Genomic DNA, 144179 nt, shown 5'->3' on the forward strand with positions numbered 1-144179 from the left:
GACAGTCCACCGGACCTGCGGCTGCAGCTGGAGCCTCCGAGCTACGTGGTCGGGCCGCAGCAGTGAGTCACCACAGCTCCCCATGCTCCGATGCCGGCCAGCCCCACGATGGTAAGTCCGCAGCTCTGCAGGCTCCGTGAGTGGAGCCTCCAGGTCGTTCAGGTCTCACATACAGGGAAGAGATTTTAAAAAGTTTCCCCCGCCCCCCACATATACACAGTTAAAAACACTTAAAAAACCCAAAAACAACTACATTTAACTAGACAAAAAATAAAAAAAGACGGGCTGTAGGGGCCGCAGCAACAGTGAGTCACGCCGCCACCAACTCCAGTGAACTTAAAGCCTGGATCAGTATTTGGGACTATGATGGTGTGGCAAGGTCTTCGTTGTGAGAGGGACATGACTTCAACTCAATGTTCCAGGGTATTGATGCTTTAGATGTGAAGGGGAGGTAAATGAGATGGAGGAGTTGCTCTTCTAATCGGGAAGAATGTCATGGAGCCACTCAGGACAAGGGTCGAGCTCCAAAATAAGAAAAGTGCAGTCATTCCAATTAATTTCACCTTGCCATCTTTCATTCCAAATGAATTGTCCTAGAGGCCCCCAACAATAGACAATAGGTGCAGGAGTAGGCCATTCGGCCCTTTGACCCAGCACCGCCATTCAATGTGATCATGGATGATCATCCACAATCAGTACCCTGTTCCTGCCTTCTCCCCTTAATCCTCTGACTCCACTATCTTTAAGAACCCTATCTAGCGCTCTCTTGAAAGTACCAGAGAACTGGTCTCCACCGCCCTCTGAGGCAGAATTCCCCAGACTCACAACTCTGTGAGATAAAGTGTTTCCTCATGCATCTCTGTTCTAAATGGTTTACCCCTTATTCTTAAACTGACTCCCCCAACGTCGAGAACATGTTTCCTGCCTCTAGCGTGTCCTAACCCTTAATAATCTTGTGTTTCAATAAGACACCCTCTCATCCTTCTACGTTCCAGAGTATACAAGCCCAGCCGCTCCATTTTCTCAGCATGAGTCCCGCCATCCCAGGAATTAACCTTGCGAACTTACGCTGCACTCCCTCAATAGCAAGAATGTGCTTCCTCAAATTAGGAGACCAAAACTGCACACGATACTCCAGGTGTGGTCTCACTAGGGCACTGTACAACTGCAGGTCCTCTGTGCTTCTATACTCAACTCCTCTTGCCAACATGCTTTTTGCTTTGTTCACTGCCTGTTTTACCTGCATGCTTACTATAATTGACTGACCCCCAGATCCCGTTGTACTTACCCTTTTCCACCATAGTCATCCAGTGAGAAATAGAGGAACAGGTATATATACAGATGACTGAAAATTTGTCTGCTTTCCCCACAATATTCCTTGCATTGTAAACCAACAAGGTTGTTATGGCGGGTGACTAATGTCCCTGATACCGATTGGGACCTGCTTAGTGCTAAATCCTCAGCAGAATTTGTTGGGTATATCCAAGAGGGTTACCTAAAATAAGGTGTGGAACATCCAAATGAAGAAGAGAACGTACTGGACCTTGTGTTTGGAAACTAGTCTGGCCAGGTGAGTGGTACTCTTTAGTGGAAGAGCATTTTGGGGATGGTGTTCACGATGACGCAAGTTTTAAGATTGATTTTGATAATGCTAAATCTGGGCGTGAGGGGAAGGTACTAAATAGGAATAAGGCAGAAGCTAGGGAGAGTAAATTGAGAGATGTTATTGAGTAAGTTGGCACCTAAGACGTGGAAGACATTTAAAGGCCAGTTGATAATGTTCAGTTCCGGCTTCCGGTTTGGACATGGAGTGAACAGATGTGTGTGTGTTTGTGAGCGTGGCTCCTGATTTCTGCTTAAAGTCTACCTGTTCATCTTTGTCATATGCTTGAGGTAACCCGCTATTGAACATTGTGTACGACTCGAGGCATTGTTAGGCACCGAAACGGCAAATAAAATGCGCCGCCAAGCTAAAACTGGGGGAAAAGACGGCAAAGTCTCAAACAAGAATGCTGCAGCCATGGAGCCGCTGCCTGGTGCTGGACCTGAGCAACCAGAGGATCTCGAGAGGCTTCGTTCAGTACTCCTTGCCGATATGACACAAGCCATTAACTTTGCCCTAAAAAGGGAACTTGAAGATGTTTTGTCGCCGGTGAACACCACTTTGGAGCAAGTTAAATCCTATTACGAAACACATGATGAACGCATTTGCGAGATTGAAGACGGCTTGAATGACCACAGTGACAAACTGGTGAGCGCCAAAGCCTCCATAGCTACATTACAGAGTGAAAACACACTTCTGAAAGTGAAACATAGAAAATAGGTGCAGGAGTAGGCCATTCGGCCCTTTGAGACTGCACCGCCATTCAATATGATCATGGCTGATCATCCAACTCAGTATCCTGTACCTGCCTTCTCCTCATACCCCCTTATCCCTTTAGCCACAAGGGCCACATCTAACTCCCTCTTAAATATAGCCAATGAACTGGCCTCAACTACCTTCTGTGGCAGAGAATTCCAGAGATTTACCACTCTGTGTGAAAAATGTTTTCCTCATCTCGGTCCTAAAAGATTTCCCCCTTATCCTTAAACTGTGACCCCTTGTCCTGGACTTCCCCAACATCGGGAACAATCTTCCTGCATCTAGCCTGTCCAACCCCTTAAGAATGTTGTAAGTTTCTGTAAGATCCCCCCTCAATCTTCTAAATTCTAGCGAGTACAAGCCGAGTCTATCCAGTCTTTCTTCAATGAAAGTCCTGACATCCCAGGAATCAGTCTGGTGAACCTTCTCTGTACTCCCTCTATGGCAAGAATGTCTTTCCTCAGATTAGGAGACCGAAACTGTACACAATACTCCAGGTGTGGTCTCACCAATACCCTGTACAACCGCAGTAGAACCTCCCTGCTCCTATACTCAAATCCTTTTGCTATGAATGCTAACATACCATTCGCTTTCTTCACTGCCTGCTGCACCAGCATGCCTACTTTCAATGACTGGTGTACCATGACACCCAGGTCTCGTTGCATCTCCCCCTTTCCTAACCGGCCACCATTCAGATAATAGTCTACTTTCCTGTTTTTGCCACCAAAGTGGATAACCTCACATTTATCCACATTATACTGCATCTGCCATGCATTTGCCCACTCACCCAGCCTATCCAAGTCACCTTGCAGCCTCCTAGCATCCCCCTCACAGCTAACACTGCCCCCCAGCTTCGTGTCATCCGCAAACTTGGAGATGTTGCATTCAATTCCCTCGTCCAAATCATTAATATATATTGTAAATAGCTGGGGTCCCAGCACTGAGCCTTGCGGTACCCCACTAGTCACTGCCTGCCATTGTGAAAAGGACCCGTTTACTCCTACTCTTTGCTTCCTGTCTGCCAGCCAGTTCTCTATCCACTTCAATACTGAACCCCCAATACCGTGTGCTTTAAGTTTGTATACTAATCTCTTATGTGGGACCTTGTCGAAAGCCTTCTGAAAGTCCAGATATAACACATCCACTGGTTCTCCCTTATCCACTCTACTAGTTACATCCTCAATAAATTCTATAGGATTCGTCAGACATGATTTACCTTTCATAAATCCATGCTGACTTTGTCCAATGATTTCACCACTTTCCAAATGTGCTGCTATTCCATCTTTAATAACTGATTCTAGCAGTTTCCCCACTACCGATGTTAGACTAACTGGTCTGTAATTCCCCGTTTTCTCTCTACCTCCCTTTTTAAAAAGTGGGGTTACATTAGCTACCCTCCAATCCTCAGGAACTACTCCAGAATCTAAAGAGTTTTGAAAAATTATCACTAATGCATCCACTATTTCTGGGGCTACTTCCTTAAGTACTCTGGGATGCAGCCTATCTGGCCCTGGGGATTTATCGGCCTTTAATCCATTCAACTTACCTAACACCACTTCCCGGCTAACCTGGATTTCACTCAGTTCCTCCATCTTATTTGACCCCTGCTATTTCCGGCAGATTATTTATGTATTTCTTAGTGGACAGAACCAAAGTAATTATTCAATTGGTCTGCCATGTCCTTGTTCCCCATGATCAATTAACCTGTTTCTGACTGCAAGGGACCTACATTTGTTTTAACTAATCTTTTTCTCTTCACATATCTATAAAAACTTTTGCCGTCAGTTTTTATGTTCCCTGACAGTTTTCTTTCATAATCTATTTTCCCTTTCCTAATTAAGCCCTTTGTCCTCCTCTGCTGGACTCTGAATTTCTCCCAGTCCTCTGGTAAGCAGCTTTTTCTGGCTAATTTGTATGCTTCATCTTTTGTTTTGATACTATCCCTGATTTCCCTTGTTATCCACGGGTGCACTACCTTCCCTGATTTATTCTTTTGCCAAACTGGGATGAACAATTGTTGTAGTTCATCCATGCAGTCTTTAAATGCCTTGCATTGCATATCCAGCGTCAACCCTTTAAGAATCAATTGCCAGTCTATCTTGGCCAATTCACGTCTCATACCATCAAAGTTACCTTTCTTTAAGTTCAGGACCCTTGTTTCTGAATTAACAATGTCACTCTCCATCCTAATGAAGAACTCAACCATATTATGGTCACTCTTGCCCAAGGGGCCACGCACAACAAGACTGCTAACTAACCCTTCCTCATTACTCAATATCCAGTCTAGAATAGCCTGCTCTCTCGTTGGTTCCTCTACATGTTGGTTTAGTAAACTGTCCCGCATACATTCCAAGAAATCCTCTTCCTCAGCACCCTTGCCAATTTGATTCACCCAATCTATGAAGCTAGATGACCTCGAGAATCGGTCGTGGAGATTCCCGAAAATTTGGAAGGTTTGGACCCTGTCAAATTTATGACCAAGTTTTTTGAAGAAGTGCTGGAGGTTGATTTCCTCCCAAGATCTCTCATGCTTTCGCGTGCCCACCGAGTTGGACCCATACCAACGAATGTCTCGAATACCAAGCCATCTAGACCAAGAGTGTTCCTGGTTCTCTTTCACTGCTTTCAGGACAAACATCGCATCATCACCAGACGGAGGCAGGAACTGTCCTTCCGTGGGCACCAGGTGTTTTTTCATGAGGATTTCAGCGCGGAGCTGGGGAGAAATCGTGCAGCGTTTAGGGAAATAAAATCCCTGCTCTACGAGAAAGGGGTTTGGTTCGGCCTCCTGTATCCTGCCCGGCTCCAGGTCACTCGTGAAGGTAAAAAACATTACATAAATACATCAGAGGCTGCCAAAGAGTTTTACCACTTGTGCTGGGGAGGTGACGGCTGTGAAGAGCAATTACTTTTTAGGATATTTATGCGGCATTGGCACGGCCTCGTGCGGCGGCAAACTTAATCTTTGTAATTGTGGAACTGCCATGCTGCTGAATCTGATTCATGAGTCGAGGACTTTCAACCAGCGGAAAGGTAAATGTCTAGAATTGCTCTGTGGGATATAATTTTTATTTATTTATTTCTCGTAATGCTTTGCTTGACCTGTGTTATCTTTAGCCCAGATACCTTAACGGTAGAACAAACGACCGTACAATTTTCGAAGAAGGGAGCCACCCTCAATTGGATTTAAAATTTTAGTTAGGGAACGCTTTGAAAGTTTTCTGTTTTGTAATGCCTGCGATCATCCTCAGTTGGGGAAGATGATCTAGGTTTTGGGGGTTAAATGTTCTTTCTTGTTATTGTAAGGGGACAAGGGAAATGCTTTGGGTAATGGCAGCTTATTCGTTGAATGTCACGAATGCACTAGACTTTTTTTTTCCATTGTTTATTTATTAACCTTTATTTAACCAGGATAAGTCTCATTGAGATTAAAAATCTCTTTTACAAGAGAGTCCTGGCCAAGACAGGCAGCAGCACAGTTCCACAGTTCCAGACAATAATTTAAAAAAAAACAACAGAGAACATATAAATAGAGTCACAGTCAGATTCAAATTCAGCAGGGGTGTTAAAATTAACAGCAGACTCAGCAGAGCCTGGGCCTGGGTTAGGCCGAACATTCCCTGAAATCATATTTGTAAAACAAACAGACACAGTTAGAGACAGGAGGAGACGTGTGCTGCCATCTTGGATTTTTGCCACAGAAGATGTCGAGACGGTGCAGGTTTGGAATTCCTCCCACACCACACGAAAGCCAGACCGGTCACCACCGGCGAGGCAGTAAGGGGGGGGGGGGCTGTTCTGGATGCAGGTGTCAAAGTCCAGAAATATTTTCTCCCCTCTTTTGGTGCGCTAGTTTCATGGCAGGTTGCCAGCCACAGTTGTGGGAGCTCGGCAGTTAGTTGATAAGACTGCTCGCAGTCCCTAAACAAGCAGAAACTTTTAAAATAAATCTCTGCAGCGTCGCAGCGATACTCCAAGATGTTAAAGGTTCCGCTGTGCCTCCTCCGAAGTCCAAAAAGATGTTTAAATTCACTCACTTTTGTGTCTGGACGGGAGCTCCGCAACACCACACCTCTCTGCTGCCACACCTTCTGTTGCCAGAAGGTGTGTGTATTCTCACATGCAGCCTTCGCATTGTTTTGGATGGCAGGCCCTGTATATTTTTGAAATATGTATTTTGAAATATGGCTAATGGTGACATTGATGGAGGCCATTCTGTGAGGTTTATATCTTGGAACGTAAAGGGGCTTAATGGTCCTGTTAAAAGAGCTAAAGTTTTTTTCTCACTGGACCTAAGTTTTCCTTTAAACATTAGAGAACGACATCTTTGGAAACTCAATCCCCTTTTGCTTTCCAATGAGAAACTCTGCAGTTTTGTATCGGCTAACATCGACACATTCCTCGAGACTAATTAAACCCAGTTGGTATCATGCTCTTTACTTTGGGAAACTTTAAAAGCTTACTTTAGAGGTCAAATCATATCTTATACCTCATACGCCAATAAAGAACGTAAGAAGGAAATGCAAACGCTGTCACAATCCATCTTGGTTCTGGACAGGCAATATTCTGAGGCACCCACCGCTCAATTATGTAAAAGCCGTGCTGATTTACAAGCAAAATTCAATCTTCTATCTACTAACCAAACAGAACAACTAATTCTCAGGACTTGTGGTCTCTATTATGAATACGGTGATAAGGCGAGCCGGCTTGTGGCTCACCAGCTGAAGCGTCAATCCGCGTCACGACTTATTCCTCAGATAAGAGACACACACCAAGACATAACAAGCAATCCAAAAGAAATCAACAATTCCCCTTAGATACAACAAATATGGAATGTTTTTTAGATGATTTGGAAATACCCAATTTGGAACTTAAGAGGCAGAAGATCTAGGTCAGGCTCTTGGGCAGGAAGAGATTAATAATGCCGTTATGGCGATGCAGAGTGGTAAGACCCCGGGCCCTGACGGCTACCCATCAGAATTTTATTATTATTATTATTGCTTTATTTATATAGCACATTTTAAGTCAACTTGCATTGACACCAAAGTGCTTTACATAAATTAAATAATGAATTTACATACAAACCATAGAAAAAGGTTAAAAATAAAGAAAGAAAATGGACACAACACATTATAGAGTTCAACACAAACATCCCCCCACAACAGAATCAAAAATGTCCACTGTGGGGAAAGGCAACAGAAAGTTAAGTCCTCTTCCTCTGAAACACCCGAGGTCGGGGCCCATTTGTGGCCTTGCAGCCAGTCCAATGATTTTCAGGGCCCTCTTGCCGTGAAGATGGAACACTGGCGTCGGGTGAAACAATTCCTCAAGCGGCTTAGAAAGTATGGAGCGGCTGCCTCCTCCCCGGAGACCGGAGACCGGGGCACTCGTAGACTTCAGGCCGCGCCGACCCCGGCGAACTCGATCCCTGGCTCCGCGGCGCTCCAAATCCAGCGCCGCCCGCAGCCGGACGCCCGCAGCCCCAGCTCCGCGATGTTTGGATCGACGGCCACAACGCTCCGGAGCTTACCGCACGGCGACCCGGCAAGGCATCGCCCGCTCCGTGGCTCCGCTCCGTGATGGTGTCCTTGCGCTGTGCCGCCGCCGAAGCTGTAGTCCCGGCCGGTCCCGACAGGAAACGCCGCTCCATTCTCGATGGTAGGCCGCGAGGACGGGGCGAAGAAGCAGCTCGGAGGGACCAGGTAGGGGACTAAGAATTAAAGTTTCCCCCTTCCCCACCCCCACCGACCACATAAAAGACCTCCACTAACATTTTGGACAGGACTTAAAATTAAAAAAAGGTGAAGAGATGGACAGCGGGCAGGCTGCCATACACAGACGGCGCCTACTCCCGCACATCCGCCATCTTGATGTTTAGGTGGAGGTCAGAATTTTATAAAAAGTTTAAGGATAAGCTCACACCAGCTCTTAGAGAAATGTTTCAAGAATCTTTGGGAAATGGTTCCTTACCCCCCCCCCCTTTCACAGGCATCTATTTCACTTCTTCTTAAAAAAGACAAGGATCCTCCGGCTCAATGTGGATCATACCGCCCCATCTCACTTTTGAATGTAGATGTAAACATTTTGGCTAAGGCGCTGGCTTGCCGTTTAGAATGCCCACTTCCCCAAATAATATCAGAAGATCAAGCAGGTTTCATAAAAAATCGTCATTCCTTTTCTAATATCCGTCGACTGGCCAGTGTGGTCTATTCGCCACGGTGCTTCTCCGTGCCCAGAGGTTGTATCTCTTTGGACGCGGAGAGGCGTTCGATCAAGTGGAGTGGCCATACTTGTCTTGGAGAGATTTGGATTTGGCAAAAAATTTGTAGCCTGGGTTAAGCTATTGTATCATTCACCTTTAGCATGTATACAGACAAATTATTTGCGATCTGATTATTTTCCATGAACACGTGGCACTCGCCAAGGCTGCCCATTGTCACCGCTTCTTTTTGCAATTGCAATTGAGCCTCTCTCTATTGCACTTAGATCAACCACATTATTCCAGGGCATTAGGAGAGGAAACAGGGAACATCGTGTGTCTCTATTTGCCGACGACCTCCTTCTTTATGTGAGCGACCCTATAGCCAGTGGCCCTGCAATTGTGGCCTTGTTAGATCAGTTTGGAACTTTCTCTGGCTATAAACTAAACATCCAAAAAAGCGAATGCTTTCCCATCAACCTAGGCCTACAGATCCGACAGGAATCCTTGCCTTTTCCCTTATATCAAGGTGGTTTTGTTTATCTAGGAATACGCATTACCTGCTCTTTCACATCTCTGTTTGAAGCTAATTATACGCCTCAAGTTAGCCAAATGAAGGCTAATGTTGAGAGATGGCGTAGTCTACCTTACTATGGCTGGGAGAGTGCAGTCAGTGAAGATTACTGTACTTCCCAGATTTCTTTACTTGTTCCAGTGCTTGCCGGTCTTCCTATCCAAGTCATTTTTTAACTCAGTTACCCAATCTATAACCTCCTTTATATGGGGTAACAAGGTTCCAAGGGTTAATAAGTGCACTCTCCAAAGAGGTCGTGAAGTAGGTGGACTGGGCCTTCCTAGCTTTATTCATTATTACTGGGCATCCAATATCCAAAAGATATTATTCTGGCTCCACCGACCAGATACAGACTGGTGTCTGCTTGAGTCACAGTCTTGTTATTCATCGTCTCTCCCAGCTTTAGTATATTCCTCCCTGCCATTGAAACCCTCTCAATTTACATCCAATCCTGTCGTACTATCCACCCTCAAATTTTAATCAATTTTGCTGCCACTATAAGTTCACATCAGCTTCAGTTCTGGGTCCCATTCACAGTAACCATTTACTCCCCCCCACCTCCACACTTGACTCAATCTTTAGACAGTGGGGTTTGAATGGTCTTATGTGCATTTCGGATTTATACACTAACAACATATTTGATAGTTTTGATAACCTGTACAGAAAACATGGCCTCCCACATAATCATTTCTTTAAATATCTTCAAATCTGCCACTTTGTCATGAAAACATTTCCCTCTTTTCCTGATCTCCAGCCTGTCACTGTGTTGGATAAACTCACTCTTACCTTTGCAAATAAAGGACTGATCTCTGTAGTATATTCTCAACTGATGTCTTTAGGAGATCAACACTTGAACAAAGTTAAAACTAGGTGGGAGGATGATCTTGGTATCGATCTGTCTGAGGAATGCTGGACAGAAGCATTGAAAAGAGTCCATTCCTCGTCATCATGTGCTAGATTGGGGCTCATGCAATTCAAAGTTTTACACAGTGTTCATCTAAGCAAAACCAGACTTGCTGACATATATCCGGGGACAGATGCTGGCTGTGACAGGTGCTCCTTCTCTCCAGCCAATCTAGCTCATGCATTCTGGTCCTGCCCCAAACTTGGTAATTACTGGGCAGTGGTTTTTAAAACCATCAGTGAAGTCCTTGGGGTGACAGTGAGGCTTTGCCCGCTTGTAGATGTATTCGGTGTAGCAGATTAAACTTTGGGTTTAAATGCAAACCAGTCTGACATCATTGCATTCACATCGCTTTTGGCCCTTAGGAGAATTTTGCTGGTCTGGAAATCTACCACTCCTCCCTGGCTGGAGGATGTAATGTTTTTTTCTAAAACTAGATATGATTAAATTTACACTTTGTGAAAAAGTTTTATTCGAAATGGGAACCTTTTTTGTCATACTTTGAGAGTCTAAAAGAACTACCCACTGACTGAGGGCACTTGATTGTAGTTGGGGATCTGCTTTTATTTATGTTTTACTTTTATTTATTTACTTATTTTTGTTTACACAAATGTTGATGACCTCACAGGACAGTTGATGCATAATGAATGAGTGTATTCTGAACCATCTGACATGTTGTCGGTATGTATGGGCCTTGGAAGAATGTAGAGGTATTGCTGTCAAAATGTGCATATTTGTGATATGTTGTATTGCGAACACATCAGCTGCCAAGGGGTGTTCAGGGAGGGTGGGTGAGGGTAACTTTGTTGTTATATATAAAAAACAAAATGGAGGGAAATGTAATGCATTACGTCAGCTGTATTGTATCTTTCCTTCAATAAAATAAACAGAAAAAAGAAAAAAAAGTTCCGTTCCAAAGACATAGGGGCAAGGATATCATGGTGCGGAAACCTTGGATGACCAAAGAGGTACATTTGGTCAAAAAGAAAATGGTGTGTGTAAGATTTAATAACATTAAATCATTCAGGCTGAATATCTGACCACTGGAGTTTTGCAGTGATCTGTGATGAACATTAATGTAGACACAAGGAATAGCAGATGCTGGAACTTAGAGTAAAACACAAAGTACTGGAGTTATTCAACAGGTCAGGCAGCATCTCTGGAGGACATTAATAGATGACATTTCGGGTCGGGATACTTCTAGCTGACCAGAAATGTCCATGTCCTCGAGATGCTACTTTGCCCACTGAGATACTCCAGCACTCATGACATAAATGTAGATGGGTTGGTTAGTAAGTTTGTGGACAATTCCAAGATTGCTGGAGTTGTGGATAGTGAGGCTGCAGGATATAGATCAGTTAATGAAATGGGGAGAGAAATGGCAGATGGAGTTTAATTTGACCACGTGTCAGGAGCTGTACTTTGGGAGGTCGAATGCAAGAGGAAAGTGCACAGTTAATGGCATGACCCTTAACAACCATGTTGTACAGAGTGATCTTGGGGTTTGTGGGATATCAACACAGATTACAGAAGAAGTCAATGTCCTATCTACATTATTCAACATTCTTGATATCCTTTCATTGTCCTATCCATCTCTCCCCCACCCTTTAGACTTCAGAATGTAGAGGCGTAGTGCAGAAACAGGCTCTTTAGCCCAGCAGCAATGATCCCGTACATCAGTATGAATAAGGGTCTCCACCCAAAATGTCACCTATTCCTTTTCTCCAGAGATGCTGTCTGACCCACTGAGTTACTCCAGCTTTTTGTGTCTACCCTGTACACTAGCACTATCCTACACACACACACACAAAAGGGACAATTTACAATTTTATCGTAGCCAATTAACCTACAAACCTGCACGTCTTTGGAGTGTGGGTGGAAACCGGAGCACCCCAAGAAAACCCATGCGGTCACAGGGAGAACGTACAAACTCCATACAGACAGAACCCGTAGTCAGGATTTGAACCTGTCCCATGAGCGGTCGCATGCGGCGAGCGCGACCTAACGTGGTCACTGGAGCCGTACGGCCTTGCGGGGCCGGTCCCATTTCGATCGCCGGAGCCATATGGAGTTGTGCGAACATCACATCACGTGGGGCTCCGAAAAACTGACAGTGTTCAAAATTTCCGCGCGACAACGGCCTGCCGGCCCGCAGCTGCCTCGACGGCGTACGCACTGCCTCGACGGGCATATGCAGAGTCTCGACGCCGCACGCAGCGTCTTGACGCCGAACGTCATGCGCGTACTTCCCGCGGACTTGGCTCGAACTTCACGTCACTCACTCGGCTTCCGGTTTGGTCGTGCTTGCCGCATACTGTCGCATGCTTGTGTGACAGGCTCTTAAGGCAGCAACTCTACTGCTGTGCCAAGTTGATTAAACTGCAATTTAAAACTAATTTGTTTTCTCTTTTCCAGTTCTGAGTCTTTAACCAAAAACATGAACAAATATAGATGCTGCCTGACTGCTCAATGCATCCAACATTTTCTATTTTTATTTCAGATTTTCAACGTGTGCGACTTTTTTTTTCACACAACCAACATGAACACTGCATTTCCCCCTGCATAATAAAAAAAAGTCTCATACCCAAGCAAATAACTTTATTATATTCAAGATCTAAACACACAACTGTTTAATCACTTTTCGATAATTGTACATTTCATTAAAATAGACCTTCGAAATGGATAAAAGATTCAACATTAAATAATGACAAATATTAGAGAATTTGATAGCATTTAAATACAAGGACGACAATTAGTTGGGAGAGAGACAAAAGTTTATTTTCCTCTAAGTTCAGATGAGTGCACATATGCTTTAAACTTAGTTTTAGCATTGCCTGGTTCTGTCACATTTCATTAGCCCACCATCCTCTTTCTTGCCTTCTACAGCGAGTGCCTGACAGTAACCAGTTGCTTTTGTGCTGAGCATAGAAAGTGGTGCACAAAGGAAGGAAACAAACTTTTATTCAAACATAGCCAACAAGAATATAAATAAGAAATATAAATATTATTTGATCTAATTACGTACTTCAAAGAACGTGGGGAAGAAATTCAACTTTAACAGTGATCAACCTCCACCCAACTTTTGTCCCACCCAAAGATGAATATCTTTTCCGCAAACCCCAACTCTTGAATTCTTAGATCTTTTTATTTCAGAACTAACTTGCAAAGTTCTATCAATGCTGCTGCTCTATGACAGACACATCTCCATTTACCTTTATAGTACATTAACAATCCCCTAGTTATCAATAAGGAAACACTTGATTGTAACACAATAAGAACACATTTTAAAATATGATACGTCACAATCTCTACTTGGTCTCTACAGAAGAGAATTTGTCTCCAAGCATGTAAAGTCACTGAGTTTAAATTTGGTTACCTGACTTTCAGTAGTTGAATGTGCTCTTTCACGGCAAGTGTTGTAATTGTTTGGTGTCCCAAGCTGAAATGCCTGGCAGAATCTAGAGAATCGTATGAAATAAGCCTCGAAGATTTGTTCCATGAAAGCCCTGTAACATCCTATCAGTGTAGGTAGGAGGTTTTAGAAGTGGTGTGTGCATTGTGTCGTGTTTTTACCTCTGGAACAATTTCATAAACTACTTTGTTATCACACATGCCAGGTATAAAAAAAGTTCTTATTCTACCACTGGAAACAAGATGCGTTTTCCTTTTCAGCATGCAGAGTTTGTGATCCATGCATGAAGGGCAGACTCACTTCAATGCAGTGTTGTACCTCAGTATGGTATGGTCAGCTGTTCATCCAGCTTGGGTGCCAATCTCTTTCACAAACACTGAGAGACGAGATGCAAACATAATTAGCGGGAACTACATAATATTGCATTGCGTAGTTCCACAGCAATCTTTGATTAAGGCCATTCCAGCTTTGGCGACTGATGGTTTGTTTGGAGGAGGTTCATTAACAGCCGATATCTCTTTTGGTGTGTCTGCAATATTAAAATAATGAAAATAGTGGCATTTTATTTCAAGTACATAATCGGTTCCCATGTTTAAAAATAAAGCGAGCAACCTATGTTCACTAATGCCTCTGTCCCACTTAGGAAACCTGAATGGAAACCTCTGGAGAATTTGCGCCCCACCCAAGGTTTCCGTGCGGTTCCCGGAGGTTGCAGGTGGTGGAAGCAGGTAGGGAGACTGGCAAAAACCTCCGGGAACTGCACGGAAACCTTGAGTGGGGCACAAAGTCTCCGTAGGTTTCCGTTCAGGTTTCCTAAGTGGGACAGGGGCATTAGATTAGTAAAGTTAATAACTTTGTAGATGGCATAAAAATTGACAGAGCTCTTGGTAGTGAGAAAGGTAATCAAAGAATACAGCTGGATATTGATCACTTCTGCCAGCACACTCACCTGCTTGAAAGTACATTCTCATGTTGAACAATTCTTCCTTCACTCACTTTCTCCAAATTAAAGGTCCATTTAAATTGCATGGGCTTGAGCTCTGTCTGTCTCTTTCTGGAACCCATGGAACGGTTTTCGTTTCACTCCTACTCAGGCCAGTCAACTCTCTTTCCCACATATTGACAGCTTCCTCCACTCATATAGAACTCAAATGTCATTCTTTTTTATGCCAATTACCACCCTGCTTTCACTTTCACATTGTGCTATCTGACACTTCCTTGAGCAAAATTCAAAATGCTAGAGTAAGTTAGTGGGTCGGGTAGGATTAAGGAGGACATGGGCACATGGCGTTTCGGATCTCGACCTTCTGACCCAAAATGGCACCTAACCATATCCTCCATACATGCTGCCTGACCCACTGAGTTACTCCAGTACTTGTGCTTTGCACAAGATTCCAGCATCTGCAGTTCCATTTTTTCCCTAGATTTCTCTGACCATCTCAGGGGATAGACTTGCAGCCAATTGCAAGCCGACAGACTCCTCCAAGCTATCGCAGCTATATTTCCCCCGACCCTGCTCCCTGCAAGGACTCTGTTCCATTCTCCCAGGTCTTCTATCTCCATTTCATCTGTTTTGATGACGAGACTTTCCACACTCGTTCCTCTGAGACTTCTTCCATTTCCCATATCCTCCACCATAATTAACACGATCCCTTGACAGTATTTCTTATATTTCTTGCACCTTTGTTCTCACCGCTCTTCTGGCAAAGCAAGAATAATGTTCCTCTTGACCTCGCCATCCAGCCCACGGGTCAATTTCCTGTCTTATTCTCCCAGTCACTATATGTCCATGGTCTTCTGTGGTACTACAATGAAGTTCATTGTAAATTTGATATTGACTTTTGGCGGTGGCAAATTGACAGTTGCAGCCTTCAGAAATCAATATTTCCTCTCAGTCTTTATACTAGAACTGTCCAGTTCAGTGATAAAGTTACCCATCTGTGATGTTAACTCAGCATTTCTCTCTCCACAGACACTGCCCCACCTGTTGGCCACTTCCCGCATTCTCCTTCTGGTTTCAGGTTCAGCAACAGCTCTGACCAGCATTCCACATTGTTATCATATCCCTCTGCTTGTTATCATTCTCTGCAGTTCTTCTCATTAATCTATTAAGCAGCCAGCTCCATAAATATTGGAATCCCCTGAGCAATCCTGGCCTGACACTATCAGAGATATTCCCTTTGCCCTGGCTTTCCTCCCAGAATTGCAGCTGCCAGGTAATATATTTACATTAAAATATAGGCCAGCCCAGGACAATGTGCAGTTGAACCAGAGTATTTAACTCAACCATCCAGAAGTTGCTGCAAACAGAGTACCAACCCGGCAGAAGCTGCCTGCATCCCCGCAACATTGGCAAATCAATGCCACGGTCTCCTAAGAACCCAAGAGTAAATGACCTCTGCAACATAACACAATGACAAACTGACTTTGCCCTATCCTTTGTTTTAATGAACCCTTCCCCACTTTCTCTACCACATAAAACTCTCTTTCCCAGTTGTGAAGCAGGGTCTTCAGCCAACTCTGTCCCTCGCACCATAGATGCTGCCTGACCTGTTGCGTGTTTCCAACATATAGCAAGCAACATGGTTCAGGCAGTTTGGGCAACGCAAAGATTGCCAAGACCAGCTGATGATGCCAAGATCCCTTTGTCATACGATGAAATGAGGAGGAGCGAGGAAGGGGGCTTGGATGTCAGAAGAGTCTGGAATGAAAATCAATCAGTGACAATCAAAGGGTTAAAGCTGTTTTCAAAGTTGACTTGTTTTAATCTTGACTTACCCAGAGGTGCTTTAGTTACATGTTTTAGTGGTCTTAACTTTGACTGGAGGAATTCTTCCATTTCCTTGTCTTCTTCTCTTTCTCTGTGAGAATAAATTCCCACAAAATAGAATTAGAATAATTTTCTAGTCTAAAATATCAGACATGGGTCGTCCTTGATTTATGAATGTTTAATTTATTAAATGTTGTCATATTGCCATTGCATCTTTAGGATACACATCTTTTGATTTGCATCTAAGATGGTCATGCAAGAAAAGGAACTGAGGGAAATGAGTAACAATGCATTGAACCATAGCTGAATTACAAAAGAGGAGATGCTAGCAGTCTTAAACAATAATAATAAGAAGAATAAATTTATTTTTTATAGCACGTTTAAAAACAACTCACGTTGGCCAAAGTGCTTTGCATCAGTGCAGGTACTAATTTGATATATACAACGGTACACAGACCTAACAATTACAGCGCCCCCTCAGAGGGGCTCAAAAACGCTAGGGAGTAGAAATGGGTTTTGAGTTGTGACCTAAAGGAGTCGATGGTGGAGGCAGTTCTGATGAGGAGCAGGATGCTATTCCACAGTTTAGGTGCTGCAACTGGAATAGCGCGGTCACCCCTGAGCTTAAACCTAGACCCTGGGATAGTCAGTACCCCCAAGTCGGCTGACCTGAGGGACCTGCAGGTAGAATGGTGGGTTAGAAATGTTTTTATATGGGGGGAGGGCAAGCCCGTTAAGGGCTTTTTATATGAATAAGAGGAGCTTGAAGTTGATTCTATACCGTACTGGGAGCCAGTGGAGAGAGGCCAGAATCGGGGTGATGTGGTCCCTTTTACGGGTACCCGTCAGAAGTCTTGCTGCGACGTTTTGGACCAATTGCAGGTGGGACAGGGATGATTGGCTGATGCCAGTGTATAGGGAGTTGCAATAGTCAAGGCGGGAGAAGATGAATGCGTGGATGATTATTTCAAGGTCGTCGAATTTGAGGAATGATTTGATTTTAGCTATTGTACGAAGCTGGAAGAAACCAGGTTTTACCAGAGTTGACTTGCTTATCAAACTTTAATGCAGAGTCAAATATCACGCCAAGGTTTTTGACATGCGATTTGACTAAGGAGGTTAGGCTTCCAAGGCTGCCTGTTATTGTTTTGATGGGGTCGGAGGGGCTGAGTAGGATGACCTCAGACTTGCTCTCGTTAAGTTGGAGGAAGTTCTGAGCCATCCAACATTTTAAATCATCGAGGCAGTGCATGAGGCTGTTTAAATTAGACCGGTTGTTGGGTTTCATGGGGAGATAGAGCTGAGTATCATCTGCATAGAAGTGGAAAGAAATGCCGTGCCTTTGAAAGACTTGGCCGAGGTGGAGCATGTAGAGAGAGAAGAGAATGGGGCCTAGGATGGAGCCTTGTGGAACCCCGCAGAAAAGGCTAGCTGGGGAAGAGAAAGAATTGCCTATGTTGGTAGAGAAACTCCAGTTTTTTTAGGTAGGAAACAAACCAGCTCAGGGTAATACCATCAACACCAACCCCGTACCGGAGACGGTCAATTAGGATGGTATGGTCCACTGTATCAAATGCTGCGCTGAGGTCGAGAAGGAGCAGGATTGCACAGTCGCCGGAATCCATGGCGAGAACGAGGTTAAGGTGAATCTCCTCAGGTTCCGACCCAGCGTGTCCTTAGACTTTGTGGGGAAACTAGGGTCAGGTACAAGAACAAGCCAGGGATCACAGGTTGGTGAGCCTGACATATGTGTTGGGTAACATTGGAGAGGAATTTTAGGGACAGGATCTACCAACATTAGGACAGGCAAGGACTGATAATGGATAGTCAGCACAGCTTTGTGAAAGAGAAATTGTGTCTCTCAAATTTCCAAAAGGACCAAATGGCATGTTGTTTATATGGAGTTTAGCAAAAAAAGCCTAGGCCTTGGCCCCATGATAGACTAATCTGGAAGGTTATGTATTGATTTAATTCACCCATTAACATAAACAAGCCAGCATCAAATGTCATGAATGTTTTAATATTCGAGAAAAAGGTGCACACACTGTTTGTGCTGCATCCACCACCCGAAACCCATTTAGAAGATTGAGGGGGGATCTTATAGAAACTTACAACATTCTTAAGAGGTTGGACAGGCTAGATGCAGGAAGATTGTTCCCGATGTTGGGGAAGTCCAGAACAAGTTTAAGGATAAAGGGGAAATCTTTTAGGACTGAGATGAGAAAACAAAAATTTACACAGTGAGTGGTGAATCCCTGGAATTCTCTGCCACAGAATGTAGTTGAGGCCAGTTAATTGGCTATATTTAAGAGGGAGTTAGATGTGGCCCTTGTGGCTAAAGGGATCAGGGGGTATGGAGAGAAAGCAGGTACAGGATACTGAGTTGGATGATCAGCCATGATCATATTGAATGGCGGTGCAGGCTCGAAGGGCCGAATGGCCTACTCCTGCACCTATTTTCTATGTTTCTATGTTTTTATGTAACCTTCATTTCCTTCACCACGAGCACTGCTGGCTACTCCAGCGGTATTTCCCCAGTCTCCATCAGCAAGATGAACAAAGGTCCCTGTCACAACCGCCATATGTTCACAATCCTTCGTTGTCTCTGCATCCAAATCCTGGATCTCCCTATCCACTGAGGTTAGGGAGGGGAAGTATCTTCACCAAACCAACTGCAGTGGTTCACAAAGTTGCCACCACAAGGTTAATTAGGCATTGATAATAGACTCTGGCATTGTTCAGATCACATTTATTTTAATTTACTACTGCTAGTACTATAAATAAATTGAGCAATAATGAATTAATAATAATTAAAGGAGAAGAGTCTCAACCTGAAACATCACCTATTCATTTTCTCCAGTGATGCTGTCTGACCCACTGAGTTACTCCAGCTTTTTGTGTCTATCTTTAGAATTAAAGGAGAGTCATTACCAGCAGTGTTGTCAAGGAGACCAGTTCCATGCTCCTTTTATTCTACAAGTGGAGATTGAAATAGGTACGAAAAAAAGTCAATAAAATGAGTGACCATCAAATTACCTTAATCTCTCCACTTCTGCATCTTCAACCAGGAAGTCCCTTTTCTCCACCAATTTCTGGATTTTCTGGATCAGTATATCCTCCCTCTGTTTGTCCTCTTTGCCTTTATCCTTTTCTGAAAATAACATCGAAAGCAAGGTAATGTTAAGTAAAGACCAATCGATTTCACTCCGATTACACTCCCTCACCCTCAACAACTCCTTTGACTTCTCTCCAAGTTAAGGGTGTAGCCGTGGACACTGGCATGGGCCCCAGTTGTGCCTGTCTTTTACCGGTTACGTGGAACGTTCCTTCTTTCAGGCGGACACCGGCCCTCTCCCCGAACCCTTTCTCCACTACATTGACAACTGCATCTGGGGCTGCCTCCTACACCCATGCAGAACTCGTAGATTTCATTAACTTCATCACTAACGCCCACCCTGTTCTCAAATTCACCTGGTCTATCTCCGACACCACTCTCCCCATTCTTAATCTCTATGTCTCCACCACAGGGGACAGACTATCGACTAATCTTCTATCTATACATAACTCAAACTCTGACCTTCTGGTTTTGCGTTTATTTCTATTTGCGCAAAAACGGTACACTAGAGTGCTTCGATATTTCGCCACCACCATACTCACCATTCTCCTGTGCTACAAGGGCAACACGATTTGTTCCGATCGATGGTATATATTTAAAGTTATTAAGGTTTAAAAAAAATTTAAACCGCGCATGCGCAGATTGGTCTCCTCTCCTGTCAGTCGCCGGGACGGTGACGCCCCATCCCGCACCATCGCCGCACTGAATGGCCGGGTCCGCTGTCAGTCACGGGTGGCGCTCAGCGAGGAGAATATAAAGCTCCGCTGGCTAGAGCTGCATCTGGTGGTGAGCGGCCAAGCGGGCGAGCGGCCAAGCCCATTTTGCGCCCTCCGTCGGCCGCTTCGTCTGACCTGGGCTTCTACCCGCGAGGCCCCGGCCGGGCTTCTACGTGGCGCTTCAGGAGGCATCGAGACCGCGGCGGTGAGGCCTCGCCACGATGGGGCCGTGGTGGCAGTGGAACCTCATGGCAGCGGTGGGACCTCATTGCCGAATTTCAATATCCGTGGGGAAATCTATCTCTTCCTCTTTTTTCAGTTTTTTCCTGTCATGGCCGGTGGAGGAGGAGGGGGAATAGAGGGGGAGGAGGGGGAATAGAGGAAGAGGAGGGGGTGTGGGGGCAGTAGAGAGTGCGGAATAGAGGGAGATGAGGACTGGGAGAGGTGAGGAGGGATAGTGGGGGGATAAGGGGAGGTGAGGATTGGGGGAGAGGTGGGATAGAGGGATAGGAGGGGGGTAGAGAGGGGAGAGGAGTTATGGAGGGAGGGAGGAAGTGACTGAGGGTAGGGGAAAGGAGAGGGAGGGAGAGGTGAGGGAGTGATTGGGGGAGGGGAGGAGGAGAGGGGAAAGAAGCGGGAGGGTGAAGAGGAGGGGAAGGGAGTGCTGGAGAATGAGGGGAAATGAGCCGTGCCTGCGCTATGCATGCTGGTGGAATATTGCGCTGGGGGAACGGGTTACGTTGGGGGAACAAGTGAGTGGTGGAATATTGCGTTGGGGGGGGCAGATCCAATGGGTCTGCACTTAGTCTAGCATGTACTATAAAGCTACCACCTCCCACAGTTTTCTGGACTACACTCCCTCCCACCCTGCCTCTTGCAAAGATGCAATTTCGTACTCACTATTCCTCCATCTTCACCACATCTGCTTCCAGGCTGAGACGTTCTATTCTAGGAGATGTCCTCTTTAGTAAATGTGGGTTTTCCCCTTCTGTCATAGATGGATCCCTCACCTGTGTCTCCTCTTCAACTCTTAGTCCTGCCCTCGCTCCCCCTACCCGTGGACGGAACAGGGATAGAGTTCCCCTGGCCCTCACCTTTCACCCCACCGGCCTCCGCATCCAACACATAATTCTCCAACATTTCCATCAGCTCCAACATAATTTCACCTCCAGTCCCATCCCCACCTCTTTCTGCCTTCCACGAAGACTGCTCCCTTGGTTCACTCGTCCCTTCCCACCCAAACCATCCACATCCCAGGGACTTTCCCCTGCAACTGCAGGAGATGTAACACTTGTCCCTATACTTCCCCCTACATCACCTCCATCCAGGAACCCCAGCAGCCCTTCCAGATGAGACAGAGGTTCAGGTGCGCCTCCTCTAACCTCATCTACTGCATCAGGTGTTCAATATGCGGGCTCCAGTACATCGGCGAGACCAAGCGTAGAATCAATGACTATTTTGCTGGAGCCTTATACTTGGTCCTTCAAGGCCTACTGGGTCTCCCATCTTCTAACTATTTGAACTCCCCTACCCATTACCATACTGACCTTTCTGTCCTGGGCCTCCTCCATTGCCAGAGTGAAGCCACACGTGTACCAGTGGAACAGCACCTCATATTCTGCTAGGGTAGCTTACAACTCAATGATAGAAACAATGAATTCTCCAATTTTAGGTTAGTACCATCACCCCCCCCCCCCCCCATCCCCCCCCCCTTGTCTTTTAACCCCTTCCCTGCACTCCACCTGGACCCGCACCTATTTTTCCTCTCCCCCTCCCGTACATTCCTTCCTCCAGCTTCACAATTCACAATTCAATTGTTTTGTCTTTTCATCTTTGGCCTTTGTCCAACCACCTGTTGAAATCCCCCTTCACTTGTATCTACCTATTATTTGCCAGGCTTTGTCCTGCCCCTCCTCTCTTCCAGCTTTCTCTCACCCCCCCCCCAGCACAATCAGTCTGAAGATAGATCCTGACCCAAAACGTCACCTATCCACGTTCTGCACAGATGCTGTCTGACAAGCTGAGTTACTCCAGCACTTTGTGCCTTTTTTTGTAAAGCTGCATCTGCAGTTCCTTGTGCCTATTCCTGTGCTGTACTGTTCTATATTCTAACTAATTAATACAAGCTTTTACTGAATCAGCAGGAAGCTGAAATCCAGGGCACGATTTACATGCATGGCAGAAGTTGATTATCATGCCTGGAGCTGAATGAAACCTATTACCAACCAATTTATTAAAGTCAATGCCTGCATATTTCATATACTGCAATATGCATTACCATTCATCTACAATTCCTGCTTTGTTTTTATTTATATTTTGGATTTAAAACTGTATCTTCTAACAATCCTTTCAGGTCTTTGTAAGTATGGACGTGTTTTGAAATTTAAAAAGCTGGTACACGGTCTGCTTCTATTATTTTATTATTATTCCTCTATTGGCTACATTATATTGCCTTTGGCACTTCTGGTTTTAAAATCTGAGCCTTTGAGAACCGCTTAGTTTACTGAAATTGTCTGTTTTTTGCTAGATTTCTAGGATGTGTCTAATGCTCATAAGCATTGAAATGAAGTGAAAAGAACAAGGAACAGCCCAGCTATTAAAAACTGGACTTGAAACATATCCCTGTTTTAAACACCCATCCGAAAAGAAAGGGAAAATATAATCACATTTGACATAATACAAAATGAAAAAATTAAACAAAACATTTGAGGCTTTTATTTAGACTCTTTGAAAGAAGGGTCTGAAGAAGGGTCTCGACCCGAAACATCACCTATTCTTTTTCTCCAGAGATGCTGCCTGTCCTGCTGAGTTAATCCAGCATTGGCCCCATAGCAGAAGCGTCCACGTCGCGGGGCTGGAAACTGGAAATATCCCAAGCTAATTCTGCTACCACCATCATCTATTGCAACAAATGATGGCTCCCACTGATTGTCGCCGGAAGTTTGCGTCCTTTTCAGGGCGGGCGATGACAGCGATGTCATTATTTGAAACATGAAAGATGGACACGAAAGAAGAAGAAGACTCCAGCATTTTGTGTCTGTCTTCGGTTCAAACCAGCATCTGCAGTTCCTTCCTATACTTTGAAAGCTCTGGTGCTTAGACTGTGATATCACTGCATAAGTATTGTTTTGCTTCCAAGTTAATTTAATGCATTTTACAGATGATAATTTATCCTTTACATAAACATGGCAACAATATCTACTTCTGCTTATTAGTTAAAATATTTGAGTTCCTGAAGTGGAAAGTTTTACTAGACTGCTGGAAACCTGCAGATCCATTTTGTTATATTTAGATTTCCTGCGTAATCTTCTCTGGAGCATTAACTTTAGTTTCCAGGAATTGTTGCAGTCCCAGAAGTACAAAATGAGCCATGTACACTATAATCCCTTTTAAGTGCAAACATTATATTTGAAGATTCCAGGATCCTGTAATAGAAACCATCATGTAATAGGTAAATAATGTGGCTCCATTTATACCAGACCCTACAATGATTGCAGTACTTTTATGTTTCTCTCTCCATGGATGCTGCCTGACCTGGTAAATATTGGCAGCATTTTTACTTATGTTTTGCCATTAATTATTCTATGATCACAAATTATTCTATGATCACAAGTGTCTGAAGAAAGGTCTTGACCCGAAACATCACCCATTCCTTCTCTCCAGAGATGCTGCCTATAACCGCTGTGTTACCCCAGCATCTTCAGTTTAAACAAGCATCTGCAGTTCCTTCCTACTCATTCCTCCCAAGTGATGGGCATGTTTCACTTTTTCAAGGAGGTTTTAAGAACATCCTTGAATTGGTGCCTCCTTGCTCCTGGTATTCACTAACTGAGACTGACCTCAGAATGCAACGCCTGTATCAGTATGGTGAACAATTAGCCTGGTTATTCGAGATGGCTCTGAGCGGTTAGAGTCCCCATGCTGGGAAAGCTGGTTGGAGAGAGGCCACCCTCACTGAAATGGGCAGTGAAGTTGGAGGAGTTTGCATAAACACTGTTGGTGATAATACTCCAGTGTATTAAAGTATCCATTCCAGGTAATCCTTGTTTCAGAAGGAAACAGGGAGATAGGGATCAATTGCGGCCCTATAAACCAGAGGTTTTACACCAGCTTTGAGTTTGTGATCTTCAAATACTTAGGTTCTGACAGCCAAATATTATGCTGCAATATTGAAGGTGATGGTGAATTTCAATATCACTAACCAAGAACTACCTGGTAAGATTTTTTTTCGATCTCATCAGAGTCATTTAGAGTTGGGGTTTAAGTGAGTTTTGCAGATGTTTAGTGTAGAACTTCAGTATGCTTGAGTTAACACACCGACAATAACCTCAAATATATATCTGCACAAGCATTGTCTGTGTACCACAGGTTAATGTGAGGTTGGAGTGGCCAAGCTGATTCCAGTGTAACTTCTCTATCATGTGCTCAATATGTTGAGCAGCTTTTCTTATTTGTGTGTTACTTATTACAGCAAATCCAACTCCTTTGAATTTAATGAGTAGAATGGGTCAAAAGACTTTTGGTAATCAAGGTGATCAAGAGGATTGGAGTTATTGCAATCGATCTTACTCTGTCCTGGAAACTGGACAGACAGTGACATCCCCGTCAGTGTCCATAGACCGCTGATAACAAGGCCTTGGCTTCTTGCACACAGGTTCACTCTCAGATTCCATTACCTTCGATGGAATGAAACCAAAACAAATTAGAACATTTTGGCCTGTAACTGCTGTATGCAGGCATTGCATTGGCCTTTTGCCAATCTTCCAGTAACTCAATGGTGATTCCGGACTGCCTCTTAATGCTAGTGTTTTACTAATCTTTTCCTCGGTCCCCATCAATTATAAATAACAAAAAATAACTCTCAGGACCATGTTGAGTCCTGTCAGAGATGCTGCCTGTCCCGCTGAGTTACTCCAGCTTTTTGTGTCTGTCTTCGATTTAAATCAGAATCTGCAGATCCTTCCTGCACATAACTCCAGGGACACCCTGTGACAATTCTCCCACTCCCTGGGCTAATTTCACCTCTCTAATAAAGTGTTTCCACATTTCATTCCAATAAACAGGAAGTGGACAAAAATGCTGAAGAAACTCAGTGGGTGCGGCAGCATCTATGGAGCGAAGGAAATAGGCAACGTTTTGGGTCAAGACCCTTCTTCAGAAACGTTGCCTATTTCCTTTGCTCCATAGATGCTGCCGCACCTGCTGAGTTTCTCCAGCATTTTTGTCTACCTTCGATTTTCCAGGATCTGCAGTTCCTTCTTGGAGGATCAATAGAGGATTAATATAGGATTAGTGTAAACTAGTGTAAAATACAGCATGGAAACAGACACTTCAGCCCACCGACTCCCCTGTTCACACAAGTGCTATGTCATTCCACTTTCTCATCCACTCCCTACAAACAGAGTGAAAGAAGGGTCTCGACCCCGAACGTCACCCAAACGTTAACCAGTCCCTTTAGACCACAATACTCGTACTAGCCCTCCAGAAAGCCCCCCCACCACCCCCACCACCATCCACCGCCTGAAGCCCTCCCCCTCTCCCGGCTGCAGGACACTTTACCCTGGGGGGAGGGGGGAAAGGGGAAGAGGAGGGGGGGAGAGGAGGGGGGGGGAGAGGAGGGGGGGAGAGGAGGGGGGGAGAGGAGGGGGAGAGAGGAGGGGGTGAAGAGGAGGGGGGGGGGGAGAGGAGGGGGGAGAAGAGGGGGAAGAGAGGAGAGGGGAGAGGAAGGGCTTGGGAGAGGAGGGGGAGAGGGGGATGGGTGGAGAGGAGGGGGGGAGAAGGGGGGAAGAGGAGGAGGGGGAGAGGAGGAGGGAGGGGGGAGAGGAGAAGGGAAGGCAAGAGGAGGAGGGGGAGAGAAGGGGGGAGAGGAGGAGGTGAGTGGTGTGGGCGGATGGGGAGCGGGGTGTGGCCAGAGGGGAGTGGCCAGCGGGGAGCGGGCATCAACCAAAGGAGGGAGGGGTGGGCGGGGGGGGTGACGTCACTCTCAGCGCGAGCAAGACGGCGCAGACCCATTGTGACGTCATCAGCGAAAGACAGCTGACAGTTTCTATTTCAAAGTTTTGCCAGATTATTGAACATTTTCATTAATAACTCGAGAAATAAAGCATGACATTTTCAGATAAGGCGATTTTGATTCCATTTAAGCTTTAATAAATCCCTTTTCCACTTGCCGTGCCCATCAGCTGCGTCTGCGCAGTAATACCTGCGTGTTCTACGTCACAATGGGAGCCCAATGGGCGGGAATGGCTGCGCCACCGGAGAGCCGCTAAGAGTGGATGGGAGGGGTTGAGGGGGGATGGAGTGAGTGCGTGGGGGGGAGGGGGGAACGGCAAGGGGGGGAATGGGGGGGGGGGACAAGGGGAGGAGGGGGGATCAGGGGCGTCACAACAGGAACACATCAGCTGCGCCTGCGTAGTTGGAGGCTATGCGTGTGTGGTGGAATATTGCGTTGGTGGACCCAATGGGTCCCACTTAGTCTAGTATTAGAAATATGAGCCTAGATTTAACCATCCTGATCTGATAATGACAAGAAAGAGATATGAATGAGGAGTGGGATTGGGTACGGGATGAGAGAATTTGAACATTTCCTTATCCTCTGACATAAGTCGTTTGAATTCAGTGAAGAGAAGACTGTCTACCAGGAAGATTCTGGGACCTAAGTAAAATAGCAGAGTTGCATGGCAGGAACCTAATAGTAATGGTACGATATAGGATATAGGAATGCATTAAACTCTGTTTCTGAAAGTTGGCTGCATTGAAAACAATGGAATTAAATTTGAGAACTGTGGTCCAGGCGCACTGCCACATTGCAACGTTAGTGCATAGAAAGGATTCCTGCCATCTCCACGTTCTGCATGCTGGCCACAGGTGGATTACATAGGAAACCGTGTTTTAATTTCCACTGATTTATCTTGGGCTTTTACTAACTCATTCTATCCAATCCTCACAATGATCTCATGTTTGTGAATCTTGTTGGGTTGAATATAAAACCCTCCTGCACATTCATTCCTGAAAGAGCGTAAAGGGCCTGTCCCACTTGGGCGTCATTTGCGCGTCACGCAGGTGGCGCACGAAGATTTTGTGAATCCCAGAACCCTGGGGCACCGTGTGCTACCGCGCGTCACTGCCTACGTCACCATGTACCATGCGCGTGTAATGCACGCCATGCACGCATCGTGCGTCGTGACGAGTAAATGTCGCGTAAATGACGCGCAAATGACGCCCAAGTGGGACAGGCCCTTAACTGAGATTGTGTAAATGATTATAGACACTAAATGCTGGAGTAACATCAGTGGGACAGGCAGCATCGCTGGAGAGAAGGAATGGGTGACATTTCATGTTGAAACCCTTCTTTAGACTGAGACATTAAATGATTGTTGCAGCTTCATAATATTTTCCAATGACAATGGATTGTGTTCCATCACTGAGAGCCATGGGCTGCTGACAAATGAAAGTAGAACTTCAGTTAACAAGTAAATACTACCATCTCTAGGTTGTTATTTTTTTTGAAGCAAACACAATTAAATCTTTTCCAGTTTCTGCAAAGCTTTAGGACTCATTTCCCCCGAGTGCGTGCGGCTACAATGATGCTGTCACTTCACAAGTAGCAATGTTATCACATCATTTGATGCCTCATCCTATTACTTACCAGGCACTGATTTTGTTTTCCCGAGCGATAGAAAATGCTTTCTACAAATGTCATCAGCTGGATTTTCCTCCTTTTGTATTGATATTATCAAATACTACTGCCATTCGATCAGAGAACACGACAGCATTGTCTAATAGCGTAGTGCAGCCTAATACAAGTGACCAGCCCTAATACATCTCGTTGTCAACAGCTCCAAAAGCACATGAGAATCCAAAAGCCCAAGGGATATTTATTAGAGCAGAAACGACTCACTATCCCCAAGCTTTCAGTTCTTTATAATTATACTGTGGTTGAATGGAAAATTAAACCAGCCAAATAATTCTAAAGGAGCATTGGAGGTTAAAACATCAATTACCTGGAATGGAGACGAATTTCTGGAGCTCCTGCTTTAGATTCGTTATTTCTTTGCACAGCTGAATGTCATCTATCCTGCAAATCGACATAAGTGTTATTAATTATTTAAGGTTGACAAAAGAAAATTATCCCTAAGAGAAGTATTCACCAGTTTTTGTAATTTGTGGCTACTTATCCTCATCCTGCAATCAATTGGAAAATGAATAGTTTAATACAGCACATATAAACTATTCATTATTAAATCTGATGAAGGTCTCGACCTGAAACACAGACTCACAACTTTCACACAGAGACAAGACAAGACAAGAGACAAGAGACATTTATTGTAGGCGGCGCGACTCTCGTCAGCTGCGGCCTCTGCAGTCCGTCTGCGTTTTTATTATTTTATGTCTATGTTTTTATGTAGTTTTTGTTATTTTTGTTGGGGTATGTGTGTGGGGGGGTGGGGGTGGTGTGGGGGGGGGGTTGGGGGTAACTTTTAAATCTCTCCCTGCACGGGAGACCCGACCTTTTCTTTGTCGGGTCTCCGTTGTCGTTGGGGCTGCAACGAGGAGCGGCCTCCAACAGGAAGACCGGGGGCTCTGGTGGCGACTAATCACCTCACCGTCGCGGAGCTGGCCGAGTCCAGAGCGGGTGGAGCTGTGGTGGACGCTGCTGCGACCCGACCCCCGGAGATCCGGTGGCTGCAACTGCGGGTTTGGCGGACGGTAACACCGGGAGCCCGCGGGTCCCTGGAGGGAGACCGCTTTTCGGGGCTTCCGCAGCGGCGACTTCTCCCGCCCGAGTTGCGGGGTTGAAGAGCACCTGGAGCGGGGCCTTACAGCACCGCCCCGCGCGGCTTGGAATGGCGGCGGGCTGCGAGCGCGCGCCGGGGGCTCTAACACCAAGACCTGGTGTGCGACCTTGCATCACCCGGCGTGGCGTTAATGGCCACGGGACAATCTCCATCGCCCGCCGGGGGCTTTGACTTTGACTCTGACATCGGGGGGGAGAGTGCAGTGGAGAGAGAAGTTTTTTTGGCCTTCCATCACAGCAATGTGATGGATGTTTATGTAAATTATGTTGTGTCTTGGGTCTATTTGTTTGTAATGTATGGCTGCAGAAACGGCATTTCGTTTGGACCTCAAGGGGTCCAAATGACAATAAATTGAATTGTATTGTATTGTATTATTGTCACGTGCACCAATTGGTACAGTGATATTTGTGGTCACCATACAGCCAATAAAAAAGATCACAGAACACGATAGTCTTTAGCATAGACATCCCCACACAGGGGAGTCAAAGTTTCCCACTGTGAGGGAAGGCACCAAAGTTCAGTCATCCTCCTCTGTTGTTCACTCGTGGTCGGGGGGCTCCCGAACCCCTCACTGTCGCCGCTACGGGCGGCCCGATGTTCAGGCCCGCTCGCCGGATGATGGAACTCCGACGTCGGAACGGGAGAACATTCTCAGCGGCTTGGACTTCCAAATCGGCCACTCCCTACCGGAAACCGCGTGGCTCCCGAAGTCCACAGGCTGAGCTGGGCGGAGATTCACGCTGGCGGCCCTCGGCAAAGGGATCCCAGGACTCCGCAATGTTGAAGTCAATGCCGCCCACGCTGGAAGCTCTGCAAACCACAGCTCCGCGATGTTGAAGTCAGTGCCGCCCGCGCTGGAAGCTCTGCAAACCACAGCTCCGCGATGTTGAAGCAGCAGGCCCAACACTCCGGAGCTTCAAACGGCGATCCAGGTAAAGCATCGCCTGCTCTGCGATGAATCCAGTGCTGCACCGCTGCTGAAGCTCTGGTCCGGTCCCTGGCAGGAAAGGCCGCGCCAATCCAGGTGTGGGGCGAAGACGCGACTCGGAGAATAGTCACATCCTCGCCAGGAAGTGACTGAGAAAATGCTTCCCCATTACCCTACCCCCTCCCCCACATAGAAATACTTTAAAAAACCCTCCAAAACGTACTTTTAAACAAACTAAAAATAAAAAAAGGATAGAAAACCAGACTGTAGGCAGAGGCTGCCATCATGTGGCGCCCCTAGAGTTGGGAGTCTGTGGAATTCTCTGCCTCAGAGGGCGGTGGGGGCCGGTTCTCTGGATACTTTCAAGAGAGAGCTTGATAGGGCTCTTAAAGATAGCGGAGTCAGGGGATATGAGGAGAAGGCAGGAACGGGGTACTAATTGTGGATGGTCAGCCATGATCACATTGAATGGCGGTGCTGGCTTGAAGGGCCGAATGGCCTACTCCTGCACCTATTGTCTATTGTCTACTGAAATGTCAATTTTCTCCAGAGATTCTGCCTGACCTGCTGAGTTACCTGCTGCCTGACCACCTCCAGTTTAAATTCCAGTTGGAATATTTTGGAGGACCCAAGAACCAAGAACAAGAACAAGAAGAGTTACTCCAGCACTTTGTGTCTTTTTTTTGGTAAACCACCATCTGCAGTTCCTTGTGTCCACAGCCTGTTATATCACTTATAGTTTGGAATCCAAGAACCATAAAAGAGAAAAAATAGTATCCCTTCAGCCAGAAAAATACAGGTTCAGACCTTGTTCCAAACACACAATTTCAAAATAAGACCAGGGAATGCTGAAAATGTTCATTACTCAGTCGATGTCTCTGGAGAGAGAAACAGTTCCATCTCAATGATCTTTCATCAGAGCAGGAAACGTGAGGAAAGAAACATATTTTAAGTAGTGGAGAGATGAGGGTGGAGGGGGCGAGGGGTGGAGAGTGCAAAGGCAATGGTTTGTGATAGATTGGAGACCAAGGTAAAATGAATGGTGCAAGTGGTGGTCCTGACAAGAAGGGAGAGGATGCTGAATACCTGCCAATGCCAGCTACTTTGTCAGAAGGACGGGCAACTTGACAGAGATGAATAAAAGGCGAGCACCAGGAGCGACACGGTGGCATCGTGGTACAGCTACTGTCTTACAGCGCCAGAGAACCAGGTTCGATCCTGACTTCAGGTACTGTCTGTATGGAATTTGTACCTTCTCCACGCGACCAGCATGGGTTTTCTCTGAGATCTTCGGTTTCCTCCCACACTCCAAAGACATTCAGGTTTGGCTTGGCTTGGCTTGGCTTGGTATAAATGTTGCTATAATTGGCTTGGTATGAATGTAAAGTTGTCCCTAGTGGGTGCAAGGCAGTGTTAATGTGTGGGGATCGCTGGTCGGCGTGGACTCGGTGGGCCGAAGGGCCTGTTTCTGTGCTGTATCTCTAAACTAAACTAAACTAAAGCACCAGCCCTTACTTTAAAAGATGCAGGCCAGTTTTAAACTGTGTAAGCCATTCAAAGCATTTGCCCTGTGGTGATGAGTACATGCTATGAACAGTAACTTCTTGCTGGTGAGATGCAACAATCATTCCCAAAACAGGAAATGCTGGAAACACTCAGCAGATCAGTCAGCCTCTGTGGAACGAGAAATAGTTTACATGTTCAGGTCCAGGATCCCTTTGACAGAGCATATCCAACATGTTAGGTTTTATAGACACAAAATGCAGGACACTGAGTCACTCCAGCATTTTGTGTCTATCTTCAATTTAAACCAGCATCTGCAGTTGTTTCCTACACATGTTATTTCAGATTTCCAGCATCTGCAGCTTTTTGGATTTTTCATAACGATCATTCTAATGAGCATGTTTAAGAAAGAACTGCAGATGCTGGAAAAATCGAAGGTAGACAAAAATGCTGGATAAACTCAGCGGGTGAGGCAGCATCTATGAAGTGAAGGAATAGGCGACGTTTCGGGTCGAGACCCTTCTTCAGACTGATGTGTATCTAATGAGCATCATAAATTACAGCATGAACAACACACATCACTCAAAAACAATGACGTTGTATTGTGTGTGGCGACTCCCAGCTCATGGGCTATTGTGATCAGCCCCACAATCCACATGAAATATCAGCAGATATTAGTAATTTTCAGCCAAATTTATATTAATGAGCATGCTTGTCTTTAAATACCAAATTAAGTCCATAACTTTGTATTGTCTTGGCAGTGTTTAATCCTCCAGTACTCAGTTGTCACAGCTTTATTAGCTTCACATATCACCACTCGAGTAATGAAAATGTTCAAGCATTTTAATGGAGTCACTGTGGTTTCATGAGAAATGAAGCTGCCTCAAGAGTTTATACTCAGTTGAAGTGATTAACTCGGTTGAAATCTAATTTAATGATCAATGTGAAGCACACATCTCTTCAGTACAGTGCTTAGTTTGAGAGCGATGTCCCAACTATGCCTGGCGTGTCCTTGGATCTGCTCCCACACTCCATCATCAAGAGCATGGCGCCAGCCTAACTAGTTATTTACTCATCCATGTCAGGCGTCACTATCATTAGTTGAGCAGCTGCGTCTCGAACATGTCTCACGGCACTTTGCTCAGGAGATGATATCCTTGCTCACTGGATCCACTTTATTAGCTACGATGATGTCATCGTCTTGTTTTGCAATCTGCAATTCATGTGACATTTCCATTTAAAAATATTAAGCATTTTATTAGGGTGGCACGGTGGCGCAGCGTTAGAGTTGCTGCCCGGGTTCGATCCAGACTACGGGTGCTGTGTGCATGGAATTTGTACGTTCTCCCCGTGACTGCGTGGGTTTTCAACAAGTCCTCCTTAAATACAGGAGAGGTGCCGGAAGACTGGAGGGTGGCAAATGTTGCACCTCTTTTCAAGAAGGGCTGCAGGGAAAATGCTGGGAACTATAGTCCAGTGAGCTTAGCATCTGTAGTTGGTAAGTTACTGGAGAGTATTCTGAGGGAAAGGATATACAGGCATTTGGATGGGCAAGGGCTGATTAGGGATAGTCAGCATGGTTTTGTACGTGGGAGGTCATGCCTCACAAATCTGATTGATATTTTTGGAAGACGTGACATAAAAGGTTGATGAGGGCAGAGCTGTAGATGTTGTGTACATGGACTTCAGTAAAACGTTCAACAAGGTTCTGCATGGTCGGCTGCTCTGGAAGGTTAGATTGCATGGGATCCAAGGAGAGATAGATGAATGGATTGCAAATTGGCTCCATGGAAGGAAGCAAAGGGTAATGATGAAAGGTTGCTTCTCAGAGGGGATGCCTGTGACTAGTGGTGTGCCACAGGGTTCGATGCTGGGCCCATTACTGTTTGTCATCCACATCAATGATATGGATGAGAACATATAGGGCAAGATTAGCAAGTTTGCTGATGATAGAAAAGTTAGTGGTTTTGCAGATAGTGAAGATGGTTGTGAATGATCGCAGCAGAATCTGGATCGACTAGCCAGTTGGGTGGTGGAATGGTTGATGGAATTTAATACAGAGAAGCGTGAGGTCTTGCATTTTGGGACGTCTACAAGGGCAGGACCTGCACAGTAAATGGCAGGCCTCTGGGTAGTGTTGCAGAGCAGAGGGATCTAGGAGTACAGGTGCATGGTTCCTTGAATGTCGAGTCACAGGTGAATAAGGTGGTCAAAAAGGCTTTTGACACATTGGCTTTCATCACTCACAGTATAGAGTATAGAAGTTGGGAGGTCATGTTGCAGTTGTATAAGACGTTGGTGAGACTGCATTTAGAATATTGTGTTCAGTTCTGGCCACCATGTTATAGGAAAGATATTGTCAAGCTTGAAAGGATTCAGAAAAGATTTACAAGGATGTTGCCAGGACTAGAGGATCTGAGCTATAGGGAGAGGTCTCTATTCCATGGAGCACAGGAGGATGAGGGGGATCTTATAGAGGTGTACAAAATCATGAGAGGAATAGATCGGGTAGATGCACAGAGTCTTTTGCCCAGAGTAGAGGAATCGAGGACCAGAGGACATAGGTTCAAGGTGAAGGGGAATAGATTTAATAGGAATCCTATTAACTTTTTCACACAAAGGGTCATGGGTGTATGGAACAAGCTGCCAGAGGAGGTAGTTGAGGCTAGGACAATCCCATTGTTTAAGAAACAGTTAGACAGGTACATGGATAGGACACGTTTGGAGGGATATGGACCAAGCGCAGGCAGGTGGGACTAGTTTAACAGGGACATTGTTGGCCGGTGTGGACAAGTTGTGCCGACGGGCCTGTTTCCACACTGTATCACTCTATGATCTTCAGTTTCCTCCCACACTACAAAGACGTACAGGTTTGTAGGTTAATTGGCTTGGTATAAATGTAAAATTGTCCCTAGTGTGTGTAGGATAGTCCAGGATAGTGTTAACGTGTGGCGGGGATCCCTGGTCAGTGCGGACTCGGTGGGATGAAGGGCCTGTTTCCACGTTGTATCTCTAAACTAAACTAAATAAACTAAATCCAATTTTATTTCATGCATAAAAAGAATTAAATAAGTATATCAATAAGTAACCTGGTAATTTAGGTTAATAAGACACTGCACAATACCGTACTGAGTCATATAATCCACAAGATCTCAGTCTCAATGAAGCATTGGTTGATCTAGTTCCTTGAGGTGCTAAAATTGACTTCCTTGGAGGGAGGATATAAACCACATAGCTATGGGCAAAACTCTTGCAAGAGAATAAACCGCTTGTCCCTTGAGTAGGATCTGAACTTCCAGTGAGAATATTTACTTGACATCGATGCTTTATTTCAGGTGCATGAGTTCATTAAGAATCATGTATTCATCCCTATTACTCATGGCCATTAGTGACGGTTGTGTGGACCTTTTCCCAGAATGGAAATATCAAATACCAGAGGGCAAAGCTTTGTTGAAAGCGGCAAGGATTACAGGAGTTGTGTGGGGCAAGTATTATTTTTACACTGAGTGTGGTGAGTGGCTGGAACTCACCACTGGGGGTGGTGGAGGCAGATACGATGGTGGCATTTAAGAGATGTTTGGATAGGTTCACCTTAAGGAAATATCTGCTTCCTAATAAAAGCTCACCAAGGCCCACCAAAAGAGGGTGAGCCAATGATTCATTGCTAATGATCTTTGGGCCTTGTAATTATATTTAGTATTGGGGTATATCACAGCTCTGAAGGCAGCTTGCCTGACTGAAGACGCAGATATCTCCTTCACTGGAAAGTGCCCTAGCGAAGTGCCAGAATAATTTTATTTTAGCCGCCCATGCAGTCAGAGAAACAATATAACGTAGAACAGTACAGCCCAGTAACAGGCTCTTCGGCCCACATTGTCAGTGCCAATCATGATGCCAAGGCTGACCCTTTGCATAGAATCCATATCCCTCCATTTCCTGCCTGTCCATATGCCCATGCAAAAGTCTCTTCAATGTCACTATCATATCTACCTCCACCACCACAGTCCAACACACCAGCAATACGTCCATGTCATTTATAAGTATCACAAACAGCAGAAGTCCCAGCAGAGATACCAGTGGAATTCCACTAGTCACGGACATCCAGCCTGAATATTGTCCTGTCACTACTACCATCTATCTTCTATCAATAAACCAGTTCTGAATCTATATGACAGCATCACTGTTAATCCACTGCATTGTATTCCTCTACATTGGTCACAGGGGGACTTACTAAAATCCTTGCAGACACCATCCACTGCCCTACCTTCATCAATCACCTTCGTCTCCTCCTCAAAAAGCTTGAACAAGTTAGTAAGACATGACCTGCCGTGTGCAAACCCATGCTGACTAATTAACACATTCTCTTCCAAATGGGAGTAAATCCTATGCCAAAGAATCATCTCTGAACTGGTCCAAGACGGCGTCCAAGCCAGGCAACTCTTTGTGCCCTGGTCACAGAAGTGCATCTGTAATCACACATTCAAAACTCTTTTAAACCACGACACCAACTGCAGACTAAACGATATTCCCTTTATCATGTACCTGTATCTGAATGGCTTGACTGTAATCATGCATTATATTTCCGCTGACTGGATAGCACACAATACTTTTCACTGTACCTCGGTACAAATGACAATAAATTAAACTAAGCTAAATCCAGTAGCTTCCCTACCACTGATGTGAGGCTCATTGGCCTATAATTACCTGGATTCTCTCTACTTCCCTTCATAAACAAAGAAACAACATTAGTTTTAGGTTGAGGTTTATAAATGTCATTTGTACCAAGATATGGTGAAAAATGTTGTTTTGCTTGGAAACAAATCAGATATCATCATCATCGGCGGTCACTTGAAACGAGTATGAACGTCCTCTCATGGAGGACACCTGTGAGTGACTTTGTTTAACGTGGGGAGACTGGTGCACAGACAGCCACCCCATGGTCCTTGACAGATCTGGGTCAGAATCCAGTGGCATGGAGTCCAAGACGACCGGCGACCCTTTTCTGCTGCAGCCTTCATCCGCCTTCCCAGCCGTTGTGACGCTCCACTGAAGTCAGCCGTCCTCCTCCGCCTGTTCCACCATTGAGGTCTTAGTAGGATTGGCTCTTTGTCAGAGACCTCCCCCTCGACATTACCGCCATGGGTAGGCCTACCAGGAGCATAGCTCCAAACGGCACCGCTCTCAGGATCTCAGGACCACACAAGCTTCTCCATCACGACAAGGTGACAATCCACAGAGAAGAAATGTACCATGCACAAATACAATCAAACAAACTCTAGTACCATATATAGAGCAAAGGGAAAGCCATCAAGTGCAGAATATACTGGAGTTCTCAGCTCTACAGCGCATCATATGGGGGTAGGCGGCGCGACTCTCGTCAGCAGCGGCCTCTGCAGTCCGTCTGCGTTTTTATTATTTTATGTCTAAGTTTTTATGTAGTTTTTGTTATTTTTTGTTGGGGTATGTGTGTGGGGGGGAGGGGGTAACTTTTAAATCTCTCCCTGCACGGGAGACCCGACCTTTTCTTTGTCGGGTCTCCGTTGTCGTTGGGGCTGCAACGAGGAGCGGCCTCCAACAGGAAGACCGGGGGCTCTGGTGCCGACTAATCACCTCACCGTCGCGGAGCTGGCCGAGTCCAGAGTGGGTGGAGCTGTGGTGGACGCTGCTGCGACCCGACCCCCGGAGATCCGGTGGCTGCAACTGCGGGTTTGGCGGACGGTAACACCGGGAGCCCGCGGGTCCCTGGAGGGAGACCGCTTTTCGGGGCTTCCGCAGCGGCGACTTCTCCCGCCCGAGTTGCGGGGTTGAAGAGCTCCTGGAGCGGGGCCTTACAGCACCGCCCCGCGCGGCTTGGAATGGCGGCGGGTCTCTGCGAGCGCGCGCCGGGGGCTCTAACATCAAGAACCCGGTGTGCGACCTTGCATCACCCGGCGTGGCGTTAATGGCTGCGGGACAATTCGCCATCGCCCGCCGGGGGCTTTGACTTTGACTCTGACATCGGGGGGGAAAGTGCAGTGGAGAGAGAAGTTTTTTTGGCCTTCCATCACAGCAATGTGATGGATGTTTATGTAAATTATGTTGTGTCTTGGGTCTATTTGTTTGTAATGTATGGCTGCAGAAACGGCATTTCGTTTGGACCTCAAGGGGTCCAAATGACAATAAATTGAATTGTATTGTATTGTATGTATTGTATCAGGTCCTTAGTCTTGGAACACGCCCGTAGTGGGAGCTGCCTCTGAACCCGGCCCCGAGCCACCGGCGTGATCGTGCAGGAAACCCACTGGAGTGGGTCAGAGACTCCTCTCCCACTCGCCCCCGACCACTGGGAGCCGAGAGGCATCGGTGAACGCTGGTCAAAGGGCCAGTGGGAGGTGGACCAGGAAGGTCTAATCTCCCGCACCTTGATGGGCGGCTGCAGGAGGTGCCCCCCTAGAAGGCAGAAGGACGGGCAAGGAGAGGAACGAGAGGTGCACTGCATGAGGGGGAAATGTGATCGAGCCCAGGACAAGCCGAGGAGAGATGGTCATGTGGCGAGAACAAGGTTCCCGGTGGTGGTGGGGGGGGTGGGGGGGGTGGGGGAGAGGCGGGGGTTGGGTTGGGAACAATTAAGACCCTGGTGTGGAGTGGGGGACGGGACGAGTAGATGGTTATCCACCGATCGATCGTCACGTATCAAATGCAGCAAACTCTTAACAGCTATGTCTGGTACAACAAATATGTGATACACAGAATTCTTCCTTGCTGTAGGTCAACTTCCTTCCCCCCCCCCCCCCCCCCCCCCCCTCCCGCCCAATGGAGATGGAAATTTAAGATAAGCCCTTTAAGCACTTTATTTACATATTAATAAAGTCTAAAACAGTGCTTTTACACATTCATCCAGAATGGCCAAAAATAACCCAGCTGCATGAATTTTTCAGTGGGGTCAATGCCTCTTGCACAAGCCTTTCCACCACAAAATTGTTATGAGTTCATAATCTTTTCTTCCAGAAGAGACATTTTCTTGCAGAAAGAACAAAGAAAGCAATCTAGAAGGTATCATTTTAAAGGCGGTGCCACAAGGACTCCCTCAATAATACGATTTATAGCCATAGCCATTTGACTGCATTGTTTCGAAAAAATCAATGATGGAAATTATAAGGTCATAATGTCATATGGGATAGGAGTAGAATTAGGCCATTCGGCCCATCAAGTCTACGCCATTCAATCATGGCTGATTTATCTCTCCTAACCCCATTCTCCTTCTCCCCATTACCTCTGACACCAGTACTAATCAAGAATCTATCTATCTCTGCATTTAAAATATCCACTGACTGCCTCCACAGCCTTCTATGGCAAAGAATTCCACAGATTCACCACCCTCTGACTCAATAAATTTCTCATCTCCTTCCTTAAAGAACATCCTTTAATTCTGAGGCGATGACCTCTAGTCCTAGATTCTCCCACTAATGGAAACGTCCTCTCCACATCCACTCTATCCAAGCCTTTCACTATTCTGTATGTTTCAATGAGGTCCCCCTCATTCTTCTAAACTCCAGAGAGTACAGGCCCAGTGCCGTCAAACGCTCATCATAGGTAAACCAATTCATTCCTGGGATCATTCCTGGAAACCTCCCCTGGACCCTCTCCAGAGCCAGCACATCCTTCTTCAGATATGGTGCCCAAAATTGCTCACAATATTCCAAATGTGGCCTTACCAGCACCATATAGAGCCTCAACATTACATCCCTGTTTTTGTATACAAGCTCTCTTGAAATAAATGCTAGCATTGCGTTTGCTTTCTTTACTACTGATTTGACTTGCAGATTAACATTTTGGGAATCCTGCACCAGCACTCCCAAGTCCCTTTGCACCTCCAATTTCTGGATTTTCTCCCCATTAGAAAATAGTCTACGTCTTTATTCCTACTGCCAAAATTCATGCCTCCACACTTTGCTACATTATATTCTATCTCCCACTTCTCTGCCCACTATCCCAACCTGTCGAAGTCCTTCTGCAGAGTCCCTGCATTATCTACACTACCTGCCCCTCAACCTATTTTGAAAGATTCTAGCAAAAGATCTCTGAGGATTATTACCTTGTTACATTCCATTTACTTTTTTGCTTTCTGCCTCTTTTTGTTCACTTAATCTGATTTTTGTTTTGCCCCTCACCTTTCTGATCTGATTTAGCTTTAATTCAACCGAATCCCTTTTCCTTTGGCCCACCGAGTCCACGCCGACCATCAAACACCGTACACTAGCACTATCCTACACACTAGGGACAATTTTTTACCTAAGCCAATTAACCTACAAACCGGTACGTCTTTGGAGTGTGGGAGGAAACCGGAGCACCCGGACAAAACCCACACAGTCATAGGGAGAATATACAAACTCTTTAGTGATCAGCAATTGACCACTCTTCTGAAACTGCACAACAAATAAAGGTTTAAACTGAAGAATGAGGGAAATGGTGTAACGATTGGGGCCATCTCTGAGCCAATGTTCTTTGAGACAAAGCAGATCTGGCACACTGCCACCCTGCAAATGAAGTGTGATAATATCACACCATTAATAGTAAGATTAAACGAGAACTTACCAGTTTGAAGTTTGATCGTTATTTTATGAGGAGTAACGTTGAGGGAATACGTGAAGAACCCCGCTAGGACGCATGCGTGTCATTCTTCAAAGCAGCGGTGTGAAATCACAGATAACTGTAATGACTAAACATAGTAAGATTAGAGAAGAGATACCAGTTAAGTATATGATCAAGGGTGGGAGCGGAGGGCACATATTCCCTCAACGTTACTCCTCATAAAATAACGATCAAACTTCAAACTGGAAGGTTCTCGTTTAATCTTACTATTTTACTTCGGAGTCACGTGAGTGACTACGTGAAGATTTTAAAGCTCTGTGATTTCATCCCGTGGAAACGAGTCCATGCATCACATCTACCTTGATTATGGGGAGAATAGTGTTAACATCATTAGACATCAATACGATATTGAAAAACAACTATAAATTTATTAACACCAAATTATAGCCCCTATTTATGGGGTAAAATTATATTACAGAACTTAAAATTGTTTCTGCAAATGTTCCAGGTTCAATTACTGGTTTGTTATAAAATCGTTGGAAAGTTTTCTCCGTTGACCATCCTGCTGTCTTGAGGATTTGGTCCATAGGAACATCCAACTTCATAGCTGCCGATGTAGCTGCAGCCCTGGTGGAGTGAGATTTAAAAATGTTAGTGTCTACTCCAGCCTTTATTAGGACCTGTTTTAGCCATCTCGAGATGGTCTGGACTGTCACTTTTTGTGTGGCTGTTTGTAGCTGATTAAAAGTGCCATTTCTTTGCCTCTGATGATCTTAGTATACTCCATATATAATAGTAAGTGTGTTACAATACAGAGACGATCATCTGTCGGGTAGGCCCTGAATTCTATTTTTATGTCTGCTGACCCCTGTCTGTTCTGTTTGACTAATTCATTGATGAGAAAAGTTAAATTTCCAGATGAAATAGTCATGTTGTCCAACCTTAGTGTCTGTAGAGACTGGACCCTTTGTGCCGTGACCAAGGCCATCAGCATGACTGTTTTCATAGTCAGTTTCTGTAGGGACAGAGCTGTAGTTGGAGACCAGTTTCTTAACATGGTCAGTACAATGCTCACATCCCATATTTGGGAGTACCTGGTTCTTGGGGGATTAACATTAAAAATGCCCCTCATGAGTTTGGTTACCAGGGGATGTGTCCCAACAGAATGCCGCTCTGTTCCTTGCCACAGGTATGTTGACAGAGCACTTCTGGCGCAGTTGATGGCACTATAACTGAGCCCCTCATCGTAATGGAGGCTTGCCAGGAATTCCAGAACAGACGGGATGTTCATAGATCTGTGGGTGATGTTATTGTTGTGACAGTACATTTCCCATTTCTTGATGTACACCAAGTACTGTTTTTTGGTGGACTGTCTGTGGGCCACTGAAATAATATCCACTGTTCGGTCCGTCAGTCCCAGGTGTAGTAGAGGTGCTTTCAAACTCTACAAATTAATAGGTTTGTATAATTATGACATGGGTAACTTTCCCTTGTTACGGGATGAACCAGTAAATTAGGTCTATGATGGATGGTGATGCATGGCTCTAATACCATGTCGAGTATCACCGGGAACCATGGTTGAGTAGGCCAATCGGGTACTATCAAAATACCAGACGCAGAGTCTTGCTGTATTTTCCTTAATACCCGACTGATGAGGCAGAAAGGAGGGAATGCATAAATAAACAATTTCCCCCAATGCAGCGAAAATGCATCTGTTGCCGCTGACCCAGGGTCTGGTTCCCATGAAACATAATTCGATAACTGGTGATTGAGCCTGGATGCGAATAGGTCGATATCTGGTGTTCCATACCGTGCTGTAATTTCAGCAAATACATTTTTATCCAACATCCATTCAATGTTTTCATTGAATTTGCGTGACCTGGTGTCTGCCACTAAATTTAGTTTACCTGGTAAGTAGGTAGCTGATATCCAAATATCTCTTTGGATACACCATTGCCAAATTGTGTTGGCCAGATTGTCACATGATGTCGATTTGTTTCCACCCATTTGGTTGATATATGCTACCACGGTGGTGTTGTCAATTTGTAGTCTAACATGCTGGTGATATAACCCAGAACAATATGACTTAAGGCCATGGAATGCACTTAACATCTCCAGGTAGTTTATGCCCAGTGTTTGTAATAATGATGCCTCCTGTGCATTCCATCTCCCTCCACAGCTGGAGATGGAATTGGTAGCACCCCAACCAAGTGCACTGGCATCAGTTTGTAGTATCATAGACGGGTTGCTGATAATGATTGGATTGGAACAATGCCTAATGTTATCTTTCCACCATTTTAGTTCTATTATGGCTTCTGTTGGTAGCTTCATTGGTCTGTCAAAATGACCACCATTAATTTTGAGTGCTCGTATTTTAGCCCTCTGTAAATTTCAATAATGTAAAGGTCCGAATTGTGTGGCTGGAAACGCAGCCACTATTTTGCCAATTATTCTTGCTACCAGTCTGATGGATGGTTTAGTGATGTCAATGATTTTGCTGCAAGCCTCTATTAAGGCTGTAACCTTTTCTTTCGGCAAAGTCACTGACATGTGAACTGAGTTAATGGTGAACCCCAGATAATCCATTGTGGTTGAAGGCGTTAATTTAGATTTAACTGGATGGATGATAAACCCCAGTTTTTCAAATAATTGTTTTGTGGCTGTTACCGCTTGTTTAGCCAATTCCAAAGTTTTGCCCACAATAAGTATGTCATCTAGATATGCCATTACCATGTGTTTTCGTTTCCGCAGAAACGCTAGGGCTGGTTTCAAAATTTTAGTGAACAGCGTGGGGGCTGATGTTAGACCATTAGGTAGTGCCCTGTACTGCCAGTGCTGACCCATCCAGTTCAATTTTAAATAACATCTGTGGTCACCTCTTATGGGTACTGTATAGTAAGCATCTTTTAAATCGATGCTTACCATGTAGTAACCTTTGGAAATCAATTGCTTAGCAGTAACAAAGGTTTCCATCTTGAAATGAATATATTGTACGAAAGTATTCAAATTAGTCAAATCTATGATGATGCGGCAACCACCATCTTTCTTGTTTTAGATTAAGATATTGGACACGAATTCCTGTGATTCGTGTTGGGTTTTCTCAATTACTCCTTTTTTATAAAGCCGCTGTAGTTCAGCATGTGCTTTTGATTTTTCTTTGCCTGTAAGCACGAACATTCGGTTCGGTACATGCTGAACTGGAGGGTTATGTTTTTGTATAAATTCTATGGTATAACCCTGGATACTGCTTAAAATATAAGTGTCGGTAGTTAACTTATTCCATGCATCCAGATAGAAGTGTAATCTCCCACCAACCTCCATGCTCCCTTCAATTTGTAAGGAACCAGACCCACCTACCTCCATGGTTACCACTGGTAGGTTTGTTACTTTTTCGGCATCCTCCGTGGACGTTGAGGCGCCGGTGTCTGGGTCTGTAGTTGGGTCGGTGTTGAGGGTTTGCACATTTTCCAGGAAGGCCGGTCTGGGCCATGGCCTAAAAAAGACCGATGTTGAGTGTTCCTGGCCTTCGAGCTTTCACCAGTTTGTCTTGGCCGACTGGTGGGTGCGTAGGGGTGCTGTTTCTGGCCAAAGTAGTTTTTGGACGTTGCTTTAATGAGCCCCAGGGTTTTAGCCTCTTCGTCAAGTTCTTTTACCTGTTTAGATAAGTCACCTCCAAATAGTAATATTGGTGGTTTGGAGGTTCCAGGTTTGCAGAGGCCTGCAAATTTGGGGTCTAAAGCTGGTTGGATGGCACTCTTCCTAATACTATTTAACTCGTATTGGAAGTTGCAAAATAAAGCCAGTGCATCTTGGTGATCTTGTGTCATGTCTTGTTCGTTTAATGTGCGGGCGAAAGCCGTAATTCCCGCTGTTAGGACTTTCAGAACTTTTTGTATTTTCAAGTCCCTGGCTCTGATTGATGCTCCGACATGTTTCCAAATACACTGGTTGACACTGGGAACATTTAGTGATTTGCAGTTCCCTGGTGGTAAGTGTCTTGCTGTGGTGTCCAATAATGCCTGTCCTTGTAGCTGGTTGAATGACATGTAGTCGATACTTGCAGCTATTTTGGGCTCCAGGTTTTGGCCAGTTTGGTCGGGTTGAATAAACTGGGACACCATATCCAATAGGTTTTCTTGCACCCCATGCACACTAGGGGTATGTTCTGCACACCCCTCTTCAGGGTCAGCCCAGAATTGACCCCCCGTACTCCCCTCTGATGAGGGAGAAACACTGTGCAGCCCTACAAGAGGTACTGCTGTAGGACTTACTAGCTGCCCACTGTGACTAGGCTCCCTCTCCCGGTGCCTGCCACTTTGGAGTATTTGCTCCAACAGCCGCTCCAACTGGCTCCTATGCTCTCGGGCACAGGCCACTCGTGGCTGCTCCTGTTCCTCCAGCCGCTCCAACTGGCTCCAATGCTCTCGGGCACTGGCTGCTCGCGGCTGTTCAAAGTCGGACTCATCGGAGTCAACGACTCTGTCTGTTTTTTGCTTCGCTCTACCGCCCGGCCGTGGTGTTGATTTGGCCGGTGCGGGAGCGAAGTCGGGCACAGCTGTTCCCATTACGGGAGATTGGTGTGCCGTTGGCTGCTGCTGGCTGCCCGCAACTACGCGGTTCTCCCCCGCCAGCTTTTTCGCAGCCTTCTTGTTTCTCGTGGATCTGTCCATGCCTCCACCTGTAAAGTAAGTGGAAAGAACGCAAAGTCTCCTTACCTGCTGTTCCCGGCTTTTAAATTCTGCCGCTAAGGGGAACGTCGTTCCCCCTGCTGTGACTCGTTGCAATGCGTGTAGCGATATGACATGCATACGTGACTCCGAAGTAAAATAGCTAGTTTGTTCTCATCCATGTGCCTATTAAACTTTTTGTTTAGTTTATTTTAGAGATACAGCATGGAAACAGGCCCCTTGGGGCAATGACCAGCGAACCCTGCACACTAACGCTATCCTACACACACTGGGGACAATTTACATCAATACCGAGCCAATTAACCTACAAACCTGTACATCTTTGGAATAGTCAGAGGAAACCAAAGATCTCGGAAAAAACCCTTGCAGTCACGGGGAGAACATAGAAACAGCTCCCGTAGTCGGGATCGAACCCGCGTCTCTGGCGCTGAAAGCGCTGTAAGGCAGCGAGCATCCCGCTGCGCCACCACGCCGCCCTTTTAAATGAGCAAAACGTTTTATTATCACTAAATGTGGTGATAGGTGGGAACAACATTAGTGTTGACCCTTGCAGACTCATTACACACATGCATGGTACCCCCATGTAGTGGGGTCAAACAATGAATGGGGTGGGAAGAGCTAGAATCTACAATGGTTCACCATCAACCTGCAGGCTGCTCCCATTATTTTAGCACTTTCCGTAATGTTCTGCTGAGGGCTGCAGGAATTGATTGTGCTGCAGGAATTTGTCACCAATTGTGAATAGTTGAAGAAATTCTGCATTTCTAAAAATCTGCTTTCCAAACTAATATTCAGATGTCAAGGTAAAAATGAGAAGCTCGCAGTATAGATTAGTTATAGATTCATCACTTATGGCAGCATATGCCTAAGTAATCTTCCAGACCAAGACTGTTTCACTGACCGGCATGTAATTATCAAACCAAAGCAGTTGGGTGTAATGGGATATAGTGGGATATAGTGGGATATAGTGAGCAAGCCAAACTTTAAAACATTTGAAATACCCAAAGACTAATTGAAATTGTGTTAGCACAGAATGAAGTTATATACAATTGTAATATTTTCTCAGCAAATCAACGGCTTTATAAATCCTTCGTGGTGCCTGAAGTTGGCATAGGGATGAGCTTGATTCAAATGTCTGGCAGTGACTGTTGACAGCTTTTTTCCACCTGCTATGAGAACACTGCCAATTACAAAATGAATCCCCTGGCAAGCAGGTTTGATGATTATCAGTTGGGAAGGAACTGGCAGGAACGTCACTCTGGGAAAGGTTCCGATGCTGCTGGGGGGTTTGGTCATGCCAGCTGACAAGCTGGAGAAAGTTCTGACCACCGAGTCAGCAAGCAGGAAGCATCCCAAACCATGTTACAATGGGAATTACTGGTAACTGTCTTTAAAATTCTCATCCCACGCAGCTGGTGAACTTCCAGGATGATTTGCATGTGGGAGCAGAGAGGATTGAATTTTCTCTGATAGAATTTCATTTAGTTACGTTTAGAGATACAGCGCAGAAACAGCCCTTCGGCCCACCGAGTCCGTACCGACCAGCGATCCCTGCACATTAATGTTATCCTACACACACTAGGGACAATTTACAATTATACCAAGCCAATTAACCTACAAACCTATACGTCTTTGAGGTGTGGGAGGAAACCGAAGATCTCGGAGAAAACCCACGCAGGTCATGGGGAGAACGTACAAACTCCGTACAGACAGCTCCCGTAGTCGGGATCGAACCCGGGTCTCCGGTGCTGTAGGGCAGCAACTCTACCGCTGCACCACCGTGACACCCATATTGCAGGACGAGTAGAATCAGCAGAAGCTGTTTCTTTTCTTTTGTTCTATCTGCGACATAGGACAATAAAACACTCTTAACTCTCTTGACTCTGATCATTACGGCTGCATTTGATACATGATATCTGAGAACAATGTTAAGCAATGTTCACAACTTCAAATGTGTTTTAAATGGAATCTGTTTTTTGTTTGTGTGCTGTCATGCGTTATAATGAGCTTTGGCAATACCTTAAAATGGTTGATAGGAAATTTACTTCTCACTTCACAGCCTTTGCCGTTTCCTTTCTCAATGAGGTTGCATCCTGCTGTACACCTTTACAGCTGGTGATATTTGGCAAAATATGTCATTTACAATCTAGACAATTGTTCAGCATTTTGATCTGTCCGGGGTTTCGTATTTCTAAGGCTTTGCTTCTGTGCAAACCAGAGGGGTTCCAATGATGATCAGACTTGAAACTGCTCATGTTTCCTGCCCTTCTCCATGGCAACAGGCTCCCATTGGGGCAGGTCTACACAGGGATTGTAACCGGATAGGGATTTTAAAGCACTCAAGGAAATCTATCCACTTTTATATGGAGATCATCTCCTATGTACTGGCCCTATCAATGCACAGAGGCAATTTGACATTCAAACTCTTAGACTGGTGTAAATTTCACACATAACTACTTGTGAAACCTCTTATTTCAAAATATATTAAAGCTCAAAGCCCACGTTGCTTATATCTAATGAGGCTGCGTTCAGTAAAATGATGAAGTGCAGTGAGCCATTGACTCCCAGAAGCAGTGTGTCACAACAGTGACTATTAAACAAATTATTTCTAGATGAGTTTTTGGAATGTAATACACATCAGTGGACATTTTAATTGACGTTAAGATGAAAATTAAGTGGGAAGGCAGTGAGCATTCGAGATTCATGAGGAAGACGTATCTTCTCTGTTCTCTCCAACCCTGATAATATTTGTCTCTAATAGTTTTCATAGGACTAGGATGAGAGGAGAAAGATCTAATAGGAACCTGAGGGACAAACCTTTCACACAAAGAGTGGTGGGTATATGGAATGAGCGGCCAGAGGAAGTACTTGAGGCACGTACTATCACACACTTAGCAGACATTTAGACAGGTACATGGACAGGAAAGGTTTGTATGGGCCAAGTGCAGGCAGACGGGACTAGTGTAGATGGTACATCGTGATTGGCGTGGGCAAGTTAGGCAGAAGGGCCAGTATGACTTAATGACTCTAATAACATGAGTGAGCAACATAACTATTCTGCAGTAAAAACATAGAAACATAGAAAAATGGGCCAGTTCAAGGATTTAATCTGAAACTTCCGGTACCTTTCACCAGCAGTAAAATTGCCTTCATTGTGTTTAGGATTCAAGCTTTAAGGATTAACGAAAGGAACAAATTACATTAGAAGCTTTACATTTTCATTGTTCAGTTCTGAAGCCAAGGCTATTAAGGAAAATGTGAATCATTCTGTATAAAATATATACATTTCCAGAATCAATTTGTTTAATCGAGATAGGGGCGGCACGGTGGCAAAGCAGTAGAGCTACTGCCTTACAGCGCCAGAGACGCAGGTCCCATCCTGACTACGGGTGCCTGTACGGAGTTTGTACATTTTCCCCGTGACCTGTGTGGGTTTTCTCCGAGATCTTCAGTTTCCTCCCACACATCAAAGACGTATAGGATTGTAGGTTAATTGGCTTGGTATAAATGTAAATGTAAAATTGTTCCTAGTATGTGTAGGGTAGTGTTAATGTGCGGGGATTGCTGGTCAGTACGGACTCGGTGGGCTGTTTCCGCACTGTATCTCCAAACTAAACTAAACTAAAACATTAGTTTCCATATTTATTTACAACACCAGAAACCATTTAGCCCATTGCTTCTGTGTCAGCTCTCAAGAGCAATCCCACCAGTCCTGTCTCTCCAATTATTTCCCTGTAAGCTATTCTCACTCTTGTAACATCACCTTCTCTGCCCCACACCCAGCTTCCTCTATCACCTGCCGACAATGGGATAATGTACAGCAGCTACTTCAGCCACCAGCATGTCGTAGGGAAGTCAGAAATTGGAACACCCAGAGGAAGCCCCCATGGACATGAGGAGAACATGCAAACTCTGAAGAGACAGCACTGGAGGTCAGTATCAAAACATTCTCGCAGAACCTGTGTGGTAATAGTTCTATCTACTGCACCACATGCCACCCCATCAAGCCGTCTAAGCTATCTGTTTTTATGTGAAGTGACAGAAATCAAATATATTTTATCCCCACCCGATAACGGCATCCTTTTAATCAAATAATAAAACATACAAAATGCAGCAAAGCCCCAATGTTGTTTTGAAATTACTGAGAGGGAAATCAGCAGTGAATGCGTAATATTTTCTTACTATCTCAGTGTAACAGAAGCTGTAACTCCTCAGTTTTATTTTTGTGATAATGGTACTCATTGATTCATTGAAAGATACAACATTGAAACAGGCCCTTCGGCCAACTGAGTCCATGTTGACAATGAATCACCCATTCACTCCAAATCTATCTTATCCGACTTTCTCATCAATTCACCTACACTTCAGGGGGTAATTGACAAAGGCCAATTAACCTATAAACCCTACACATCTTCGGGATGTGGAAGGAAACCAGAGCACCCGGAGAAAACCCACGTGGTTTAGCAGTAAATATGATGCCGCCAAGCTGTCACCTTTCTTCCTTTCTCTGGTATCTATAGGCCTGACAAAGTTAACCAACAAGGAGCTTATTTAACAAGTTAACTCACTAGGAATTTATTTAACACTAAATAATCATCTATGAGATTAAAGGTGGTAAATTTAAAACAACCTATTTCACATACTGAATCACAGCGAAGAACAGGAGGTTGGCAACAACAGCAAGCAAAATGATAGCGTTTAAAATGAATATTTATCATCAAAATGATTCCTACAATGATCTTTTTTAAAGTGTACTTTTATGTTCCCATCTTAGTAAAGATTTGGAATTCTTTATTACATTTTACACTTGTTTAGTTTTCCTTGTCTCACTCTAATGAAGTGGCGGCACAGTGGCGCAGCGGTAGAGTTGCTGCCTCACAGTGCCGGAGACCTGGGTTCCATCCCGACTCCGGGTGCTGTCTGTACGCAGTTTGTACGTTCTCCCCGTGACCGCGTGGGTTTTCTCCGGGATCTTTGGTATCCTCCACACAACAATACTGGCTCTCAATATCAGTAAAACTAATGAGCTGATTGTGGACTTTGGAAGTGGAAGGATGAGGACCCACAATCCTGTTTATGTCAATGGGACGATGGTGGAGAGAGTCAAAAACTTCAAATTCCTGGGCGTGCATGTTTCCGAAGATCTTTCCTGGACCCAGCACACTGATGCAATTATAAATAAAGCACATCAACGCCTCTATTTCCTGAGAAGATTATGGAGATTCGGTATGTCAGAGAGGATTCTCTTGAACTCCTACAGGTGTACAGTAGAGAGCACATTGACAGGTTGCATCATGACCTGGTTCGACAACTTGAATGCACGGGAGCGGAAAAGACTGCAAAAAGTTGTGACCACTGCCCAGTCCATCACCGGCTCTGACCTCCCCACTATCAAAGGGATTTATCGGAGTCGTTGCCTCCAAAAGGCAGCCAGCATCATCAGAGACCCACACCATCCTGGCCACACATTCATTTCACTCCTGCCATCGGGAGGAATGTACAGGAGCCTGAAAACTGTAACATCCAGGTTCAGGAACAGCTTCTTCCCTACAGCCATCAAGCTATTAAACACTACAACCTCAAATAATCTCTGAACTTCTATAGACTATTATTATTATTATACTTATTATTATTATACTTATTATTATTATTATTATTATTATTATTATTATTATTATTATTATTATTATTATTATTATTATTATTATTATTATTATTATTATTATTATTATTATTATTATTATTATTATTATTATTGCACGACTATTATTTGTTTGTTGAGTATGTGTGTATATGTATATATATGTATGTGTACTTGCGAGTGTGTGTGTATATATACTCACTGAACATTTTTTTCTTTCTCGTTTATCATATTGTTCACAGTGTACTATGTTTACATATTCTGTTGTGCTGTAGCAAGTAAAAATTTCATTATTCTATCTGGGACACATGACAATAAAACACTCTTGACTTGATATCCATGCTAGTATCTGCCCTTTGATTCCAAGGGCTCTCATCTTCTCAGCCACTCGTCTGGCACTTTATCAAAGTCTTTCTGAAAATCTAGATAAACAACATCTACTGCCTCTCCTTTGTCTGCCCTGCTATTTACTTCTTCAAAGAATTCCAGCAAATTTGTCTGGCAAGACCTCCCCTTCTCAAAGCCATGCTGATTTCAGCCTATTTTATAGTGAATTTCTAAACACTCCGTAACCTCATCCTTTATAATGGAATTTAAAATCTTACCTACCACCAAAATCAGACTAACCGGCCTATAGTTCCCACTATTCTGCCTTGCTCCCTTCTTGTGCAGTGGGGTAATATTGGCAATTATGTATGTACATACAATTGGTGTATTAAATCAGTGCCCAAACTGCATCATTGGACCACCATTCATTCTTCTGTATAAAATTCTTGTCTAGTGTATATACGTTTGCTACTGTATGCATGGGAAATGTTTGATTATAAGTCAAGCACTTAAATCTGCCTCACCTTAACCAATAAAAAATGAACAAGTAATCTTAAAGGCCTTCTTGGAAAAATCGATTCCGATTTTTTAACCAATAAAACCCTGTGCCAACAATAAATGTCAACCATGCAGGATTTATTTTTGCTTTCATAAGTTGCGCATGGTTCACAAAATTTGAAAATAGTCTGCAGAGCAATTTATTTTGTCAGTGGGATGCATTGAGACAATGCGGAAAAATTACACAGGTGGAATTGAGGTGAAAAAGCAAAGACATGAAAAAAATGTTTTTAAGTTTTTCACTCCGAGGGATTCTGCTTCTGAGGCTGTGTTGCCTAATACAAATATTGCACATAGTTTCCAGTATTCAAGCAAAGAGCTATTAATCCCAACACACAGATACCAATGAGCCCGACAATTGAGGGCAATCGCTTTCAGTGGTGAACCTATTTCCTGTTAGACTGCAAAGTAACATAGAAACATAGAAAATAGGTGCAGGAGTAGGCCATTCCATCCTTAGAGCCAGCACCACCATTCAATGTGATCATGACTGATCATCCAAAATCAGTACCCCGTTCCTGCTTTTTCCCCATATCCCTTGATTCCGTTAGCCCTGAGAGCTAAATCAAACTCTAACTCTCTCTTGAAAACTTGCTCCAACTCGCACATTATGAATGGAACAGCAGCATGAATGGCAACTTCCACCATCCCCTTAAAAGAATCAGAATTATGGCACAGTAGTGGAGTTCCTGCCTTGCAGCGTCAGAGACCCGGGTTCGATCCTGACTACGGGTGCAGTCTGTACGGAGTTTGTACATTCTCCCTGTGACCACCGTGGGTTTTCTCCTGGATCCCCCCACACTTCAGAGACGTACAAATTTGTGGGTTAATTGGCTTGGTATAAATGTAAATTGTCCCTAGTGTGTAGGATAGTGTTAATGTGCGGGGATCGCTGGTCGGTGTGGAGCCGGTGGGCCGAAGCGGCCTGTTTCCACCCTGTATCTCTAAACTAAACTAATGCCTGAAATGCCGTCTGTTCATCTCCTCTTCAGATGCTCCCTCATCTGTTCCTCCATCACTTTACTGTTTTTGCTTAAGGTTTCAGCATCTGTAGTTTCTTGTGTCTCCAGAATTAAAGCCCGCCTTTGTCAATGCTTCACAAATGGCAGGGGTCCTGTATGTATACTCCTCTAAACCAGGATAATGAGATTTAAAATCATGGAAGAGTTTCAACACACAGCGTGTGGAATCACAGAGGGATGAAGAAATGGAACTTGGTGCACAGATCTTCATTTTGTTGTCAGCTGTACTATTAGACGGCATAATAAACTTGACGTGAGTACATCTTGTTGACCAATGTTTTTTAATAACTGAAATTAAGCAATTTTTGCCCAATAAAATAAAAAAGCGATAATTGCCCTTGAACAGAACCAAAAATTAAAAAATATATCAATAAGATGGTCCAACATAATAATATTTACTTTTCCATTTTGATAATTTTCCATTGTCAAGAACAAACATTTGCAGTTCTAACATCCATAAAAATAATTAATTAAACAGAGTTTGATGGTCAAGCAGACAGCCATTTGGGTACCTACATAAATCGGAGCTCCGATTCCCTCCGGACCAACACCTCCCGAAGCCGCTGAATCCGTGCCATTTCCATTTCAATTTCATCCGGAGTTGCAGTCAGATCAGCCATGGAGATGATGTCAAGCTGGTCAGCAACTGTGGAGAGAAACCAAAGCCGCGATAAACAAAGTGTGAAAATGACAGGTTTCAGCCTCACTCATGAATCCAAACAATCTCTGCTGTGGTTTTATTGAGTGACACTAAACCAAATGTCCCCAATTTGCATATAATTTGTTTCTAACAGCACATCCTATTTTAATTAAACAGTGCCATTCTTTTGTGAAATACAAATCATTATTTGAATGAGGTAATCATGTACTTGCTCCATTAGACTCTAAATTTTAAATTAATTATAACAGCTATATTTCCAGGTTCAGGAACCACAGTTAATGTACTCATCCAGTCCATGATACTGCCATAATCTTCTACTGAGAACAGAAGCATTGGGCTGTACTGCTGCCAACCAGGGACTAAGATGAGAAGATGCTTCTTCATTCAGTGTTTTAGAATTTTCTATACGTGTGAGCTGTAGAAGTTTAGTCAATATCCAGGTGGAGTGAAGAGAAGGATGTGAGGAAAATAACCTGGGCAAGATCGTGTGTGTGTATGTGTGTGTGTGTGTGTGTGTGTGTGTGTGTGTGTGTGTGTGTGTGTGTGTGTGTGTGTGTGTGTGTGTGTGTGTGTGTGCGCGCGCGCGCGCGTGTGTGTGTGTGTGCGTGTGCAAGTGTGTGTGTGTGTGTAGCTGGGGTGCATCTGTGTTGCTTATGCACAGATCCACACGTGCATTGTGTTCGATGTTTGTGCAGTGTCGCCTGGTCCACGATCAATCCCGGTTGCTAAACACTTCAATTCTCCTTCCCATTCCCACACATATCTTTCTGTCCTCGGCCTTCTCCATTGTCAGAGTGAGACTAAACGCAAATTGGAGGAACAGCATCTCATATTTTGCTTGGGCAGCAAACAGGTATTAAGTGGGATTAGTATTGATTTATCTAACTTCAGGTAGCCACGCCATTCCCTCTCTCTCCATCCCTCCCCCACTCAAGCCACACCAGCTTCTGGTTTTCACTCAACAGACAGCTAACAATGGGCTGTTTCCTTTATCATTGTTACTTTTGTGCATATCTTTCATTCATTGTTTTTTATCTCTCTACATCATCGTCTCTAAATCTCGTTTCCATAATCCCTAACCAGTCTGAAGAAGGGTCTCGACCCGAAACGTCACCCATTCCTTCTCTCCAGAGATGCTGCCTGTCCCGCTGAGATACTCCAGCTTTTTGTGTCTATCTATTGTACGATCAATCAAACAGCTTGCCACTGGACTAAGACTTTGTTCTGTCAAGTCCATGTGGTGTAACTGTGTTAAGAGTCCATGTACAAACATCCCTCATCCCTCAGAATTGGAACGGATGCAGATTATTCACAATCCCAACAATTTGTCCCAGAGTAATAAGCCACTCTGCATGTATAGAAAGAAGATAGTCCATGAGCTTTACTAAGTAATTACTAAGTATTTCTTCTTAAGTGCATCTAAGGTCCAATACAGAATATTCTTTTAGTGTTTACATAGACACTTTCTGGGTACTGCAGGGAGGAGTGGCAGGTGATTTCTGACCGCTCCTGTTCTTATCTTAACCAAATATTTAGGAAAAGCACCAAAGCACCCTGATTGTCTATGAAGCCAATGTTTACATCAACATGCTAGGCGTGTTGAATGCAAGAACTTTGCAATATGGAACCAAGAGCTCTGACAGCCAAAATCACTGTATAAAGAAGCAAAATTAAATAACGTTCCTTGGCATTCATAGTTTTTAGTCAGGCAAACTGGTTTCTGTAATATTGTGAAGGTGACTATCCTGGGAGCTTCTCATCTGCCTCAGAATCACAATTCATGCTCAATTGATTCACAAAAATTTGTTTTATTTTTAATTTTTCAGTCATGGGCCTGTGAACATTGCAGTGTTGATCTCAGTGTTTGATATGGAGTCCGATTGTAGATTGAAGTTTAATTAAGAGGTTATTCTTCCAATCACCAAAATTCCCCCGAGACTGAGGAGAGGAGATTAGAATCTCACTTCAGCTTCTCTGCACTGGGAGCCCAATTCCCCACTCTGCTCGCTGTGCTGCATTTGTCCAATCTCCAGCAGCATCAAAACCAGCAGCAGCGGACAAATTAACAGCATCTCTCCCTGATCTCACTGCAGGATATTTCCAGGCGGTTTCCTCTCAGGTGCTGAGTTTAAACTTTTAGTTTAGTTTAGTTTAGTTTAGTTTAGTTTAGTTTATTATTGTCAGTTGTACCGAGGTACAGTGAACAAATTTTGTTTGCATGCTATCCAGTCAAAGAAAAGACTGTATATGATTATAATCAAGCTGTCTGGATAAAGGATAAAGGGTACAACATTTAGTGCAAGATAAAGCACGATAAAAGATTGTTCAAAGGTCTCCAATGAGATAGATGGGAGGTCAGAATGGCACGCAAGCTGATGAGAGGACCGTTCAGTTGACTGATAACGGCTGGGAAGAAACGGCCCTTGAAACTGGAGGTATGCGTTCTCATACTTCTGTACCTCTTGCCTGATGGGAGAGGGGAGGGAATGACCGGGGTGAGACTGGTCCTTGATTATGCTCTTGGCCTTTCCGAGGCAGCGTGAAGTGTAGATGAAGTCAATGGAAGGGAGGTTAATTTGCGTGATGGTCTGGGCATCATCCACAACTCTCTGCAATCTCTTGTGGTTTTGGATGGAGCTGTTCCCAAACAATTCTCTGATGCTTCCCAATAAAATGCTTTCTACAACGTATGCTTTCTACAACGCTTCTGGCTGCAGCGCAAACTTTAAATCTTCGACCGCCGGCCTGTGGCCTACACCAACCTGAAGCCATGGTCTCCGGTGGTGAGGCACCGATTCAGGACTTACCTGGACCTTTACCTTGTCTACTCATCTGGACGCCTGCAGCAGTGGCTGCGGAGGGTTGAGGTCCTGACCACGAGGGAAAATGGAGGAGGACTGGCCACATTTTGTGACTTCCACCACAGCGATGAATGCTGTGGTGGATGTTTGCGAGGGTTGTTGGGGACATATCGAACTTCCTAAGCCTTCCAAGGAAGTAGAGGCATTGGTGTTTGGCTTTCTTGGCCACAGTTTCGACATGGCTGGTGCAGAACAAGTTTCTGGTGATGTTTCTTCCAGGAACTTGGAACTTTCAACCATCTCTATTTTGGCGCCATTGGTGTTTGTGAACTGACTTCAGGAAGAGATGCAATCACAATCTCCTTTGCCTTGCTGACACTGAGGGTGGGGGTGTTGGCTTGGCATCAGATTATGAGGTTCTTAATCTCATTACTGTACTCCATCTCATCATTATTTATATGCAGCTCACTGCGAATGGTGATGTTGTCTGCGAATTTGTAAATTGAGTTGCATTGCTATATTGCTGCCCTATCATTAGTGTATGAGGAGTATAGTAGGGGACTGAGAATGCAATCTTGTGGGGCACCAGTGTTGAGGAGCATAGAGGATGATGTATCCCAGATCCTCACTGATTGTGATCTGTTGGGCAGGAAGTCGAGGTTCTAGTTGCAGAGGGGAGTGCTGATACCAAGTTCCACAAGTTTGGAGATGAGCCTGGTTGAGGTAAAGGGATTGAAAGCAGAGCTGTAGCCTTTGCAACCATTCATTTCACCAATTATGGCATTTCTAAAACTCCTCGAAACCCATTATTATTCATGGAATTTCAGAACTTAGGTTTAGTGCTGGAATGGTCAACATAAGATGAATGGATCTGTTAACCCCTGCCTTTATGCTGCGAGATTCAAGTCTACACCAGCACACATGCTGGATTGAGTCTTTAATAAAGTAGTGAGGGAGGGCTGCTTTGGTTGACTGTACCCTATTTGGGTTAGATTTCAAAGAGGGGTTTTGATCTGGAAATAGTTAGGAAGGGGATATTAATTTAGTGGGCGTTTTCAGCGGTTTACAGGGACATGGGCCAAATGCAGCCCAATGGGACAAGCTTAGGTACCAACCTGGTTGGCATGGACAAGTAAGACTGACGCTGTGATCAACGGCTCCATGCCTCTATTCTAGTTCAGCTCCAGTTGCTATGGAATTTTATAACACATGTAAACTAAGAAGAACAACCACAACAGATTAAACTTTCAGACATTGTACTTTTGTTTGCAGGGTTACTGGGACTGAAGATCCAATCAAGGATGGAGATGGATATGATGAATTATGGAGTGTAGACAGGGGGCCGGCTCAAGTTTCTAATGGTCAGTCTGGGTTGGAGAAGAATGTAAGGGTCAGCGTAGAGGTTGAGAACCTGACTTTTGGTCAAGCTAGAATACGGATTGGGAGGGATGGTGGTGGTGGTGATCGCAGCAGAACAAGCTCCCAGCATCAGTCTTCACACACAAATCTCCTTTAATTAACAATGAGCCTGTGGCAGATCTCAGTCAGTTAGAATTAGTCATAACATATCCCCCACCCTGACCCTCAACACTGGTGTCCATCAGGTTTGTGTGCTCAGTCACCTGCTGTACACCCGGCCAAGTACAACGCCCAACTCGATCTTTAAAATCTCCATTGATATCCACCAGATCTACAACCTTGATGAGACAAATTCCAGGAAAGATGTTGAAATTCTTGTGTCATGGTGTCGGAACAGCAAGCTAGCTCTTAACAACGGCGAGACGACAGAGTTGTTTATTGACCCATGGAAGCAAGGAGTGAACACAACCTCATCAATGGAGATGCTGTCGAGGTGGTTGACAACTTCATGTTTTTCAGCATCCATATCGTCAGTAACCTAATTCAGTACCTTCCCAACGATCGGTGGTCAAGAAAGCTCATCAGTGTATTTACATTCTTTAGGTGTGTGAGATGATTTGTTATGCCCCCATGGATCTCTCTCAAACATCCATAGATACTGAATAGAAAATAATTTAATGGGATGCATCTCAGCCTGGTATGGCAACTGCTCTGCTCTTGATCACTTCAACTTTATTAGTGCACAGGGTTCTCAGGATGAACTAATTGAGTTCCAGGAAGGAAGTCAAGAACTAGAAGCAGAATTGGAAATTCAACTTGAGCATGCTGAAAATAGAAATCGTGAATTGCTGTCCGACAACAATCGTCTCCGTATGGAGCTTGTTGTATTTTGGTGGGAAACTCTTTTGTAAATGTAACACCCATGTATTTTTAATAGAATGATTCTAATTACTTGTAAATGGAACTCTTAGGGTGGGGTTATTATCAGAGGCGATATTTAAAATGAAACTTGGCCTGTTCTCGGCAATGATTGTTCCAAAGCTTCTTCTAGAACTCTTATTTCAAGTACTGCATAGCGATTTATAGTGATTGCATCATGGTAAGCTGATGTAGTCTGATCATTTTCAAAATGCAGATACTTCTGAGAGATGCTGTTTGAGCAGACCTTGATCTGTTTATAACAACTACTTAGGAGAGCTGCCTTACAGAGCTTGCAGCACCAGAGACCCGAGTTTGATCCCAACTGCGGGTGCTGTCTATATGGAGTTTGTATGTTCTCCCTGTGACCCCGTGGGTTTTCTCTGATATCTTTAGTTTCCTCCCACACTCCAAAGACGTACAGGTTTGCAGGTTAATTGGCTTGGTGTAAATGTAAATTGTTCCTAGTGTGTGTAGGATAGTGTAAGTGTATGGGTATTGCTGGTTGGTGCGGACTTGGTGGGCCGAAGGGCCTGTTTCCATGCTGTATCTCCAAACTAAACTAAACTCATCTAAACTAAACCTGAACCTGCAGAGAAGGTGAACACGGGCTCATCACTTCCTTCCTTCCCATGCATCTTCATGACATGTTGGAACAGGAAGGCTGTGGATCACACATAACCAAACCAAAATTATATATTATCCAGCTAATGCTGTACACTTTGGACACCTCTATGTATAACAGAACTCTTCCTTCTCTGTACACGTCTAATGTATTGAGTATCCAGCAGGACAACCATGGGCTCTGTCGAACAGCAAGTTCTTCATTTTTCTTTACAATGCTGCTTTAATGCTAATGCATGGCAAAGCACAACAAGATGCTGCACAACACGATTTGACTTCTCAGTCTTTATCTCCAATGTTCAGGTCAATTTAGATGGAGCATTTGTACAAATAAGCAGAAAATCAATGACAATGTGGCCATTATTCTCTGATAAGCCATCGTCACTTGCACTAATGTTGTAGTGTCTCAAAGCTTTGCCATGTAAGTATATAGAAAAGAGATAGAAATTAGCCAGACTTTTAACAATATCTCCACCTCACCCCCACGTTCAAGATATACTATGTCTATTTGTTGCCAGTTGGCTCTGGCTATACACAATGCCTGCAACTGCATTTGTCTACATATCAACAGGACGAGGTCTTGGATGCAATTTGTTAGAAGCAAAGTTTCTGACGCATTCTGAGATTGCAACATGAAGATACACATGCAAGTTCGCAATTCCTCCATATTCAGGTCATCTGCCTTTGAGAGGGAGACAACAATGGTTCTCAGAATGATGCAGCTCGGATAATTCCTGGTGCAGCGGTCGCTAAGAGCATCGGTCGCCAAGGTCAATGGATGAGGGCGCAGGCGGTCGAGGACGGGTCACATGGGAGTCGGATGGCGCGCCGCCGGGAACAAAGGAAATCCCGGCGTAGGGGGACCGCCATGAGGGGGGGGGAGGGGGAGAACAAAGGACCCGGTGTGAGGGGACCGCTGTGAGGGGGGGGAGAACAAGGGAGGACCTGGCGCGGGATACTTTGTAAAGGGCCTGTCCCACCAGCATGCGATTGCATGCGTCTAGCGTGACCAAACGGAAGCGGAGTTCGCGCTGAGTTCACGCTAAGTTCGCGGTAAGTACGCGCTAAGTACGCGGTAAGTATGCGCAAAGTTTGCGCTTGACGTAATTTACGTCAAAATCACCCATCAGCTGGGCAGGAGGCGGGCCGAATGAATTTGGACGTCGCACGGCGTCGGGCGGTGACGTCATCGCGCAACGGCACGCCGGACAGTGACGTCATCGCGCAACGCCACGTGCTAGGCGTACGCCGTCAAGACGCTGCGTACGATGTCAAGATGCTGCGTACGGCGTCGAGACGCTGCGTACGCCCATCGAGATGTTGCGTACGGCCTCAATGCGCCTGCGGGCCGCCAGGCAGTTGACGCGCGGAATTTTCGAACAGTGCAACATTTTTGGAGCCCCACACGATGTCGGGACCAGCCCCGCGCAACTCCATATGCCTCCGCCGATCGAAGTGGGACCGGCCCCGCGAGGCCGTACGCCTCAAGTGACCACGTCTGGTCGCGCTAGACGCATGCAATCGCATGCTGGTGGGACAGGCCGTTTACTGTGTCAACGCCCTTTATGTGGCGACCATTTGCATATCTTGGGCATGTAAGCAAAGAATTTCACTGTGACTTGTCACATGTGACAATAAAGTATTCAATTCAATTCAATGCCTGCAGCTGAAATTGCCTCCTTATGTTGCAAATGCTTAATGGAATCACTTTGCATAAAAACAAAGAAAGCGCTAAATGGTGAACACATCAGCAGCACCGAATGTAAAATGGTGTTGCCAATTAAATACAAAATGAGGCAGTTTACATTTCAACACTTTAACAAAATAATTAGACAATTTAAATGTAAAATCGACATCAATAGCAATGAATAAAGAATTTGGTTGAAAAGTTAAAATAATTTTATTTCACAAGCAAGGTAAACAATTTCAAAGCTGACATTAAAAGTATAATCTTTAGCCTTAAGATATTTTATAATGTATTAACATTATAGATATTAAATTACAAAATATCTTCAGGCTAAAAATTATACTTTTAATGTCAGCTTTGAAATTGTTTACCTTGCTTGTGAAATAAAATTATTTTCAGTTTTTATCTCAATTCTTTGTTCATTGCTGTTCCTTAAATATTAAATTTATATAAAACTTGTATTTGGAACAAAATGTTAATAAAAACCAAGCTTGGAAGACAGCAAAAAACAAACAGAAAGCAGGTTCAACCCTCAAAGTGTAACATGGTTCAAAGAACAAAGGAAAACATGAATTAATATTATCGTTGACAGCATGTAGGATTTTTGTGCAAATGTAAACAATGAATAAGTGATAAATTTGATAAAAGTAATGTGATAAACACAATGAATAGTTGTGTATGAAGGAAATACAGATGTGGTTTAAACCGAAGATAGACACAAAAAGCTATTTGTGGCTCAGCAGGTCAGACAGCATCTCCAGAGAAAAACGTCACCTATTCCTTTTCTCCAGAGATGTTGTCTGACCCGCGGAGTTACTCCAGCTTTTTGTGTCTATCCACAATAGTTAAACATTTTTCCATTGAAAGTCATCCTGGAAATCTGGATGCTTGATTTGGGGCAAATAATCTATTTTGATTTGAGTTGGTGTGAATATTGGCTGAATCATGGGTTTATCACTCCTGTTCTTTAACATTCTACTACCACTCCACCCAAGAGAATAAAAAGGGCCAGAATTAAACATCACAAACAAAAGCTCTCTTGATAGAATTTCAGCCAAAATGTTTGAGGTCAAGTTTCTGGAGAGATGTTTAAACACAAACCCATCTGCCTCGGATAGAGGGCAAGAATTCTATAAAAACAAGTGAGAAATGACAACCATAGAACAAAGGACAAGTAAAAATAGTTGAAGTATAGAGCAGCTATTATCAAACTGAAGTTCTGGTCACCATATTCAGGAAGAATATGGAGGCCTCGAGAAGGATGCAGAAGTTGCCTGGATTACAGTGTAAGGAGAGGTTGCATAAACGTAAACTGTTTCTCTGCAGCATCACAGGCTGAAGGGAGACAGAAGTTTATAAAACGATGAGAGGCTTTTATTGGGTCAGAGTTTAGGCCTCAGAGTAAAAATGTCAGATATAGAGTAAATAGTTTTAAGGTGAGAATGAGAAAGCTGAAAGGAGATGTACAAGGCGTGTTTTTGAAACAAAGAGTGATGGGTGCATGGAACACACACAGACAGTGAGGGTGATGGAGGCAGAAATGATAGTGACATTTAAAAGGCATTTGGATAGATATATGAACATGCAGGGAATGGAGAGATATGAATCAAAGTGCAGGCAGAGGGGATTCATTCAATTTGTCATCTTGGTCAGCACAGACATTGTTGCTGTGCTGTTCTACGCCACTTGTTGGACGGAAGAACTGGTTTAACATGTAAGTAGACTATTCTAAAAACGTGTTACGTTAGTAACATCAATGTGCTTTCTAATTGTCCACTTTAGTTACTTATTTCCAATTCATTTCCATTACTTTGTTCTGTTATACACAATCCATCTTATTTTGTGTAAGAAGGAACTGCAGATGCTGGTTTCAACCAAAGATAGACACTAAAGCTGGAATAACTCAGCAGGACAGGCAGCATCTCTGGAGAGAAGGAATGGGTGACGTTTCGGGTCGAGACCCTTCTTCAGACTAAAGTCTGAGTTACTCCAGCTTTTTTGTATCCACCTTATTTTGCTGGCTCTCAAGCATTGGAATTAATGAGTATTATTAAGTGAAGCTTTATTATTTAGCTGTGACTCTAAGTGCACTATGATATTTAATTATTATTGGCTTGTGTTGTTTAAACATGGGATTCACTAATGTTCTATATTTAAGAGGGTTGACTTCTCTGTTGGTTTTGTATATCAATTATCAGCACAATCATGTCTCAATAGACAACAGACAATAGACAATAGGTGCAGGAGTGGACCATTTGGCCATTCAATGTGATCAAGGCTGATCATCCCCAGTCAGTACCCCGTTCCTGCCTTCTCCCCATATCCCCTGATTCCGCTATCTTTCAGGGCCCTTTCTAGCTCTCTCTTGAAAGTATCCAGATAATCGGCCTCCACCGCCCTCTGAGGCAGACAATTCCACAGACTCACCACTCTCTGTGAGAAAAAGTGTTTCCTCGTCTCTGATCTAAATGGCTTATTCTTTAAACTGTGGTCCCTGGTTCTGGTCTTCCCCAACATCGGGAACATGTTTCCTGCCTCTAGCATGTCCAAACCCTTAACAATCTTATATGTTTCAATAAGATGCCCTCTCATCCTTCTGAACTCCAGGGTGTACAAGCCCAGCCACTCCACTCTCTCAGCATACGACAGTCCCACCATCCCGGAATTAGCCTTGTAAACCTACGCTGCACTCCCTCAATAGCAAGAATGTCCTTCCTCAAATTAGGGGACCAAAACTGCACACAATACTACAGGTGTGGTCTCACTAGGGCCCTGTACAACTGCAGAAGGACCTCTATGCTCCTATACTTGACTCCTCTTGTTATAAAGGCCAACATGCTATCATAGAAACATAGAAACATAGAAAATAGGTGCAGGAGTAGGCCATTCGGCCCTTCGAGCCTGTACCGCCATTCAATATGATCATGGCTGATCATCCAACTCAGTATCCCATCCCTGCCTTCTCTCCATACCCCCTGATCCCTTTAGCCACAAGGGCCACATCTAACTCCCTCTTAAATATAGCCAATGAACTGGCCTCAACTACCTTCTGTGGCAGAGAATTCCACAGATTCACCACTCTGTGTAAAAAAATATTTTCTCATCTCGGTCCTAAAAGCCTTCCCTCTTATCCTTAAACTGTAACCCCTAGTTCTGGACTTCCCCAACATCGGGAATAATCTTCCTGCATCTAGCCTGTCCAACCCCTTAAGAATTTTGTATGTTTCTATAAGATCCCCCTCAATCTTCTAAATTCTAGCGTGTACAAGCCGAGTCTATCCAGTCTTTCTTCATATGAAAGTCCTGACATCCCAGGAATCAGTCTATCGCTTTCATCACTGCCTGCTGTACCTGCATACTTACTTTCATCGACTGATGAACAAGGACCCCCAGATCCCGTTGTACTTCCCCTTTTCCCAACTTGATGCCATTTAGATAATAATCTGCCTTCCTGTTTTTGATATGAAAGTGGATAACCTCACATTTATCCACATTAAACTTCATCTGTCATGCTTCTGCCCACTCCCCCAACCTGTCCAAGTCACCCTACATTCTCTTAGCATCTTCCTCACAGTTCACACTGCCACCAAGTTTTGTGTCATCTGCAAATTTGCTAATGTTACATTGAATCCCTACATCCAAATCATTGATGTATATTGTAAATAGCTGCGGTCCCAGCACCGAGCCTTGCGGTACCCCACTAGTCACTGCCTACCATTCTGAAAGGGACCCGTTAATCCCCACTCTTTGTTTCCTGTGTGCCAACCAATTTTCTATCCATGTCAGCACTCCACCTCCAACTAACTGCAGATGCTGGTTTAAACTGAAGGTAGACACAAAAAGCTGGATCAACTCAACACGTCAGACAGAATCTCTGGACAAAAGGAAAATATTACGTTTTGGGTTGGGTCTGAAATAGGTTCCTGCACACCTTTGGAATGTGGAAGGAAACAAGAGCACCCAGAAAAAACCCATGCAATCAAAGGGAAAAGGAGCAAACTCCATACAGACAGCACCCATATTCAGGATCAATTCCAGGTCTCTGGCACTTTTAGGCAGCAACTTTATGGCCAATGTACTGCCCCATCGTCTTGAACTTAATTAAAACATACAGTAGCTGTAAAGGAGGACATAGCGTCACTTAGAGATTTAAGACTGAAAATGGATAGTTTATTTTTTTAGTAACCAAAGTTATCAACGTATAATTTTTTGTGTGTTGGAAAATAAAATATAGTGGCACAGCTGGTGGACTTGCTGCCTCACACGCCGGAGATCTGTGTTTGATCCTGTCCTCGGGCACTGTCTGTGTTGAATTTGCACATTCTCCCTGCAAGCGTGTGGGTTTCCTCCCACATCCCAAAGACCCATTGCCTTTGTAGGTTTACTAGGTTCTGTAAAATTGCCCCTAATGTGTAGGGAGTGGGTGAGGAAAGTGGGATAACAGAACTAGTGTGAATGGGTAGATAAAAATGCTGGAGAAACTCAGCGGGTGAGGCAGCATCTATGGAGCGAAGAAAATAGGCAACGTTTCGGGTCGAGACCCTACTTCAGGCTGATGTGAGGGTGGGGGGGACGGGATGAAGAAGGAAGAGGCAGAGAAAGTAGGCTGTGGGAGAGCTGGAAATGGGAGTAGAAGGAGGGAGAAAGCAAGAACTGCCTGAAATTAGAGAAGCCAATGTTCATACCGCTGCGGTGTAAACTACCCAAGCAAATGTGAAGTGCTGCTCCTCCAATATGCGGTGGGCCTCACTCTGGCCATGGAGGAGGCCCAGGACAGAAGGGTCGGATTCGGAATGGGAGGGGGAGTTGAAGAGTTGAGCCACTGGGAGATCAGGTTGGTTATTGCGAACTGAGTGGAGGAGTTGTGTGAAGCGATCGCCAAGCCTGCGTTTGGTCTCACCGAGGCTGATCATACGCTGAATAATCCAACCACATTTTTGTTTGGAAATGGAAAGAAATAATAGAAATTGCATTAATTGCAACGTATAAAAAGAGTTGAGATACTGTATTATAATTTTGCTGCATGTCATTGTGGTATATATCATGTCTTGATTGGTGAATATGTTTAGTTTGTGGCTTTATTTGAAGCAGAAATAATATGTGAATGCTTCATTGAGCATAATTCCGACTGGTAACTACGCACTTCGTCCGAGCACATTATCCCACGCGTCATGCAAGCCATCTTAAATGGCCACCTAAACTGTAATTTGGCAACTTAAAAGCTGCCAAGGTTGCCCGGTTGACAACAGAGAAAACAAAATTAAGTGAGAGCCCTGCAAGGTGTATAATACTTTTGACACTGTCATAGGCCTTTCTTACATATGCTGTCACAACGCACTGTAGTCTCTAAACAACCCTTCGGTAATTTTTCTTGCCCTCCATTTCAGAATAATAGTGTTTTAAGCCAATAACTCGACACTAGCACTGGCAATAAATAAATGAATAAAAAGTGCAGCTTTCCAGCCCCTTATCTCATTGGCCACGCTCGGCTGCAAATCGGTCAATCTGGTGGACCATCTTCCTCTAGTCATGGGGGTGGGGGATTGGGAGGGGCCTCACAAGTGGAACAGCCGAGGGCCTCTCTTCATCTAAATCCGGCCCTAGATGTCAGGCTAACTGGTCTATAATTCCCTGTTTTCTCTCTCCCGCCTTTCTTAAAAAGTAGGAATAACATTAGCTACCCTATAATGCACAGGGATTGATCCTGAGTCTATAGAACATTGGAAATTTTCACCAATGCATCCACAATTTCTAGAGCCACTTCCTTAAATGCTCTGGGATGCAGAAGCTGGAAGTGGCAGCGCTTTTGACAGCTGCGGCTCGCCTGCAGTCCGTCTGTTTTTACTTTTTTCGTTGTTTTCTTTTGTCTTGTTTTAGTTAAATTTTAGTTTATTAGGTTGTGTATATGTGTGGGGAGGGGGGGGGGTGAAACATGTTTTTTGTCTCTTCCTACAGGGGAATGCGACTTCTTGTCATATCCCCCTTCTCTGCCTCCGTCTGCGCTGAGGCCTAATGCCGGAGCTGGCGACCTCCAACTGCGACGACCTCGAGGCTCCGGAGGCAGAGCCAGCTAGGACTTACCAACGCGAGGCTGGCCGAATTCGGAGCTGTGGCGGCGTTCCGCCGTTCCGGCGGCAGCGAACTGAATTCGGGACTCGGCCACGGGCCAGTGGACGACATCGTCGGGAGCTCGCAGCTTACAGGTTCGTGAGCTGTTTTTCCGGAGTTCCCGCAACAACAGCTGCGTCCGCTGGACTGGAGGGTGGCAGCTTCGGCAGCTTCGACCACCCCGGGCCACTGAACTTGAACCGGCCCGTTCGCGGAGCTCGGTTGAGCCGCGGGACTTACTTACCTTCACCCGGTGGGGTCCCAACATCGGAGGCCTGGATCGCCTCAGCGCAGAGGGAGAACAAGGAGGGAAGAGACTTTAAGGCTTTTGCCTCCATCACAGTGAGGAGGTGCCTGGTGAACTCACTGTGATGGATGTTAATTTGTGTTTATTGTTTTGTTATTTATTATTATATGTATGACTGCAGGCAACGAAATTTCGTTCAGACCGAAAGGTCTGAATGACAATAAAGGAATCCAATCCAATCCAATCCAATCCAAGACCATTAGGCCCTGGGGATTTATCAGCCTTCAGTCCCATCAGTCAACCCAACACCATTTCCTGCCTAATGTGGATTTCCTTCAGTTCCTCCGTCACCCCAGGTCCTCTGGCCACTACTATAGCAGGAAGATTGTTTGTCTCTTCTGGCACCAAAATTACAAGCATATAACTAGTTTTATAAGTTTTTTGACAAATTAACTTTTTTTTAGATGTATTTACATCATTCCAAATGGATGAATGCTTCAAAATCAAGTGGTTGAGTTTTATTGCCATATACTCAAGCATAGAAACATAGAAAAAAGGTGCAGGTATAGGCCATTTGGCCCTTCGAGCCAGCACTGTCATTCAATATGATCATGGCTGTTCATCTAAAATCAGTATCTCTTTCCTGTTTTTTCCCCATATCCCTTGATTTCGCTAGCCCCAAGAGCTAAATGTAACTCTCTTTTGAATTGGCCTCCACTGCATTTTGTGGCAGAGAATTCCACAGATTCACAACTCTCTGTGTGAAGAAAGTTTCTCCTCATCTCAGTCCTAACTGGCGTACCCTTTATTCATAAACTGTGACCCCTGGTTCTGAACTCCCCCAACATCGGGAACATTTTTCCTGCAGTTACAGTAAGCAAACACTCGCCAGCCCGGCAAACACTCGCCAGCCCAGGCTCCCCGTCTGCATATGTCCACGCCACTGCTTCTGCTTCCATCCCTCCCTCAGCCCCGGCTCTCCAACACCCGCGGCCCATGCAGTTGATATGAGTTTTGAATTTTTCGTTGATCACAGAATTTCTCACAACAGAGCCCAGAGTGCAGAATATAGAGTTTTGTAGCATCGTAGCATTTCAGTTGCAGAGATAATATCCAACATCCGTAATGCGGTAGGTTGAAGCATCAGGGCTAGCTCTAGCTTCTCAGAGGACCATTCACTAGTCTGATAACAGCGGGAAGAAGCAGTTCCTGAATCTGGTGGTAGGTACTTTCAATAAGTGGGGGAACAGGATTGGTGGGGCTGCTCTGAGATTCAGCATAGACTCAGTGAGGATTAGGACCTCTTTATGCATCAGAAAAAAAGTATGAGAATCAATAATCGCATAGATTACTTGAAGAATTTAATTATATTCCTGTGTCTTCCTCTTCTTACGCAGTCCCTCAGGATCAAAGATAACATTCTTCCGCTCCAGTTATGTTGGTGCCAAGGTGGCAGCTGAAGGCAATATGCAGCAGAGATGCAGGTGAGCCCGCAGGTGCTTGATGGAGCAGGCAGGTAGCTAGTTTTGGTGCCTGCTCTCATAGAAAGCACATGATGTTGTAAAATGCATTCAAAGTCTCCTTTGCCATTTGGAAAATTGTGGCCCCAGGATCCTCATTACTTAGTCGGGGGGGCTGTTACATTTAGTGAAAGAAGTTTGTAGAACTTTGAACTTTGAACTACGCTCTGGCAATTTCTCATCTTGGTGACGTTCTGATAGGAACCTGTTTGGAAGTCTGCCGTTGGACAGGCAAACAACGTGGCATTGAGCCAACCGAATGTAATTAGGCATGGTATGCTGCAGATTGGGACATTGGCACTGGTTCATTTATTCTGCTGGTGGACGACGCAGTAATGACTTCTCTCTGGTACTTTGAAATGCACCCTGTGGGCAATGCATGCTTGGTGAGATAGGGATCAAAGCTTCCCACCAGACTTTGAGCTTTGTTTCAGATCTTTAAACACTCTTTTCTTCAGATGTGCTAGCACACTGAAGATAACATCCATCACTGATGTCTGCCTTTGTTGTGAGGCAGCTACCAAAATGTAGGATGTGGTCTACATATTCCAGGGTATGGCCATGATCCGTTAGTGTTGAAGATGGCATTGTACAGAGAGGAAAGGTTGAAAGAGGTCCTTGGTTTTGCTGATGTTAAACACAAGACCATTTATCTCATAAGCTTCAGTGAGCAAGTTGTCTAGAACTTGGGGGTCACCCTTTTGGCTTGTCCATTCACAAGAGTCATTGTGTGGTGCAGCACAATGACTGCCTTTGGCATGATAGACACAAAATGCTGGAGTAACTCAGTGGGACGGGCAGCATCTCTGGAGCGAAGGAATATGTGACGTTTCGGGTGGAGACCCTTCTTCAGATGCCTTTGGCAGGATGTCGGTCTGGAATAGAGGTAATGTGGATGGAACAGTTTCCCATTTATCCGGTTGGCTTCTCTCCACCTGGAAGCTGGTTGGAGGTGAGGTGGAGGAATGACACAGCTCCTGCTGCCCTGATAGACACATATCTTCATTTTAAATTTGTATTAAATGCACAAAGATTTAATGATCTATTTTAAAGTTTCCTTTTGCAGCATCAATTTGCCTTCTTCCTCCCCTGTGAAACTCGATTTTACATTCACAATCTGACAGGTCCACCATGTTGTTAATCTACATTATGGCGTTGACTACATCTGGTCCAGTGTGGTGCAGAGTATTGAATGCACTGGACACTAGAGACTAAAGTGCCACTGACCTCCAACCACCACATTCCTCAGTGAATTCAGGGACATCCGTAGAGTATTGAGCTGATTATATTTCATTTCTGGCACTTCAGCTTCACCCCAACTGCAGCCAACATATCTCTTGTGGTCTCATTCATCTGAAAGGGGTTACTGACCTCTGCCGGGTTAATGGCTGGGTATCCTTTCACTTTATTCAAAATAATATTCATGTTTCTAATTAATTTACATGGTTAATGTGTTTTAACCACTTTAGTTCTGTTTTTTAGTTTAGAGATACAGGGCAGAAACAGGCCCTTTGGCCGACTGAGTCCGCACCGACCAGCAATCCCCGCATATTAACACAAGCCTGCACGCACTGGGGACAATTAACACTTATACCAAGTGTACAAACCCAAGCCAATTAACCGACAAACCTGTACGTCTTTGGAGTGTGGGAGGAAACCGAAGATCTTGGAGAAAGTCCATGTTGGTCACGGTGAGAACGTACAAACTCCGTACAGACAGCACCCGTAGTCGGGATGGAACCTGGGTCTCTGAAGGTGCAAACGCTGTAAAGCAGCAACTCTACCGTGCAGCCCTTATAAACTTCTTATAATAAGTTTTTATTGAATTATTTAAATATTTTTCAACTATTTCTAAATATCTCAGATCATCAGAGATGCATTGGAAAATTATTTGACAGGGCAGGCTGTAGTATGGATGTATAATTTTGTATACATACTCCCATAGTAATTTTACATGCATGTATAATTATTATGGGAGGTAAATAAGAAATGCTATCTGCTGTGAACTTTATAGTGATTTATATCGATTACACAAGCATATTCCGTGAGTGTGTGTGTGTGTGTGTGTGTGTGTGTGTGTGTGTGTGTGTGTGTGTGTGTGTGTGTGTGTGTGTGTGTGTGTGTGTGTGTGTGTGTGCTTGTGTGTGTGGCAAATTATGGGGAAAAAAGTATATTTTGATATAAAAATATTTCCTGGTCAGGTAGTAAAATTATAAAATGTACATTTTCTATTTATGTATTAAAAGAAAGGAAATGTTTATCCAAGATTAAAAATATATTAAATCCACAGTGTTTGGGGGGACATTTTCATATCATATTCCAAATTAATGTTTATCTTTACTGTTTCATTTGTTCCAAATGGATTGTACATTACAATGAATCATTGCTAATCAAAATATTCACCATAGTATGGTATGATAGAATATTCTAACGGAGCTAGATTGTGAAAAATGTGTTTTCTTAAAAGCCACTACATTTCACTGTCATCAAACCATCTCGATAGGGTAAGTACATAACCATTAAAATTAACATTAAAATAAATCAACTAAACATTCTAAATGTTACACTGACATAGTTTCTAGTTGTACAAGTTATACAAGAATCATTCTTCTGAGTTCTGATGTGAAGTTCATTATCACATTATAAGCAGTGTATTCAATAAAATTGTATGTAACAATGTGCGTTTTAACACCTTACACAATCAACATTTAAAATGGTTACATCCAGGAATACTGCAATCCATTCATCCTTATTCCAGTTGATCATTTTAAACATCCAGTATTTAATGACATGCATTGCATTTCATTGTTCCAATGAATAAATAGCAATGGAAACAAAACAGTCGTGCATTAAAAACAAGCTTTATTGTTATATAAAGATTTTTGTTATTTTACAAAACGGCCATCTTCACTAAGCAGCGAACTATGGAGCACATTTTGTTTTAAGCGTTGCACAGTGTGCGTGGGTTCCAGTGAGCCATTCAGTGATGTGATTGTTTAGATGGATTATTGATGAAGCTTGCCAGCTTTTCAAATGGTTAATCTTTGTTGACTCAGATCTGCTTCCTACTCTTCAAACGCCTTGGCCGATTTACTAGCACGTTATAGGAATACGATTTTGGAAATTAAATTATTGGTGTCCATTATGTGAATTTCCCCCGATTACTTGAATATACTGAACTCCAAAAGAGGAATCATGATAAAACACTAACCTGTTTTCTTTAATGATAATGGACATTTTAATGTATTTGTACTTGATGTAAAACCCAGAAATATTGTATCTTTGTGTCTGCTTCTTAATATATTTGTCATCAACTTAGCACTAAAACACATTTACCTAATCATAATCCATTGCCTCTTATATAGGATTTTAAATCCTCCGGGTGATATTTTCAAACACTGTCATTTAAGTTTGAATATTTGGATGTGAATGGCTTCATATAAAAAGCCGGCGCGAAAATAAAAACACGCATGTTGTCCAAACTAAACATTAGCCATGTATACTAGAAACTTTGTTGTTTCAAAAATAACCCACTTAAAGAAATGACAATTGAAACAGCAGAATTGTAATTGCATATTTACAATGCAAAATAAAGAGCTGAGCCTCGGGTTAAGTCCATTTGTTACACAGGGAAGCTGTGGGGATTTCCACACCACGCACACAGCGCTGATCTGTAACGTGCAGAAATATTCCCAATGTAACTGTCCCCGGGAACATGACCAGAGCGCCGGCTGAGATGAAATACTGCTGGTGGATTCTTAAAGCCCAGCACAGAGACTGAGCAATAACCAAGGTTACTGGACACTAATTCTGGGCGCACATCATCGTGAGCTGCATCCATCTATGTCCTGTAATTTCCCCCCATAATAACATGGACTGGTAGTCCATCCACAGGCGAGTACTTGCCTTTCCCCACCGTCAGTCTGCTCCACTCGGTCTCTTCCACCGCCCCATAGCTTCTCAGCGACCGCTTGCTGTCGAGGGAGGCTGAGGGCGATGTCTTCAGCTCCATGGTTCAGCTCGCTGTCTGCCGCTCACTCCATACCGCCGGCCGCTGCGCTGCAGGTCCCGCTGGTACAAGGCTGTGTGTGGCAGCAGTGAGCTGGCGAGGGGGAGGCGGCTTGGTCGGAGGCTGAGCTGAGCCGGCACTACGCATGCTTACAGCTCCCAGGCTGAGTACCAATATCAAGAAGCAGGGATGCCTCATAAGCCAAACCAGAGTGCAAACCTGCTGTGCAGGAAGGAACTGCAGATGCTGTTTTAAACCGAAGAAAAACATAAAATGCTGGAGTAACTCAGCGGGACAGGCAGCATCTATGGAGAAAATAAATGGGTGACGTTTCAGGTCGAGACCCTTCTTCAGACCCGAAACATCTCCCGTTCCTTCTCTCCAGAGATGCTGGCCGTCCCGCTGAGTTACTCCAGCATTTTGTGTCTATCTTCAGAGTGCCAACCTGTTGTGCAATCAGATCAATCCTTTATTGGCTCTCTCTTGCTACCTTAATTCACCTCCCTCCAACAAGCTCCCCGACCTTCATTACCTCCACACCAGATCTAAGTTCACACCCACCTTAGTCGTCCAGTGACACTTGGAACCTAAGCTCCAGACCATCCGTGGTCCTGCGCTTGAGGGACACAGAGGGAATGTGTAGGAAGGAACTGCAGGTGCTGGTTTACACCAAAGACAGACACAAAATGCTGGAATAACTCAGCGGGACAGGCAGCATCTCTGGAGAGAAGGAATGGGTGATGTTTCACTACACTACACTAGACTAACCATCCAACACAGTGAGGCCATCAGAACCCTGGAACACAAGTGCAGGATAAATGTGAGCAGGCCTTTCTAGTCTGCCCTGCCACATGCGGTGAGGTCGTTTTCTGCCTCAATAGCCAATAATGTATTGGTCTGTGTTTGTAATGAACACAACTGAGACTTACAGCCCCTGTGGTGGAGAATTCCAAAGCTTCACCATCTCCTCAGTGAAGACATTTTCTGGCCTTCTCCTGATTCTGAAACTGTTGCCACCCAACCACGTGAAACAGCTAGCCTGCATCAACCCTGGCAAAGGCCATCAAGAATTTTTATATCTTTTGATGAGATCTCTCATGCTTCTAAGCTCTAGAAAGTGCTCTTCCAGTCTATTTAATCTTTCATTACATGGAGAATTCTACCTGCGCCCTCATCCCTGGAACCAATTTAGTGACTCTTTATTTTGTGACAAGTACCTCCTTTCTTAAGTAAGGTGACCAAAGCGGTCTACAATTTTCCAGGTGCGTCCTCATCAAATACTACAAACTATGCACCATGGTACTCCATGGTACACCATCTGCCAAGTACCCACGTGTTCACTCATCTTGCTCCTCCCCCTTAAAACTTATTCACCTCCATACTCACTGCCCCATTTTGTCTAGTATCATTAGCAAACTCTGAAAGATGATATTTGGTCCCCTTAGCCAAAACATTGATATGTATTGTGAAAACATGGGCCCAGCACTGAACCACTCTGACAAATGCAGTCTCTCAATCCCAGATCACGTTTTTTTCCTTTTCAGTCACTGATTAATTCATGGTCCATGTCAGTACATTACTCTGTACTCCATGCACTCTAAGCCTGTTGAGCAACCTTTGTGTGGGAGCCTATTGAGTGGCTTTTTAAAAGGGCAGCACAGTGTTTAGATGATATCAGGGCTTGGTTTTGTTGGTTGAGCACTTATCTTGGTGTTATAGCACGAGTATTTTATGTTTTAATAGTGATTGTGAATGCACATAGTCTTTTTCCCAGAGTGGAGGATTTATGAAGGCATATATTTATGATGGGTGTGGAAAGATTTAGTAGGAACCTGAGGGGCAACTTTTTCACCCAGAGGGTAGTGAGTAGAAGGAATGAACTGCCCAATGAAGTAGTTGATCCAAGTACAAGAACAGCATTTAAACGACACTTGGGTAGCTACATGGATAGGAAAGGTTTAGAGGGATATAGGCAAATAGAACTAGTTTGGATGGGGCATCTTTGTCATCATAGATAAATTGGGCCGAAGGGCCTGCATGATGTACTGTATGATGCTACGACGCTATGAAACACAGCCATATGTCAAGTTTGCTATTGACGTGAAGATGACAATGCACACAATGCAATGGAAGGATGAATTCTGCTGCAAAAGGTTTCCAGTATATATCCAATAATCCTGATATCATTCAATTTTGAACTAATACAAATAGATCAGAGTGCTATCTAAATATAAGAATATAAATCTAAACCTAAATACAGCAATGACCCATCACATTCAGGTTCAGAAAGTATGGCACGGTGGTAGAGCTGCTGCCTTACAGCGCATGCAGTGCAGGCGACCCAGGTTCGATCCTGACTAGGGTGCTGTCTGTACAGAGTTTATACGTTCTCCCCGTGACTGCGTGGGTTTACTCCCAGATCGTCGGTTTCCTCCCACACTCCAAAGATGTACAGTACAGGATTGTAGGTTAATTGGCTTGGTATAAATGTAAATTGTTGTTTGTGTGTGTAGGATAGTGTTGGCTGGTGGAGATCACTGGTCGGTATGGACTCGCTGGGCTAAAGGGCCTGTGTCAGTGCTATATCTCTAAGCTGAACTGAACTAAAATTTATCAAAAGTCTACTAAAGCTGTCCACATACCTAGTGGACCAGAATATAGAGATTTGACAAAGCTCTATTTAGAACACCCTGCTTCATTCTGGGCACTGCATCTTAGAAAGGATGCATAGGTTTGGAGAATGTTCAATATAGACTTATGTGTTGTTAAAAAATATATGGTGTTCTTTAGATAGAAATGTGGTCTAAAAGTTAGAGCCAGACATCTCAACTGTTCATTTCAGAAACAATCTTTATGCAATGTGGTAGAATATTGAATTATCATTCCAGTAAAATGGAATTTAATGCTAAAGTCAATTGCTGCTTATAAATGTGAGCCTCATACATTTCTATTAATTAGATGTACATGGGAAAGGCATATATATAGTAAGTTATAGTTCATCCATGAGTCAAAGTGAAAATGGCTGGATAATTATATAGTTCAGTGTATAAAATCATAATAGATCGGGTAGATGCACAGAGTCTCTTGCCCAGAGTAGGTGACTCGAGAACCAGAGGACATAGGTTTAAGGTGAAGGGGAAAAGAATTACTAGGAATCTGATGGGTAAATTTTTCACACAAAGGGTGGTGGGTGTATGGAACAAGCTGCCAGAGGAGATAGTTGAGGCAAGGACTATCCCAACGTTTAAGAAACAGTTAGACAGGTACATGGATAGGACAGGTTTGGAGGGATATGGACCAAGTGGGACAAGTGTAGTTGGGATATGTTGGCCGGTGTTGGCAAGTTGGACCTAAGGGCCTGTTTCCACACTGTATCATCCTATGACTCTATGACCTCTTGCTTTTATTTGCCCACAAGGATTTGTAAGTTGAGGTGTTGCCAATGTTGCAAAGGTGTTTGAGTAGTCACAGTGGCACTGCGGTAAAGTTGCTGCCTTACAGCGAATGCAGTGCCGGAGACCCGGGTTCGATCCCGATAACGGGGGTTGTCTGTACAAAGTTTGTACATTCTCCTCGTGACCTGCGTGGGTTTTCTTTGAGATTTCCAGTTTCCTCCCACATTCCAAAGACGTGTAGGCTAATTGGCTTGGTAAATGTAAAAATTGTCCCTAGTGGGTGTAGGATAGTGTTAATGTGTGAGTATCGCTGATCAGCGCGGACACGGTGGGCCAAAGGGCCTGTTTCCGTGCTGTATCTCTAAACTTAACTAAATATGGTCAACAAACATAGGGTGAAGATGGAATGAATGAGAGTGGGTACAAGTTAGGCACTGAGTAGCAAAGTTTCGGATGCATTCAGATTGAAGGAGGATACAAGGGTTCCTTCATGATTCCTATTATAAGAAAATCGTTGATAAACGTAGGCATGACCATTTATGGTTCATAAGCTGTTAGTCCAATGGCATATGGAGAAACAGAAAGTGGCAAAGAGGCATTAATAATTTGAGAGCAAGGCAGAAATAATTGGAGATGGAAAGGGGAATTGTGATCATCCATTATGTCCAAATAAAGATGGGCCAGGATATTTTCTAACTTGGGTTTGGAGGAACAGAAGATATAAGGGTACGTGAATCCCTGAGGTTAGAGAGGAAATTCCAGAACCTGGAGCCTCGATGGCTAAAGGCATGGCTACCAGCATGAGAGTGAGTAAACGTGAGGTGATCAGAGACCAGAATTGATGGAGCATAGATAATTTGGAGACTGGTGAACAAAGAGAAGAGAAACCATGAAGGGATTTGAAAAATGGGATGAGAACTTATAATTATGGTGCTAATCATCGAGTGAGTCAGGTTAAAGGCGGGGAGATAGTCCTGCTGAGAACTGCGCATTGGCTACAGTGCATAGTGCATTTGCACTATGGAGTCACAGCAGATGACATTTCCTTAAATTGATGTCCCTCTTCAATTATTTTTCCCGTTCTCTTAAACAATGTAAGTCTCTTTGCTGCTTTCTTTTTCCACCCACGCACACTATTCACTGTGAACTAAAGACAAAAAAAAACACACACACACAAAATTCAATGTTTGTGGGTGGAAAAGGAGTCAATAATTGTGAATTTTCCTTGCGTGCTTTGACTGCGGTTTTGCAGAAGTGTGGACATCACTGAAAGACAGATGGAAATGTATCTGACCTCTCACTTCACTGCCGTACTTACTCTTGAGACTGGCTGGTTCAGTTTGATATGTGGTCCCTCAGGTTTACATAGCTGGCTCATCTGGTGAGGCCCCATTCTTTGACATCTGCCAATCCTCACCATAGAATGCAAATTGAGCTAAGATTTTTTTCTTTACATCACTACCGTACATTAACAATCCTAATGTTCATATTTCACGATGACATAAAATTAATCTGTTTAATATGTTTTTAAATAAATGTATTACCTCTTACTTGGTATAATACATATTTAATCTTTATGATTTTTGTAATCAATTTCAACAGTTTTTAAAGCGCTCTCTTTGTCAAAGACATTATAAACTGCAAAGCAAATCCTTTTCAGCATAAGGTAAAAAAAGTCCTCCAGTCAGTATGATGTGTCAAAGGTTGAGCAGTGTCTGGGAGAGGCGGAAGACACAAACCAGTCAATATAAAAGTTTGAACATTTCTGAAGCCTTTTACACACTATTTGATGAAAGAGGTATAAATCCTTGTTTCCACCCCTGCATTCAGGCCATAACTGTGTGAAATTTGTAAAAAAAATAACAAAAGGTTTGGGCTGTATATATATTTTTGTACTCGTTTGCACTCGGGAAACTAACTTTGTGTCAGCCACAGAAGCAAGACCTCACGATCACTGGGAGGCTGTATATATTATGTGGGTCTGCAGGGCTATACAACAGGTGAGGATGGCCAGTGAGGCACGTCAAGCACACTAACTATTGTCTATAGTGGGCAGATAAAGTTTGCTGCGAGTTGGGACACAGGCAGCAACGTTTTGGATGACTGCAGTGTTACAGATGGCGGAACTAAAGATCTGACGTGGGTTGCATTTAAACTTTCATGGCCTGGGTAGAGGTTTCAGCAGCAGATGAGTTGAGACCAGGTGGCATCAGATAATGTCATGGAGGGGGAAATGGACAGTCTACATGTTGGTAAAATAATAAATTGTATTCTTGCTTCTTTTTTATACAGGCACCTCACGTTTTACGCTGAAGCTAGTGCTTGAATAGCAGTGTGTAATTCGTAAAGCACGTAAATCAAACATATGCCAGGCCCCGCACATGCCTACGCTGCCATACGGCATGAATGTGAGCGCAGTAATCCAAAAATAGGATCACATAAATTAAATTTCGGTAGTGATTACACAAGTGCATTATTCTAAAGTGCCTTATTGCATAAATCAAGCAAATGTAAACCACAAGGTGCCTGTAATATTATTATTATTATTATTATTATTATTATTATTATTATTATTATTATTATTATTATTATTATTATTATTATTATTATTATTATTATTATAATAATTATAATTATTATTATTATTAATCATAATTACAATTATTATTATTTTAAAAAGCTGATAGTGATCTTCAGTGTTATTTAAGAAGGAACTGCAGATGTTTAAGAAGGAACTGCAGATGCTGGAAAAATCGAAGGTAGACAAAAATGATGGAGAAACTCAGCGGGTGGGGCAGCATCTATGGAGCGAAGGAATAGGCGACGTTTCGGATCGAGACCCTTCTTCAGGCTGATGTAGGGGTGGAGGGGGCGGGAAGAAGGGTTATATGCACTCTTCTAATTGGGAGAAATTTAATTTCCCAATCAGCAAAGTGTACTGTATGAACCAAACAATGTACGTGACTTATTTTTAAGAGAAAGGTGCCACTTGGGTTAAATATTTGGCTCGTGTTTCTTAAGGGATGAGCTGACAAATGCTAGGTTCCTATCCAGAAAGTTATGATGATGAATTCAAAGAAAAACTCATTAATGGATTCTCAGGTTGCGTGGAACACTCACTCACCTCACCACAAATTCTGGATTTACTTCCCTTAAAAATAAGTCAATTACATGTTTTGGCATTCCCTAACCCAATAAAAGAGTGACTATTCCACCTGCAAATAAGCACCAAAGACTCACAGTTAATCTGTCCCAATTAGAAGAGTGCGTAAACTAACTGAAGACCATTATCAGTTTTTTTAATGAGAAGAAGAATATAAAAAAGAAACAAGAGTGCAATCCAAAGTCATTTCTTTCTCTAGGAGAATATGAAGAAGGAGAATATGAAGAATCTCAGGAGAACATGAAGCTCAACTACCATAGATCAGGATAGACACAAATGCTGGAGTAACTCAGCAGGACAGGCAGCATCTTTGGATCTCTGAATGGGTGACGTTTCAGGTCGAGACCCTTCTTCAGTCTGAAGAAGGGTCTCGACCCAAAACATCACCCATTCCTTCTATCCAGAGATGCTGCCTGTCCCGCGGAATTACTCCACCATTTGTGTCTATCTTCGGTTTAAATCAACATCTGCAGTTCCTTCCTACACACCATAGATCAGGTATTTGCAGTTTAATTCCCAAGCCTCTTGAAGGATTAAATCTAAGAGGTATAATCTAATTTTGCTGCACAATGTTTTTTTAAAAATTGAAAAGAATATAATTTATGTTTATGGTAGGTCAAGACAAATGTTAAATGTACTGTAGCTTGAAATTCCCATTAAAATAATGTTCCACAAGCTGCCCGTAGCAAATTTAAAGATTTACGTTCTGCAATATAGCTGTTACTCTAATGCCATGTCTAAGTCATGACGGAAAATCCATTAAGATAGAATAACACAAAGTTACTTGTCCATGATATCTCCACCTTAACAAATGCAATTTTCCACTCTGTAGGTGTGTTAAGGAATACATTTGCAAACAAAAATAAATCTGAAATTGATAAACAAGGTAGAGATGATATTACCCAGAAATGTCTATTGTTTATTCTGCAGTGGTAACTGAATGAGATACGGTATCCAACAAATACTGAACTGTAAACAACATTACCTGTTATCCCCGTGAAATAGAAACTGTCACAGAAAGGTCTGAAAACCTGGAGATACCAGTCATAAATAAAGCAATCTGCCTTTGTGAAGGTCAAAATGGTTAACTAAATCCCTCTGCAATTGGATCCTCGACTTCCTCATTCACAGACCACAGTCTGTTCGTATTGGTGGAAATGTATTAACCTCGATAACAATCAGCCTGGGAGCACCTCAAGGCTGCGTGCTCAGCCCCTTGCTGTACTCACTCTATACTCATGACTGCGTAGCCGGTCACACTGCGAACTCCATCATCAAGCTCGCTGATGACACCACTGTTGTGGGACGTATCACTGATGGGGATGAGTCATAGTATAGAAGAGAGATCGAGCAACTGTCCATATGGTGCCAGCGCAATAACCTGGCCCTCAACACCAGCAAAACCAAGGAACTGATTGTGGACTTTGGAAGGAGTAGGATGGGGCTCCACAGCCCCGTTTATATCAAAGGGTCGATGGTTGAAAGGGTCAAGAGCTTCAAATTCCTGGGCGCGCACATCTCTGAAGATCTTTCCTGGTCCAAGAACACTAATGCAATCATCAAGAAAGCTCATCAGCGCCTCTACTTCCTGAGAAGATTACGGAGAGTCGGCTTGTCAAGGAGGACTCTCTCTAACTTCTACAGGTGCACAGTAGAGAGCGTGCTGACCGGTTGCATCGTGGCTTGGTTCGGCAACTTGAGCGCCCTGGAGAGGAAAAGACTCCAAAAAGTAGTAAACACTGCCCAGTCCATCATCGGCTCTGACCTTCCTTCCATCGAGGGGATTTATCGCAGTCGCTGCCTCAAAAAAGCTGGCAGTATCATCAAAGACCCACACCATCCTGGCCACACACTCATCTCCCTGCTACCTTCAGGTAGAAGGTACAGGAGCCAGAAGACTGCAACAACCAGGTTCTGGAATAGCTACTTCCCCACAGCCATCAGGCTATTAAACCTGGCTCGGACAATACTCTGATTATTAATAACCCATTATCTGTTATTTGCACTTTATCAGTTTATTTATTCATGTGTGTATATATTTATATTATGGTAGATGGACACACCGATCTGTTTTGTAGTAAATGCCTACAATGTTCTGTGTGCTGAAGCAAAGCAAGAATTTCATTGTCCTATCAGGGACACATGACAATAAACTCACTTGAACTTGAACTTGAAATACAATGTAACGCTATTAATTACCATTTCATTTCAAAGGAAGCCATGCTGATTACCGCAATAAAACCCAATATTTTCACGGAAATTCATAACAAGAGTTCATAGATAAATCACTAAAATAAGTAGTTAAAATGTTAAAATTCAACCAGAATTTCAACATCAACAACTTGGAATTCTAGAACGCTGATCTTCCATAAATTAAGAAGCAATATTTTGGCATACAAGAACAAATGGATAAAGTAATGACACCTAAACATTTTAATAGCTTTTTGTCGCTGTAAAGAATGAAACTGACTTATAAAAGGTTTTGCTCTCCTGAAAACTAATGTTGGACAATTTCCAACGTTCCTATAACTTATCAATGGTGCCATTACTGTTTCAGTTCCTTTCTATGAAGATGGAGTTTTGTTTCAGATTTACAGGCACTTCTTTCAGCACTGGCAGTAACAGAGGGTCTCAACCTGAAGCGTCACCCATTCCTTCTCTCCGGAGATGCTGCCTGTCCCGCTGAGTTACTCCAGCATTTTGTGTCTATCTACAGAGCAACACTCTGTTTGGTTTAACACGTGCATCCAGACCAGGTGACACCCTGAAAGTATAACTGAGAGCAGACGTAACCTCACACACATCAGTCCTCTCTTCATCCTCTGCAAGGTGAAATATTAAAAACAAATTATAAACTAAACACAATTGTTTTGTGAGCCTTTTCTATCCATAAGCCAAATTCTTTGAGGAAGTCAAAGAGAGGAAGAATCTTACATTGACGGGAAATACTACCATCACAATAACAACAGAAAGTGAGAACAAAGGTTAGGACAAAATGTGTTGGAAGAAACATAGAAACATAGAAAATAGGTGCAGGAGTAGGCCATTCGGCCCTTCGAGCCTGCACCGCCATTCAATATGATCATGGCTGATCATCCAACTCAGTATCCAGTGCCTGCCTTCTCTCCATACCCCCAGATCCCTTTAGCCACAAGGACCACATCTAACTCCCTCTTAAATATAGCCAATGAACTGGCCTCAACCACCCTCTGTGGCAGAGAATTCAACAGATTAACCACTCTCTGTGTGAATTTTTTTTCTCATCTCTCATCTCATGACTTCCTCCTTATCCTCAAACTGTGACCCCCTTGTTCTGGACTTCCCCAACATCAGGAACAATCTTCCTGCATCTAGCCTGTCCAACCCCTTAAGAATTGTGTAAGTTTCTATAAGATCCCCCCTCAATCTTCTAAATTCTAGCGAGTACAAGCCAAGTCTATCCAGTATTTCTTCATATGTAAGTCCTGACATCCCAGGAATCAGTCTGGTGAACCTTCTCTGTACTCCCTCTATGGCAAGAATGTCTTTGCTCAGATTAGGAGACCAAAACTGTACGCAACGGAAGGAACTGCAGATGCTGGTTTAAACAGAAGATAGACACAAAAAGCTGTAGTAACACAGCGGGACAGGCAACATCTCTGGAGAGACCGAAGAAGGGTCTCGATCCAAAACGTCACCCATTCCTTCTCTCCAGATTTGCTCCCTGTCCCACTGAGTTACTCCACCATTTTGTGTCTAGCAGAGGTAAGGATGATGTTTCATACCTAGCTTAGAGGATTGATAAAAATAAAGGATGGTGGATATTGTCATCTGTGGATATTTTTTACTGTTCTTGTTTCCTAAATTATTAAAGTATCGTAAATCAAAAAAACTGTACTTATTTGAGACCAAATAAAATAGGCCATCATCGCAGTCCGTTAACAACAAAAATTGCTGCATTGAGATTTTATACTAGACTTCTCGCAAGAAAGCAATTCACATGCAATTTTATGCCATGGCTGCTTGCTTTCAGATATGTCAACTTTTCTTTCCTAAACTGCCTTCCACCACCGCCCCCTCAAACACCCAATACCTATTCTGATACCACATGGTGAATTCAACCTTCCTGGCCGCACCCCTGGTCAAGTAAACACTGACAAGTTCAGAATCATAGTTTCCTAATAGAACATGAATCTCCCTCTGTACAACTTACAGAGGTATGAGGGAACACAATGCTCAGCTTCTATTTATTAACTCTTCAATATAGGCAACCTTAATTTAATCCTACCTCCCATTGAATCTATGAATTAATTAGCCACCCAACTTCTTTAAGATTGCAGGAACAAGGAACTGCAAGTGCTGGTTTTCAAAAAAAGAAACAAAGTGCTGGAGTAACTCAACGGGTCAGGCAGCATCCATGGGGAACATAGATACGGGGTGTGTAGGAAGGAACTGCACATGCTGGTGTAGGAGTAACTTAGCGGGACAGGCAGCATCTCTGTGGAGAAGGAATGGGTGATGTTTCGGGTCGAGACTCTTCTTCAGATGCAAGGTTTTGGATCAGGATCCTTCCTCATAATAAGGAATGTTGGAAACGGGAGGAGGGGTTGTTACCAGGAGGTGAGGACTCCTTATGATAGAAAAGGATCCAGAGTCAGAGGCACAGAAGAAGAGCTCTACATCATGGTGGACTTGGAACTTGGTGAGGTGTGAGTGCAGTAGAGATCTGACGAAGGGTCCCGACCAAAAAAGGGCACCTCTTCATGTTCTCCAGGTCTAACCCACTGAGCTGCTTCAGCACTGTGTCTTTCTTTGAGACAGCTTCTTTTGAAGAAACAACACCCATCAGCGGTTGGAATGATCTGGGGAATTTTGAAGTGCGAGGATAGATTTGCAGCACAGTCCATTTATTGCACCGATGGTAGTTGAATGGGTAATAAACAGTGGGTCTCCCTCAGTGAACCCATCACTAATCCAAGATAGGAACTGGAATTTCTGAGGTATATTGCTGCTCGGCGAAGCAGATTGGTCATAGATTCTGGTACTTACAGGCCTTGCATAGTGGAACATTTCCTTCTTCTATATAATTAGTTGTAAGGTGCACGGGTCGGAAAGATGTCACCAGTTATGGAATCTGGTGAATGATGGAGCGTCAGATCTGCCTCAACCACACAATCCTCCTCCCCTGAATTTTATCTGGGTTCAATCTAGAGTGATATTTGATGGTCAAATACATGATGAAAATCTGTCCCAACATTTGTCATACTGTTTTTGTTGATGCTGGAAAATCGAAGGTATACAAAAATGCTGGAGAAACTCAGCGGGTGCAGCAGCATCAACATCAACATCGATCTACATCGGTGCGACCAAGCGCAGGCTTGGCGATCATTTCGCCGAACACCTCTGCTCGGTCCGCATTAACCAACCTGACCTCCCGGTGGCTCAGCACTTGAACTCCCCCTCCCATTCCGTATCCAACCTCTCTGTCCTGGGCCTCCTCCATGGCCAGAGTGAGCAACACCGGAAATTGGAGGAACAGCACCTCATATTCCGCTTGGGTGGTCTGCATCCTGGGGGCCTGAACATTGAATTCTCCCAATTTTGTTAGCCCTTGCTGTCTCCTCCCCTTCCTACCTCTTCGTCAGCCCTCGTGCTCCTCCTCCTCCTTTATCCTTTCTACTCCCCCCCCCCCCCCCACCCCCCATCAGTCTGAAGAAGGGTTTCGGCCCGAAACGTTGTCTATTTCCTTCGCTCCATAGATGCTGCTGCACCCGCTGAGTTTCTCCAGCATTTTTGTGTACCTTTGTCATACTGTTGACTATTTGCAATGATATTTGAATGTCATGCTCCCAAAGCTTCTTTAAGATTGTAGCAACTTTATTTTTTCATTGCTAAAGCTCATGGAAATTCCATATATAGATATTTACTTTAACTCAGTGGAAGTTGCTTGCTTCCTTATTCTTCCTCCCCTCTTCAACACAATTTTTCTTCTTGCTCCCATATTCTGGACGATTAATAAAGACTGGAGGCATTGCTCATGGTGAATCTTCTTCTTCTTGTGTATAGCGTACACAGCCTAAAGTTGTTCTATTTGATCTATTGCTTGTGCACGTCGGGTTGATTGCATTAGTCGAAACAGGGTGGAGCACGTGAAGGTTGCAATCTCCCACCCCGCTCATGGTGGATAAAAGTTCATTATATATCACAAAGGGAAAACTTGGAACTGTATGTTGCTCGAACAAATAATTCTGATAAATCATCAAAATGGCACTGGTGTATTGAAACCTGATCTCCATTTTATGCGTCTGAAGAAGGGTCTCGACCCGAAACATCACGCGTTCCTTCTCTCCAGAGATGCTGCGCTGAGTTACTCCAGCTTTTTGTGTCTATATCTCCATTTTTTAGAAGTATTCATCTGAACTTCTGAATTCTGCAAAATTTGTTGTGTGAAAGCTTACGTGTAGTATGTTGGGTATGGTCGACTGTAATAGGATTGCACAGAAATCTACTCTCTGTTGAGATAAGCAGGCATCATAAGCTAGTATATCTGCTTGTGCAGTTTGCAATCCAATGGCAGGTACCTTGGATTTTCCATTTCCAGGTAACACACACCCTCTAGTGTTTTCCTCCCAAACAAACTCATCCATCAAAATTGTTTTTGTCTTCCTTAGTTCATCTCTCCCATTCCCCTCCTCTGCACGGTTCAATCTGCCATCATTCCCTTCCCATCTGGTTCCAACTATCACCTGCCCATCTCTGTCCTACCGATCGCCTCCAACCCACCTGGTTGAATTTGCCATCATCTCCTGCCCATCTCATGCCACACTATCACCTCACATCCTCATCCCCACCCTCTGTCCCACTGGGTTCCATTTGCTCATCACTCCCACCTAATCAGGTTCCTGCTATCACCTCCGCCTCTAACCCTGGAACAATCTTTAATCGGAATTTACTGGACTTTATCTTACACTAAATGATATTCTCTTTCTCTTGTAACTGTACACTGTGGATGTCTTTTTGTACTCTCTACAATCAATTTGCCATTGTTCTGAATCATTGCCATTGTTCCCGGAGGTTGCAGGTAGTTGCCGGAGGTTGCAGGTAGTGGAAGCAGGTAGGGAGACTGACAAAAACCTTCGGGAACCGCACGGAAACCTTGGGTGGGGCGCAAAGTCTCCAGAGGTTTCCGTTCAGGTTTCCTAAGTGGACCAGGGGCTTTAGTCAGCAGTATGATTGAAACAATCCACTTAATTAACTGAGTAGATTGATGCTGTTTGAGCTATTCATATGTTTTTGTTCCGTGAACAAACTAATGCTATTATGGCTACTGAGTGTAATCGCTATTAATTTATTGCATTTCTGATTATTGTATATGATCTGTGTGTTACTGCATTTACAAGCATTGACAGGAGGACATGGATCAGTTAGTGCAGAACCTTGACAATTGGTGCTGTCTTCTTGAGGCAGCGCCTCATGTAGATGCTCTTGATGATGGCAGCGATGCTGAATCACCTAAAGCCACGTCACCAGGATTCATTTGTCCAGAATCTTCAAGGATTCAAGGTCTCAAGGTCAGTTTATTGTCACATGTAAAAATTAAGGTACATGGAAATTTGAATTACCATACAGCCATACTAAGTGAAAAGCAACAAGACACACAACCACATAAAAGTTAACATAAACATCCACCACAGTGGATTCTGTTTTCAGTTTAAAGTATTATACCATAAGAAGGTTTGTGAGGCATCAAGGGGAATAAGAATCAAGAATGTTTCATTGTTATATGCACGGTGACATGAAACCGGCAGGGGGGGGGAGTTTAGGCACTGTGTATAAAGAGGGACCATTGAGACTACATTGAACACTTTGTCACTTTGCCGGCCCTCTCCATGTGGCGACTCATTGCAACTTGATGTATGGTGTTCACTACAAAGAGTTTCCTTGTGACATGTCACATGAGATAATAAAGCATAATTTATTCATTCACGTTCAATCTGAAGAAAGATTGCGACCTGAAATTTGCTGAGCCCCTTTCCCTCCACAGATGCTGCCTGATCCACTGAGTTCATCCAGTAGTCTGTCTTTTGCTCTTGTTTACTTCGAGTTTTTGTTCTCATTTAAAATGTTTTAAGTAGTTTTTATGTTTTGATTTAGTTCTGCTTTTCATTTCAATTTTTAATGTTTTAATATTTTGTTACGATTTTCATTTGTTTATGAACATATTAAAATACAAAAGTTACTTTTAGTTTGACTAATAATAATAATAATAATAATAATAATAATAATAATAATAATAATAATAATAATAATAATAATAATAATAATAATAATAATAATAATAATAATAATAATAATAATAAACTTTATTACGGACTCAAGGTCCAGACAAGGGGCAACATTACATTAAAAATGCATTGTATATTAAATATCATTAAATACATATAAAATCTTGGTATATCACTTATAAAAACATCATAATTTATATATTTTTTTAAACCACAATACATAAGTTAAAAATCCAGATTAAAAGATGATCAATGTCCTACAACGAGACAACGATACCAGTGTCTCCACAGCTGGGATTCGTTGCGTGTAGTGCTAACCCTTATGTTTGACAAGGCCACAATAAGCACATTTTTAGAGTCATTTATCCTGCAAATAAATTTATACATGTGATGTCTTAGGATAGCTTCTAAAGTACTGACTCCTGCAGCCACAAACATATTACCGGCACTACACCATCTAGGTTTCCTTAGCAGTGTTCTCATGGCATCGTTATATGCCACCTTTAGTCTCTGCATACTTGTCTTTCCATAGTTCGACCACAGGTGCGCAGTGTAGAGTGGTGTGCAGTATGCTCTAAATAGCGACATCTTCACCACATCTGCACACGCACCAAATTTACGCAAGAGAATATTCGCCTGTACATACAGCATGCTTTGTTGCCTATAAATATCCTCATCATCTGTCATTTGTTCTGTAATAATATGCCCTAGATATTTTACCTTATTACAGACACTAAGATTATTGTCAGACAATTTAAAATCAGGATATTTTAGACATTTATCCTCTTTGGTTCTACAGATCATAACAGCACTCTTACAAGCATTATATTTAATTAGCCTTTAACAGTGTACCACAGTTACTCTGTGTTGAAATCTCCCATATCTCTATTACTAAAACTTTCATCTTGTTTGTTTGTCCGTTTGTTTGCCTGGTTTGTATTTGCACAAAAACGGTACACGATAACATATAATTTTTGGCCCACCTTACTCACCTTTGTCCTGTGATGTAAATTAAACAAGTTTTATTCAGATTGATGGAATATTTTACGCTATTGATGTTTGAAACAAAAAAAAACACGTGCCACGCCCCCAATCGCCCGCCCCACTCACCCAGCCCCCACTCACCCCGCCCCACTCGCCCCGCCCTCACTCGCCACGTCCCCACCACCCCCACACACACTTGCCCTGCTTCCCACTTGCCCCACCCCTACTTGCCCCATTCCCACTTGTCGTCTTTACTAAACAGGCATCACAAAGGACACCCCACGGGTACTCAGTGCGGCCTTTGCACAATTTCAGACCGCCATCTATTTTTCCCATCAAAACAGCGACCCGACGGCTCAACGCGCCCTGGTCTGAGGCCGGGCGCTGGTGGGGCCGGGACCGCACGCTGGTGGGGCAGGGCGCACCTCCCCCCAGCTCTAGCCCCTTCTCCTCTGGTCCCCCTCGCTGGCTCCTGCCCCCCCCCCCCCCCATGATACCCTCCTCTCCCCCATGGCTCTTCCCCATCTTATTTCTGAGCTATCTCCCACCCACACCCTCCTCCCTCGCCCCACTGCGTGGGGGACCAGCCCTCCCGTGTGACTGGGACCCAACAGGTCCCACTTAATCTAGTATTCATTAAAAACGTTGTTCATGTCTGGAAGCTACAATGATTTGACTCTGACCCTCCAGTGCCTCCTACTCACTGTTGGTTTCCCATGGTAACAGGCAAGACTTTAACACCATTGTACTGCAGTAGAATGGAGTTAGCGCTACCATGCCAAGAGCTAATTGTACAGTGCACAACAAAAACAGACCTTTATTTCTAATCCCTCCGTTGTTCGAACCACAAGGATTTTCTAATCTATACTGTGATACTACGGTTATCACAAATGCTATTTTATCATTAAAATATTTCCCAGCTGCTGGATATGGGGCAGTATCTCCTCAAATGCTTCACGAAAGAGTTGCATCCGTGGGTGTGGGGTGCAGGTGTCAGGTTGCTGAGCCTTGCACGAAAATGTGGTCCTTCGCCTACAGAACATGCAGCCTTCCTTTCAAAAGTGTCCTGTTACTTAGCAACGTAATTTCTTTAAATGCCACTGTTTACTGGATCCTGAAGGCATTTTGTGATCCAAGATTCCTCAGATGATTGCAATTCAGAAGAAGTTCTCTGTAATATATTGTAAACATTCCCTGCAAGGCCACCTAGAGTGCTTGTTTAAAACTGACCAATGTCAGTCTGTCATTGTGCATCACAGATATTATTCAGTGTCCGTCAAAGTCATACCTCACCTCGACTAATTTTCCTTCTTCTTGGCGCGGTTTTTGAAGCGGTTGATGAGATGAACATGTGAATCTTAGACTCTTCATCAGATGGGGCAGAGTGGGCAAGTAGTGTAGGAAGGAACTGCTGATGCTGGTTTACACCGAAGATAGACACAAAATGCTGGAGTAACTCAGCAGGTCAGGCAGCATCTCTGGAGAATGGTGACGTTTCGGGTCAAGACCCTTCTTCAGACATACCCTCGAGTGGTTAAGGGAGTATTTGGTGATGTGGTGCACTCCTTTGCCGATTGTACACTACTTCAAGTGCTGCCGATACACAGCCTTGAGTTTCAATACTGTTCTGCATATTTTATCTCTATCTTGACAAGAGATTCCCAGGAGTCAATGGAGTTTCTTCAAGGAGTTTTGAGCACATCCTCAAATCTTTTTCTCTGCTTGGTAATCTCATCCCATGATTAAGCTCGGAAGTTGGGGAGTCAGGTGTCATGCATGTGCACTTACCAATATAGCCGAAAGTGCAACTAGGATGCCCGATGTTGAGCAATAAAACTGCTGGTGGAACTCAGCACGTCAGGCAGCATCTGTGGAAGGAAATCCGACAGGCAACATTTTGGGTCAGGACTCTTCTTCAGACTAATGGAGCAGAGGTGAGATGCCTCGTGGAAAGAGGAGAGGGAAAGGGATGAAACAGGAGCTGACAAGTGATAGTGGATCCAGCTGATGAGGGGTGGATTGGCTGATGAGTCAGATGGGGGAGGAAAAAAGAGACTTTTGGCACACTGGCCTTCATCAGTCAGAGTATTGAGTATAGACGTTGGGAGGTCATGTTGCAGTTGTATAAGACGCTAAATGTGGAGATAGTAAGCAAGGCTGGAGGGAATAAGTATGGAAGACATACAGTAAGTGTGCACCTGGGAGATTACATTCATTTTGGTTCACATACCATTTCAGTGGAATTAATTACTCATTGCCTGCCCTAACAAAATTGTTGATTTCCTAAAAATAATATTATTTATAAGCTACTGATAGAAGCTAAGCTTCTTTACCGAGCTAAGCTGTTGTTATGTTCTGGTTTGTCGTTGTATGATGTAGTTCACAGTAGATTGATGGTGACATTTTATCATCATGAATTTTAAAAGCAAGCATAATGTAGTATCGCACTGCACTTATTGTGCTCCACAGTGTAAAGGTTGAAGTTTGCAAGTGCTTCAGTGAAGAATATTTCTGAGAAAAAGCTTTTAATCATAAACTTGGGTCCAAAAGTAATTGGGAAACTATTGAGACATCGTAAACATTTTTTGTTTTGCAACAGCTGAGATAAAACTCTGCACTATCTGCTGATTTAAACTTCCTTAGCTATAATTGCATTCCTTAAAATAAACCTGGTCATTATTCTTTACCATTTCTTTTTAATTGTCATGATGTTTTTTGCTCTGCTAATTTAAAAAAGGTTTGGAAGACACAGCAGAATTTTGGTGTACATCTCAAAATTAGTATAGAAACATAGAAAATAGGTGCAGGAGTAGGCCATTCGGCCCTTCGATCATCCAAAATCAGTGCCCCGTTCCTGCTTTTTCCCCATATCCCTCAATCTGTTAGCCCTCAAAGCTAAATCTAACTCTCTTGAAAACATCCGGTGAATTGGCCTCCACTGCATTCTGTGGCAGAGAATTCCACAGATTCACAACTCTTTGGGTGAAAAAGATTTTCCTCATCTCAATCCTAAATGGCCTACCCCTTATTCTTGAACTGTGACCCCTTGTTCTGAACAACATGGGGAACATTTTTTCTGCATCTTCCCTGTCTAATCCTCTAAGAATTTTATATATGTTTCTATAAGATCCCCTCTCATCCATCTAAATTCCAGCTAATACAAGCCCAGTCGACCCATTCTTTCATCATACGTCAGTCCCACCATCCTGGGAATTAACCTGGCAAACCTACGATGCACTCCCTCAATAGCAATAATGTTCTTCCTCAAATTAGGAGAGCAAAATTGCACACAATACTTCAGGTGCGGTCTCACCATGGCCTTGTACAATTGTAGTAGGACCTCCTTGTTCCTGAACTCAAATCCTTTCGCAATGAAGGCCAACATGCCATTAGCTTTCTTCACTGTGTGCTGTACCTGCATGCTTACTTTCAGTGCCTGATGTACAAGCACACCCAGGTCTTGTTGCACCTCCCCTTCTCCTAATCTGACACCATTCAGATATAATCTGCCTTCCTGTTCTTGCCACCAAAGTGGATAACCTCACATTTATCCCCATTCTACTGCATCTGCCATGCTTCTGCCCACTCATCCAACCTATCCAAGTCACCCTGCAGCCTCATAGCATCCTCCTCATAGCTCACACTACCACCCAGCTTTGTATGATCCTTTGTGCCACCCAGCTTTGTGTCATCTGCAAACTTAGAGATGTTACATTTAATTCCCACGTCTAAATCATTAATCTATATTACTAAAAGTCTGTTCTTGACCGGTTTTGGCCATCTGTGCTGCAATTTCCAAGTGAACGCCGCCACCTACAGCCATCATTTTTGGCCACATTGCTCAGAGCCCCCCTCCGCCGTATGTGTGCCGAGGATTTTTCCCGTCGATGAAAAATGACAGAGATATTAATGATTTTACAAAATTCCCCATTCTCTCTACTGCCCCTGCTGGCGGCAGGGGGGAGGGACTATAAAACCAGGAAGTGGTGCGTCAATCAGTGTCTGCAAGCTGGAGGAAGGCAGAGGGTCACGTTTCTCTGAGCTGTGAATAACACTGAACACATGTCTACTCAAATGTAAGTGTCCTTAGTGGTTCTAAAACGCTTGCAGAATGTGTCTATTGGTTCTAAAATGTTTGCAAAAAATGTTTATTGGTTCTAAAATGTTTGCAAAAAGTGTCGCTTTTGGTTCTACAATGCTTGCAGAATGTGTCTTTTTTGGTTCTAAAATGTTTTTTAGGTACTCCCCCCCCTTCCTCTCCCCCCCCCCTCTCATCTCCCCCCCCCTCTCCTCTCCCCCCCCTCTCCTCTCCCCCCCCTCTCCTCTCCCCCCCTCTCCTCTCCCCCCCTCCTCTCCCCCCCTCTCCTCACCCGCCTCTCCTCTCCTCCCCCCCCTCTCCTCTCCCCCCCTCTCCTCTCCTCCCCCCCCTCTCCTCTCCCCCCCTCTCCCCTCCTCTCCTCTCCCCCCCTCACCCCTCCTCTCCCCCTCTCCTCTCCCCCCTCTCCTCTCCCCCTCTCCCCCTCTCCTCTCCTCTCCCCCCCTCCTCTCCCCCCCCTCTCTCTCGCCTCTTTTTCTCCCCTCCTCCCCTCCATCCCTTCCCCCTCCCTCCCTCCCTCCCCTAAACCCCCTCCCCTCCACACCCCCTACCCTCTTCCCTCCACCCTCCCCCTACCTCCCCCTCCCTGCTCCCCCTCACTCCCCTCTCAGCACCCCCCTCTCTCCCCCCCTCACTCTCACCCTCACTCTCTCCACCCCCACCTTTCCCCCCTCACCCACCCTCCCTCTTCTCCTCCTCTCCACCCCCTCTCCCTCTTGCCCCTCTCTCTGTGTCTCTGTCTCTCTCTCTGTCTCTGCCCCTTCTCTCTCTGCCCTCACTCTCTACCCCCCCCCCTCTCTAGGTGTGACTGCAAGTTGGGGGCTATGCGTCAGTAGATAGGTTGTTTATGGGGTAAAAGGAGCAAATTAATAATATTAATATAATATCAAGGGGGGTAATTAGCGTGAGTGCAGGGGGGGGGGGATAGTTAGTGTGTGTGACGCTGCATGCCGCCTCCCCCCCCACAACCGCACATTGGGGGTACAGACCCAACGGGTCTGCACTTGGTCTAGTATATATTATAAATAACTGGAGTCCCAGCACCCGAGCCTTGTGGCACCCCACTGGTCACTGCCTGCCATTCAGAAAATGACCCGTTAATTCCTACTCTTTGCTTCCTGTCTGCCAACCAGTGTCAATACCATACTCCCAATACCATGTGATCTAATTTTGTACACTAATCTCTTGTGTGGGAACTTGTCAAAGGCATTTTGAAATCCCAGATACACCGAATCCACTGGCTCTCCCTTATCCATTCTACTAGTTACATCCTCAAAAAATTCGAAAAGATTAGTCAAGCATGATTTCCCCTTCATAAATCCATGCTGATTCTGACCGATCCCGTCACTGCTTTCAAAATGCGCTGCTATTACATCGTTAATAATCGACTCCAGCATCTTCCCCACTACCGATGTAAGGCTAACTGGTCTATAATTCCCTGTTTTTTTCTCTCCCTCCTTTCTTAAAACGTGGAGTTACATTTGCTACCCTCCAGTCCACAGGAACTGATCCAGAGTCGAGAGAACATTGAAAAATGATCACCAATTCATCCACGATTTCTAAGGCCATCTCCCTAAGTACTCTGGCATGCAGACCATCAGGCCCTGGGGATTAATATGCCTTCAGTTCCAACAGTTTATCGAACACCATTTCCTGACTAATGTGGATTCCCTTCAGTTTCTCCCTGCCACAAGATCCTCAGTCCCCTAGTATTTCCGGGAGATTATTTGTGTCTTCCTTAGTGAAGACAGAACCAAAGTACTCATTTTACTGTTCTGCCATTTCCTTGTTTCCCATTATAAATTCACGTGTCTCTGACTGCAAGGGACCTACATTCGTCTTCACTAATCTTTTCATTTTTACATATCTAAAGATGCTTTTAGAGTCAGTTTTTATATTCCCCGCAAGCTTTCTTTCCTGCTCTTTTCCCCCTCTTAATTAACCCCTTTGTCCTCCTCTGTTGAGTTCTAATTTTCTCCCAGTCCTCTGGTTTGCCGCTTCTTCTGGCCAATTTATATGCTTCTTCCTTGGCTTTAACACTATCCATGACTTCACTCGTCAGCCACGGTTGAGCCGCTTTCCCAGTTTTATTTTGTCGTCAAACAGGGACGAACAAGATCTGGAGTTCATCCACGCAGTCTTTAAATCTTCCCCATTGCATCTCCACTGTCAACCCTTTAAGTATAATTTGCAAGTCTATCCTAGCCAATTCCCATCTCATACCTTCAAAGTCTCCTTTATTCAGGACCCTAGTCTATGAATTAACCGTGTCACTCTCCATCACAATGCAGAATGTGCATAATCCTAAAGTGTAGAGAGGAACACAGTTGCTGGTTAAAACCGAAGACAGGCACAAAAGGCTGGAGTAACTCAGCGGGTTAGGGAGCATCTCTGGAGAAAAGGCATTGTCGAGACCCGACCCGCTGAGTTACTCCAACTTTTTGTGTCAAAATTATAATGGTTCATTGTCTTCTTATCCCATTTATTCCATTTCAAATAACATAGCCAGCTGTCATATTCATCATAAACTTGTCTTATGTTTTGACAATAACTATTTGAACTGGTCATGAGTGAAATGGACACTGTTATTTTGTCATTTTGATGCCTTTGGCATAATATGCTTACTATTTGGAACACTGTGAGCAAATTTGGGCCCCATATCTGAGGAAGGATGTGCTGGCTCTGCAGAGGGTCCAGAGGAGGTTTATAAGAATGATTCCAGGAATGAGTGGGTTTACATATGATGAGCATTTGACAGCACTGGGCCTGTATTCGCTGGAGTAGAGAAGGTTGCGGGGGGACCTCATTGAAACTTACAGAATAATGAAAGGCATTGATAGAGTGGGTGTGGAAAGGATGTTTCCACTGGTGGGAGAGTATAGGACCAGAGGTCATAGCCTCAGAATTAAACGGTGCTCTTTTAGAAAGGGGGGTGAGGAGGAACTCCTTTAGTCAGAATCTGTGTTTAATCTGTGGAACTCGTTGCCACAGATGGCTGTGGTGGCCAAGTCAGTAAATATTTTTAAGGCAGAGATAGACACATTCTTGATTAGAACGAGTGTCAAGGGTTGGGAGAGGGCAGGAAAATTGGATTAGGAGGCAGAGATCAGCCATGATTGAATGGCAGAGTAGGCTCGATGGGCCGAATGGCCTAATCCTACTCCTATAACTTGTGAACGTGAACTATAATTGTGCAATTGTGTAATTCTAAATGTATTTAATAGCACAGACACCTGGAGGAACTTGGCTTATTTCTGTGGAATAATTTCCTGCTGACTTACTTTGATATGCTGGAATCCTTTACCTGAAACTTGGCGGTTCATGTGGCAAGAAAGAGGACCAAAGAAGACAAGTTAATTATATTCAAAACTCCAGGGCAACTACAGGGAATTCTGCATTGTAATAAATTCACAGAATAAAGGTTAAGTCCAACAGTGAAACCTGTAGTTTTATAAACTCCACTTCAAAAATAATTCATATAAATTATTTGATCATTAATAGTCAATTTAGCTCACTGCCTGAAATATCAATATGAGAACTACAAAAATTTCAAAATATTATGGAACAATTTTGATCTGAACCGCCTTATTGCGCTCTCCTGAAATGAAAAGATCTCATATATCTTTGCTTCTTACAAACCTGCCAGCGGACAATATAGAACACAATGCGGAAAACAAGACTGCTTACAGTTCGGAAAACAACAGGTTCGCTCAGTCTACCTGGGCCTACCTGATCTCCCGGTTGCCAAACACTTTAATTCCCCATTCCCAAGCCCACACTGACTTTTCTGTCCTGAGCCTCCTCCATTGTCAGACTGAGGACAAACACAAATTGGAGGAACAGCACCTCAGATTTCGCCTGGGCAGTTTACAATACAGCAGTATGAATATTGATTTCTCTGACTTCAACTAACCCCTGCATCTCCTCTCCTTCCGTCCTCTTGCCCAAATTGTTGTACTCACTTCAAAACCATCTTGTTGAGTCTCATAGTTTGTAACTCATTTTCACCAAGCGCACAGCTAACAATTGCCTGTTCCCTTTGTCTTTGTTAGTTTTTTGCATATCTTTCGTTCATTTGTTCTATACCCCTCCACATCACCATCTATATCTCTCATTTCCCTTTCCCCTGACTCTCAGTCTGAAGAAGGGTCTCAACTCAAAATGTTACCTATTCCTTTTCTCCAGAGATGCTGCCTGACCCGCTGAGTTACTCCAGCTTTTTGTGTCTATCTTTGGTTTAATCCAGCATCAACAGTTCCTACCTATACTGCTTACTCTTGTGACACTTTGAGAGCCACAATAAGGAGTAGGTCGCAGGTGCCGTAAACTAAAGGCTGGCCAATGCATTTATGCACATAAATGTTTTAATTTATTGATTTTCAAGATGAGGGAGTCACTGGCACGACAGCATTCATTGCACATTTGTAATTGCTCTTGAGAAAGTGATGGTAAAGGACCTTCTTGAGAACTATAACTATTGTTGCGAAGGTATTTCGACTGTTGAGTGGCGAGTTCCAGGGTCTAGATTCAGTTATGGTGATGTGCTTCCAAACCAGGGTGGTGTGCCATTTGGAGAGCACTCAGTAGACGACGTCACCAAGCTCCTGTTAGACCTATCGATCTTAGTGACAGAGATCCTGGGGTTTGGAATCAGCACATCTATTGTCGCGCAATCACTTTGGGAGATATGGTGAGCAGTGGCACAGCTGGTGGAGCTGCTGCCACTCAGCACCAGAGATCCGAGTTCGATCTTGACCTTGGGTGCTCTCTGTGTGGAGTTTGCACATTCTCCCTGTGACCACATGGGTTTCCACCAGGTGCTCTGGTTTCCTCCCGTATCCAAAAGATGCACTAGTTTGTAGATTAATTGGCCTCTAGGAATTGCTCCCAAGTGTGTATGGAGTTTGTAGAACTAGTGTGTGGATGGGTGATGGACAGTCAGCATCGACTCGGTGGACCAAAGGGCCTGTTTCCATGCTATATCGTCAAACTAACATGAACCACAGCTTTGTTCACATTCATCTGATGGCTTGCTGGGAAAGTCAGTCATAAGGTCACAAGTGATAGGAGCAGAATTAGGCCATTCGGCCCATCAAGTCTACTCCACCATTTAATCATGGTTGATCTATCTTTCCCTCCTAAGCCCATTCTCCTGCCTTCTCTTGACTCCTGTACTAATCAAGAATCTATCTATCCCTGCCTTAAAAATCTTTACAGATGAGGGTGGATGATAACATGAAAGGTACTACTCTGAAGTATATATTTTGTCAGCTGGAAAGCAAGTTACATCAGGAAAGAAACCACAGAGACAATTGTGAGTCGGACTGACCTGGTCCACACAGAAGGATATGGCGAGCTAAAAGAGAATGCAGGAGAAAAATATAAGCTTTTGTTATTTGTTAGTACCTGTACTTACATATGCAAAGATGGACCTGCAATTATATTGTGACTTCTAAATGTCCTGAAGTAGGTTATAGCCAATGAAGCATTTTTCAAAATGGGTAGCTTTTGGAATTTGCAAACAGTAGGATTTTACAATTAACAAGAAGGAAAATGAACAGATAATTCATTTTTAATTAAGTTGGCCAGAAAATAGGAACCCCCTGCTGTTTTCAAATAGTGCCACTAGTGTCATGCATGGTTTACATCGCCTAAGAAAAACATTTGTAACTTGTTCCATATGTAGATGAACACCTAATATCAGAACAGGCAGGATTCCGCCCAGGCAAGTCCACAACAAGCCAGCTCCTCAACCTAACGCAACATATCGAAGATGGCTTTGAACAAGGGCAAATCACGAGAGCAGTGTTTGCCGATTTGTCAGCAGCATATGACACTATCAACCACAAACGACTCCTCTACAAGATCCTTGAGATGACAAAAGATCTGCATCTAACCGAGCTAATACAAACGATGCTCCATAATCGAAGGTTCTTTGTCGAGAAAGGAGGGAAACGTAGCCGATGGCGACGACAGAAGAACGGTCTCCCTCAGGGAAGTGTTCTGGCGCCGATCCTGTACAACATCTACACCAACTGACTTGGTACCGAAGCGTTTCATCTATGCTGGCGATCTCCATATAACAGCACAGGGTACACATTTCCAAGATGTTGAGACCACGCTGTCAGGGGCACTCACCGGTTTATCTTCATGCTATGAGGAAAACCAGCTGCGTGCCAACCCATCGAAAACACAGGTCTGTGCATTCCACCTGAGGAACCAAGAAGTCCCTGTCCCACTTAGGAAACCTGAACGGAAACCTCTGGAGACTTTGCGCCCCACCCAAGGTTTCCATGCGGTTCCCGGAGGTTGCAGGGGTGGTTGCCGGAGGTTGCAGGTAGTGGAAACAGGTAGGGTGACTGACAAAAACCTCCGGGAACCGCACGGAAACCTTAGGTGGGGCGCAAAGTCTCCAGAGATTTTCGTTCAGGTTTCCTAAGTGGGACGGGGGCATAACCATCAACTACACGTCACATGGTCTGGACTCCCACTAACACATTGCCCAAGCCCAGTCTACCTTGGAGTCACACTCAACCGATTCAAGGCACATGTGGAAAGAACTAAAGCAAAGGCGGGCACCTGCAACAACATATTGAACAAGCTCATCACCACCAAATGAGGTGGCAACCCAACAACATACTCTGCATTAGCACTCTGATTCTCTGCTGCAGAATACATACGCCTACCCTGCTTGGGAGAGATCTACACATGCAAAGAAGTTCGACTCATCCTTGAATGGCAGCTGCCATAGCATCACTGGTGGCCTCTGATCTACGGACATAAACAACATCTACCTACTGGCTGGCATCGCTCCCCCTGACATCAGAAGAGCTGTTGAAAGTACGACAGAGGGTCTGAAACAACTGACAGACGATACACACCCCTTACACAAACATGTGCCCCCTCTGAGGCGGTTAAAATCCCGTAAGAGATCCTAACCAGCGTCACCCCATTGGAAACAACACCAACTGAAGCTCACCTCCAGATGTGGAAGAACAGACTAGCCACTGTCCCTATTTCCACCAAGGTGGGCATATCCAGCAGCAGTGTGCTTACCACCAGGTGCTGATGAACACTGGCTGAACTGGAGATGTCTCAACCAACTGCGAAGCGGGGTTGATCAGTCAAGGGTGACAATGCACAAATGGGGCTACATCGAGGGTACAACAACCTATGACTGTGGCACACAGAACCAGACAATGCAACACCTACTGCAATGCCACTGGACAATCCATGTACTACTACAGACCTTGCACTGAACACTCTAGTAGCGCAACGATGTGTACAGCAGTGGCGAGCCGCTATATAGCATAAGGACACTAAAGAAGAAGAAGTCTGCATGTGAGGGGGCACTGGCGACCGTGGACCTGTCCCAGCAGCTCAGTCTTGACCTTGAGGAGAAGGAGCTGGCAGTCTCGGGCTTGTCCTGATGGCTCAGTCTAGGCCGCGAAGGAGGTGCTGGCTGTCTTTAGCTTGTCCTGGCTGCTCAGTCTTGACTACAGAGGAGAAGGCGCAGGGATCTCAGGCTAGTCCAGGCTGCTCTAGGCCTTGAAGAGTGGGAGCTGGTGGTCCCAGGTTTGTCCCGGCAGCTCAGTCTTTGCTTGAGAGGAGGTGCAGGCAGCCTCAGGCTTGTCCTGCATGCTCAGACGCTGCAGTCCGCGAGCGGACAAAGTCCCTGTTTGTCTGTGGGCAGGTGCACAGTGGATTCAGGCTTTCCGCAGTTACTCAGTGTTGGCCTCAAAGAAGAGGCTCTGGCAGTCTTGAGTTTGTCCCAGTAGCCCAGTCACCCTCAAACCTGCAAACGGAGAACACAGCTAGTAGAGGGGTGCCCCAATTACTCCTCACCCCTCCCTCCCCACCCCTCCACTGGAATTTAGATGTATGAGAGGGGATCTTATAGAAACATATTCAATGATTAAGGGATTAGAGAGGATAAATGCAGGAAAAATGTTCCAGATGAATCCAGAACCAGGGGTCACAGTTTAAGAATAAGGGGGAGGCCATTTAGGACAGAGATGAGGAAAACCTTTTTCACCCAGTGAGTTGTGAATCTGTGGAATTCTCTGCCACAGAAGGCAGTGGAGGTCAATTCACTGGATGTTTTCAAGAGAGAGTTAGATTTAGCTCTAAGGGTGAACAGAGTCAAGGGATATGGGGAAAAAGCAGGAACGGGGTACTGATTCTGGATGATCAGCCATGATCATATCGAATGGTGGTGCTGGCTGGAAGGGCCGAAGGGCCTACTCCTGCACCTGTTTTCTACGCTTCCCTTTCCTCTTCGGGCTGGAATTGCTATGGATTTTAAGGAGGAGGCTGATGAGGTTGAGGTGGGCCAATCCATTAACAGATCATTGGGCACAGTTGGTATTTATTTGGCTGTGGCCTCACCTCAATCCGGAGCTCTGTTCAGAGTGTGGCATTTTCCCGGCAGCCAGGCGCTGTTTATGGTGCTGAGGGGTTGGCATCTCCTGGCCTGTGTGCCGCTGATGGAGATCAGAGCAGGATCCGTGCGAAGAGGCACTGACACAGAATGTTAGTAAAATAAATGATCTGCGTTGCTCTGAATCAAGGTAATGGTCTTCAAGATCATGTCAGCCCAAGGTTGGTGTTTGAAACTCAGCTGAAATATCATATTCAGGACGTATTCTGCCTTGCCACCAGTGGGACCACACAGTATGGAGATTATTAAGAACATTCATCTCTGCAAAGCATCCACTTTTTCCAGTCTCAAAGTTTCAGTTTAGGTTTAATATTGTCAAATCTATCGAGGTACAGTGAAAAAAGTAGTTTTCCATGTTATCCAATCCATTCATAAAGCGAATTGCATGTTGGCCTTTATAACAAGAGGAGTTGAGTATAGGAGCAAAGAGGTCCTTCTGCAGTTATACAGGGCCCAAGTGAGACCACACCTGGAGTATTGTGTGCAGTTTTGGTCTCCAAATTTGAGGAAGGACATTCTTGCTATTGAGGGAGTGCAGGGTAGGTTTACAAGGTTAATTCCCGGGATGGCATGTCCATCATATGCTGAGAGAATGGAGGGCTGGGCTTGTACACTCTGGAATTTAGAAGGATGAGAGGATATCTTATTGCAACATATAAGATTATTAAGGGTTTGGACATGCTAGAGGCAGGAAACATGTTCCCGATGTTGGGGTAGTCCAGAACCAGGGGCCACAGTTTAAGAATAAGGGGTAAGCCATTTAGAACGGAGATGAGGAAACACATTTTCACACAGAGAGTTGTGGAATTCTCTGTCACAGAGGGCGGTGGAGGCCGGTTCTCTGGATACTTTCAAGAGAGAGCTAGATAGGGCTCTTAAAGATAGTGGAGTCAAGGGATATGGGGAGAAGGCAGGAACGGGGTACTGCTTGTGGATGATCATCCATAATCACATTGAATGGCGGTGCTGGTTTGAAGGGCCAAATGGCCTATTCCTGCACCTATTGTCTTTTGTCTATTGTATACCAATACATTCAAACCAAAGTCAAGTACAATAGGTAGAACAAAGAGAATATATTCTTGGCACTGTAGCAAAACAGAACCAGTAACATTTGGTTAGAATCTGATGTTACTGTTTTTGGTAAATTTGCAAGTTCAATTCTGTGTGGGGTAGTAGAGGTGGGTGGGGATTAGTCTGCCCCCATTGATTAAAACCCCAAAACCTCGATTAAAGTTGGTTGGCTTCAGCTGCAACGGCGAAGCACTGGAAACATCGTGGAGCGCGCGGGACGTGCCTGGGATCGCCGCTTGGAGCTCTGGAGTGCTGGGCCGCTGCTCCAACATCGCGGAGCTCCCAATGCGGGCGGCGCTGACTTTAACATCGCGGAGTCCTGGGACCCTTTGCCGGGGGTCGCCAGTGCGAATCTCCGCCCAGCGCGGCCTGTGGACATCGGGATCCGCGGACTCTGGTGGAAGGTGGCCGACGAGGGGTTCCCGGCGAGAGGGCCTGAACACCGGGACGCCCGTGGCAGCGACTACGGGGTGCTCGGGAGCCCCGACCACGAGTGAACATTGGGGAACATCGGCGAGGAGGTTGACTGGACTTTGGTTCCTTTCCTCACAGTGGGGAACTTTGGTGCTGCTGTGGCGATGTTTCTGTTGGTGACTACTGTGTTCTGTGTTTTGTGTTTTTTTTATTTTATTTTTTTGTATGACTGTAAGGGAAAAAGAATCAAATCAGGCAAATGTGATTAGTATAGACAGGCATCATGGTAATGAAGGTGTTGAATCTAAGGGTAACTGTACTGTAAACACTCTACCACTGTCCCACTGCCTGCAATGTCTCCTCACCTTTTGTTCAGCTTACTAGGGATATGAAAAATGCTTTATGGTTTCTTGAAATACCTGTGCCAAAAATGCTTCTTCCTCTACAGTTCATTCGGTGTCATATGCATTACTGAATACATCTATGAATGGCCATATTGTGCAATCAAGCGGAACGCAACTAAGATTATGAAAACACAGATGGGCTTAAGTGGAGATCCCCTTATCGCTCCCCTTGAGCAGCTGAGGCAGTCTAAACTCTCACTGAAAACAGCATCATGAATACTCCTAATGTGCTTGAATCTGACGAGGTCCTCTTGGTTTCATCAGCGTGTGCATTTGAATCGTGCTTTCAAAATATCAACCCCAAAAACAGCTATACAGCCTTTTATTTGATTTAAATTAAAAAATATACTGATTGGCACTATATATGTATATATTATTTATTTAGGGTTTAAATTGAAGTAGTCATGTATTCACCTTGAGCATCCTAGGTTATAGTTTTGCATTTATTTGCAGGATACTGTTCTGAGCATTGCAGGCCACAGTGACGCAGCTGGTAGAGCTCCTTCAACCCGCCAGAGATCTGCTGTCTATGTGGTGTTCACACGTTCTTCGTGTGACCGTGTGGGTTTCCTCCAGGTGTTCCAGTTTCATCCCAAATCCCACAAAAGGGCAGGTTTGTAGGTTAAATGATCTCTTTTAAATTGCCCCTGGTATGCAGGGAGTGGATGAGAAAGGGGGATAACATAGAACTAGTGTGAATGAGTAATTGATGGTCAGCATGGACTCTGTGGGCTGAAGGGCCTGTTTCCATGCTCTATCTCTAAACTGTAAATTAAACATAAACACAGAGAGAAAATATATTCATGCAACCAACATGTGATGTTATGATTTTATTACTGATTAACAACATTCAGTCAGCTACTGGCATATATATATACACACAGGTGTCCTTTTGTTCCTTTGCATATTTGCAGAAATTAATGTAGACTTTTGTCTTGGTCTAGTGTCTTTGGGAATAACCTCCCTGCAGCAAGAAGACAAACATGTGATCTGTAGCACCATGGGTACCATTACACATTCCTCCACCAGTGACAGTGTGGACCCTTACATGAGATGCTCATCCCATGACTACGCCATCGCTGTTCCCTCAAATAACTCATCCTGTCATTTTTCTCCATCCTGCCACTATTCCAGCTTCCATGATTTGTGCAAATAATTATTTTCTCGTCAGGGAACCTTTTCACCACCATTGTGTCTCGTTTGCAAAATACACATGTACGACATAACCTTTTTGGTAATTCCACCATTACTAAAAATAATGAGATCTGTGCTTGGTTGACCTGTTAAAAACTTGTTGAAATTTGTAATCTACTTTCAGATGGCACTAAATGTATTAAGACCCCAAAATGTCATTGTACACATGATAACAGACTGGCCTTAACATTGGTGCAACATATCTCTCTATTTATTTTGAAATATTGTCTAAGAACTTTTTCAGTTCATTCTGCAAGCGTAACTTTACAGTTGTTGGACTTTTAGATGCCGCAAGACCGTCGTCGTGGTGCCGTAAATGGGACATGAATATCATCCACACAAACCCCCAGCAACCAAAATAGGCCATTCTGAAGAAGACTGGCACCAGGCTATAGTTGATTATCTGTGGAGAGACATAAACTCAGCATAACTGCGTGGATCAGCAGCCAAATAGGAAATGAACAATCAGCTGATGATTGCAATAAAAAACATACCTGTGCTATAGACCAATAAACCATTGCAACCTAAAGACAGAGAAACGTGTTGAGAATGAATTGAGAAATAACAATTTACGCTCATGTAATTTATATAAATTGATTATAATCCATGATTTAAATCTTTATTATCTTACTAGATGACTTGGTTAAAAGCAATTGATAGATATTTCATTTTGAAAATGATAATGTCAAGTCAAGTCAAGTTTATTCGTCACATACACATACGAGATGTGCAGTGAAATGAAAAGTGGCAATGCTCACGGACTTTGTGCAAAAAGACAAACAAACAAACAAACTACAAACAGAGTCACTTAGATTTGAACAGAATATAAAGTGCTGGAGGAACTCGGCAGGTCAGGCAGCGACAGGTAACGACTGGGTCAAGACTCTTCTTCAGACTGATTGTGGGAGTGGGGCGAAAGCTGAATCTGAGAGGTAGGGGTGGGACCATGTCTGGTAAGCAATGGTGGATGCAAGTGAGGGAGGTTTAACTGGAAGATGGGTGAGGTCAATGACAAAGGCAAGAGATGAAATGGAGACTAAAGATTTGAACTTTAGGCTTTAGAGATATAGCACACAAACAGGCCCTGCGGCCCTGTGAGTCCACGCTGACCAGCGATCACCCCGTACACTCACAGTATCCCACACACTAGGGACAATTTACGTTTTTCCAAAGCCAATTAACCAACAAACCTGCATATCTTTGGAGTATGAGAGGAATCTGGAGCACCCAGAGAAAACACACACGGTCACAGGCAGAACGTACAAACTCGGTACAGACAGCACCCGTAGTGAGGATTGAACCTGGGTCTCTAGTGCTGTAAGGCAGCAACTCTACCGCTGCGCCACCGTGTCGCCCCTATATATTGCTCAGTGGAGCTGAATTTGTTAAGCATATCCAAGAGGGTTTCTTGAAACAGTAAGGGGATAGTACAATCCGAGAAGGGAACATATAGTACCAGTGTGGGGGAGGGAGGCTCTGGAAAGGAAGAAGTAGAATAATTCATTGTTCATACCGCGAGGCTAATTTTTTTACACAGAATGTGGTAAGTGACTGGAAAACGCTGCTGGGGGTGGTGATGGAGGCATTTCAGAGACTTTTGGATAGTCATATGGATATGAAAGGAATGGGTGGATATGGATTATGGGCATGCGGATAAGAGTTGTCTTGGCGTCAAAACAAACAGACTTGTTCAGCACAGACTTTGTGGGTCGAAGGGTCTGGTGCTCTGTGGGCCTGCCAGGTGATATCGTAACATTATGAATGGTTAATTACATCTGAACAAGAATAATCCTGCACAATTTAATGAGATTATAGTGGGACAATAGAAATATTTCAGATTGATTGGAAATATTTTACATTTTGACATATTTTACATTTTACATTGGTCTAAGAATTCTCCAGTATGCAAGAACATAAATTAAAGCTGTGCTGCACAGGGATACCGTATTCTATCATGCACAAGGCTATTATTTTAATTTAGTTTAGTTTAGAGATACAGCGCAGAAACATGTCCTTTGGCCCACTGAGTCCGCACCGACCAGTGATCCCCACACATTAACACTACCCTGCACACACTAGGGACAATTTACACTTGCACCAAGCCAAATAACTTACAAATCTGTACATCTTTGGAGGGTGGGAGGAAACTGAAGATCTCGTAGAAAACTCACTCTGGTCTCGGAGAGAACGTAAACTCCATACAGGCAGCACCCGTGGTCAGGATTGAACCTGGGTCACTGGCGCTGTAAAACAGTAGCTCTACCACTGCGCCACCGTGCCACCTTGCATAAACTTGCATAAAGGTCTTTCTCCACAATTCCTTGCTACTATGGAGAGGGAATGGAGGATAAGGGTGGGGAGAGAATCGGTGCTGAAAAGGCTGAGCAGTGAGGATTCAGTAAAGTGGGGTTGTGGATTTAATTGAGTGCTGCGGGATTTGCCTCAGGCAGATTATCACTTTGTTTGGACAGATTATCACGGGCTATGAAAACATTCACAGGAATGGTGTAGAAGTGATCCATAATGAGTGTGAAAGATACTTCTAGATGCGCTGGGACGCATCCTCAGTGATGTGACCTGGGGTCATCGGGTGTTTCGGGTCTCACAACATCAGACACCCTCACCCAGGCGACCCAGCCGGGGTTGATCAGGCCCCGATTTGCGTCCCAGCAGCAACCGTCCATGGATCAGCCCTCTTAATCCAAAGCCACCTAGTGGCTTTCCCTGCGGCTTCGCTTGCGGATTGAATGGCCCTTTCTTTGCCAGCCCCGTAATACCCAACTGGTTGAGGACTTTGCACAGTGAGTGCCCTGCAAAGCCTCTACAGTTCACCTCTATGGGTTGGGGGGGGGGGGGGGGGGTGGGAAAAAAAAATTAATAGGCAGAGACAGTAGGCGGTGGGAGAGCTGGGAAGGGGAGGGGAAGGAGAGAGAAAGCAAGGACTTGAAATTAGAGGTCAATGTTCATACCGCTGGGGTGTAAACTACCCAAGCGAAATATGAGCTGCTGCTCCTCCAATTTGCGGTGGGACTCACTCTGGCCATGGAGGAGGCCCAGGGCAGAGAGGTCGGATTCGGAATGGGAGGGGGAGTTGAAGTGCTGAACCACCGGGAGATTAGGTTGGTTAGTGCAAACTCTGTGGAGGTGTTGGGCGAAGCGATCGCCAAACCTTCTGTGATTGTGTTTTTTGCTAAAGATTCTGGCACAGCATATAAAAATGTTGCACTATGAATTAGAATTTAAAGGCCAGTGATTTCCCAATCTCATCTTGAATTCATGAAAATATTAATTACATATCGTACTACACGTTGATGATGACAGACTGTAATGAGAGGAGAGGAGAAAGAGAAGAAAATTATTAACCTTTGGAAAAAAGAAACTGTCAGAAAAGAGATGAATGTGACCAAAATGTTAGGGAAGATTGAGTGGGATAAGGGCCAAACGTGGGTAAACGGGATTCTCTTTGATGGAGCATCGTGGTCAGCATGGATGAGGTGGGCTGAAGGGCCTGTTGTAGAGATGTCTGACTCTATGAACGGCAGTTCTTTGACTCTATCCATGCTAAGCTGTTTCATGGACCAGCTCTTCCTGCTTACCTTCTCCGTGCTCCAGAATTTTTCCTTCCAATCTGCAAAGATATCTTGTTTCCCATCCAGAATACTCATACCTGAGCAAAAATACAAGAAGACAAGCACAAGGAACAGTTGTATAAGCAGTTTAGAAAGTCCTCCAATTTTCTTTTTAAGAAATTGTCACTTCGTTGAATATTATCCAGAGAAGGAACTACAAATGCTGGAGGTCTGACATCACAATTCAAAATGGTGGAATTCTTTAATAGCTTTTGTGGAGAGAGGAATAGATCAGGTTGATGAACTCCCGACAGATAGTACATTGAGAAGAAAGGGAGGGGGGGGGGGGGGGGGGTTGGTGTGGACAAAAATGAGATTCTCTGCTGGCTGGAGATCAGATTGATGCCACATGAGCTGTAGTGGCTGAGAGGGGTGATTACAGTGGAGGAAGGAACTGCAATTGCTGGTTTAAACCAAAGATAGATGCAAAATGCTGGCGTAACTCAGCGGGTTTCTCGGGTTAGAAGGAATGGGTGATGTTTCGGGTGGGAGCCCTTCTTCAGACTTAAAGCAGTGTCTAACAAAAGTATGAGGGATATAAAAAGGAGAAAAATGACATCTAAATATCAGCAAAGGGAGACAGGAACGGTGCAAAGATGAGGTACACGACCTAATAGATTATTATTGCCATTTAGTTCTGGTAGAGATGCTGCCTCACAGCGTCAGAGACCCGGGTTCCATCCTAGCGTGCCGTGCTGTCTGTGTGGAGTTTGCACACTCGCTGTGTGACTCTGTGGGTTTCCTCAGGCTGTTCTGGTTTCCTCTGGTGTTTCCACGAGGTTACCACGTTAATTGGCCACATTAAAACGCAGGTGAGCGATGAAGTGGGATGTTTGGGAAGTGTGGGGACGGTGCAGGGAGTGGAGGGCGGTGAGTGCAGGTGGTTGTTGTTGACGATGGACGCTGGAACTCTGGTGTTGAATCCCAGAGGCTGCGATGTGTTGAGGGGAGGTGAACGGAGGAAGAAAACAGCTAGATTAGACTGACAATAGACAATAGACAATAGGTGCAGGTGTAGGCCATTCGGCCCTTCGAGCCTGCACCGTCATTCACTGTGATCATGGCTGATCATCCACAATCAGTACCCTGTTCCTGCCTTCTCCCCATCCATATCCCCAGACTCCACTATCTTTAAGAGCTCAATCTAACTCTCTCTTGAAAGCATCCAGAGAACCAGCCTCCACTGCCTTCTGAGGCTGAAAATTCCACAGATTCACAACCCTCTGTGTGAAAAGGTTTTTCCTCATCTCCGTTCTAAATGGCTTACCCCTTATTTTTAAACTATGGCCCCTGGTTCTGGACTCTGAGAGTGGAATGTGGAATTAAAGTAACAGGCGCTGACTGGTAATCTGCACCCCGCTCAGTTATAATAACCTGTATACTTGTCTGTCTACTATTCTACCTTCGGTGTTAATATTAACATCCAATTAAATGATTTACAAGATCTGTTTTAAAATAATGGCAACACAGCGAGTCATGCAAACTGATTTTGCTGCCAGGATTCTTTAGTGATGTCAGTAGTTTAAGGAAATGTGAGATGACTTGGTGTACTTATTTCTGCCAGAGTGGTTCACGCTCATTTACATTTCAAAACAGACCCTAAAGAAGGGTCTCGACCCGAAACATCACTCATTCCTTCTCTCCAGAGATGCTGCCTGACCCGCTGAGTTACTCCAGTATGTGTCTATCTTCGGTGTAAACCAGCATCTGCAGTTCCTTCCTGTTTATTTGAATGGTTGGATTAATAGATATGTTAATCACTTGGATAGAGACCAAAAGCTGGAGTCACTCAGCAGGTCAGGCAGCATCTCTGGAGGAAATGGACAGGTGACATTTCGGGTGGAGACCCTTCCTAATCATTTGGTTGAGGTTTAGCTTCGTCCAGTTACATTGCCGACAAGTGGGGGGCATGTATGAATCATGCCTTGTCCACGATCCCCGCGGGGCAGGCAGGGTGGCACATACTAAACTATACTATACATACATACATACCTATGTAGTAGGCACTGATGCCGGTGGGGGTGGCGATCAGCTGGTCGCACACCAGTTTGCGCAGGACGGTGCCCATGCTGGCGCCGGGGAACACGTTCTCCATGGCCTTCAGCCACAGGTAGACGAAGTTGCCGTGGAAGGTCAGCGCCAGAGTGGTGACATTCCGTGTCCGTTTCAAGTCCAGCGGTTCCTTCTTGAACAGATTCTGTTGGACCACGTCCCCAGCTGTGAAGACAGTGGCGTACATGGCGACATTGGAGATCCAAGGGAACCTTCTGATCTTGGACACCACCAGTTTCCACATCGGTCCCCGCCAGCGCCAAGACGCCGCTTCCTCTTGTAACCCAACCCCGGCGGCTCTCAGCAAGGTGGAGAGAGAGAGAGAGCTAGCTAGCTCCTGCTGAACCAAGCCGCGGGCGGGTGCAGAGCGGCCGACGGCAACGTCTCGCATGGAAGAGCTTGCTTCGGAAGTGCCTTTGTTGATGGTCACAGTCCAGACACACACGCCACAGGTGCCACGCATTGTGGCATTGGCGTGGTTGCAGACACGGTCCCACACGCAAGTCACCTGCTCCTCTCACTCAGCCGCAGTCACTGGCAAACATCTCAACTGTGTCCATGGCCATGGTTTACCAATCTCCCAGGCGCGCCGCTTCCAATCAAAGATGCTAGAGGAGCCTCTAGCATCTTTCCTTCCAAGCCTCTCAACCTGAGGAATGCTAGTGACGGGGATAGGGGCATTGGGTTATAGTTTAATCTAGATATACTTGGAGTCATTAATTCGATCTAAGAGCCACAACGTTAAAATGTTTCATTCGGAAGTAACTTAGATTAAAGGGATATGCTACCCATTCAATTTATTACGTATGACATTAAACGCTGCATCACATTGCAATGTACATATGCTTGTTGTCACCTATTCTTAGCTAACATTCAACATTTCCTTGATCCACGTCTCTTTTGATGTCTCGTTTTCACACCTTACCCTTCCTTATCACTGTGTCCCCCTTTCCCATGACTCTCAGTTTGAAGAAGGGTCTCGACCCGAAACGTCACCCATTCCTTCTCTCCAGAGATGCTGCCTGTCCCGCTGAGTTACTCCAGCATTTTGTGTCTATCTCCAGTCTGTCGATATCAAGTGATGTCAATGGGCAAGTTGATGTGTGATCTGGGAAAGTGATTGACCACAATTCATTTTTTACATTCAGTGCTGAAAACTGTTTCTTGATATTGCATGAAAATGGCTGGCTTCCCTGATGGCCGGGAACACACGAGAAAGATGCAATGGATTGTCGGCTGGACGGATAAAACAGCTAATGATGTTTGTATGTTTCACTGCCCTAAGTAATCCTCACAGCCCTGGGACTTAAATGATTGACCTCCAAGTGCCACAACTCGGACTGCACAGTTTGGATTGGATTTTCTAGCAGTGAAATTGCTGAGCTATCTATTTCACTGAAGAAGGAAGAATGAAAAAGTAAATTATTATGTAATTGGAGTAAATCTGCAAATGATTGTGGGAGGAAGGCATACGTTAGACGAGGATTGTGCTGAACTGTGGACCCCAATCTTGGGCCACAAAGGATTAAAACTGGGCTATGAGGCTGTCTAAAATATATTTTGAAAAATTATGGAAAATTCTGGCAAAGGTTATTGGAAAATTCCAGCAAAAGTTTTGTCGCAGAGCCTTACTGCTGTTGGGCAAGTTTTAGCGCACAAGGGCAGGAGGATAGTTTAGTTTAGTTTAGTTTATTTTAGTTTAGTTTGGTTTATTGTCACGTGTACCAAGGTACAGGGAAAAGCTTTTGTTGCATGCTATCCACTTAGTGGAAAGACAATACATGATTACAATTGAGCCATTACTAGTGCAAGGTAAAGCCAGCAAAGTCCGAACATGGGTAGTTCGTGGGTTACCAATGATGTAGATAGTAGTTCAGCACTGCTCTCTGGATGTGGTAGGATGATTCAGTTGCCTGATAACAGCTGGGAAGCTGGGAAAGCTAGACCAGTAGGAGCATTAGATTTCTATTCAAGACTTTGATTTTTATTCAAGACTCTGATTTATTTTCTATTGAATGTTTTAATTAAGTTTGATATGATTTATGTTTGAAGCTTTAATTTTGTGTTCAATTATATAATCTCATTTTTATTCCATGCTTTAATTTTGTGATTAATAATCTGCAAAGCAAAAATAAAATGTTTAGAAAACACAAAACATTTGGAAAGAATTATCAAAATCATTTATCATACTATCTTTAAATATGGGGTGTCCGTCCAAATGTTTGATCAGTTTTTGGCTATGCATGAAAAAGTTTGGCATGACTGCTAAATGGGATAGATCAGAGCAGATCTGAGCTCAGAATTGGACATCCATAAGGCACTTGGACTTTCAGCAGCAATAGGAATGTGTGACCTTATGACCTGGCATATCCCTCATTCTACCATTACAATCAACTTGAAATCATCTTCATTGTATGAACAACGTGCTTTTGTGTGGAGTGGAGGTGGGGGACTCATTTTGGATGTGCCTGGTGGCATATCCCAGCATGTCCTGCTCACCCCACTAGTCATAGGGCCATACAGCAAATAAATGAGTGTTTTGGCCCAAATTGTTCATGCACACCTAATGCCTATTATGCTAAGCCCCATTGCCCACAGTAGGATCATATCCCTCTAGTCCTTTCCTGTCCAATGTGGTTTCCACTGTCTCTGCCACTTCCTCCAGCATCTCGTTCGATATAGCCACCATTCTCTGCATGGTAAAAAATTACCCCTTACCCCTCCTTTAAATTTCTCCAACTTCTTAAACTTATGCCCACATTCTTTGCTCCCCCACCCTAGAAAATAGATGATGACTATCTAACCTATGTGCACCCCTCATAATTTTATAAAGCACAATAAGATTATCGTTCAAACTCCTATATTTCAGCCTATTAACTCTCTCCTTATAATCTTCCACTCCAGGCAATATCCCGCTGACTCTCTTCTGCATGCGTTCACATGCTGCTTCATTCCTCCTGTGATGGACACAAAATGCCAGAGTAACTCAGCGGGACAGGCCAGACTTGGCTGAGAAAGGGTCTCAACCCAAAACATCACCCATTCCTACACTGCAAAGATGCTGCTTGTCCTGCTGAGTTACCCCAGCATTTTGTCTATCTTCGGTGTAAACCAGCATCTGCAGTTCCTTCCGACAATTATTCATTCCCTCTCTAGTGTGGTTACCGGAACTACACACAGTACCCTAAGTGCTGCCTAACAAATGCTTCGTATGACTGCAACATGACATCCCAATTCTTATACACATTCCTTGGCCCATGAAGCCAAGCATACTGAATGCCTTCTTCACTATTCTATCAACCTGTGTTCCCATTTTTAAGGACTTAAGAGCTGGTGCCTTAGATTCCTCTGTACATTATCTGTCCTATGATCGCTGCTAATCACTGCATGTGTGCTATAGTATTTGACATCCCAAAAAACATGAGCTCACACAAAGATCTATGTCCCTCTAATCCTTTCACAACCTTCTTCACTATCTAATATTAATTGTTATCATGTCAGAAAATGTACTAACCTATCCATCTACATTTTCATCCACGTTGTTTATATGTATGATTGTAATGATAGTTGATAATAATGGTAGAATGAGGGATATGCCAGGTCATAAGGTTACAAATTTCTCCGACTGCCGATAGTCCATAATGGATAATTGATACCCTGTTTTATGCTGTCATATCTAATCTGAGTCCATCTCATTTTCTCATGATCATGGCACGAGAGATGCCTATCTGCCCTAATTGTTTGTAAATTTAATCCAGATAAATAATACCTTCTTAATTTTTCATTCTTAAGTGGATAATCTTCTATTTCCCTGCATTAGGCTCCATCTGCTGATTTCTTGTCCACTTCTTTAACCTACGGCAGCAGAATGGCGCAGCTGGTAGAGTTGCTGCCTCACAGTGCCAGTGACCCGGGTTCAATCCTGACCTGGGGTGTTGTCTGTGCAGAATTTGCACGTTCTCCCAGTGACCGTGTGGGTTTCCTCTGGGTGCTCCAGTTTCCTCCCACATCCCAAAGATGTGCTGGTTTGTAGATTTGTAAAAAAAAATCCCCCTAATGTGTACTTTAAGTTTAAGTGAGTTTATTGTCATGTGTCTCTTCACATTGTGTTTTTGATTTTCTGTTTTTGGATTGAATTCTGTTTTTAATTTGTGTCTCTGTGATGTCTTTATTACTTATTTTATTCCGATTATATGTTTTTATTCCGATTAATCTATGTAAGGTGTCCTTGAGATGTCTGAAAGGCGCCCATTAAATAAAATGTATTATTATTATTATTATGTGTCCCTGTATAGGACAATGAAATTCTTGCTTTGCTTCAGCACACAGAACATAGCAGGCATTTACTACAAAACAGATAAGTGTGTCCATATACCATCATATAAATATATACACACATGAATAAATAAACTGATAAAGTGCTAATAACAGGAAATGGGTTCATAATAATCAAAGTTTTGTCCGAGCCAGGTTTAATAGCCTGATGGCTGTGGGGAAGTAGCTATTCCTGAACCTGGTTGTTGCAGTCTTCAGGCTCCTGAACCTTCTACCTGAAGGTAGTAGGGAGATGAGTGTGTGGCCAGGATGGTGTGGGTCTTTGATGATACTGCCAGCCTTTTTGAGGCAGCGACTGCGATAAATCCCCTCGATGGAAGGAAGGTCAGAGCCGATGATGGACTGGGCAGTGTTTACTATTTTTTGTAGTTTTTTCCTCTCCAGGGCGCTCAAATTGCCGAACCAAGCCATGATGCAACCGGTCAGCATGCTCTCTACTGTGCACCTGTAGAAGTTAGAGAGAGTCTTCCTTGTCAAACCGACTCTCGGTAATCTTCTCAGGAAGTAGAGGCGCTGATGAGCTTTCTTGATAATTGCATTAGTGTTCTTAGACCAGGAAAGATCTTCAGAGATGTGCACGCCCAGGAATTTGAAGCTCTTGACCCTTTCAACCATCGACCCGTTGATATAAACGGGGCTGTGGGTTCCCCTCCTACTCCTTCCAAAGTCCACAATCAGTTCCTTGGTTTGACTGGTGTTGAGGGCCAGGTTATTGCGCTGGCACCATATGGACAGTTGCTCGATCTCTCTTCTATACGTCCCACAACAGTGGTGTCGCCAGCGAACTTGATGATGGAGTTCGCACTGTGACTGGCTACGCAGTCATAAGTATAGAGTGAGTACAGCAGGTGGCTGAACACGCAGCCTTGAGGTGCTCCCGTGCTGATTGTTATCGAGGCTGACACATTTCCACCAATACGAATCAGACTGTGGTCTGTGAGTGAGGAAGTTGAGGATCCAATTGCAGAGGGATGCGCAGAGACCCAGTTTTGCGAGTTTGGTAACCGGCTTGGAGGGGATGATTGTGTTAAATGCCGAGCTGTAATCGATGAATAACAGCCTGACATATGAGTTTTTGTTGTCCAAGTGGTCCAGAGCGGAGTGGAGGGCCAGCGAGATCGCCTCCACCGTTGATCTGTTGTGGTGGTAAGTCCACTGCAGTGGGTCCAGGTTTTTGTCGAGGTAGGAGTTGATTTGCTCCATGATCAACCTCTCAAAGCACTTCATCACCACCGGCATTAGTGCCACTGGTCGATAGTCATCGAGGCACGTCACCTTACTCTTCTTCGGCACTGGTATAATTGATGCCCTTTTAAAGCAGGTGGGGACCTCAGACCTCAGAAGTGAAAGGTTGAAAATGTTTCTAAAGACTCCAGCCAGTTGGTCCACACAGGTTTTTAGAACACGACCGGGTATACCATCAGGTCCAGGTGCTTTTCAGGGGGTTCACCCCTCTGAAGGATTTCCTGGCGTCGGCCTCTGTGACTGAGACTGAAATGCCATCACAGCGAATGGGGGATCGGGAAGGCACATCAGTATTCTCCCTATCAAAGCGTGCGTAAAACGCATTGAGCTCGTCAGGGAGTGATGTTTCGCCGACATTCAAGCTGCCTCCTGGTTTCGCCTTGTAGGAGGTGATTGCATTCAGGCCCCGCCACAGTTGCCGAACATCTGTCTCATCCTCCAGTTTGGAGCAGAAGTCCCTTTTGGCCTTTTTGATGGCCTTACCAAGGTCGTATCTGGACTTCATGTAGGCCACTGTATCATCGGACGTGAATGCCCTGTGTCTGGACTTCAGAAGAGTGCGGATTTCAAAGTTCATCGAAGGTTTCTGATTGGGAAACACTCTGAAGGTTTTTGTAGGGATGCAGTCCTCCACACATTTCTTTACGATGAGGATGTAGGGAGCAGATGAGAACGCAAGATAACATAGAACTAGTGTGAATGGGTATTCGATGGTCGGCATGGACCGAAGGGCCTGTTTCCATGCAATGTCTCTAAAATCGAAATAAAATCTCTTTGCAGGTTTTTATATCCTCCTCACAACCAGCCAATACATTTATTTTTGTCTTAACAAATTTGGCTAAGGCACATTCAGTCCCTTTATCTATGTCAGTGATATAGTGCTTAAATTGATATGACGTTGATTTTTGAGATAATAATAATAATAATACATTTTATTTATGGGCGCCTTTCAAGAGTCTCAAGGACACCTTACAAAAATTTAGCAGGTAGAGGAAAAACATGTAAGTGGAATGAAATAAATAGTAGAGACATGACTAGTACACAAATTAAAGACAGAATTCAATTCAAAACACAATATGAGGCAATTCATGCACAGATGAAAAGGGAGGGGGACGTGGGGCTAAGGATAGGCAGAGGTGAAGAGATGGGTCTTGAGGCGGGACTGGAAGATGGTGAGGGACACGGAATTGCGGATCAGTTGGGGGAGGGAGTTCCAGAGCCTGGGAACTGCCCTGGAGAAGCCTCTGTCCCCAAAACTGCGGAGGTTGGACTTGTGGATGGAGAGGAGACCGGCTGATGTGGATCTGAGGGACCGTGAGGGTTGGTAGGGGGAAAGGAGGTCAGTGGGATATGGGGGGGCCAGATGGTGGAGGGCTTTGTAGGTGAGGACTAGGATTTTGTAAGTGATCCGGTGGGAGATGGGAAGCCAGTGAAGTTGTTTGAGGACTGGAGTGATGTGATTTGGTGTGGGTGATGAGTCGGGCGGCTGCGTTCTGGACCAGTTGGAGTCGGTTGATGTAGGTGGAGCTGATGCCAAGGAGAAGTGAGTTGCAATAGTCCAGTCGGGAGGAGATGAAAGCATGGATGAGTCTTTCAGCAGCGGGAGGTGTGAGAGAGGGTCTGAGTTTGGCGATGTTGCGGAGATGAAAGAAGGAGGTTTTAATGACATGGTGGATGTGAGGCTCAATTGAGAGGGTGGAACCAAAGATCACGCCAAGGTTGCGGGCCTGGGGAGATGGGGAGACAGTGGTGCCGTCGATGGTGAGAGTGGGGTTATTGATTTTGCTGAGTGTAGATTTGGAGCCTATGAGGAGGAATTATGTCTTATCGCTGTTGAGTTTGAGGAAGTTATGTTGCATCCAGGTTTTTATAGATGACAAACAGGAGTTGATATGGGAGAGGGGGGGGGGGGGGGTGTTGTGGGGGGATTTGGTGCCGAGGTAGATCTGGGTGTCATCGGCGTAACAGTGGAAGTCCAGGTTGAAGTGGCGGAGTATCTGACCAAGGGGGAGGATGTAGATGATAAAGAGGAGGGGGGCAAGTACGGAGCCTTGGGGAACGCCTTGAGTGACTGTGGCTGTAGCAGAGGTGTGGTTATGGAGAGAGATGAAGTGGGATCTGTTGGAAAGGTAGGAACAGAGCCTGCTGAGTGCAGAGCCTTCAATGCCAAGGTCTTTGAGTCTGGTGAGCAGGATGTAATGATTCAGTGTATCGAAGGCTGCGCTCAGGTCGAGGAGGATGAGGATGTTGAGGGAACCAGTGTCAGCAGAGGTGAGGAGGTCGTTGAGGACTTTAAGGAGAGCAGTTTCTGTGCTATGGAGGGGGCGAAAGCCAGATTGGAGGGGTTCAAGTAGGTTATACGCAAGGAGGTGGGAATGAAGTTGTGACGCAACGATACGCTCCAGGGTTTTTGAAAGAAAGGGGAGGTTTCAGATTGGGCGGTAGTTAATGAGAGAGGAGGGATCAAGACCAGGTTTCTTTAAGATTGGTGTGACAGCAGCAGTTTTGAAAGCGGAGGGGACAATTCCTTGGGACAATGAGGAGTTGAAGAGATTAGTGAGGTAGGGGCAGAGAACGGGGAGGCAGGACTTCAGCAGGGGAGTGGGGAGAGGGTCGAGGGGGCAGGTAGTGGGTTTGGAAGAGCTGATGAGTTTGGAGATTTCAGTAGGGGTGACCAGGTCAAACTGGGAGAGGAAGCAGTGTGGAGGAGGGGTAAGGAGGTCAGTGGAGATGTTGAAAGGAGGGGCCTTGGTAGGTGGTGGAGTAGATGCTGAGGAGTCGGGTACAGGGGATAAAGATTGATAGATGGTGCTGATTTTATCAGCGAAAAAGTGGAGAAATGAGTTGCAGAGATCCGGAGTAGAGGTAGGGAGAGTGTTGGCTCGAGGCTTGAGGAGGTTGCCAACTGTGGAGAAGAGGGTTCTGTGGTTTAGGCAGGGGTCGGTGAATATGGAGGAGAGGTAGGCAGATTTTGCAGCAATGAGGGCATCTTTGTAGTCAGTGAGGTGGAGTTTGTAAGCTTCAAGGTGGACTGTGAGAGATGATTTATTTGTGAGTCGCTCAAGTCGGCGACCAGTCTGTTTCAGCTTACGAAGTGCAGGTGTGTACCAGGGTGAAGATGTGTTGAAAGTTACGGTTCTTGTTTTGAGGGGGGCCATACTGTTAAGGGAGGTAGACAAGGTGGAGTTGAGATGGTTTGTGAGATCATCAGGTGAGATATGGGTTGAGTCCAGGGGGAGAGTGGTGGAGAGCAGGTCAGAGAGATGGTGGGGATCAATGGATTTTAGATTACGGAAGGTGATTTCTTGGAGGAAGCGGGGGCGAGGTGTCGGAGAAGGGATGGTGAACCGTATAAGCTTATGATCAGAGAGGGGGAAGAGGCATGGATGGAGGTCGAGTACCGGTTGATTTGTGGAGCAGACCAGGTCAAGGATGTCTTGGTCATGGGTGGGAAAGGTGACGTGTTGAGTGAGAGAGAAGTTGTCCAGTAAAAAGGCGAGTTCAGATGCGAGCTTGCAGGTGGGGGAGTCCACGTGAATATTTAAGTCAATAAGTAGCAGTAAACGTGGGGAGAGGGATGAGGCAAGTGTGAGGAGTTCAGTGAAGTCAGATAGGAAGAAGGGGTTTGGTTTAGGTGGCCGGTAAATGAGGATGACTGTCATGGAGGAAAGCGCTTTGAAGGCGAGGAATTCAAATGATGCTACTGGGGGGAGTGTGAGTTCAGTGATCCGAAAGTTCTGGTTGAAAATAACAGCGAGGCCACCTCCATGGCGGGAGGGGCGGGGTTTGGAGATGTAATTAAATCCAGGTGGGGATGCTTGATTGAGGGAGAAGAAGACATTGGGTTGTTGCCAGGTTTCAGTGAGCAGACGGAAGTCCAGAGTGTTGTCAAGGATTAGTTCATGGAGGGCAAGGGCTTTGTTGTTGAGCGACCTGGTGTTGAGGAGGGAAAAGTTGGCATTGTGAGAGGGTGGAGGGATGGGGGCAGGCTGGAGAGATCTGAGGTTGTCCCGGTTGACAGTGCGTGCGGTCAGCTGGGATGGGGGGTGATGCGGTTGAGGGGGGGCAGAGCGTGGTAGTGAGCAGATGGATGGAATGGAATGTCCGTTGTTGAAGTAAACAAGCTTGCGTCGAGAGCCTCTGTGGATGAAACGGGGTCGACGCAGAAGTCTAAGCTGTTTAATGACTTGGATGCAGGATGGAATGTGGTTGTTCAAGAAACCAATCATTTGCAGAGTTGAATATTTGAGCATGATGAGGAGCCAGAGCAGCTGCAGGAAGCAGCAGAGAGGTTGTCTCTGATGGTGAGGGTGCAGAGAGGTGACCAGCAGAGAAGGTGATGAGGGGTGTCCAGCAGTGAGGGAGCAGAGAGGTGTCCAGCGGTGCAGGTGCAGGTGGAGAGAGTATCCAGCGGTGAGGGAGCAGAGAGGTTGTCCAGCAGAGCGGGTGCAGCGAGGTGTCGAGCAGTGAGGGAGCAAAGAGGTTGTCCAGCAGTGCAGATGCAGCGAGGTGTCCAGCATTGAGGGAGCAGATAGGTTGTCCAACAGAGCAGGTGTAGAGGTAGTCCAGCGATTAGGGTGCAGCGAGTATCCAGCAGTGCGGGTGCAGAGAGGTTGTCCAGCGGTGCGGGTGCAGAGAGGATCCAGCAGTGCAGGTGCAGAGAGGTTGTCCAGCGGTGCGGGTGCAGAGAGGATCCAGCAGTGCAGGTGCAGAGAGGTTGTCCAGCGGTGCGGGTGCAGAGAGTATCCAGTGTCACTGGTGCAGGCAGGTGTCCAGCGTCGATGGTGCACAGGCACAGGTACAGGCAGGTAACAGACAGGCAGGTAGGTAACAGGTAACAGGTAGGTAACAGACAGGTAACAAAGGGGGGGGGGAACGGCGGGCGGAGAAGCGGCGAACAATCAACGCCAGCGAGATACCCAACTGATTAGTGATTGCCAATCTCTCTGTTTTCTGTCGATTCTGCCAATCCCCAATTCATGCCAATGTATACCCCAGAAGTCATACTCTCCCCTCTTGTACAGTCACGTTTCATGTGGTACTTATCAAATGTAAGATGGACACAAAAAGCTGGAGAAACTCAGCGGGGCAGACAGCATCTCTGGAGAGAAGGAATAGGTGAGGTTTAGGGTCTCACACGTGTCTCCTCGGTACCCTGCAGCTCTGCTCTTGCCCATCCACCCTGGTCGCAACAGGGACAGAGTCACTCTGGTCCTTACCTTTCACCCCCATCAGTCCTCACATATAGCACATGATCCTCTGTCATTTTCACCACCTCCAACAGCATCCCACATCTCACCATCTCCACCCATTTCTGCCTTACGCAGAGACTGTTCTCTCTGCAACTCCCTGGTTAACTCGGCCCTTCCCACCCAAACCCACCCCCTCCCCAGGTACCTTCCCCTGCAACGACAGGAGATACTGCAACTGTCCATATACCTCCTACCTTGAATCTATCCAGGAACCCCGACAGTCCATCAGGTGAAGCAGAGTTTCACTTGCACCTCCTCCAACCTCATCTACTGTATCCATTGTTCAAGATCTGGACTCTTATACATTGGCGAGACCAAACGTAGACTGGGAGATCATTTCGTTGAACACCTTCACTCAGTCCGCCTGAACCAACCTGATCTCCTGGTTGACAAACACTTTAATTCCCCTTCCCATTCCCACACAGACCTTTCTGTTCTGGGCCTCCTCCATTGCCAGAGTGAGGCCAAACGCAAATTTAAGCGACAGCGCCTCATATTTTGCTTGGGCAGCATACAACCCACGGTATGAATATTGATTTCCATAACTTCAAATAACCCTTGTATCCCCCCTCTCTCTGTTCCTCACCCATCCAAGTCACAGTACTAGCTTCAAAGTCGTCTGGTTGAGTCTCATTGTCTGTAACTCGTTTTCACCTAGGCCGCAATTAACTTTGGCCAGTTCCCTTTATCATTGTTACTTTTTTGCATATCTTTCATTCACTTGTTCCATATCTCTCAATATCACCATCAATATCTTTTGTTTCCCTTTCCCCTGACTCTCAGTCTGAAGAAGGGTCTCAACCCGAAACGTCACATTCCTTTTGTCCAGAGATGCTGCCTATTACCCATTCCTTCCGTCCAGAAGGATAGTGCTGCCTGTCCCACTGGGTTACTCCAGCTTTTTGTGTCTATCTACGGTTTAAACCAGCATCTGCGGTTTCTCCTTACACTTATAAAATGCATTCTGGAAATCCACCATATCCATCTATTTCTTCCCCCTGTCTCTATTGAAATTGTCAAACAGGTTTCCTTTCATAAATCCATGTTAACTTCACATGGTTGTTCTGTGATGTTCTAAATGTCCTGCTGTTACTTCATTAATAATGGATTCCAGCATTTTTCCAATGACAGTCTTGTGCTTGGATGTTAGATATTTGAAATGTAAAGTGGCAGATTCTAATCAATACAGAGACTAAAAGAGCAATTACCAACCTTTTTAATGAGTCCTGGATCTCTGTGCAGTGGCACTGATGAGTAACTGGCTGCAATGTAATGTTGTGTGAATATGGTTGCTAATGATAGCATGAAACCAAATAAACTAAAACAGTATCTTGAGAGGGAACATCCTTTCCCTTCGTCGAGACCCTTCTTCAAACGACCCAAAGCGTTACCCATTCCTTCTATCCAGAAGGATAATGCTGCCTGTTCCACTGAGTTACTCCAGCATTTTGTGTCTCTCTTGGGTGTAAACTTGCATCTGCAGTTCCTTCATACACATCCTTTCCTGAGAAATAAGCCACCAGAGTTTGTGGAAACAGAATTGCGTTCAGCTGAAGGGGCGGCTAAAGACATTCAGGGAAATTAGCTAAACAGCTCACATGGTGTTTCACACAGTTCAGTCTTCTGTCAAACAGCAAAATCGAGAAAACATTATTTTTAAAACCAATTATTTTGGATTTTGTGCTTCCATCACAACTGAAATAACATGTGCAAGAAAAAAGTTAATTTGCTTTGCACAATTACACAGTTAGTGTGGAATTGCATATATTCCTGAGGGACTGATAAATATCTGAGCAATGAGGCGGAAACTGTTTTTAGTCCTCAGATTGAGTTTAATACTATAAAAAATGCAGAATCTACCTGCTGGAGGAACTCAGTGCGCCAGGCAGCATCTCTGGAGGGAAATAGACAGACTCCTGCAGTTGCAATGTTTATATTCTGAGTTTGTTTAGTTTAGTTTATTTCAGAGGTACAACATGGAAACAGGCCCTCCTGCCCTCTGAGTTCACACTGACCATCAGTCACCCATTCACACTAGTTCTATGTTATCCCACTTCTATATCCATTCCATGCACACAATAGGCAATTTTCAAGTTCAAGTTCACGTTTATTGTCACATGCACCAACTAAGGTACAGTGATATTTGAGTTACCATACAGCCATACAAGTAAAAAGAACACAATGCACAATAGAATTTAACATAAACATCCACCACGGTGGAGTCAGCATTCTTCACTGTGATGGAAGGCAATAAAGTTCAGTCTTCTTCCTCCTTTGTTCATCTGTGGTCGGGGCCTTGAACCTTCCGCAGTTCGCCGCTACAGATGTTCAAGCCCTCTCGTTGGGATGATCGAAACTCCGACGTCGGGACGGATCGGAACACACTTGGATCTCCCAAATCGGCCGCTTCTTACTGGAGACCGCAGCTTCACAATGTTAAAGTCAACAGGCACCTGTGGTCGGAGCTCCAACACTGGCGATCCTTGGCAAAGGATCGCAGCTCCGCGATGTTAAAGTCTGCACCGCGCCCGCGGCTAGAAGCTCCGCAGACCACTGCTCCATGATGTTAAAGTCCACAGGCCCTGCGGTCGCAGCTCCAACACTGGCGATCATCGGCAAAGGATGCAATTAACCTACAAACCTGTGTGTCTTTGGGATGTTGGAGGGAACTGGAGCAACTGAAGGAAATCTACATGGTCACAGAGAGAACGTGCAAACTCTACACAGACAGCACTTGAGGTCAAGATTAAAACCTGGGTCTCTGGAGCTGTGAGGCAGCAGCACTACCAGTTGTGCCAGTAGATTACAGGGAACGGAGGAGACATGGGTGAGGGCCGGCTGTGGGGGAGGACAGGGCCATGTTCCCTGAAGAAGTCCCAGAGTGAAAAGCCTCACTTGAGAGCAGATACGCAGTGATGGAGAAACTGTGAGAAAGGGATGGCGTCCTTACAAGAAACTAGTTAGGAGAAGGTGTAGTCTAGGTAGCCATAAAGACAATGGGTTGACAGGAAATGTCCATGGATAGTCGTCTACAGAGTTGAAAAACAGAGATATCAAGAAAGGGGAAGAAGTTATCAGGATGGAAAAGGTGCTGAAGTTGATTAAATGGACATGTTCCACAAGGCAGGAGGTCGACTCAATGCAGTTGTCGATGTAGCAGAAAAAGAGTTGAGAATGGGGCCAGGGTACATTTGGGAAAAAAGAATGTTCAACGTAGCCAACAAAACAAGAGGTACACAAGTGCCCGTGTCGACAATAAATCTCTCTCCGACCATCACGGAGCCATTAGGGATGCCGAGAGGGAATTCCAGACCAAACTGGGGTCCCAAAGCAACGATATGAACACCAGTAGATTGTGGCAAGGCTTACACGCTGTAACCAGTTACAAAGCACATATCTCACAATAAATGGTCCCTCCTGGATGAGCTCAATGCATTCTGTGCTTGCTTTGATCAGAAGGCAAGTGGAGGAATGCCATTTACCACGTCAGTCCTGGGTGCGCCTGTACTAACGGTCACGGTGGCAGACGCAAGGTCGGCCTTCCTGAGAGTGAATCCGCAAAAAGCAATTGGTCCAGATGGAGTCCATGGCCATGTCCTCTGGACCTGTGTGCATCAGCTGGCAGAGGTATTCCCATATATCTTTAACCTCTCTCTACACAGAGTTCACATGCTTTAAGAGGGTCACAATCACCCCAGTGTCTTAAAGGCTAACGTGCCTTAAAGGGTAATTTCCAGTTGCTCTAACATCCACCATCATTAAGTGCTTCAAGAGAAAGGCACACATTAACTCCAGCCTTCCATATAGCCTTAATCCACAGCAGTTTGCTTACTGTTGATAGACCAAAATGCTGGAGTAACTCAGCGGGACAGGCAACATCTCTGGAGAGAAGGAATGGGTGACGTTTTGGGTTGAGACCCTTAGTTTATTTTATCTTTTTAGTTTAGAGATACACTGCGGAAACAGGCCCTTCGGCCCACCGAGTCCGCGCCGACCAGCAATCCCCACACATTAACATTACCCCACACACATTAGGGAGAATTTATATTTATAGAAAGCCAATTAACCTACAAACCTGTAAGCTTGAAAGCGAGCACCGCCACACTCAGGAACGGCCTCTGTTATCCGGCTTCTGAACAGTCCTTCCATAAGCTAGGGTAGAGTCTGAATCTCCTCTACCCAACTGCAGACATTGGACTTCATCACTGGAACTGATGCACTACAATGCTGAGAACTATGTTCGCAACTCTTTTTCTTCAAGTTCAAGTTCAAGTTGGCGTTTATTGTTACTTAACCGACCAAGCAACAGTGAAATTTGAGTTATCATGCAGCCATACGAAGTGAAAAGAACACAATACACACATAAAATAAATGTAACATAAACATCCACCACAGTGGAATCAACATTCCTCACTGTTGTGGAAGGCAATAACGTTCAGTCATCTTCCTCTTTGTTCACCCGTTGTCGGGGCCTTGAACCCTTTGCGCTTGCCGTTGCCGATGGTCCAATGTCCAAGCCCTCTCGTCGGGGTAATTAAAACTCTGACGTCAGGCCGGATTGGAGCACTCCACTGCATGGAGCTCCCGAGTCGGCCTTTTCTTACTGGAGAACGTGGGTTTCATGGCGGTCGGAGCTCTTCTTCTGGCGATCATTGGCAAAGGATCCCTGGCTCCGCGATGGTAAGTCCCAACCGCGCCTGCGACTTGAAGCTCCTGGCCGATCTCCAGGAAAGGCCGCACCACTCCACGTTGTTAGGCCACAAGGGGGTGACATGGAGATGCAACACGGAGAAAAATCGCATTTCTGTCGAGGAAGTGACTGAAAAAAGTTTCCCCTTGTTCCCCACCCCCCACATAAACTAACCAAGAAACATTGAAAACAAACTTTTAGAACATACTTAAAATAATAAAAACAGTAGAAGGGACACAGTTGGCGAGGCTGCCACAACAGTGGCGCCACCCGGTGTAGAGATTCTTCCTCTCTTCTCTAACTTGTACTTATGTACAGCATTATTTGATTTGTTTGGATAGAATGCAAAGCTTTTCACTGTACCTTGGTAAATGTGACAATTATGTGACAAAAACGTGACCACATTCAGATTAGTGCTTGCTACACAATCAATGGCAAAATAACCATCAGTGTTGATATAGACTGCATTACAGTTCTTAATCTAATTCAACTTTGATCTCTCAAATAACTTTTCATGTTGCTATGTGAAAAAAAGTTTGCATAAGATATAAAGATGACTGTGTTGGGATAATGCGTTGCCAAGAGCATGATGCCTGAAGGCAGAATGTCATTATGTTTATGCTTGACTACAATTGTCCATTTCAATAACATTTGGCTAACGGTATCAGGATTTAACTGTACATTCAATGGACACAACAGAACAACAAACTTATTCCATTTTTCCAAAGAAAGAAGTGGGTAACACTCTTATTACCCAAGAACGGTAAAGCATTATCCATATATTTTCTCGCGGGAAGCGATACTTCATACATGGTAATGTAATTACATTTCCAAAGCTATTGCCTTCAATTATTGGAATGCTGGTCTTGAGAGTTAAAGATGTAATAATGGACCATTGAGCACTCACCTCAAAAAATATTTGAAACCTGGCTTCTACAGAGGCCAGGGGAGCCGTTGGTGAGAGGAGGACTTACCTGCAGCTGTAAGTATAAATACAGCGCGGGGTTTGCTTCTACAGAGGCCCGGGGAGCCGTTGGTGAGAGGAGGACTTACCTGCAGCTGTAAGTATAAATACAGCGCGGGGTTTGCTTCTACAGAGGCCAGGGGAGCCGTTGGTGAGAGGAGGACTTACCTGCAGCTGTAAGTATAAATACAGCGCGGGGTTTGCTTCTACAGAGGCCAGGGGAGCCGTTGGTGAGAGGAGGACTTACCTGCAGCTGTAAGTTACCCAAATCTGTAACGTTCTATCTCACTTCCAGAGAAGGATTCTGGTGGAAGCCTCTGATTGGTGGACGAGGATCAGAGGAAGCAGCTGATTGGCTTGTATCCCGGGTAAGGCTTTATTGTATTCGGATAAAGGGGAAGAATGAGGGCCAGGGCAGTTTACTGTTCTGGATGTCAGATGTGGGAGGTCATGGAGTCTGAGTGCTCTCCAGACGTCCACATCTGCGCCAGGTGCGTCGAGATGGGGCTCCTAAGGGACCGCGTTAGGAACCTGGAGCAGCAACTCGATGACCTCTGTCTGCTCAGGGAGAGCGAGGAGGTCATAGAAAGGAGTTACAGGGAGGTGGTCACTCCAAGACCACGGGAGACAGAAAACTGGGTCACAGTTAGGAAGGGCAATGGGCAGAGGCAGGGACTGGTGAGTACCCCGGTGGCTGTACACCTTGAAAATAAGTACTCATGTTTGAGTAAGGGTGGGGGAGACAGCCTACCTGGGGGCAGCGACAGCGGCCGGGCCTCTGGCACAAAGACCGGTCCGGTTGCTCAGAAGGGTAAGGAAAAGAAGGGGAGGGCAATTGTAATAGGGGACTCTATAGTCAGGGGGTCGGATAGGCGATTCTGTGGACGCAGACAGGAGTCCCGGATGGTAGTTTGCCTCCCTGGTGCCAGGGTCAGGGATGTGTCTGAACGTGTCCAAGAAATCCTGAAATGGGAGGGAGAGGAGCCTGAGGTTGTGGTGCATATAGGTACCAACGACATAGGTAAAAAAAAGAGAAGAGGTCCTGAAAGAAGAATTTAGGGAGTTAGGTAGAGAGTTAAGGAGAAGGACTGGAAAGGTAACAATCTCAGGATTACTGCCTGTGCCACGCGACAGTGAGAGTAGGAATGGAGCGAGGTGGAGGATAAATGCGTGGATGAGGGACTGGTGCAGTGGGTATGGATTCAAGTTTCTGGATCATTGGGACCTCTTTTGGGGAAGGTGCGACCTGTACAGAAAGGACGGGTTGCACTTGAACTCAAGGGGGACCAATATCCTGGCGGGGAGATTTGCAAAGGCTACTGGGGAGACTTTAAACTAGTATGGTTGGGGGGAGGGACTCAAATTGGGAAAGCTAGCAGTCAGTGTGTGAAGCAGGGGGCAGAGAATGGTAGCACTCTGACCCAAAATGTAGGGGAGAGAGAAGAAAAAGAAAATAATCAGAGAATAAGAGAGGGTGGGTTTCTTAAATGTGTATATTTTAATGCTAGGAGCATTGTAAGAAAAGTGGATGAACTTAGAGCCTGGATTGACACCTGGAAGTATGATGTTGTGGCGATCAGTGAAACATGGTTGCAGGAGGGCTGTGATTGGAAACTAAATATTCCAGGATTTCGTTGCTTCAGGTGTGATAGAATTGGAGGGGCAAGAGGCGGAGGTGTTGCATTGCTTATCAGGGAAGATATTACAGCAGTGCTTTGGCAGGATAGATTAGAGGGCTCATCTAGGGAGGCTATTTGGGTGGAACTAAGAAATGGGAAAGGGGTAGCAACACTTATAGGGGTGTATTATAGACCGCCAAATGGGGAGCGAGAATTGGAAGAGCAAATATGTAAGGAGATTGCAGATATTAGTAGTAAGCACAAGGTAGTGATTGTGGGAGATTTCAATTTTCCACACATAGACTGGGAAACACATTCTGTAAATGGGCTGGATGGGTTGGAGTTTGTAAAATGTGTGCAGGATAGTTTTTTGCAACAATACATAGAAGTACCTACTAGAGAAGGGGCGGTACTGGACCTCCTGTTAGGAAATGAGATGGGTCAGGTGGCAGAGGTATGCGTTGGGGAACAGTTCGGGTCCAGTGATCACAATACCATTAGTTTCAATATAATTATGGAGAGGGACAAAACTGGACCTAGGGTTGAGATTTTTGATTGGAGAAAGGCTAACTTTGAGGAGATGCGAAAGGATTTAAAAGGAGTAAATTGGGACAGTTTGTTTTATGGGAAAGATGTGGAAGAGAAATGGAGTACATTCAAAGGTGAAATTTTAAGAGTACAGAATCTTTATGTCCCTGTTCGGTTGAAAGGAAATCGTAAAAATTGTAAAGAGCCATGGTTTTCAAGGGAAATTGGACACTTGGTTCGGAAAAAAGAGGGATATCTACAATAGTTATAGGCAGCATGGAGTAAATGAGGTGCTTGAGGAGTATAAAGAATGTAAAAAGAATCTTAAGAAAGAAATTAGAAAAGCTAAAAGAAGATATGAGGTTGCTTTGGCAAGTAAGGTAAAAGTAAATCCGAAGGGTTTCTACCGCTATATTAATAGCAAAAGGATAACGAGGGATAAAATTGGTCCATTAGAGAGTCAGAGTGGCCAACTATCTGCAGAGCCAAAAGAGATGGGGGAGATATTGAACAGTTTCTTTTCTTCGGTATTCACCAAGGAGAAGGATATTGAATTATGTGAGGTAAGGGAAACAAGTAGAGTAGCTATGGAAACTATGAGGATCAAAGAAGAGGAAGTACTGACACTTTTGAGAAATATAAAAGTGGATAAGTCTCCAGGTCCGGACAGGATATTCCCTAGGACATTGAGGGAAGTTAGTGTAGAAATAGCAGGGGCTATGGCAGAAATATTTCAAATGTCATTAGAAACGGAGATAGTGCCGGAGGATTGGCGTACTGCGCATGTTGTTCCATTGTTTAAAAAGGGGTCTAAGAGTAAACCTAGCAATTATAGACCTATTAGTTTGACGTCAGTGGTGGGCAAATTAATGGAAAGAATACTTAGAGATAATATATATAAGCATCTGGATAAACAGGGTCTGATTAGGAACAGTCAACATGGATTTGTGCCTGGAAGGTCATGTTTAACTAATCTTCTTGAATTTTTTGAAGATGTTACTCGGGAAATTGATGAGGGTAAAGCAGTGGATGTTGTGTATATGGACTTCAGTAAGGCCTTTGACAAGGTTCCTCATGGAAGATTGGTTAAGAAGGTTCAATGGTTGGGTATTAATGGTGGAGTAGCAAGATGGATTCAACAGTGGCTGAATGGGAGATGCCAGAGAGTAATGGTGGATGGTTGTTTGTCAGGTTGGAGGTCAGTGACGAGTGGGGTGCCACAGGGATCTGTGTTGGGTCCACTGTTGTTTGTCATGTACATCAATGATCTGGACGATGGTGTGGTAAATTGGATTAGTAAGTATGCAGATGATACTAAGATAGGTGGGGTTGCGGGTAATGAAGAAGAGTTTCAAAGTCTACAGAGAGATTTATGCCAGTTGGAAGTGGGCTGAAAGATGGCAGATGGAGTTTAATGCTGATAAGTGTGAGGTGCTACATCTTGGCAGGACAAATCAAAATAGGACGTACATGGTAAATGGTAGGGAATTGAAGAATGTAGGTGAACAGAGGGATCTGGGAATAACTGTGCACAGTTCCATGAAAGTGGAATCTCATGTAGATAGGGTGGTAAAGAAAGCTTTTGGTGTGCTGGCCTTTATAAATCAGAGCATTGAGTATAGAAGTTGGGATGTAATGTTAAAATTGTACAAGGCATTGGTGAGGCCAATTCTGGAGTATGGTGTACAATTTTGGTCGCCTAATTATAGGAAGGATGTCAACAAAATAGAGAGAGTACAGAGGAGATTTACTAGAATGTTGCCTGGGTTTCAGCAACTAAGTTACAGAGAAAGGTTGAACAAGTTAGGGCTTTATTCTTTGGAGCGCAGAAGGTTAAGGGGGGACTTGATAGAGGTTTTTAAAATGATGAGAGGGATAGACAGAGTTGACGTGGAAAAGCTTTTCCCACTGAGAGTAGGGAAGATTCAAACAAGGGGACATGACTTGAGAATTAAGGGACTGAAGTTTAGGGGTAACATGAGGGGGAACTTCTTTACTCAGAGAGTGGTAGCTGTGTGGAATGAGCTTCCAGTGAAGGTGGTGGAGGCAGGTTCGTTTTTATCATTTAAAAATAAATTGGATAGTTATATGGATGGGAAAGGAATGGAGGGTTATGGTCTGAGCGCAGGTATATGGGACTAGGGGAGACTATGTGTTCGGCACGGACTAGAGGGGTCGAGATGGCCTGTTTCCGTGCTGTAATTGTTATATGGTTATATGGTTATATGGTTAAATGGGTAAGTTTAAGAAAGAACTGCAGATGCTGAAAAAAATCGAAAGTAGACAAAAATGCTGGAGAAACTCAGCGGGTGAGGCAGCATCTATGGAGCGAAGGAAATAGGTGACGTTTAGGGTTGAGACCCTTCTTCAGACCAAAGATATTAGAGGAGCTCCTCTAGTATCTGCTTCAGACCAAAGATCTTTGCTTCAGACTGATGTTGGGGTGGGGGAGGGGGGGGGGGGGGTGTGGGGGTGGTGGGGGAGGGGGGGGGGGGGGTGGGGGGGGGGGGGGGCGGGAAGAAGAAAGGAGGAGGCGGAGACAGTAGGCTGTGGGAGAGCTGGGAAGGGGAGGGGAAGGAGGGAGAAAGCAAGGACTACCTAAAATTGGAGGGCAATGTTCATACCGCTGAGGTATGTTTTTAGGACGGATGGTTTTAGTAGTACAGTGAAATTAGTAGCATAGTGAAATGGGTAGTGTGCTTTTTATCTGAAATCCTTTTTCAGATAATTACCTAGCAAAAGCCATAATTACCCGCAAACGCCATAATTACCTAGCAAAAGTATGTGTCGAGAAGTGAATTTGATTAATTATGGTGTAATACAGCTTTAGAAAAATTATTATTAAGCTTTATTAATTCAGAGAGCATACCCGATGCAATCCTGAACAATAGTTGGCAATATTGTCTATTTTTCTTCAATGTATCTACATGAAATGCAATTTCTTTTAGGAACGTACATATTAATCGAGTACAGAAAGTGCCTGAAAATGGAAACAAATCTGAAGTTGAAACTATCTGTCAAGCCAAAGAATCACAAATTGAGCTGGAGCAAGCAGGCTCATACTGTTCACTGCACATGTAAGTGCTTGATGGTGCCTGCACTGATTTTTATTTGATTGGAGAAATAAATCATTTTTATTCAAAATGAAATAGAAATTGTCGTGGAGAGAAAACTGATGCATCAAGTTTGTGAGATTCAAAAATCACAAATGCTCTTGAGACAAATTCAGACAAAGAAGTGTTTTTATTAATTTCATATTCTGCAGAATAGGTGCCTCTCCATTGATGTCCCCTAGAGGCACACCGAGGATCGGGATGTCTTCTATCTTTATACATTTCTTTTCATTATTATCACATTCTCATCTCTCCCCATTGAGCTTCTTCCAATCATAACATAAAGCCCAGATTCCCACGAGAACGTCGTGGAACGCCCACCCAACGTCAAAGGCACCTCCCCTATCATGCATCGCATGTGCATTTAAATTAGGCATCTTGTCATAGTGGGTGTGAGTACATTTTCATGGAATCTCATCAAGCAAGTGCAGTACAGAGTAGTCCATGCCCCTTCCCCCAGGTATCGTTATGTTCTAGTCTGACTGTGGTTATCTTCTGACTCTCATCCTTGAAATGTCACCATCTGTACTTGCTGCTATTATCTAGAATTTCTCTCTGTTCTTTATATTGTTACTTTCTATTCTACCAGCAGTCTGGCTTCTGCTGACACCTTATTTCTTTCTAAGTTATATTTCTATCCCTAGTCTAAATCAACCATGTCTGTTAACTCTTTCCTCACAATCCATCCTTTTCTTTTTGCTACGCACCCTTGATTTATACTATCTCCTCCTTTTCTCATGCTAGCAGAAGATTCTTCACCTCCCTATCCTCCTCTCGTTGGTCATACTGTGTTCTGAAGGCCATTATGGTGGCAGCACTGTTCTTCGTCAGGGCTGTTTCTATCAATCGCTGAGCCAATCCCCGTACGCAGGGAATGATACAACATCCGAACAAACACAATAACCCTGCCATGAATATTACTGATGTTAGGGCTGATGTAAAGATGTGCTTCCATTTCCCAAACCAGGAGTCTAGAAACCCGGTCCAGGAGGTGTCTACTCCAGAGTTCTCAGCCAATTCGATAGACAGAGAGGTGAGACCTGCTAGGGCTCTTGATACTGACCCATCCGGAGCAGTGTTGTTGGGGATGTATGTGCAACATTGTTCGCCAAACATTACACACACCCCTCCCTTCTCAGCCAGTAGCATGTCCAAGGCCATGCGATTTTGCCAGGCCATTTGGCTGGTAGCTGTCAGTTGTTCCACTAATCCTTCAACTGCATCTCGAGTGTAATTTATAAAGCGTTGTTGATTGTAGTATAAGTAGTTGATCCAGTCCACATTTTTATTAATTGTGGACCACCAGAAGAGTATGGACTCAAAGCCCGCAGCTATCTGATTTCTGGCTTTAAATTCATCGGGTACCCCTCTTGGCACCCCTATCGCATCTATATAGATGTGTGTGTCGAATGATCCTCTCACCTTTCTCTTTTGTCGTCGGCTTCCTTTATCGAGTTCTACAGCATGTTCTACTGCTATGGTGAAGGGCATCATCAGTTGTATGAGGGTACAGGTTCCCGTCCATGATCCTGGTAACCGAGGCCACAGGGTATTCTCCCCGCACCACCACCAGACATCGGCTCTACTGACTATCTGCTTTTTCAGCCAGGAGCTATTGAACAGCGGCCCCTGTTCCTCAGCCGTTATATTATACGTCTTATTGCAGTTGAGCACCTCCCCCATGTCCTGTCCCTCTGGGTTATTTCTTGTATAGCACTCAAACCCCTCCTCCCCAAAAGGAATGGTAAATGGAGGAGGTCGAGGGTCTTCCCTTCGGCCCTTTGTATTGTTGTTGCTGGCCGGAAATAGGTAATGATAACTCTGGCATATCACATTCTTTGGTAAGAGGGGATTCGTAAATAGCTGTAGGATACATGCCATAGCCCTAGGTGTTCTATCCCAATTCAGGGGAAATGGTACTGGGACCAGCTGAGGCCTAGCTCCAGCGCAGGCGTAACAATTGGTTTGTTGCATACTTCTGGCTGTGTACATCATCCAGGCAAGCCAGGTGTTGGCTCCCTTTTCCCCCTGTTGGTATTCCTTTCTTATATAACTGCCTTAATCCTGTTTCTCCTGCTACTATCATTATCTTCAGATCCTTAGACTCATCTTCCCTGGTGACATTGCTGACTACTGGTGGTGCTGGTGTTGCCCCGGGATCCCTATTCTGACTGTCATCTATCTTGAACACCTCTCCCCTATCCTCGTATATTACCATCTTCCCATCTTGCTTTACTTCTATCTCAAACTTCAGACATGCGTCTTTCCCTGTTTTATCTGCACATATCCAATACCTACCACTTTCCTGTATTTGGACACTCTGTATGCTCACATATACGCGTCCTGGCAATTTCTCATTCGGGTTTTGATATGCTCTCCACCTATCAGTTTGATAGGTGGTCCGATGCCACCCATATTCTAAAGAAGTAAACACCGCGTGCCAATCTTTACAGGGATGGGTGCATACATACATTCTATAGCTGCACCACCATTTTCCTTTACATACATTAAATGGGATGGTGGTGGGCCTTCTATTCTGTGGTATTGTGATTTTTATGCATGTTACATTACTTACAAGTTGGGTAACCACCCAACACACGACCCACCAACACGAAATCTTCATTTTTCCTGCGGGTTTTTGGTAAATGTTAAAGTCAATAGTTCCTCTCCTTTGCGCACAGTCCACGGGCTGATATCGTCTGGTGGGGCCTCCACAGGACCCTTAACTCGACTTGCGTGTGTCCACCCTTTCTCTTTTGTTCATACTGCTGTCTCCGTGATTAGTAACACCAGGTAGGGTCCAGTCCACTTAGGTTGCAGCTTTTCTTCTTTCCACGTTTTTATTAATACCCAGTCTCCAGCCTTGACTGAGTGAATCGGAAAGTCCAGTGGTGGGCTCTGGGCCAGCAATCCTTTAATTTTTAGTTCTGCAAGAGATTGGGACTCTGCCAGTAAATAGTTCCTCAGGAACACATCATTCCCTTGTATTGTTGGGACTCCTTCTATCTTCCCTAAGTATGGGAGCCCGAATAACATTTCATATGGTGATATCCCTATGTCTTTTCGAGGTGCTGTTCGGATTCTCAACAGGGCTATCGGGAGGCACTTAGTCCAGGGGAGTCCCGTTTCCTCTATCAACTTGGTGATTTGGGTCTTTAAGGTGCCATTCATTCTTCCCACCTTTCCTGAGCTCTGGGGATGCCATGGTGTATGCAATTTCCATTCTATTCCCAGTACTTCACATATCATTTCATGTGTTTTGGAGGCAAAATGGGTCCCTCTATCTGAGTCTATTGTTTCCACAATCCCATATTTGGGTATAATTTGTTCTAATAATATCTTGGCTACCGCCTGTGAGGTGGCAGTTGCCGTGGGGAATGCCTCTACCCATCTCGTGAAATGGTCCACTACCACTAACAGGTACTTCCATGTTCGTACCCGGGGCAGCTCGGTAAAATCTATCTGTATTCTTTGGAAGGGCCTAACTGCTAATGGTTGTCCTCCTCCTGGGATTGCTCTCATGATTTTCTTTGTTCAATAGCTGCTTTCCATTTGGTGTCCACCATTTCCCATTTGTAGTACGCTGAGCCCCCATTTCTTTCATGTTTTCCTGTTCTTTCTCACTAAAGATAGGTATCTTTTCCTCTGGTTCCCTTAAAGGTATTAGTGACTTAATTTCTACCATCTGTTCTGTGGCTGCTCTTTTTGCAACCCCATCCACTGCCCTATTTCCTCTGGCCTCCAGGGTGTTACCCTTCTGATGCCCTGCCACATATGCTATGGCTATTCGTTCTGTTTTTTGCAAGGCTTCCAGTGTCTGTCCTACCAATTGCTCATGCGCTAATTCTTTACCTCGAGTTGTTATCATTCCTCGCTCTCTCCAGATCTTCCCAAAGGTGTGTACTACTCCAAAAGCGTATTTTGAATCGGTATATACTGTCCCTTCCTTCCCCTCCAATAATTCTAAAGCTCTCATTAATGCATATAATTCACAAGATTGAGCTGACCAACTACCAGGCAGCCTGCCGCTTTCAATTTCCTCCATAGTTTCCCCGTTCACTATACCGTACCCACTATGTCTTTTTCCATCTATGCACCTGGAGGATCCATCTATCCACAGTCGACAGTATCCTATCAATCCCAGGAATTTTCGGATCTCTTTCTTATTCTTTGGTATTGGTACGCCCGTGATCCCAGCTATCCTTTCAGGGTTGATTCGTCTCTTTCCTCCACTTATCAGATGTCCCAGATATTTTACCTCTTGTTTCACAAATTGAAGCTTGTTACGAGACACTCTTAACCCCTTCCTTCCCAAGAAGTTTAACAGGCTTATTGTGGCATCCCTTACTTCCTCTTCTGTCTCTCCTGACAAAAGGAGGTAATCCACATACTGTAATAGTTGCGTTTCCCCGTGTCCTGGGAAATCCTCCAATACCTGCTCTAAAATTTGGCCGAATAAATTTGGTGATTCTGTAAAACCTTGAGGGAGCACCGCCCACCGGAATTGTTGCTTTCGCCCGGTTTTTAGGTTTTCCCACTCAAAGGCGAATAAGTCTCTACTCTCTTTTGCCAGCGGACAGCTCCAGAAGGCATCCTTTAAATCTACCACACTAAACCATTTGTGGCTTGGGGGTATCCGTCCCATGATGGTATAAGGGTTAGGCACTACCGGGTGTCGGGCTTGGACCACCTTGTTCAGTTCCCTCAGGTCCTGTACGAGTCTAAATGTCCCGTCGGTCTTTCTGACTGGTAGGATCGGAGTATTGTAGGGGGACATACATGGTTCCAATAACCCGTCCTCTAATATATTCTCAATGATTGGTTGTAAGCCTTTTCGTCACTCGGTTTAAATGGGGTACTGTCTTACTCGTACTGTGTCTGTGTCTCTCTCTCTCTCTCTCTCTGTCTCTCTCTCTCTGTCTGTGTTTCTCAACTTGTATGTCTACCATAAAACAACATAAAAGCTGGTCATTTTTCATCAATTAACTTATTTCCAGTTAACTTTACTGACGAGAAATCTAAAAGAACATCAAGAAACGATTTTTACAACTTCTCTTTTTCAGGTTACCAGGATACAAAGAGTTAATTTTTGCAGCTTGTTCGCAATCCCCTACGGCCCAAACACAGTGGGAATTCCCACCTCCGCCATGGGGGCGTCTGTGTTCAATTTTACAACTTGCTCATTTCAACCATTTGTTCCAAACCGCTTTTCAAACAAATCACTTCATTTCATTCTTACTTCAAATAGATTATTCAATTTATATTTTCTCCCTGCCTGCACTGTTGTCCCCGGCCTTTGCCGTCTTCTATCACATCCCCCTTTCGCGGCCTCTGCCGTCTTCTTATCTGCTACTTTCGGGTTAACTCCCTTATCATCCTGTCTCAGGAACTTTCCTGTCTCTATCTGTTCCTTATTTGCTGTTTTTCTACTGCCTGCAACATAATCATTGCCTTCCCCTTCTGTGTTATCTCATCTCCCCGCACGTACACTTTCTGGACCTCTGTAAGCAACTAAGGTAGTGGTTTCTCATTCCAGTCATCCATCTTTTCTAATTTCTTCCTTACATCAGGCCAGGATTTGGTCACGAAATTGGCCCTAAGCAATTGTTGTCCTGCCCCTGAGTCCGGGTCTATTCCAGAATACTGTTGCATGTTCTTCCTGAGTCTCTGAAGGAACACTGTCGGGGCCTCATCTTTCTGCTGCCCATTCTCAAATGCTCGTTCGAAATTCTGTCCTTTGGGTACTGCCTCTCTTATCCCTTGTCCCAATCTGGCTCTTGTACTGGGAATTTATCTGCTGCCGCTGCACACGGACAGAGTGCAGAAAATCCTCAAGGGCGAAGGTGAACATCCGGAAGTGGTAGTGCATGTCGGCACAAACGATGTCGGAAAGAAGGGGATGAATATTCTGCAGCGTGACTTTAGAGAGCTCGGAAAAATGCTGAAAAGCAGGACCTCCAGGGTTGTTATCTCCGGTTTGCTTCCAGTTCCTCGTGCTGGCGAGAGCAGGAACAGGGAGATACGGGACCTGAACGTGTGGCTGAGGAACTGGTGCACGGGGCAGGGATTTAGATTCTTAGATCACTGGGATCTGTTTTGGGGTAAGGGGGAACTGTACAAAAGGGACGGATTGCATCTTAACAGGTGTGGGACCAGCATTCTGGCAGGCAGGTTTGCCACTGCTACACGGGTGGTTTTAAACTGAATAAGGGGGGTGGGGTGTCGAATGGGCTAGTGGAGGATGGAGTTAAAGGGAAAGGGTTTCTTAAATGTGTGAGCGTAGAGACAGAGGGGTGTAAAATGAGGGTAGAAGCAATAGGTAGCAAGGTGAAAAGTAAAAGTGGCAGGCCGGAAAATCCAGGGCAAAAATCAAAAAGGGCCACTTTTCAACAAAATTGTATAAGGGGTAAGAGTGTTGTAAAAACAAGCCTGAAGGCTTTGTGTCTCAATGCAAGGAGCATTCATAATAAGGTGGACGAGTTGAATGTGCAGATAGCTATTAATGACTATGATATAGTTGGGATCACGGAGACATGGCTCCAGGGTGACCAAGGCTGGGAGCTGAACATCCAGGGATATTCAATATTCAGGAGGGATAGAGAGAAAGGAAAAGGAGGTGGGGTAGCGTTGCTGATTAGAGAGGAGATTAACGCAATGGAAAGGAAGGACATTAGTTTGCAGGATGTGGAATCGGTATGGGTAGAGCTGCGAAACACTAAGGGGCAGAAAACGCTGGTGGGTGTTGTGTACAGGCCACCTAACAGTAGTAGTGCAGTTGGAGATGGTATCAAACAGGAAATTAGAAATGCGTGCGACAAAGGCAAAACCGTTATAATGGGTGACTTCAATCTACATATAGATTGGGTGAATCAAACTGGCAGGGGTGCTGAGGAAGAGGATTTTTTGGAATGTATGCGGGATAGTTATCTAAATCAACATGTAGAGGAACCAACGAGAGAGCAGGCTATTTTAGACTGGGTATTGAGTAATGAGGAAGGGTTAGTTAGCAGTCTTGTTGTACGTGCCCCCTTGGGCAAGAGTGACCATAATATGGTTGAGTTCTTCATTAGGATGGAGAGTGACATTGTTAATTCAGAAACAATGGTTCTGAACTTAAAGAAAGGTAACTTTGAGGGTATGAGACGTGAATTGGCCAAGATTGACTGGCAATTAATTCTAAAAGGGTTGACGGTGGATATGCAATGGAAGACATTTAAAGACTGCATGGATGAACTACAAAAATTGTTCATCCCAGTTTGGCAAAAGAATAAATCAGGGAAGGTAGTGCATCCGTGGATAACAAGGGAAATCAGGGATAGTATCAAAGCGAAGGATGATGCGTACAAATTAGCCAGAAAAAGCAGCATACCGGAGGACTGGGAGAAATTCAGAGACCAGCAGAGGAGGACAAAGGGCTTAATTAGGAAAGGAAAAATAGATTATGAAAGAAAACTGGCAGGGAACATAAAAACTGACTGCAAAAGTTTTTATAGATATGTGAAAAGAAAGAGATTAGTTAAAACAAATGTAGGTCCCTTGCAGTCAGAAACGGGTGAGTTGATCATGGGGAACAAGGATATGGCGGACCAATTGAATAACTCCTTTGGTTCCGTCTTCACTAAGGAAGACATAAATAATCTGCCGGAAATAGCAGGGGACCGCGGGTCAAAGGAGTTGGAGGAATTGAGTGAAATCCAGGTTAGCCGGGAAGTGGTGTTGGCTAAATTGAATGGATTAAAGGCCGATAAATCCCCAGGGCCAGATAGGCTGCATCCCAGAGTACTTAAGGAAGTAGCTCCAGAAATAGTGGATGCATTAGTAATAATCTTTCAAAACTCTTTAGATTCTGGAGTAGTTCCTGAGGATTGGCGGGTAGCAAACGTAACCCCACTTTTTAAGAAGGGAGGGAGAGAGAAAACGGGGAATTACAGACCAATTAGTATAACATCGGTAGTGGGGAAACTGCTAGAGTCAGTTATTAAAGATGGGATAGCAGCACATTTGGAAAGTGGTGAAATCATTGGACAAAGTCAGCATGGATTTACAAAAGGTAAATCATGTCTGACGAATCTTATAGAATTTTTCGAGGATGTAACTGGTAGCGTGGATAGGGGAGAACCAGTGGATGTGGTGTATCTGGACTTCCAGAAGGCTTTCGACAAGGTCCCACATAAGAGATTAGTTTACAAACTTAAAGCACACGGCATTGGGGGTTCAGTATTGATGTGGATAGAGAACTGGCTGGCAAACAGGAAGCAAAGAGTAGGAGTAAACGGGTCCTTTTCACAATGGCAGGCAGTGACTAGTGGGGTACCGCAAGGCTCAGTGCTGGGACCCCAGCTATTTACAATATATATTAATGATCTGGATGAGGGAATTGAAGGCAATATCTCCAAGTTTGCGGATGACACTAAGCTGGGGGGCAGTGTTAGCTGTGAGGAGGATGCTAGGAGACTGCAAGGTGACTTGGATAGGCTGGGTGAGTGGGCAAATGTTTGGCAGATGCAGTATAATGTGGATAAATGTGAGGTTATCCATTTTGGTGGCAAAAACAGGAAAGCAGACTATTATCTAAATGGTGGCCGACTAGGAAAAGGGGAGATGCAGCGAGACCTGGGTGTCATGGTACACCAGTCATTGAAAGTGGGCATGCAGGTGCAGCAGGCAGTGAAGAAAGCGAATGGTATGTTAGCTTTCATAGCAAAAGGATTTGAGTATAGGAGCAGGGGGGTTCTACTGCAGTTGTACAGGGTCTTGGTGAGACCACACCTGGAGTATTGCGTACAGTTTTGGTCTCCAAATCTGAGGAAGGACATTGTTGCCATAGAGGGAGTGCAGAGAAGGTTCACCAGACTGATTCCTGGGATGTCAGGACTGTCTTATGAAGAAAGACTGGATAGACTTGGTTTATACTCTCTAGAATTTAGGAGATTGAGAGGGGATCTTATAGAAACTTACAAAATTCTTAAGGGGTTGGACAGGCTAGATGCAGGAAGATTGCTCCCGATGTTGGGGAAGTCCAGGACAAGGGGTCACAGCTTAAGGATAAGGGGGAAATCCTTTAAAACCGAGATGAGAAGAACTTTTTTCACACAGAGAGTGGTGAATCTCTGGAACTCCCTGCCACAGAGGGTAGTCGAGGCCAGTTCATTGGCTATATTTAAGAGGGAGTTAGATGTGGCCCTTGTGGCTAAGGGGATCAGAGGGTATGGAGAGAAGGCAGGTACGGGATACTGAGTTGGATGATCAGCCATGATCATATTGAATGGCGGTGCAGGCTCGAAGGGCCGAATGGCCTACTCCTGCACCTAATTTCTATGTTTCTATGTTTCTATTCTGCTGCCCTGGAGGGTTCTCCTGTTCCCACTTTTTCATTGCTGCTGCCCTAATCATTTGCCTCTCCTCTGATGTGAAGAGATTCCCCATAATGGCCATCAACTCCTCCCATGTATGTGTTTGGCCCAAGGAATTGATCTAACTGCTCTGCCAGACTTAAAGGATCCTCTAGGAGGCTTTTCATTTCTCTCTTGAAATTCCTCACTTCAGTACTAGTTAAGGGGACATTAACAAACCCCCTTCCCCCTTGGGGTCCTCTCCTAGGCACCTCCCCCAGGGGTCTAATTCTCTCCTCCCTGGGTATTCTCTCCTCCCTTCCCAGTGGCTCTGCTCTACATCTACCCCGGCCCCTGTATTCTCTCTTCCCTGGGTATTCCTGCCCCCAGCGGCACTGCTCTACATCTACCCCGGCCCCTGTATTCTCTCCTCCCTGGGTATTCCTGCCCCCAGCGGCTCTACTCTACATCTACCCCGGCCCCTGTATTCTCTCCTCCCTGGGTATTCCTGCCCCCAGCGGCTCTGCATTTGCCCCAACGGACTATTGGGCAGAATGCGGGGATTTGGCCTACAGCCTTTCCCCTTCCTTTCAGGTTTGCCTTGCAGCCCCCTGAATCCTTCAGGGCGTTAACCACAAGGTCTTATATTCTTAATACCGTGTTCATCGTACCGTGTTCATCATTCTCAATAGCCCAGGAAGTACTATAATAGTCAAAGTTTCTTACCGGGGTCTCTGCACAGAATCACTCGATTGATTTTTCGCGATCTCCAACTACTTCCACTTCTTTGCCGAGTCTCTGTTTGGTCCGGATACTACTGCTTAAACAGCTGACAGCAAGCAAGGAGTCTGAGACCGCTGAACTCAGCAGGGTGCACCTTCCCTTCGTCCGTCTACTCCTGTCAGCTGTCTAGAGTATTGGATCTCGGAAACGAGCCCCCAAGTTGTGAGATTCAAAAATCACAAATGCTCTTGAGACAAATTCAGACAAAGAAGTGTTTTTATTAATTTCATATTCTGCAGAATAGGTGCCTCTCCATTGATGTCCCCTAGAGGCACACCGAGGATCGGGATGTCTTCTATCTTTATACATTTCTTTTCATTATTATCACATTCTCATCTCTCCCCATTGAGCTTCTTCCAATCATAACATAAAGCCCAGATTCCCACGAGAACGTCGTGGAACGCCCACCCAACGTCAAAGGCACCTCCCCTATCATGCATCGCATGTGCATTTAAATTAGGCATCTTGTCATAGTGGGTGTGAGTACATTTTCATGGAATCTCATCAAGCAAGTGCAGTACAGAGTAGTCCATGCCCCTTCCCCCAGTTATCGTTATGTTCTAGTCTGTAATATATTTTTTTATTAAAGGTAATCAATTACAATGCTTCAAACAACTTTATATCAAATTAATTCAATTTGCATTAAGTAAAACACTAATAATACTTATCTACTATTTTTTTTTAGAAATAATGATAGAAAAAGAATAGAACAGTTATAAATCATTAAGAGAGTGATTAAATAATAATTTGATTATTTATAAGAAAGAAAAGAGAAACGAAAAAAAAAAAAAAAATGAAAAACCACAATATGTATTGTTAATAACACTACTACAAGTGATAGTATCAATAAAGACATATATGTTAATTCCAATATAAAAATGAATTATTCTCACCAAATCCCGCAGGGTGCACGCCGAGCTGTGTTGCCAAGAACAGCTACTTCTCTAAATACTGTATATATGGAGACCATATCTGTTCAAAAGAATTATACTTGTCCAATACGACAAATCTAATTCTTTCCAGATGTAACGTCTCCATCATCTCTGCTGCCCACATTTTGGTTGTGGGGGATAATGTTCCCTTCCAAAATTTCAATATGATTTTTTTCCCAATTATCAAACAGTAATCAAAGAAATTTCTTTGATTTACTGTAAGTGATAGATGTAAATCCGGAATTCCAAATATTATTAGCTTTGGGTTAGGGTCCAATTTAACTTTGATGACTTCAGAAATAACTTTAAAAATTTCTGTCCAGTAATAATTCAATTTAGGACATGTAACGAAACTATGTATTAAATTTGCCTCTGCTTTCTTGCACTTATCACAAATAGCGGAGAGATTCGGAAAAATACTATTTAATTTAGTTTTCGAATAATGTAACCTATATAATACTTTAAATTGTATCAATATATGTCTGGCGTTTAATGAACACCGGTGTATTCGTTGTAGACTTTCTTCCCAGTTTTCTTTTGTTATAGCCAATCCCATTTCATTTTCCCATGCTTGACGATATATTTCCGTTATTGGATTCTCCTTATCCAAAATGATGTTATATATATAGGCTATTAATTTTTCTGTATTTGGATATAAATTAAACAGTTCGTCTAACAGTCCTGCTTCTTTATTTTTATAATCTTGTGTATTGGATTTAATATAATCTCTAATTTGTAAATACCTAAACAAATGTTGTGGAGACAATCCATAAATATCTTGTAACTCCTGGAATAAAAGAAATTTTCCTTTTCTATAAAGGTGTTCTATCCTTGTAATTCCTAAATCATCCCATTGTTTAAACCCCCCATCTAATATAGCAGGTTTAAACAATGGGTTATTCATAATTGGTCATCTAAATGAGAGATTATCCAAATGTAGTGTCTTAACTATTTGTTTCCAAATACGTCTATTATTATATATTATTAGGTTGTCTTTATAATTTTTTTTTTGTACTTCCGTTGGTGCAAAAATTATCGAACCTACATTGAAAGGTAGACAGTCTTCCTTTTCTATATTTAACCATGTCGGTTCATGATCCATATTTACCCACCAGAAATTCATATTCTTAATCTGAACAGCCCGAAAATAATATAAAAAGTTTGGAAGTGCTAATCCTCCATTTATCTTAGCTTTGCTCAAGAATCACAAATTGAGCTGGAGCAAGCAGGCTCATACTGTTCACTGCACATGTAAGTGCTTGATGGTGCCTGCACTGATTTTTATTTGATTGGAGAAATAAATCATTTTTATTCAAAATGAAATAGAAATTGTCGTGAAGAGAAAACTGATGCATCAAGTTTGTGAGATTCAAAAATCACAAATGCTCTTGAGACAAATTCAGACAAAGAAGTGTTTTTATTAATTTCATATTCTGCAGAATAGGTGCCTCTCCATTGATGTCCCCTAGAGGCACACCGAGGATCGGGATGTCTTCTATCTTTATACATTTCTTTTCATTATTATCACATTCTCATCTCTCCCCATTGAGCTTCTTCCAATCATAACATAAAGCCCAGATTCCCACGAGAACGTCGTGGAATGCCCACCCAACGTCAAAGGCACCTCCCCTATCATGCATCGCATGTGCATTTAAATTAGGCATCTTGTCATAGTGGGTGTGAGTACATTTTCATGGAATCTCATCAAGCAAGTGCAGTACAGAGTAGTCCATGCCCCTTCCCCCAGTTATCGTTATGTTCTAGTCTGACTGTGGTTATCTTCTGACTCTCATCCTTGAAATGTCACCATCTGTACTTGCTGCTATTATCTAGAATTTCTCTCTGTTCTTTATATTGTTACTTTCTATTCTACCAGCAGTCTGGCTTCTGCTGACACCTTATTTCTTTCTAAGTTATATTTCTATCCCTAGTCTAAATCAACCATGTCTGTTAACTCTTTCCTCACAAGTTGATGGAATTTTCATCAGAAATGGGAAAAGTCAGTAAAACAGATGCAGAGAATCGGGGTGGGAGCAGAGATCACAAAGGTGATTGTGTGAATTGGGTGTAAGGCGGTAGAGATTGGTTGACAAAACAGTTGATGGAGGTGGGTGAAAGATGGTGAACAGCAGAAGTAGATCTGGATGGAATTCTAGCAGAATAAACAAATAAATATCTGAGCTTACCAGCATAAAAAAGACACATTACATTCACATTAACATGCTAAACAAAATCAGCTTTGAGTTATCGAGTCATAC

The 144179-nt window shown here is 44.4% G+C and overlaps 2 protein-coding genes across 4 annotated transcripts; both read right to left on the bottom strand.

Moving 5' to 3' along the window:
* Positions 1 to 12622: 12622 nt before the first annotated feature.
* Positions 12623 to 72112, bottom strand: bmerb1 (bMERB domain containing 1). Of its 2 annotated transcripts, XM_033040290.1 has the most exons (7): positions 71920 to 72112; positions 52605 to 52734; positions 28056 to 28129; positions 19258 to 19372; positions 16230 to 16312; positions 14401 to 14505; positions 13869 to 13980 (listed from the first exon to the last, which is right to left on the bottom strand). In XM_033040290.1, the coding sequence occupies exons 1-6, from the start codon at positions 72023 to 72025 to the stop codon at positions 14444 to 14446; spliced, it is 570 nt and encodes a 189-aa protein (XP_032896181.1). In that variant the 5' UTR covers positions 72026 to 72112; the 3' UTR covers positions 13869 to 13980; positions 14401 to 14443. The 2 variants fall into 2 exon arrangements, with proteins under 2 accessions (XP_032896180.1, XP_032896181.1); XM_033040289.1 differs by lacking the exon at positions 14401 to 14505 and having other exon boundaries at positions 12623 to 13980; positions 71920 to 72110.
* Positions 72113 to 103070: 30958 nt separating this feature from the next.
* Positions 103071 to 109683, bottom strand: mpv17l (MPV17 mitochondrial inner membrane protein like). 2 transcript variants are annotated; one of them, XM_033040291.1, is made up of 4 exons: positions 109069 to 109683; positions 107044 to 107114; positions 103942 to 103971; positions 103071 to 103850 (listed from the first exon to the last, which is right to left on the bottom strand). In XM_033040291.1, exons 1-4 carry the CDS (start codon positions 109589 to 109591, stop codon positions 103659 to 103661), a joined length of 816 nt encoding a protein of 271 aa, XP_032896182.1. In that variant the 5' UTR covers positions 109592 to 109683; the 3' UTR covers positions 103071 to 103658. The 2 variants fall into 2 exon arrangements, with proteins under 2 accessions (XP_032896182.1, XP_032896183.1); XM_033040292.1 differs by lacking the exons at positions 103071 to 103850; positions 103942 to 103971; positions 107044 to 107114 and adding an exon at positions 107776 to 108007.
* Between the last annotated feature and the right edge of the window lie 34496 nt (positions 109684 to 144179).

Source organism: Amblyraja radiata, chromosome 22 (genome assembly GCF_010909765.2).
Source record: "Amblyraja radiata isolate CabotCenter1 chromosome 22, sAmbRad1.1.pri, whole genome shotgun sequence".
NCBI classification, from domain to species: domain Eukaryota; kingdom Metazoa; phylum Chordata; class Chondrichthyes; order Rajiformes; family Rajidae; genus Amblyraja; species Amblyraja radiata.

Coding starts and splice junctions, on each gene's coding strand:
- mpv17l (XM_033040291.1), bottom strand. CDS start 109,591: ATGCGTGGCACCTGTGGCGTGTGTGTCTGGACTGTGACCATCAACAAA. Junction 107,115..109,068: donor CATCAGTGCCTACTACATAG/GTATGTATGTAT, acceptor ATTTTTGCTCAG/GTATGAGTATTCTGGATGGG. Junction 103,972..107,043: donor AATTCTGGAGCACGGAGAAG/GTAAGCAGGAAG, acceptor CTCTGTCTTTAG/GTTGCAATGGTTTATTGGTC.
- bmerb1 (XM_033040289.1), bottom strand. CDS start 72,025: ATGGAGCTGAAGACATCGCCCTCAGCCTCCCTCGACAGCAAGCGGTCG. Junction 52,735..71,919: donor CAGACTGACGGTGGGGAAAG/GCAAGTACTCGC, acceptor TTCTCTCCACAG/TTGCTGACCAGCTTGACATC. Junction 28,130..52,604: donor GAATCGGAGCTCCGATTTAT/GTAGGTACCCAA, acceptor GTCGATTTGCAG/GATAGATGACATTCAGCTGT.